The 144,179-nt window shown below is 44.1% G+C and overlaps 1 protein-coding gene across 4 annotated transcripts; it reads left to right on the top strand.

The window, feature by feature from the left end:
* The first annotated feature begins 75,556 nt into the window (after positions 1–75,556).
* CD82 (CD82 molecule) lies at positions 75,557–114,434 on the top strand. Of its 4 annotated transcripts, none has more exons than XM_083863722.1 (9): positions 75,557–75,612; positions 94,370–94,451; positions 99,745–99,817; positions 103,154–103,278; positions 104,710–104,784; positions 109,465–109,572; positions 111,213–111,401; positions 111,696–111,779; positions 112,289–114,434. In XM_083863722.1, exons 2-9 carry the CDS (start codon positions 94,389–94,391, stop codon positions 112,364–112,366), a joined length of 795 nt encoding a protein of 264 aa, XP_083719848.1. In that variant the 5' UTR covers positions 75,557–75,612; positions 94,370–94,388; the 3' UTR covers positions 112,367–114,434. The 4 variants fall into 4 exon arrangements, with proteins under 4 accessions (XP_083719848.1, XP_083719846.1, XP_083719847.1 ...); XM_083863720.1 differs by having other exon boundaries at positions 75,566–75,605; positions 94,368–94,451; XM_083863721.1 differs by lacking the exon at positions 75,557–75,612 and adding an exon at positions 87,106–87,241.
* The last annotated feature ends 29,745 nt before the right edge of the window (positions 114,435–144,179 follow it).

The raw sequence follows: 144,179 nt of genomic DNA, 5'->3' as shown, positions 1-144,179 counted from the left end.
AAGCAGGAGGCAGAGAAACGGCACATAAAACTGTCCACACGAGCTGGCAGTGCTGGAGGCCCTACATCCTGCTAGCTTGGCTCTCATGGCTACCAGGCTGTGTGTCTGTAACCCTTGCTGTTCACTCTGTGTGTGCTATTCTCAGCCTTACAGAGAGGCTAGAGATGAGGTCCAGGAACCTCCATAGTGCCACTGATGTTCTATATGAGGAAACAAACCACTTCTGTATTGAGTAGGAATAGGATTAGGATTTGTACATTTATCAACAGCTAGTCACAAATACTAGAAGTGGTTTGCAAGTGATTTTGCAAATTAGAGCACGGATGTCCTGTTGTATTGTTTGCTTGCTGGAAAAGTTCAGGTTAGGATGAGATACACAAGAAAACATGCAAGTCTCCAGCTTTTCACAGATTTTAACAGCATACAAGAAACACTGAAAAATTAGTAACAGCATTTTTTGGCCAGTGATTACCCTATTGGGACAAAAGAAACCTCTCCAGCCAGGAAACAGCGCCTCTGTCCCCAGCCTTGATCTGTCTTGCAGTGCAGAGGATGATAGTACACATTATCATTCTTACAGATAGAAAAGGATTCCTCACTAGTTGGAGAGCTAGTATGCTGAGCCAGTCTCACTGTATCAGCCAATGAAAATGACATCACCCAAGAAGGGGCAAAATGCTAATTATCACAATTTTAAATATTACAAATGTTTAAAGAACTTTTGGTGGGAAGTGTGAGAAGATCTGGAGGCTATTGACAGATTCCATTGTTATGGAAAGCTTTGGATTGACAGTATTAAAAAAGAAAAGCTTTTTAAAAAAAGAAAATAAACCAAACTATGAATTTTATTGTTCAAGAATGTGACCCAAGTAAGAGAATGATGGGAGGGAGGTTTGTCTTCAGGGAGCCGTGATTCCCTTAAACAAGCCTGCCTGGAGAAGTAGTTCATTAGGAGAGTAAAAATAACCCACTTTCTGCTGCTTACTCCCTTTACTGGTACCTCTCTTGTCCCAAACATACTTTGCATTTTTAAAGGGCAAAGAAACTTCGGGCTTTTGCTGCCTCTGAGGCCCAGTTAAGCTCCAGAAAGGAGCAGCGGGATCTCATGTGGCCCCTTTTCATCTTGGCAGCTTGTTACTTCTGACACAATGCAGAAGAGAAAGCTCATCCTTTCTGTGTTCTCTCTCTATCCTGGCACTGCAGCCAGTAGGCATATGCCCAAAAGCATGCATAGAGCTTTCTATGAAAAAAAGAAGCCATAGGAAGTACTTCAAGCCAAGTTATTACACTGTTTGATATGCTGTCTCTATTCAAATAATTCCATGATCTGCTCCTGGAGTCAATCAGCTATTTGTCTCTGACCCTTTCCATTAATCACAAGGCTATGTTTGATGGGCTGTGGGGCAGATGGGGGGCCAGGAGGAGAGCAGCTCTACTTGTTGGAAGGTGGGATGGAAATACTTGGCTCCCCAGTCTCACCACTGCTGGTGCCTTGGCTATACCACAGCCCTCAGAGAGGGCTGGAGGATTAGGAGACTGGGGAAAAGGGTTTGGGAAGAATGCTGTCTGTGGAAAGCAGTCAAAGCTGGCAGCTGAAGTTAGCACATGCACTGCAAAACACCATCCTAGCTCTTCTGCCTCTCGCCTTTCACCTACCAGCTTCCCAGAGCTCTTCACAAGGGTCTGGGACAAAGCCAAAGCAGCCAAATCGAAAGAAAACAAGGCATCTGGCACCCAGTACCTCTGCTAAGGGCTCCCTTGCCCTGTGCCTCTGAAGAAAAGCTGTCACACCCAGAGGAGCCAAGGATGACAGCAAGCTGCTTTCAAGAATCTTAAGTATCTGATTTTACAAGTTGTGGGGTGCAATGTAATGTGCAGCAATTTAACCACACATTTTCAGGGTGGTCACCCTGCAGACTGAAGGGTTGCAGGATGCCTTGCTGCTGCCTGGTGAGGGGCCTGGGCCAGACCCAGACATCCATGTTTCTGCAGTGTCTCCAGAACATCCTGTTCCCTTCCGCAAATCCCCCACCAGCTCCTCTGCTCTGATTCTTCACCCTGCTTGTCTGCTCTGGACAACATGTTCTTCTGAGGAGAGTGAGTTTTAGAGGTTGCTTGTATTTTGGATGTCAAAGATCTTCCCAAATGTCAGAAGCTGAGCAAAGTCCCTTTATAGGTCCAGTTTTTCAAACAACTGGTGTCTGAAGCACACCTATAAATTCCTGCATAAAGTTCCTGAAATTAGGCCCCTTAAGCTTCTGAGGACAACAGACAACAATAAAAACCCCAAACAACTCAACCTAAAAATAAAGAATAGCAATGTCAATTGATCTTAAAAAATCCACTTAAATCAAGGAACTGGAAGGGAAACAGTAACTTAACCAAAAGGCCTTGAAAATAGCGGTATTTTCATTTTGGTTTGCACATAAGCCTACTATTGATATACGATGGTCAGAAGTCATATATTTATCTCACTTTGTAGTGCTGAACTCTCTGAATGAATTTGATACTAGAATTTTTTTTTTTTAATGGGAAATTCACTTAGAAAGCATTAGGAGAATGGAAGGACGGACAAATGAGTCAAGATTTGAATATACTCTCCAGCTTAAGAGCTGGAAGCTAAAATACAGAATTTTCATAAAAGAGATTCTGAATTTTCTCTTTTAAATATATGTTTTTATTTCTTTTAATGGTAAATCTCTGAAGTTTTGTTTTTACTTTTTTTTTTTTTTTTTTTTTTTTTTTTTTTTTTTTTTTTTTTTTTTTCTAAAGGAAGATAAAAAGAGAAGACTGCATTTCAGTTTGTCAAAAGCTGAGATAAACATGATCTAGCTGCAGGTGCCCACAACCGCAGATTACTTTCCTGAGAGTCCTTCCTGGAAGGTTAGAGGAAAGAGAGGAATTCTTCTGATGGGAAGTTGGTATCTGAGCAGGACATGGAGTAAAAATACAAGGGGCAATTGCTTCCCTAGTTGCCCTCTATTAAAGACCATGGGAAGACAGATTTTAGTAGATTTTGACTAACATCACTAAGATGGAAAACACAGAGAAGTAAGGTCTAAAAACCAGCACAAAGATAGACTGTAGGGATAGCTAGTATGTGATTTTCAGGGTTGACATCAGTATGTGGGATGGGATCAAGCAGGGGTTTAGGGCAACAAAGTGTTGATGTAATTTCTGGGATCCTACCTTGGAAATAAGGTTCCCCATTTACATCCTTGGGCCATGATCTAGCTTCATGCTTAGAAGGTGAGTTTGTATATCAAGAACATGAGCCACATGAACAGGACATGCTGACAGGCAGTCTGTTACAGATATGTTCTACCACATATCTTCTAATTTTGTCAAATCCAAAGTGACACAACCTGCCGGAGACTGACCAAACCTGGTGGCAGGCACACTGAGACATTCAGGGGGTGGTGAGAGCAAGTATTCAATTGGGCTTTCACAAACTGCTCACATCAAAGATGTGGGCTGCTGTCAGGCATTTCCAGCCAGGATCTCTTCCTGGGCCTGCAGAACTTCTCCCTGGCAAAGCCCTATGAAAAGTTCTGGCTGATTGCTGGCCATTTTTCTAGGAAGACATGTACCACAGGCCATCTACCAAGGTGTTCATTCTCTAAGCAATCATTCCCAAGAGAGCAAAGCCCATGGCTGTGGCCCATGGAAGTACTGCCAGGAAGGTTAAGTTCTGGAGTCCCTGTGAATGTTTCTCTCCAGCTGTGGCACCAGCCTTATCACACTTGTGCTTTCCCAAGTTGTATTTACCCTCTCAGGTTTCCTGTGTTTTCCTTGGGCTCCCCTTGGTAAACGTTTGGCTGCAGCATATTATTAGGGAAACAAGAGCTTGGTATTAAGTGATGATTATGCAATTTATTCTGACAGCGAAAAACGTGAAAAGAGGAAATTGACATTTGTGATTTTAGTTATGCGCTGACAACTATAATTAATCTTAACTCCAGCAAGTACCAGATAAGTGAATGTGATGGGAAAGCTTGCATTTTCATTGCTGCTGCCTAGGGACAGCTACTTAATCATGGCAATAAAATGGCACAAGTTAAGGAATTAAAGAAAGCAGAAACTTTAAGCTAGTTTAAATGCAAATAGAAAGGAAAGATATGAGTGTGCAAAGAAATTCAGATACGTAAAAAACCACAAGTGAACTATATAGAAAAATAGCGCTGTACAAGGGCAAAATAGCAAGAGATAATTTTATAAAAGAGAATCAAAAATCTTCGAAAAACTCCAGCTAAGGGCAATTGTAACTAGAAACAGGAAAGGGCTGAGCTTTGGTCTAATATACAGAAAAAGGCAGAGCAGCTATTTTTCACTGAATTGATTTAAAAATTCTTAGGAAAGTGAATGAAGATCAATACTTTAAATTTGTCTTTTGAGGAAGAAAAATTGTTTTTTGATATGCCATTATTTTAAAATGAAAATGACTGGTGATCAACAAACTGCAGCCAACCATTTTCAGGGAAGAGCTCTAAATCATTTTTAAACCCATGAAGTGAAAACTAATGTTTTTTGGTAAGTCATGGTGGGGAAAAGCCAGTCCTTCAACCCATTTAATTTCTGTCCACTGTGTATCAAATTAAGAGATGGTACCCACTGCCTTCAGGCAAGAGGACAGACTAGATGACTTCTTAAGATTGTCTTTCCTTCTGTTTTCCCCTTGCTGTAATTGAATGGAATAGGATACATAGTGTTCCCTTTCTCTTTTCCTACTGAGCTTTTTTCTTCAAGCTTATTTTAAAAATGTGATTAGTGCAGGGAAAGTGCCTGCTTCACAAACACAGTGTTGACTGGGGTCCCAAGCACTGCCATAATGGACATCAGAATAGAAAGAAACTGACTTCTGAGGAACATTTCAGAGGTGTTAGTATCACCCTCCACTACATTCAAGGCCATGGGCTCTCCCAAAATGCAGATCTACCTAGAGTTTTGGGTATCTTCTGGCTTCTAGGAGGTAGCTTCTCCCGAAAACCAAACCTACCTTAATTTTCAGAATTTAGTTTGTTACAAGTTAAAGTGAGACTGTTTGCGGCATTTGGGTGTCTGCACGTAGTCAACCTGTGGCTCCTGCAGCTGGTGGAGAGGAATCCATGGGGCCAGAGCTTTTGGACACCTGTCTCACAGAATGTGTACCACTCTATGGAGTACTGCTGGAATGCTCAAGAGTTGGCCCCATGCTTCCTCTAGATCTGAAATTTGCAGAAGTTTCCTCTGTCCCATTTTAAAACAAGCAAATCCACACAAATACATGTACAGATTCTACAACCTATTTGGCTTCTAAATGTCTAATATTAACTCCTTTTGACATCTTAGGCACACAGTCTATACCCAAACTGAGATTTACAAAAACCTTCACTTACTATGTAGAAATATCAACCACAGAAAGTTGCAAGTCCAATGCAATAAATTAAAGAAAAAACCTCCAGTTAAATACATTTGGGACTAGCATTTGGTTATATTTAGGATAAGCAAATCTGATGCTCCATGGCACAATGCCAAACATGTGAGGGTCAGAAAGAAATTTCCACCACAGTTAATTTCTCTGCATTGCTGCACAATTAGACAGGTGTTTTGTGTGATGTTTAAGCTTCCTTTAAAAAGAAAAGGTAGTGGTTGCCACTGAATCTGTTAATGAACACCAGCAGTCTAATCTGGTGTTTCATTAATTCCTTCAATCCCATAGCTGTCTTCTAAGAAAGGCTGGTGAAAGAACTGCTGTATTTTTTCTTGAGAGTCTCTCCCTGCAAAGCAAAAGACATAAAAAGGACATGTATAGGAAACACGGGAGGCAGATTCCCTCCCCCCTTGCATCTGTTCACTGTGCCATGTGTTTCACCATTAACAAAAAATGAAGGCCGTATGTTAGTTCATGGGAATGACCATCCTGGACAGCAAAGTACACTTTAAAACTCTTCTTCTTAAAGCTTAATTTTTAAAGGGTCACCTATTCCATCCACCTGGTGGATAAATCAGAATATAGGAAGAGATTTGAGGTTTTTGATCAAAATCTCTGATTTCTGTGACGTGGCTGGAAATGAGGTTACCAGTGCTACCAAGCATCTCCTCGTACACATCAACAGGTTACTTTTGCAGGGTTAGAGCTGATAGCCTACAGATTGTAGTACCCTATCTAAGCCATGGCACAAAAAGCCTTTTATATCCTTAACTTCTACCTCCAGTACAAGAAAAATCTTCACTGGAATAAATTTTAAAATTGCAACAGAGACAATTGTGTAGCAATGCTGACATTCAAACAGTGAGATGCTTTAATAACGTGCACCAGAATAACAATTTGATTGGGAAATCAGATGTTTTGAGACAGATTTAATTGAACATTCTGTGATGTGTTAGATCATAGATAACCAGGTTCATCAGCTCACTTAGGACTGCTAGCTCTGTGCTATTTATCCAATTACATGCCCAAAGGAAGACATGTTAACTTCCAATAACTTGACTGTTCTGGTGTCTCAAAAACCCACGGAAGGAGTCTGTATGATGTGGGAAGGGAAGTCCTTACTGTATCTCAGGAAAGAGCTACAAGTGGGTCATGTTGCCCACCCTCTTAGGACTGATGGGTTGTCAGAAAATTTTCCTTTTTTACAATGGGAACCACTGAGTAGATTAAGAGAAAATGTGTCACCAGTTTTGCAAAAAGGTGTGAATTCATTGACAGGAATTGATTTCAGCAGTCTTCTACTGTGGCTGAACTTGGTTTATTCCTTAAAGGGAAGAGTCGCAGTAGTTATGAAGTTATTGACAAGGACATTTTTCATGTGAATAGAAGCCTGCTTTGTTTTTAGATCTGCCAAGACTGGCAGCTTCCATTTATTCTGCAACTGCTTTGCATGAGCATAGCATTAGGAGGCAGCATTCAAGTCTAGTGGAGCAGCTTATGATTCCACCAGTGGATCTAGGAGAAAAATTAAAAACTCCTGAGCTTGAGTTGGAACTTGAGAGGTAGAAGAAAACAGAATCTTTTCTCAGTGCAGCACAATCTGAAATAATTGTTCACATTGCCAAGGGGAAAATAGAAAAATCCATCCAACACATGATTTTGAGACCATTTCTGGGCTGTACAAAGGGTGTAATTATAAGGCCATTTCTTAGTCTTGTAAGTCACAAGCAGGTCTGAAAATGAGAACTTCAGTGTTGTGTTCTGGGCTTCACCATCTGCTAATATCAGGCTTTGTGACAGTTAAGTTAACATCTTGATCTGATAAGGTGTTGGTAAAGTAGATGTAATGATGCTCATCCACCTCGTAGTAGTAGTATACAGAGCTTTATACTGAAATTCAGAACAATGATATTAAGGAGCTGTGTGTAGTCTTCATAACTGGCTTAAAAATATTGTCTTCAAGTCAAGACAGTCCTTTCTACCCATCCTCTCAGAAAAAAAAAAAAAAAAAAAAATACAGTAAGAAAATTTAGGAAATATAGCGCTTGCGATATTTGGCAATACTACCTTGCAAAGGTTTTCAGTGCTCTGACAATTAGACACCTTATCTGGCGCCCAATGCATTTTTTTCTTAGCCCAAGTTTTATTTCAGAAGTAGCTTCTTTAGGAAAGGCTAGCTGCCAGCCCTGGGCATGGTGTTTCTGCACTGATGAACAAACATTTGGATCTCCAATTTCAACGGGACTTGGAGAAAGCACCCCAAATTAAATGAGTTAAACATTTCCATCAACATACATAGCAACGACAGATAAAGTTAAAAGACAGTTTGAGCTGATTCAGAGGCCATGTATATTTCCAAATAAATTCAATTTACTAAGACTGACTCATAAATGGAGCCTAGTGTCAGTAAGCCTTCTAATAGAAAACGTGCAGTCTTTGTACTTTCTGCTCTGAGTAAGTACCAAACCAGATGGCACTGGCTCTGGGATGGAACAACCAAGTCTCCTTTGCCTGCAGGGACAAATGTGCTGACACTACATAATGCTTACAGGTGTTATTCGATATAACAAACACTAATAACAGACTTTCATCTACAGGAGGACCTTGTCCAAAGGCCTCCAAGCTCCTGAACACAAATAAACTCCAAACATAATTTACATTAAACAGGCATTATGCCTGACTGAGCCGCATAACAGTAACAAAGTTTGGAAGAAAACTTGGCATATTTTGATCATCCATCTGCAATGCTGAGTGGCAACATCAAGAGCAAGAAAGGTGCAGTGGCCTTGTCTCCTTGTTCCTTATACTCAAGACAGCAAGGAATTTCTCCATCAGAGAGAACTCTGGCTAAAAGGAGCAAGCTGCAAGCAAGTTCTTTGCTCTGTGGGCAATCCCTTAGAGAGTGTCGTGACTTGTTACTCATTCCCTTTAAGATATATGATGGCCCCAAGGATTTTTCAGGCTTGGGTGTGATCCCAATCTCATAAAATGTCTGGGAAGGAGGCTCTACAAAGAAGACCTGACAATGTCTGAGCCCAGGTCTTTGGCTTTCCTTCTGGAGGTGAGAGGTGGTTGGCACTTTTCAAGCAGAATTGACCCTTCTTCCAGTCCAAGCAGTTTTGTCCCTCCAAGCAGAGAACTTCTGGGAGCCGGAAACTACAGGCATTGATGCTGCCTACTGGGAGCAGCAGCTGAGGTTTGTTACTGTGGGGTTATGCTGAAATCATTCCTGTTCACTGACTCGACTGTGGCTCCTTGCTGGTGGCAGACAAGACATCAGGACACAGTCTGAGAAAAACAAGGTCTTAATGATGAGAAAAGGCAAAGGCTGTTGGATTAAGCAGTTAAATCACCACTTAAAGGTGCAGATTAGCTCTCAATACTCATACAGGGCTAATGCCCATCTTGGAGAGGATACAAAGAGCTGGATCAGAACTACTAATGACCCCTGTCTATTCCAGATGGGTCAGTTTGCAAGTAGTTTGCTGGCATAAAACCAGAGACACATAAAGCATCAAGTCTTCAGTCTTTGCTGGAGGAAATGAATTACAAAGAAGATATTAAAGCAATGTGTCTGCACTCATTTTGCATCAGAAAGATGGAAGGAGTTCATTTCAATCCTCCCTCCCCCTGTCATCAAGTGTCCTAACACCAGTGAAATCCCTTTCACATCAGGTCAGGCAGATCGCCTTTCAGCGGCTGCTTCCCGCAGCCAAGAGGGAGAACAGGGCTGGCCAGGCAGCGGCTGGGAGCTGAGGAAGGCAGCAGGTGCCGAACACTTGTGGATCCCTGGAGTTCCCCAGCGCTGGGGCTGGGCAGCCAGCAGTGGAGAAAGGGCTTTTATCAGCTCTTGCTCTGGATGGGGTAGGAGGAACGCTGCCCTGCACGGGTGTGCATGCTGGAGCAAGCAGCATAGGTGGATGTGAGGGGTTGCTGGGCCACCTGGGACAGAAGGTGTTGCCAGTGCCAAGCCATTTGGGGCTGCAGGAGAATGAGTAACTCTTGGTTGCGTGAACAAGATTGGGCTAGACAGGGTGAAAGTTGCAGAGTCTGCCCTCTGTGCTGTCACCTCATATGGAGTCTGACTCTTGGATGCTCTCTGCAGCACAGAGTACATGGGACAGATGGGAAACATGCAGGACAGGTTGTGGCAGATGGGAAAGGGAGGAAAAGCACCGTGCTGAGTGGGGCTGACAAGGGGTGGTGAAGCCATGAGTGGGTAAATCTCATGTCATGTTAAACTGCACCTTATCTGCAGTGGTTATTCAGATGTGTTTCTGTGGTGTGCACCCACCTAAACACATTCACAAACTTGTCTGCTGTCAGCCTATTCAAACCAGATGTCATATGGAGCAAAAGACTTCTTTTTTGTGAAAGGAACCACTGGCATAGAGCAAAATAAGGTATGAGATGGTGGTGAAAGACAGACTTATAGAACAGGACTCTACTGCACATGTGGCAGTGGAAGAAGCCATGGCATAGCAGTCCACAGGCTCTGGAAAAGAAAAGATGCCCAATACCCCTGTCATAGAACAGGTTACATCAAGATGAATTGCAAAATGAAGATGAAGCAAGATGAAGTGATTGCCAGATAATACGAATCCCAACTCCATTTTGCCCCGGTGATAAAGAGTAAGGCCGTGTTAAATACAGCAGACCAAATATTTGAGGAAGATAAATTTGTGTTCCTGACAGGAAATATTCAGGAGAGATTTGGGAAGGTGGCATTTTTCCCTGCATTCATGGATGGGAATGGCAGATGGACAAAAGAGGAGGTGCAGACAGACAAGAACCTGATGCTCACAGACACTCTTGTGTTATCGCTCCTTGGTTATTTCCATGTCTAGGTGCCTTGCAGTACTTAGGCAGCCCAGTCTGCAGCAAGTTTAAGAAAGGAAAAAGAAAAAATATGTCCCTGAGCATATTAAAAAGGCAGCTTCTCTGCCTTGGGCAGTCCCTGCTGGAGAGTGTCCTCCTGCAGTACTGCTGTGGATTTGTCTTTGCTCTGCATGATATTTGGTGCACTGTCAGACATCTGATACTGGCTAGACCCCAAAGGGCTGTTTGAATGGTCATTGAAGCTGGGTAAATTAAATTTCTGATACAGACCATCTGCTCATAATAGAGCTAAAGAAGCCATGCCACTGAGCAACTTTCCACTGAATAATATCTAACGTTTAATTTTGTGTGTGAGGAGTAATTTTTAATTTTTAATACAAGTCTCAATCCTTACCAACACTGAGAACTTGGATTAAAAAATTGAATTAAAACTCCAGAGGTGGAGGAGTATTACTATCTCTGTTGTTGCTTACTAAAGCTGGGGCAGTAAGAGTCCTAAGTTGGTCCAGAGGGAGCTTGCCTTGCATGACCTGCTTGTCTAACAGCAGACATAGGACTTTTCTGGTTTAATTCTCAGTAGAACATGCTGGGATGCAATTGTTGTGATAAAGAGAGGCAATAGATCTTTGGTCTTGACTTATGTCCCATGGATCTGTGGGACAAGGCACCATTGTGCCATGATTTCTTGTTTGGATGACATGGATTTCATAACTCAGAGGTTCCTGGGACCTAACATTATTTCCCTTATTTTTCTTCACCTTAAATTCACAGTGCAACTATTTATCCTGCTGCAACTTCAAGTTCTCCTTGGCCTGATTTCTCAGCTTGCCAGCTCATAAGGCTGAATCTCAGGCAGGACCAGACACAATGAAATCAGGCCAGCTGAGCAGCAATGAGGAACTACAGATTTTCAGATGGGCTCCACTGAATCCGAAACCCAAAACTTCTGGCAGAGATTGAGGAGAATAAGAACATGGAATAGCAGAATCCTACAAATGTAACAGTGCAAATGGGACATAATATTTAAAACCAGCAATGCTATTTGTGGAGAGAAAAACAAGAATAATTTGTACTTAGGCTTCGATTCAAGTTGTCCTTTAGTGCAGTAATTCAATTAGAATAACATGAATTGTTTGCCCGTTCCAGAAAAATATTAGATTTCTCTTTACTTTCTCTTGCTCTTATACCAAGGGTATCACTCATGCATCCAAACAGTCTCCTCATTACCTGAGAGGAATATTCCTAATTTCACCCACATCCTTTGCCTTTCTGTGGGATATATAACAAAGGAAAGAGAATGTGCTTGGCATATTGCAAAGCCTAGAAACCAGTATTGCTCATCTTATTAAACACAGGCCAAAGATAAAACTTTCAACCTCAAATTTTCTAGGTTCTGGGGCAGGATTTTTTACTGCTCTGCAGTGGATCCTCTCCAAGAGCTTAACAAAAACTTCTCTGGTTTGGAGGCTACAAGGAAATATCCCTCAATATCACATATCAAACTAGACTTCTTTTACTGCCAGAGGAGTGGAGCTGTCACTGGCCCCTCTCTTTCTGGTTGGGTGTTGTTTTGTTGTTTTTTTGGGGTTTTTTTGGTGATACAAACCAGGCACAAGAACTCCCTCACTGCCTAATTTTTCCATTGCAGAGTACAAATGTTCCTACCATTAATTTTCCACAGGACTTTACTTTTACAGTACAGCTACTTCTTCAGTTACACACCATGAAAGGTGTTGCTGGAAAAAGGAAGGGGCTTGGACTTCTGATCTTCTATTTTCTCATTTGTGGAGGGATCTCTGTTCCTTGAGAGCCTTGTTTTTTGAAAGTGAGGAAAAGAGAAAACACTAATATTTACCAGATACACTCATTCCCAGATTCTTTGATTTGTATGTGTAGAAGCATCACCAGGAGTCACTGGTGTGGGCAACTTCTGTTCTGCCTCTCTCAGGTTGCTGTGAGGATACCTCGCCACCACAAATAGAAGCTTTTCCTCTGCAGGCTGTAACCTTGCATTTTTAGTAGAACAAGGCACAGGCACTGGAGAGCTGACACCTTTTATCAAGCACCCTTGGTCAAAAAAACATGTCAACTTTATTCCTTCAAGCCATTCCTCTCAGAAAGGAAAGAGACTCAGGGTTCCTCTGCAGAGATGTAACTGAGTGTGGCACAATCCCAGCTGGACTGGCATTTTTGAGAGAAGGGGAAGATAAGCTAAGTGGTGAACCCTTGGTGCCAGCAATTTGCACGTGGTCACCACAGGTGTGGTTGACGGGTTGGTTTGCAGCCTGCAAAGAGAGAGTGGAAGTGAACCTCAACCCCCAACATGGGAACACACCTGCTTGCCCAGTGTCAGGAGAGCAGGTGGGCTGTACTGTTGCTAAAGCTGTGCCTGCAGGCAAGGTCTGCTGGCCCCAGAGGTGCAGGCTTGAACAAAATGTTGCTCAGGTGTTGCTCAAGCAGATTGAGCTACCCTGTCCTTGCAACTCAGTGGAACACACCAGAGGGCTCACACTCAGGTTCCCTTAGGAACAGAAGTGCAGAAGTGGTTGTGGGAGTACTGATAGTGGGCTCTCCTTGAGAGATGAGGGTTATAAATCCAAGGACACGGCCTTCTAAACAAGACTGGGCTGCTTTCAAGGTCAGTGCTGTAAACATGCCCTCAGTGCAACATGGGTGTAGGGATGGGCCAGCTCCAGACAGCAGCAGCTCAGACACCTCATCCCTTGTGAGGTGGGAATATCCCACAAGCTTGATAATAAGCTTTCAGCAAAAAATGCTAAGATGATATAAGAGAAACAGGAGAAATCATCACAGTTAAAGCAATACCTAAAAGATGTCTCTGATGAAGACTGCAGAATTAGTAGAACGGCACAAGATCCTTCTCATCCCTACTTTATTATTTGGTCTGCTTTTAAAATGTCTAGGCCACTTTAGCTGTGAGATGTCAGCCCCTGCTAGAGGGGCACAAGTCAGGAGCTGCAGAATGAGGACATCCAAAGTAGATAGTGATTTGCAAAACCTTGGATAGAAACCAGTCTTTCAAAATAACAATTATTACTTCAGGTGCCTCTTTAAACACTGATATATGTATGTTCATTGTTTTTCATTAAAGTTTAGAGGTATTAGCAAATCAAAGACTTGCTTTTTCTCATCTAGAAATGCAGAGATTATGCTATTTTTACAGAGGTTGGAGGACAACTCTACTAGACTTCAGCAAATCTACTTGTTTCTCAAGTGAAAATGACATCTCTTCTGTGCAGGATGTTTGTTAATGCAAAGGAGTGTGATTTAGGAACTCCAGTTTATCAGTAGAGTGGCACCAGAACGCAATGTTTTTCCAGATTAAAACCTTCAGTAGTCTGTGTTTCCTGTTTTGAGGAAACTTCAGTAGTTTATGTTTCCTGTGTTAGAAGAAAAAAACCCACCAAACTATAGCCTTTTAGATTAGGTATTTTTTGGTTTTGACCCTCTAGTTCTAGTCACTGATGTTGAAGATTTGCTCTCAGAACCTGTAATGTTGATCTGATCCTCTGACCTGCAAGCTGCAGTGCTGAACATATCCTGGAATTGTCATAAGAGAGACACCTTATAATCAGTACAGCTAATAAAGGATCTTTTTGTTGCAGGACTCTCTTTGTGGAAGCCATATGCTCTTCTCCATTTTTCCTGTCCCATGTGGGTGGTCAGATCTGGAAGTAAAACATTAAAAAAAAAAAAAAAAAAAGAAAAAAAAAAAAAAGAAAAAAACCCAAACCATTTCAAATGCAAGGAATTTTCAGTTCACAGACTGTGCTCATTGTCAGTAACAATTTCCTGTGGAATGGTGAAGAGAGGTTTTTTTCTTTCTCAGTAAAAGTGCCTCTCCACTATCTATTTTTTTGCTTGCTATGCTAGAGAGATGTACCCCATTGAAGAATTCAAAAAAGCAAATTTTCTTATAGAAGCTGGTTAAAATATGTAGCTTAAGATAATATTGCCTTCCTCCCTCTCCATCCTAATACTAACTTTTTTCCCATGAGAACTTTTCTTTTTGCTGAAAAAGAAGCTGAAAAATTATTCCATTTAAAAAATGACACTTTCTAAAATTCAGTGCTCAGATACATTTTTTCTTATAAGCAGAGTTTAAGAGACCATTTGAAATAGCAACACTCTGTTCAAAATTCTGTTTAGAAAAAATGAAAATTCTAACCATTCATTATCCACTGCTAAATGGAGTAAAAGCTGCCACCTGCTTCCCAAACCCAGTACTGTTTGCACTTCACAATAATTCCTGAGAGGGTGGCATGAGTGGTAGTGGGGCTTCTGGAGCAGCCTCCAGTCACACTGTTCCTACACACTGTCACCCCAGGAGCTGTGCTTGTGGGGCTCAAGCAGAGCCCTGCCACCAGCTGGGGCAGAGAATGGTCCTGACAATGCTGTGCTATATGAGTTAAGTGCAACCCTGTGCAGTCTTTCTACTCCTAGGCTGGAAGAGTAAAACCCCAAGGAACTAGAAAACTAAATTTCAATAAACTTAGATAAGCAAAGCCTGGAGATTATTTCCTTGTTTTAGTATATTGGCATCTTTGACTCACTCTTGAAAAGAGAAAATAGATTTGTAATTCATCTTTTGATTACCATTTATTGAGTTATATAGAATTTATCGTGTTCTCTTCAGGAAGATATAATGTCTAATGTGTATTTTTCTTTTGAGTGTGGTAAATCAATAGACACATTAAATTAAACACCCTGAAAATATGCCTACTAAGTATATTTAACTTGTGGGTGGCACTTCTACTTGAAAAATCCAGCCCTATCCATACTCTAACTTCCCAAACCTCTCCCAGAGGTTAATAATATTGTTATTATATTATCTTCTTTTTTTTTTAAATCAGAGGAAACATGGCCCAAATTAACCAATGTGACTGAACATGCAGATATGTTTCCTGTTTCCTTCCTCCTCGTTATCTTACTTTTGTGAGCTCAGAGATATGCCCACCAGAAACAAACAGGTCTCAGCTGTGAGCAGCTGGCTTTCAACTGCTGCAAGAAGTCCCAGGCCAGGGGTGAGAAACTGTGTGTGAGAGTGGGCCAACTGCTTCTCCTCTTGCCTTTGCAACATGCTACCATTCTGTGTGTGGGCTTTTATTCATGCACCCTTCTGGAGGCAGTCCTAGGAATTTTTCAGCAGCTTCAGATAATTAAATATGAATAATGCCTTCAGCACAATAACCCTTGTGCTAATTGCTTGGATATTAAGCTACATTCCTTTCACTTTGCCTTTACACTTACAGATGCTTGCATTAACATTGCAGTGGTAGTGTGGACGTGGTTAGGGAGAAAAATAAAAAAGTTAAGACATCCAGCTCCAAGAAACCGGAACATTTGATATTTGGTGTCATGTGGAAGGCAGTGTGGGACACCAATAAACAAATTTCTTGGCTTTTTCTGATAAAACAATGACCTTATGCCAGTTAACAATGGTAACTAAAACTCTACAGACCAAAGCATTCATCCTGCTTTGTCACCAGGATGAAGAAGGCGAGATGCACCTCAGCCCTCGTTTCCCACCAAGATGTCCATGTGGGACATCAATGCTTTGCTCTGCAGAGGTCCACAGGGTGGCCAAGTTAAGATTAAAAAGGAGGAAGGCTTTCTACTGTGAAACAAAACCCACAGATTTTAGGTCTCAGCTTCAAAGTCCGGGGTGGATTGTAAAGCCTTTCCCTATAGCTTTGGCATGGCATTAACACAGCTGCCAAAATGTGCTCAAAACTCAGCAGTGGGGACCTTGAACATTGCTTATGATACATGATCAAGTTTCCATATCAAATTTACACAGATGATAAAAAAAAAATCTATGCTTATTGATATTATTGTCAGCAATGTCTCAAGGAGAGCTCTGAATGGAACAAGAGAAAAACTTTATTTCCACAAGAAGCAAAGGACCGTTTCAGTCATCAGAAATATATGGCAGGAGAAGGGTATGGAGAGTGTGTCTCGGCAGGGGTGGAAAGAAGAAAGGTCCCAAAGCACATGGACAGAGATACACTGAGGGAAGCTGCTCTCAGCAACAAATGAAATTTTGAACCTTATGTGAACAGGGATGATAAGAAAAAATTACAACTGTTTGTGTTAGCATGTTAGATAGAGATTGAAGGGAGACAGGAAGGTCAGAAAGAAGTGTAGATGCAATAAAGGCTTTTATTCATCAGTGTAGGAAATATTCTGAGCTTTCATAGACTGGACCATACCTGAAACATGTATTTTCTCTGAAGACCTGTACTCCAGCACATCTGGAACTGATTTCCAGGAGAAGCCAGAGGCGGTTCACTTCACTCCCATATGAGATGCACCTGTGAGAGGCCCACGAATCACCTTAATAAAAGTGAGCATAAAAAGGGTCATGGGCTTATGCGGTGGGGAACCCTTGTGGAGAGCTCAGATGCTTGGTGGTGTTACAGTACGTCACCTGAGCCCTCCTGATCCAGCATGTGCCCTCAGCCACCTCTCAGCTGAGGCAGTGTGTGCTCACTCACTCTCCCTGCCTGCAGCTCAGGCCCTGGGGACATCCCCAGCTGTGCTGTGGGTTTGGGACAGCCAGACAGCTTGGATGGTGTGTGAGCCCTGTGACTCTGCCTGAGAGGGTTTTGGTGGTGCTATTTGGCCAAGAGAAGCCACAACTATTCATCAGCAGCAAAGGTTGTTTCACATTATGGGTCACTGTCTTATTTTGCACCTACACAACCTGGGAAGAGAGAGGGACATTAACAGGCATGAGGAGTTTGCATGCCTCATGCTCATCCTCCATGAGTCCAGGAGAGTGCTGAGTTGGAGACAGTGGCCAGAGCCACTAGAAGTTTCACAAATTGTTTTAAATCTTGTGAAGAACAGCTGCTGCCAATATCTGGTCACTTCATTAACTGGATTTTGAATCATGGACTGATTTTCTTCACCCTTACTGTCTTGCCCACTCCACCAAAGTCATCTTCCTTCCAAGCTGATATTTCCATTTAGTATTTCTCTTCCTGCCCTGTGCTGTGGCTGCAGTCTAGCAGATGAGTGGCTGGGGTGGGGAGAATGCTGACTAGCTCTTGAGGAGTGGCACAGGTCAGGAGCTTCATGTTGGGGAGTGTGCAGCAGCATGTGCTGCAAGGTTTGTGCTGCAGAACTGCAAAGGGGAACAAACAATTAGCAAGACAGACTGAGACAGGAATGAGAAGGAGGGGGAGATTAAGCTACTCATTTTTTTCAGTGTATTAGCTGAACCATGTTGCCATTGTCTGAATAGTAGATAGATGAAATATTATATATCTGTGCAGAGGTATGAGAATGAACTGAAAAAGATTCAGGAAGTCTAATCTTCTCAGGAAGGCAATTTGTCTTTGATTGCCCCTGTACATTATCACTAGAAGGTGTTTCTATCCAGTTCAGTTCCTCTCAGGAGATGCTACATGGTTTGAACAGATTCAGGGAGACTTCACTTCCACATTCCTCCTGATCTTTACTGTGAAATGCTGCTCATCTCCTTTGCTTCCCCTTATCCTAATATGCCTTCATTGGCTGGGTCCCACTCAGGACTCCTAACTGGGGAAAGGAGCAGTGTAGCTGGCAGGTCCAGTCCTGGCAACTGTCCCAGTATTTTTTTTGGGTGAGATCTCATGTGCTGAGCACCTCATGGCACCTTCTGGAAGCCTCTGTGGCTGCAGCTGTGCAGTTGCTCCAGTGTCCAGGAGAAGGCTGTCAGCACTTGGGAATGTGGGTTCTCTGGATGATGTGCCCACCTTTAGTGACAGCAAAAACATTGTTCTGCCTCTTTTAACCAGAAGTCCTTTGTTATTCATTCTGGGGCAGCCACTTAGTCCAGGAAAAGTGCAGGTAAAGCTGGGCTCAGAAACCAGACTGGTTTAATGTGGAGGTGCAATGAAGGTGTCATATGCAGCAACTTCAGTCAGAAGCAGTTTGACCAACAGCAATGGAGAATTTCTTTAATCAGAGATGTTCCCAAGATTATACATTCAAAAACATCTGTCACTGAAGCAACCAGAGGCCACATGTTAGATTTCCTGTCTCTCTTCTGTAAGCGTTAGTGGGCCCATGCTTGTAGCTCTACACATTTCATGTGTAGGTGCAGTTCCTTTGCACACACATCTCACAAAAGGCAAACTGGCTTATTCCTTGCCCTGTCACACACTCATAGCCCCCCAGTGCTTTCACACCCACAGTTAATTTTCTGAACAAAACCTCATTCAAGTCCTCCCAAGGGCCTGTATGCACCTTGATTTTTTTCCTTGGCTGAAAATAAATCTGCCGTGTTGGGAGCGTTTCCTCCCCACTCCATGTGATTCTGATTTCACTAATTAAAGTTAATCTGATAAAGGGAGGAACTGCAGAGAAGAACAAGAGCAAAGAGGTCACCCGGCGTGCCAGAGAGAGGGGGCTTTGTGTCCGGGGAGCCGCTGCAGGGCACGCGGGACAGCGCACGTTGAGGCACCTCATCTGTTTGACCCATGGGCTGGGCTGAACTGCCGGCCACCCTGCTGCCCGTCCTGACCTCCCTGCTGCCCTGCAGCACAGCCAGCACATGCAAGGTGGGATCTAATGAAAGGCATCAGGGAACAGAAGGAGCGCTTCTGCCTCCTGATCGTATTTATCCAGAACAAAATAAAATGTAGGCTGGAATGAGTAATGGGTAACAGAGCAGCTTCTCATGTCCAGGCTCCTAGTCCGGCTGGTGCCTGGAGGGCACACTGGTGAATTCATTGCCACCTGATGGTGGTTGAAGGGTTTCTGTAGGAAATGAACACTTGGGTTTCAAGATAAAAAGTACCTCCTGTGCACAAAATGGTTTTTGGGGGTAAGGGAGTGGTGTGTGGGGATGAGCATCCCAAAGAAAGCAAAACTGCCATTCGTGGCTTTGCCACACACAAAGCTACTTCCATCCAACTCTCCTAGAAACACCACCACGTGGAAAAAGCACATTGACACATAACAATGCAGCTCAGTGGGAAAAACACTGGACAAGGTGTCATGTCACTGAGAGCAGGCAAGGCAATGACATACCAATTCATTGTTCAGTATCTTATCCAAAGAGCGATCTAGATCTTTGTGTCCAGCAGATTTACAGTGGGAGAGGTCTTCAGGGAAATGGACACTCAAGTCACACATATGCACATATGGACTTAAGAGGCTGACTGCTGGAAAGCTGGGAAATGAGGTGAGCTCACCTTAATTATTTTTCTGAAATTATCTTATTGTTTAAGTGCTAGAATTAATTTGTCTGAGCATAATGCAGTAAATAAATCTAAAAGCATCAGGAATTAACTTTGTCCATTTCTGTCTGGGCAGCAAGCAGCCATAGGTAGGGCTGGGAGCAGAATGGCCTCTTGCTCCAAATCTGCCAACAGAGATGTTTGCAGAAGCTCTCTGCTGAGGCATGATATTCACACGCAGCTAGAGATTTCCCACTTCTCTGCTTTCTTTAAATGGCTGGTACATACATCGATTTCGACAGCACCCCTGCCCCGCCTCTGCAAACTCCATTCATTGTTAACGTGTTTAAATTAAACACAAGCATGGACAGGATCAGCAAGCAGCCGTCTGTTTTATTAGTGCTTCTACTTCAAATGTCAGTCTTAGTCCTTTCTTGCTGGGCTCTGATCTCTCATGACAATTTGATTAACTTTACATTTCCTTTTATTGTTGGAGAAACATTTGGAAAATCTTAACATATCCTACTGGCTGATTCTGAGACCAAGATGGTGATTATGTCCATGCTTAGCATCATCCATCAAAATCAGGCATTTGACAGTCAGACCACCTGAAAAATGTGTCATTCTTGAGAAGCTCACGGGCCATAAAATATTTCTTACTTGTGAACAATCACAGGACAGTCCTTTTTCCCTCTACTGCAATGCTTTCACTAGGAAATGCTTAAAGATCCTCATTAGAAGGAAGCACTTTGTACTGGTTTTCCCAGATAAGAGGACTTTCTCAGCTCTCACCAGTTAGAAACTGGTATCTGGGTTTTTCCAAGAACCACATTCCTGCCAGGACTCCCTGATGGGGACATACTATTGATGAGGAACCACCAGGATAGGACATATCCCAGGTAAAAGGATGCTCCATTTCAACTTGACAGAACAGCTCAGAACTCTTTCCCCTTTCCTCATGCTCACAGTAATCTAATAAGAGTCTCAAGCCTCTGGCACACACTCATGGCTACATTTCTGCTGGCCTCTGAGCTTCTGGATTTTGGCTCAGCTCCAGAGTGTCAAGGCATCAGTGGAAAAGGCTGGAAGAGAGCCTATTTTTGTCTTTATATTTCAATACCAGGATCAGAAATAGAAGTGGTAAGAACCTCATGGAAAAAAAAGCCCTGTTTCCTGGCACTTTTGATGGAGTTAATTACCTGTAGACATTTAAATTCTTTCCCTTGCATCATTTTCAATAATTTGACAATGTAGATACTCTGTCATTTTGAAAAGCCACACCAGTTAACTTTATTTCTGAGGTTATTGAGATTAATTCCTTTCCAGAAAGCACTCAGAAGTCGCAATTAAGCTGATGCCATTAGGACGTGATAAATCTACCCCACACCTAAGCCACCCATTTACCTGTTCAGTAAAAGCTAAAATCAGTGCTATCATATAGTCACACAAAAACGTATCTGGAAAACTTGGTGTCAGATCCCAATTCCTGACAGGAACTCCCAGGGTCTCAAGCAGTACCAAGTACTGAGGGTCTCCTGATAGTTACTCGTAAAAGTTAAGCCTCATGTCAAACTTCAGAGTACGTGTGTCTTACAGCACACCAATCCCCAGTGTTTCTTATGGGATTTGCAACTGCTGCTGAACACTGCAAGCTGATGATCCTGGTACCAGGATCCCCCTGATGGATAACTGTAATAATTTTATTCTAGTCTATAATTTTCAGTCCCTGGTGAACTCCTGCTTCAATTCTCTGACATTTCTAATATTTCTCTGCTGAGACAAGCTGCCATTTCAGACTTCAGGAACAAATAGCTCTCTTACCATTCAGAGGATAATTATGACTAGCTATAAAATAAGAGCTGCTTGAATTTATAATAAAAAGTCTCAGACTCTAACACTTCTGCAGTCAAATCCCTGAAATAGAGAGGTCTAAACCCCTTGAGTAATACTTAGGCTCCTTATACCTCCAAATATCTGTACTTCTATTTTGCAATACGGTACTAAACCTGTCTTCAAAAAGGAAGCAAGGTATGAAGAAAAGAAGAAACCACAGCCGTGCTAGAGTTAGAAAAGAGAGCACATAATGAAAGCTGGAATCTGGCCCCTTATTACCAGCTCTCCCTGCCTGAGTTCCCATAAACCACAGGCCTAATCCAGTATCTTGCTTTCAGTGCAATGGGTGCTGGGAAGGGTCCAGCCCCTGCTGTCCCAGGGAAGTGATAAAACCCCATGTGCCAGTTAATGCACTGCCTCTTATAGGCCCATGCAGCAGGTGAGCAATTATCACTTGCAGCCCAGCTTAATGCTTTACAGGGTCTGAGAACTGTTTCCAATTAGCCTCAGTGTGCCATGGAAATTAACTCATTTGTGTCACCTTGGCTTGCAAGTGGACTGTGAGGAACTGGTGAAACAACTGGAATTGAGTACAGGTGGCACTTCACCTCTCCTCCTGCTCCTTGGCACCGCTTGCACTGGGCACCCCTATAGATCTGGGGGGGGGGGGGGCTATATTTGATGGAAGAAAATACAATGGAAAACCCATTTTGATCCATAACTAGGACCTGGGGGAGGGCTTGATCCATCCCCAGAGTCTTGTCTCCATGACATTTTTCCAGGATTGTTCTCTGTGTCCCAATAAACAGGCTTCCAAGCACTTCCCTTTGGATTATTTAGTAATCTCATGAGGCTTCTCAGAATTTGGCCTATAAAAGCCTCCTTTTATAAAGAACTGTGTCATATGTGTCTTTTATCTGTGAGCCTTGTTTAATGAATGCTTTCAGACATTATGAGCTGATTTGGAGCCTGCTGTAAAGCCAGCACCACTCCATCAAGCTTGCCACAGTGTCATTACTGTGAGACATTTTCTCTTAAAAGGATGTTCTGAAAGTTGATGTCAGGGCTAAAATTAGGCTTAATACTTGCAGGGATGCTTCTGTGATCTCCTGATACAACTTCAGTGCCCATGAATGGTGTGCATATCAAAGGAACTATGATCTCCTGGACAAAGACCAAGAGGATTGAGGAGCTCTCAACTCTTTTCTGAGCTTCAATATGAAGAGTTCTGTGTCCTTTTGAGCACATCACCCCATCTCTCTGTGCTTCAGTTTTCCACCTTCAGAGGTTACAGTAATCACATTTTGTTGAAATTATTTAGTTAAACACATTGTGATATAATTTAATGTCAATGCTGAAGAGATCTCTTACACTGATAGGTTGATTTTGAGCTTGGTGAATTCTGTTTACATGAGCTTCTTATAGCACCTCACTCTTGAAGAACAGAGACAAGATATTAGCTGATTGTGATGGTCTATCCATACAAAATTATCTGTAAATGACTGATTAAACTTTAGGAATAGTGTTTCTGTGTGTTATATTTGGACAAAATATTAATAAAAAAGCCAAAATAAGCCCTCTTATTAAAAGATCCAGTTTTATTGAAGAACTGATTGTAAAATAACTGAAAAAAAGACTGAGTTGTTGATCCTGCTTCTATGGCCTGTACTCTGAATGTAAGGTTACCACAACATCTAGGGGTAACTGTGGGATCTGAGCTGTAGGCAGATGGCCAGAGATCTAACCTGAATTCTCAAGATTTATTGTCATTTGATTGTTTGCTATTTTTTTCCTCTGCAAGCAACACATAGCTGTGGATAGCCCAGTCCATCTAGTTCCCTCACAGGGCCCAAAATGCCACAGCAGCATCATGGAAGCCTTGTGCCCGTCACTGCAGGAATTGAATTAGCAGCAGTAAGGACAGGCAGGGGCTTCTGAACAAGAAGCAGCAGGAGAGCTTTCGGCAGCAGAGGGCCAGAGCCCGGGGGTGGCCCTGCACCGGGGAGAGGCTGCGCGCCCGGGGAGGGGAACTTCCCAGAACTGGAAATGTCAAACTGCTTCACAAGGAGAATCCGGCCCGGGCCCAAACCTAAAATGTCAGGCCGAATCTGAACTGCCCCAAATTTGGATCTGGATGTGAAATCTGCGGCTTGGGACCGTTTCTGGTTTATATTTAAAAAGCTAATTGTCTCTTTGCCATGGGTAGCTAAGTGTCGCAAGAATGGACAAGGAAGCAGCAGATTGAAATCTGTCAGGATTCTATTTTGCAGTAGTTGGAGAAAAACTTTCTTTCCTGGATGCAGGGAATGAATTTTGCCACATCTGCAAGCCAGGGAAAATCACTGGAAACTCTGGAGTGAATAATTATACACAAATGTTTACAAAAAAATAAATAAGAAGAATGTATGCATAAGTGAAGAATAACAAATGACATGTGGCCAAACCCCTGAATAGCTACTAAAGCCTGGGACTGGGATATGCAATTTTCACATCATTTGCAGCCTTGGGCAGCTAGAAAGAGTGGAGAGGTAATATTAGTATACAACAGCTGCTCAGTACCTTGTATTTATAGTAAATTTCCAGTGGCCAGGGAAAGAGAGCACAAAAAACCAGCCTGGGAAGAGATAGAAAATGCCCAGGATGGCCAGTTTCCTGGGTATTCCTGGACAAGAGATAGGATTTGAGCAGTATACTTGCTTGCTTCAGGCCTGCCTATGCCCAAACCCAGACTTCTGCTTTCATTGCTGTCCCTTGCTTGCTCTAACACCCTACAGTTTGTTCATATTTCAGAGTCATCTTCTCTGTCTTTTTTTTTCTTTCAAGGACTGAAAGGTCTCATCTTCCAGTAGATATTACTTCCTTTCATGTATTTGCTCCCAGCCTACTTGCACATCTCTGGAGGATAGAGTCTGTTCTTCAGAGTCTGCAGGACTTTTGCTTTGGTGTTTTGCAGACAGCAGCTAAAACCTGAGCCCTGGGTTCCCTGGACAGCTTGGGTTCCTCAGGGTTCCCACCTACCTCCAGAATCACAGCCCTCTCTCTAGGGGCTTATTTCTCTCATGCAGAACCTCAGGTTTGCCTGCTGCTAATCCTGAGCAAAAAGAAAGTACAGAAACTGCATGTGAGCAGAGGAGATTTAATTTCTCCTGCTGCCAAAAGGAGATGTAAGAGAGGTCAGCTGCCTGGTGCAATCAACATCATTCCAATTTGGAAGTGGCCTGTCCCCAGGAGAAGGAGTCCCTTGGTGGTTTGCTCTTCCCAAGGCTAAAGTAATGACTACCCAGCACTGATAAGAGCAGGCTGGAAGCTCTACCGTCTTTCAAGGAGCATGAGAAAAATAATTCCTGCTCAATCTTTGGAATTACAGGGGTATGGTAAGTCTTCAGGCCCCCATTCATACTAAGCAGCAGAGAGCTGAGCTTCTGGAATATGGCAGTATTCCTAAGCACCTCTTTGCTCCACCTCATGGATTGCCGGGATCAATTTTCCATTTACTGGCCCTATGAAAAATAAAAGACACAGAGAAAGCCAATTTGTGAACTATCAGAGTGAGTAGCTGTAGCTTTTTCAGAGCTGGCTTTATGACAAGTTGTTTCCAGGTGACTCTTGGCTGGTGCAAGGGTTTGCCTGACATAGAGTAAATGAGACCATGGAGAGGGCTTGAGGCAATCAAATGGAAGCAGCACCCTACTTTCCCCTTGTCCTAGTGAGAACTGGCATTCAGCTGGAGCAGCTTGGTGAGAATCTCCTGGGTGATTTGAAGTGATTATACCCTGCTTATAAAAAATAAATTATGCATGTTTATGGAGAAGAGCTGTTGACAGCAAATCAGAGAGTAAAGCAGAACCATATCAGCCTGTGAAACTGGCCTGGAGAAGATGATGCATTACAAATTACATTGCAGGGATTTCCTCCTTGTTACTGCACAGTAACTGGGCTCATTGCACACGTAATTTACAATACCTAGGTAGGAAAGCATGCAGGATGTGGCAGCCACATAATATTCTTCCCTTCTCCTAACTCACAGCTGACTGCAAGAGGACAAAATTACTGCAAGCTGCATCCGAAAGTAAACAGGGTGTTTTAATTGCAATGTGACTCCGACGCTGTTGGGTAAGAATTCAGTTTTAGCTAGAAATGAGAACGATCTTGGACTAGATTAACTCCAAAATTAAAGGCTATTTTGATCTGGGACTTTCAGTCAGGCCATTTGAAAACATTTTCTGTCAGACCCTGGGTGAGATGCAAACACTTCCCCTTCCTCACTTCTCCTTCTAACCAAGTTCAACAGACATGCCCAGAGACATAAACCCAAATCAAAAACCTGCCAGGTGCAGCAGACTGCACTGCAGTTCCCTCCATCACTGTAAGGCTGCAGACTCTGTGATGTCTTGCCAAGCCACCAGTGCTAACAGGGCTTCTCTGGTAACTATACTGTGAAATGTGTGACCTGGTGGAAGACCTGCCCCAGCACGGTGTCAGTGGTTGGGCTGACACAGTTGGGATCCAATGTAAATACTCAGGGCTGGTGTCAGCACAACATGGAGGATGGAAGGGCAGCCACCCCTCTGTCACTCTCTGTCCTGGGGTGACTTTATGATGCTTGTGTCCCCAATCATCTGTTCTATTTATGCTGGATATTAAGTTCTACACCTTTAAGACTGATTCTGAGAGTGAAGGGGGGGAAAGAAGAAGGTATCTTATGGTGACACACTATTCAATGCACACAAGCCTGGATGCTGAGGAGCAGGCACCCACAGGGTCCTTCTCTCCCTCTCCCTCTCTCAGAGACAACTGAGCTGTAGAGAAGGTGTTGAGGCAAGAAACATCGTAAAAAAAAACCAGCTTTGAGAAAGAGAGGTAATTTTTGAGATCCTGCCTGTTCTGCAGGGTTGGAATGGTTTGTGGGATTTTTCACTGCTTGTACACACTTTTTCATTTTCTTATTTTCCATCTTTTTTAAATCTTCTTTTTTTTTCACCTCCCTCCTTTCACATCTTCTTTCTATTCAGGGAAATGCAAAGGCAGCTTTCAGAACCAGGAAAGTGCAGAATTGACTGCCAAACAAAAAGTGCAATATTCCTCCAACCTTGTGATTTCTCGGTTTTGTTCAAATAAAACCCCAAAATAATAGACTGTTATTACTAGACTTTATCATTAAGTTTTCAATGAAAGAAGATCATAAATGACACAATTTTCACCAAAAATAACAAAAACTCTGGAGACAACAAAGCAAAAAACCCTCAAGCTGAATGAGAGACCCCTTTTTAATGGAAAAAATCTTTAAACATTTTCAGCTACTTCTAGGAATGAATGACTGACTTCTGCTTTTATCTGAAACCTGGGCTTGGTTTTTAGATTGTCAGCTTTAGAGCAGACAGCAGAACATACTGATCTACAACATGAGGCATGTGAGAGCACAGTGGGCAGGATGCGACTACCAAGTTTCCTGGTTCTCAGAACTACCTGGATTATAAAGAATCTGATAACTACCAGCAGTGACAAAATGATACATATTTGACCTGCTTCTTTTGACACTGTGTGCATGAAAACCTTCTGTTTTCTGTGGGAGGAAGACCTAGTGGCTCAGAAATAAGGATAAAATAGCATTTTTGCCCCAGCAGGGGATGCTGAGGCTGAATCAGCATCTGTTCCTGCATTTGCCTTCTGGGTACTTTCACAGCATCACAACTTGTTCCCTTCCATGTTTATTATTTGGCATCTCTTGAAAAAAGTCAACCCATCATTGGAAAAGCTCTTTTCACTCTGTTCCTAAACTTAAGATGTAGCATCCTGTTTTCTTGGAAATCCATAGGAACATTGCCACTAACTTTCTTCAGGCTGGGATTCAGCACATGGCCCTGGACATCAGTGACTTTGAGAGTGTCTCCTGCTCCTTGGAAAGAACTGTATTGTCCCTTTCAGGCACATCCTGCTCCAACAGCAAACTTGTTAGGTGAAAACCCCTCTTCTCTTGCTGTTATGGTTATTTTCTGGTATTAGATAGTTTTGAGGTTTGTCCCAGTAACAAGCCCTTTAATTCAAGTGGCCCTTTAATTTCTAATCTCTCCAATACTCAGTTGCTTGTCTTAACTTTCCTTCTTTTTGCCTGCTGATGCTTTTGGCTCCTGTTGCAAAAGCACTTCCCTGTCCTGTACATACTGAGCATAAGTGAATTCAGGCAGAGTCCCTGCCACCTGGGGTCAGTAAATCCCTGTACTCATCTAGGACCATCTATACAGTGGGCCAAACCCATTGATTGTGCCTGGCTGTTGAATCAATATGAGAGGAGAATTCAGCACTGTCTCCTTTCACCTTTTGCTGCTTGTGTCTGCACTGTGCCTGCCTGCACAGCTGAGGCAGAAAGGCTGTGCCAGGTTTTGCACAGGAGCATGTACAAAACCTTTACCTCGTCCCCTGCAGACAAAGGGTTAACTCCCCCCTCAGTTCTCCAGCAAGAGGAGGATTTAGAAGAGATTGCAGTATCATTCCTTAGTCATACCCAAATGCTCAATATTAACACAGGCAGCTCTGTGAAGAGCTTTTTCCTGCTACCCATTGGATGGGAAAAATATTTGGAAGGAGTAGTGGTTTGGGTATCACTTTGCAGGTCTGGAGTATAACTCAAATGGAAAGACATGTAGCTCCAATTTCTTCATGTAATTCAGAACACAGAAGAGCCGCCTCTTGCTAAGTCAGTATTTAGTTTTTGATTAGCTCTTACTTCAGTGGTAAAAGCCACAGCAAGCTGCAATCTTGAGCTTTTTTTTTTTTCGTGTACATATGTCGGTATGTGAGGCCAAAACCTCAATCTCAGTATCCTGAGCATCAGAGCAAGCACTGAGATATGACTCATAGGTGTGTATTTAGCTACAGTGTCTAATGAAAGAAGAAAAACAAGACAAGACCAAACTGCAAATAAACCAAACTCATTAAAAAATTCCAATAAAACAAACCAGCAACAATCCTCCATTCCTTTCAGCATTTTTCTGTAAGCTTTTTTTATTCCTTTTCATCTGGCTGGTTCATGAAACTGAACTCTCCTGGCAGTGTAATGCAGTTCTCATGCCGCAGGCAGGTATTGTTTTGTTTGGATTTCCAACACTACTAAGGTTGTTTGTATACAGCTGTTTTTATCCATGTTAAGACTAAAAGCAACATCAACAGAATAAAAAATGGAAAAGAAAAAGCTTTCCTTAGTGGTGCTGTTGTCCCTCTTATGACAGAGCTTTAATCTGAGCATAGACTAAGCTGATGATAGTCATTAAATTTTTATTATAAATGGGTGATAATCTATTCATTAAAGTAGAGAAAGGAAATAGGTGACTTGTCTGACTTGGAAAACTGTGCTGACAAAATAAGGAATTTAGTTATCTCAAAACAAGAGAGAACCTTAACTAATCCCAGGAGTACTCAGGGACCAGAAAGGGATGTTGATAAGGAACAAAATGCTTCAGAGCCTTTGTAAAAATACAGTGCTGCCTGGCTGAATAGTGTGAACTACTAGCTGTGAACCATAGCTGTGAATATGTGCAACAGGATCAATAAAGTTAGGGTTTTCCAGAAGAGTAAACCTTGTTTTCCCATTTGTTCAGAGAAAAGTTTAGTTTTGGAGAACTATGTGTTCCAGCAACTCAGTTTAATGCTGTAGCTTTAAGAAACCTGAAATATACTGGAGAGGATACCAGGATATATGTTTGTTCCAATGCAAAAACCTGCAACCCTTGATAAATAACAGAGCATGATCCCAAGCTGTCTCTGAGATTGTCTGAGCAGAAGGTATTTCCCCACAAACCTCCAAGGTTTGTCTTCTGTTTCTAATCACTGCGACTGCAGGCTCCATGAGGCAGGGACTGCTCTTTGTCATCCTTAGTGCCTCTATGTGCCACAGTATAGTTTTTCCCTCTCCCAGGTGACAAGGGAGGTCAGTCACTTCAGTCCTAAAGTTATTTCTGTTCTTCGTTGTTCCTCTATTGCATTATTGGCCACTATATACATCCAAAGGAAAGAAATGGAAGTTATAAGTAGAGGTAAGAAAGAGTTGTCTGGCACAGTAAAGCTGTCTGTCTGCACAAGCTCTGCCTGTTCTTTGCATCTCTGAACTACTTTGAGTCCAAATTTTGGCTTTATATTGCCCCAGGATTATTCTTGATCAGTTTTTTGTGAATTTACCTCAAGACCTGGGGAAAATAAATAACTTGTGCCAGTTTCGTCAACACCTTTCTAAAAACAAAACAAAAAAGCAACACCAGAAGGTTGAGCTAAATATGTTTGACAGGCCATGCTTTCCTCCTGGGCTTTAAAGTCCAGGCAGAACAGACTATGCACAAAAATGGGGTGGTTCTCTCCCCACCCTTCCAAAATGATTTAAGCCAAATGAAAGATGCATGATTTCCAACCTAATGCAAACTCCAGAAAAATGCGAGACCAATTTTGCTGTGTCATGAGCTGATCTTTCACAGATGCTGAAAAGCTAGGAAGTGCAATTATAGGAAAATTGCACTAAGGCAAACAAGTACATGCCAAGTTCTGCCATTCTCCATTACTCACCTGAGCCCCTTGATTGTGGCAGACAACGCACCATCTGTATGTGCTTTGTCAGAAGGGAGAAAAAACGTAATCCCAAGAGCAATGCCTGAATGGAGGAGTGGGAGAAGTGGGGGTGGCTCCCAGAGGAAGCATGCACCCCAGAGCCACTGCAAAGCCATGGTGGTAGCCAAGAGCTGTGTGCTAGCTCAGGAGCCCTGGTTAGGAGAGACCTTCACCAGGGTAACTCCAGACAGGGCAACCTCAGTGCTACCACATAGTAGTCCCCATTGCATTTGGCCATCAGGGCTTTCTCCAGATCCCTGGACAATGGCCTTCCTGGGCATCTCGTGAGAAGCTCAGTTTACATGAGAAAAGATTTCCGGGTATTTGAAGATGCCAGATACTTCCAGCCCCTTCTTGGACCAGAAATAACTCATGATCTTCTCAGAAAAAATTACTCATATTCTGGTAATGCTGTTTCCCAACTGGGCTGGATCTCACTTTTCCTGAGGTATCAAAACACAGAAAAGAAGAAAACAAATGAGGAAATAGCATAAGAGGGCAGGGAAATGAAAGAGATACTCATGCTCATTGAACCTCTGAGATCGCTCAGTTTGCAGGGCCTCATTTTAGGGAGGGGTTGAACAGCATCCCTTCCCTTGACAGGTTTGTTGTGGGATGAACGCCCCAAAAGACCCCACAGTGCAGGAATGGGACTTGAGCAGATGAGATTAAGAAATAGCTGGACTTGTCCCTGAAGACTTGTCTATCCTAATGGGCTCCCAGGGGAAACTCTCCCTAGCATAGCACAGCTAAGCTGCTGTGGGGTTGGAGAGGTCATAGCCTTCAGGAGGTTACACTGAAGGCTGGCTGCCAGATCACAGAGGGGTCATCTGCAGGGAGACTTACTCCCAACTCCACAGGATTATGTAGGGAAGTGAGTTTTGTCCTTTCAAAGCTTGTGTACTGCAATTAGAGTTACAGCACTTTGTGGATGTTGTCAATCATGTCAGCAGGATTGATAGCTGGCAGCTATCAAAAGTGAGTGTCCCAGAGGGGGAACTGAGGACCAAGGAACAGGGGTTTACCATTATTACTATTACAGTAATAAATAGTAATTGGAGTAGTGATCATAATAAAACCAAAGTAAAAATGCTGCTGATCCCTAAAACTGGGACTGGCATTTCAAGGTGGATTGAAATCCTCCTTGGATTCAACCTTCCTCCATGGTGCTGAGCAACTGTGGTGAAATGAGGAGAATTTTTGGGGCAAACTCCATCCTGAGAGATGGTGGAGAGGCTCTGCTCCTCTCTGCCACTGTGAGGGATCCTGACTCCCCATGCAGGCACCTGCCCAAACTTGCTGGATGCAGCCCCCTCTGCTCTGCTTGGAGCCCACACCTGCCACAGTGACCCTCGCCCCTTTGGGCAATGAGAGCCCCAAGGACAAGGGTGGCAGCAAGGGCTGAGGAAGCTCAAGTGCTGCCTGTGAACACAAGTGATTTCTGTGTGTCCACATCCTCTCATGTTGGTGTTTCACAAGAATTTCAGCAAACACATTTGCTTTCAGGAATGTTGGCAGATCAGCAGAATTTAGAGACTATCCAGGGCTGGGCCCAGCTGTGTTGTGAACTGGGGAGGTGCCTGGCCTGGGGAAAAGAGGCTGTGTAGCCATGTCATATGCCTCAACAAATTTGGGTGTGCCTGTGGAGAAGAGGGCAGGCTGGGAGACCAGCCCCAGGTAGCCCCTGAATAAATCTGCTCACCATTGACAGAAAGTGGATTCTGGTTAGGCGAACACCTGAAATCACAAAGCAGAAGTTCTGGTGCTGGAGAGTTGAATTCACCAAGTGGGGAAACAGAATGTCCTCGAATGCCAGTGTGGGACAAGAGAAGCAGTTGGGTACAGCGTGGCAGCACAGCTCAGGGACAGGCCAGTGTGGAAATACTGAATCCAAAGTCAAAAAGGGTCACCCTACACTCATCCCATGCTAAATGTATGTGAAAAGGAGACTTTGGCACACAAGTAATTATTTTCTGGTGAAAACCCTAGAAAATAGGGCAATTTTGGTTTTAGTATGCCTCTGATCAGCACAGTAGTCTTTAAGGGTTATGACTATGGGGAAAGCTTCCCTGTGCTCTGCACTTTGCTTACATTGTCAGCTGGATAGGGCTCCTGAACACATCTGAAATCCTTTTGTAACCGTGGTTTAATTCTGGCTCCAATCAGGACTTCGAGAATGGAAATGAGAATAAAGCAGAAACGAAATCCACACTAGTTCCCTTGTAGCAGAATGAGACTTTTACACTCTGCTCTTCCTATTGGGACAGTGGAGTATCCAGGGAAACAGAAAAGCATTTTGTAACCTCAGAGGAAACAAAACCCCCATGATTACTTTATTAGCCTAGTAATTAACCTTTAATCCTCTTTTACTCAATATACAGGGCACAAAAATGGTTGGGCTGTAGAGGCTGCAAGAAGCCCACTCATGGCAATGCTTGAGGGTTTGTACGGTTTTGGGACCTGGAGAAATCATCTTGGCTATCTCCCACCCCAGGGGGACACTGCAGTGGCTGCCAATGCATATGAGAAGTAGCTGATGAGGAGTTAGGGACTTACATATGTGGAATAAGAATTTGGGGTGGATGAGTTCCTCAGAACTATCCATCTTTTTACATGTGTTCAAAATGATGCAGAAAGTAGAACACATCACTTTTTAGTTTGTTTTTTGATGTACTCATAAGACTCGAGACAGCCTCCTAAAGAATGTATCTGGGCAGGCGGGTGAGTTTGGATGAGAAATCATATAGATAAATTCATGAAGGCTGCTGCTAAAAACCAAGGATGTGCTTGAACTACTCTGGACTCAGCTTTGGATGAAGGACTTCTGCTCTCTTTATCTGACTGTCAAGTTCTGGCCTATTGCCACCTGGAAGCTGAAGGACACATTAGTTCCTTATTTCTCCTCAAATCATTTCACATTCAGCTACTAGTCAGGATTGCTTGTGGACAAGAAAACCTGTGGGTTTGTAGAACCAGCCACAATAGACCAGGAAAGGGATCAAATCTTTTACTCTGGAAATGTCAAGACATGTTGTCTTCCCTCTTCATTTTCAGCAGTGCCCTGGTGCTTTTCCAAGCTAATCACATTCTAGACTGTAGGAACTGTTCACAGGAAGCAGGGAGCCCAGCACCTGCAGGCCTTGACAGCCTTGCTGCTTGCTGGAGTGCAAGGTAGGGGGAGCAGGGAAAGAAGGGCAGTGGGGCACTTTGGCCCAGAAGCTGTGTTTGGAGAGATGGCAGGGTTTTCAACTTCTGCTCACAGAATGCAGCCTCATAGAAGCTCACAATATAAACTTTTGCCAGCATAACCTACTGTGTTGCTGTGCAGTGCAAATACCTCTTTGTAAGGGTAGGAGCACAAGTTCTTCCTCTGATTTGAAGCTGGCTGGGGGTCTAAGAGAAACCACTGGAATTGTTAGAGTTGGATCATCTCAGGTCTTGTGGCAACCCTTTACAATGGTGCATAGTTGGAATGGCTCTCGTGGAGTGGCATTTCAGATAGGTCAGGAGCTGTTGGTCCAGTCTCAGTGTCAGATACTGAAGGCACAGCATCTCTTTTACATCACACAGATTTTGTTTGAAGGTGGTTTCATCTAACACAAGGCAAGTCCTACCCCTTCTGCACTGCAGAACCCCCTGGGCTGAACCTGGTGAACTCAGTGTATCAGTGGTATAAGGGAGGTCTGGCCAGGAGGGTGAAAACTGCTGCTGTGATGCACTTTCTTTCCAAACCAACGTCTGCTCTGAGAATCAGTTCATAAACTGAGGCTATAGGTTTTATTCTGAATGCCTTTGCCAGTAGAACTTGGACTTTTCTTCTTTGTCTTTAGACACTTACACTGAAGACATTTTAGACCCTTCTTTCAATCAGCAGAGGAAAGGAAGCACAATCTATTTCACTGATTTAGCAGTTCTGTCTCTCTATGAGATGCATTATACCCTGGAAACATCCATTTCTCTCCAATTAGGGACATCTTAGGGAAGAGAGCCAGGCAGTGCCAGCGCCAGCCTACATATCAATACCGCAAGAGTCTAAAGCCAGGCAAGGGAATCCATCTTGGGTGTTTCATGTCCAGCACTTGGCTGGGCCATGCCCTGGAATCTGACATGAGCCATTCCCCAGCAGGGTGACCTTTGCCTGGTGAACAGAGCTCTGGCTGGGCATCTTTCACCCTGTAGTCTTGCAGACTGCAGATTCTTGAATAGACGTAAAGCCATAGTTAAGAAGCTGGGTTTAAGGGGAGGGAAATAGGACATTATTGGACTGGCCATGAAGAATTTTTCTGGTTTAGTGTTCCCTTTATTTGTTCCAGAGGAGCATGAGATAATGCTTTGATTTGCTACAGGCTAAATAACATTTTGGGTTTTAATAGCTGTCTAGAAAGGACATTTCTCCTCAGATGGGTGCAGGCAGCAAAATTTGTGCCTCTCAACAGTGAGATAATTTTCTTGTTTGCTATGTTCGGTCAGAGCATGGGCATGTGATCCTTCATGGCCAGCTCTGATGGCTGTAGGACTGTACTAGTTTTTACCAGAGCAAGGAAATGAGAGCTCTTTCCAGTACCTCCTCTCTGTAAAGATTTGCCTTTCCACAATTCCACTTGTGTTGAAGCATCTCACATTCCTAGACATTTCTGTGGCAAGGGGGGCAGTTTTCTGTAACAGAAGAAGTTCTAGAGCACAAATGGATACCTTGAATTCAGTTGCTGCTCCTTTTGGCTGCTTCACTTGCACGTTCCCAGATAACCTGTAAATCTTATTGTGGATATCAGTGCTGCCATGACAGTATCTGTATGCTAGAAATCAGATCTGAGACAAAAACTTTTGTCAAATTGTATGGATTTATAGATTATTGAAGAAAATTTGAGTACTTGGACCAGTAGAAATTTCTGATTTCATCTAGATGAATTAATGCCTTGATGAATTAATGCTTTGATTAATGCCTGCAGAATGAATGAAAACTCCCAGATGTTAACCCAGACTCTGCTTGAGCCCCTGCACAGGGCAGGTGCTGTGCCCCTGTTCTGAGGGTGTGGGCCTGGTGCAGCCACAGCACCACACTGGGGATGTTCCTGCAGGAAGGACTGCCAACAATACAGTGGGATCCAGGCAAGTTTTCTCTGATCAAGGAAGAGCAAGAGTTTTAGGAGGTTGAGGATCTTTGAAAAAATAGAGACTTCTCATTTTAGGAATGAGCATGGACACAGCCCGTATGTGCTGGTTTGCTATCTCAGTGAAGTTTTCTCTGTTCTTACAGCCCTTTAGCACTCCCACATCTTGGACTCCAAAGACTTGGACACTCTTTCTGAAGTCCCTGGTTATTGGAAGGCTGTCCTCTGAGGGATGCCCCAGTTGCAAGGAAGGGAAGCAGAAAGCATGTGGCTTTGGGTGTAGGCAGAGCACATGCAGTCCAGTGTGCCCATGCTTGCCCCGGCAGACCAAAGCACAGTGTTGTGAGGGGTACTCCAGCCTTCATCATGCCAGGAGACACCTGGGCTGCCCCTGTGGACTGGAGGTGGGAAATTACACCTCTCACCCTGCTCACCACTGCTCTCTGGGCCACAGGGCCATGCATGTCTAAGTGTCCTTTAGATGAAGGATTGCCTGTGATCAAGTCCTTTTTGATCAAGCATGAGAGCGTTTGTTGAGCTGATTTGCTTGCATCCATAAATGTAGAAAATGAACTTCCACTACCAAAAGGTATTTTTGCTTGAAACTTGACACCAAGTGAAAGGGAAGAGAGAAAAAGCGAGTGTATATGTAACTTCCTCCCACTAGTCTAAAAATTACACTGGCAAGCTTACAGTTGGCAAAAGACAGCAACGGATGAGACTATTTTTTTTGCATTCCTATAAATTTAGAATGATTTGTCTAATTCAGGAGTTTACAAGCAGTTCCCTCCCTTACATCAGATCTCAATATCTCATGCTTCTTTCCATTCTCTACTTCACTCTTTCAGTGCATGGACTATCTTCCTTCTCTCCGCTCTCCTCTGGCCATCCTGAAGTCATTCAACTGGCAACATAAGGAAAATATTTACTGTCTTTATAGATACTTTTGCATGCAAGTTGGTATGTAGAAAGAATGAAGAAATCTGGCCAAGGGAGTGACCAGCACATCCTCCATGGAGCATCAGTAAATGCATCATGAACCACTGGCAGTGTCAATCCAGAGCCCAGTCCTGGCCATTAGTGAGTTTGGGAAAATTGGGTAAAAGACGCTTTGCCATTAGTTTCAGATTCAAACAGAGAGGAGAAAAGTTGCTCTGAGACTGTTCATACCTTTGGCAGCTCCAGGGATGACATCTGATGGTTGTAATTTCCAGGCTGGTTGGATTTTCTTCCTTGCAAATGGAAAGACCTCTGTGACAGAGGTTCCCAGGCTACTGTGGGTGTAACCCACCCTTGTGCTTAGAACCATTAACATGTGTGGCTGTGTCCGGCAACTGACAGTGTTGCTGTGCTGACAGGAGGGCTGCTGGGGAGTCCAAACTGTAGGGGCAGGAGGATGCAAACCAGCATGGGATGCTGGGACAAGCCCCACTGCATTGTCCTGGATCCCATGTTGCTCCCAGACCAGACCAGCTGCCGTATTTGTGGAACAATGGGAGCCCTGGGGACAATGTCATCTCCTGTCTGGAAACTGCTCTTGGATATTTGTCCCCCCTGGCACTAGCAGGGCTGTTATGGTTTCCAGACAAATGGACATTTTCATATGCCCCATATGGGGCTTGTGGAATTTTGATCACTCCTAGCCAGATGACCACTGAATTCACTCCACTTATTTACCTCTCTGAAACAAAATTAAATTCTGATTGTCTCTTCTTTTAAGACAGGCACAGTTTTCCAACTTTTTCTTTTTTTAAGTTGTTGGAATTTTTGGGAGGTAAATTTCTAAAAATAGGTCAGAATTCAGTCTTCACATAGTAGGGGGTTTGGAAAAACTCCAGTCATACCAAGTACAATTCTCTTCTTCACTCTCCATCCCATGAGCATCCCATTGAATGTGTCAAGAAATCAAGTCCTGATCAACCAACCCCACCCAGCCCAGTTCTGGAGCCCCACCAGGCCTTACAAAGTGCACTTGAATGACCCACCAGTACTGGCCCAACTCAGACACATCCAGCCATCTCCAGAACTGGCACCGTGTCTCAGTGCCTCAGCTTGAAATGTGTGTGAAAGTTTGCTCCTCAAAGATGTGAGGGTTTTGGCAGGCCCCCTCACTGATGCCAACCTGTCTGCAGGAGAGTGCTTGTTCTTCTAGTTCTAACAAAGAAAGCAGAAAATATTTCCTTTCCCTTCCTTCTAGTACTGCTGGAGGCTTCATAGTTAAGTTTCTGCTGCCTTCAGTCTTTCTCAAAAGAGCCTGGGAGTATGGAGGATATGCTGTATAGAGAAGACTAGAGGTAGGAGTAGTTTCATCTTCTCCCAGGACTTAAGGAAACTTTGAAGCTGGTCCCACAGATGGACATTATAGTTTTCTTTGAAGTCCTGAGCATCCCACTGACATAGCTGCAAATCTGTGGGGAAATTCAGCTTTGGATCCAGTTCAGGAAGAAACTTTGCAAGACATGGGCTTGTCTCACTCCCAGAGAGACACTTCCTCTGTTTGCAGTTCCCTCTGAGCAACATTAAGCGAAACTCCCGTTTTCCCCCTGTAGTGCCTGCTCTGTCCTTGGGCTTCTGTGCAAATTTTGTCTCTAGTGAATATGTTATGGGGGCTTGGGAAGGCTTATGTAGTCAGATCAGATGGAGAAATTGGCACAGGCAGCAGGGAGCAAAACGAAAGACAAGCTATAGATGGAACATCTACTGGGAGATTAAATCAAATAAGGGAATTTATTTATGAAGGCAATCATCACAGCCATCACAATATGTAAGGGAAATTTGAATTCTGAAGTCCTTATAAAGGAAAGGGGTGTTTGCAGCTCTCACTACAGAAAGGAAAGGGACGAGACATCCATGTCATAATTTAGATCTGAAGACTCAGTCTAAATCTATTCCTAATTGATATAAACTTTCTGAGGTTGAAGCATCATTGTATTTCTGAGAGATGACAGAATGTAGCCTTTTGCTTTACTTTCCATGTGTTTCTTAGGGCTTGCTAGGATAGGTTTTGTTATCCCTTGAGCACTTGTCCTGCATTTATCAATGTCATTGCCATACTGAGGTTGCTACAGTCACCCTTGGCAGCAGGAATAGATGGGAGCTGGCACTGCTGTTTGCTCAACCTGGAGACAGGGATACTGCACCAGGTGGTGTCAGAGGCATGTGCACGTGCCAGAGTGAGCTGGCCCCCAAATTCAGCAAGACTGAGACTGGGGTGGAAGAGAGCAGGGCAAAGGCACCAAATTCTGCCTGTTTCCAAGCTCACAGAATTGTGTTGATGTCAGTACTAATTAAGATTTTCCAAGGCCAGTTTGAGCTTTGATTACCAGCTGACAGGTATGTGCTATTCCCCTTCTGGGATCTGTAGCTCCCTGCAAATCATCAAACTGTCTTCAGTCAGCTTTGGACCAGAGGAGTTTTGCCAGAGGCATCCTGCATCTGTTGCATCGTATACAGTACATTAAAACCATCTTTAATGCTCTTTATAAAGAAACCACAGTTGTTAGAGAGTCCTGAATGCTCAGCCCTCATGTACTTCCTTGCTGTGTAGTTATTTGCCTGTGTTACCCCCCTGTTGCTTTGAGACATGGTAGTACATAAGGCAGCTAATCATTTAAAGCTATATTCATCCTTCCTCTTGGAAAGCAATAGTGGCAGATACATAATGACACACTGGATCGAGGGGGGTTTGTTCAGTCCCATCTGTAATTTATTGAGTGGGAAATGCAGGGGGAATGTCTTTGTTCATTTGTCTTATTCAAACATGCCTATCGCAGCCTCTTGATGTCCATACAATGATCGAGCAGGGGGAGGGTAAAGAAATTAGGGAGGAACAAATTGGTGACAGCCATCACAAGAGACAGTCCCTGCCAGTGCCCCATGCCGGGGGAAGGGCCACAAAGGGAGGGCTCAGGGGATGTGGGTGACTTGCACTTCAGCCCCCAGAGTGACACAGGAGGAGAAACACAGCGTGGCACGTGCTGGGAAACACGGCTGCTCTATGTGTGTATTTTAAGTGGATGTAAAGGGGGGTTTCAAACCAGGTAGTTTATAAAACCCTAAAATGGGTATCAACAGATGCTCTTGTCAGACATTTATGTCAGCAACCACTTTCCCTTTCTTAATCTGGGAGTTTTTCAAAGCAAATATAATTGGTTTGGAATTTCCCATATCAGATGGTATTTTAGGATTAATTGCAGCATCTTGAGACTCTATCAAGAAATGCAGTTGAAACTTCCCCTCTCGTCCAGAGCAGCAAAGTCTGCAAAAGGAGCTGGATTTCAGAAAGGCTGCAAAGAGCCAGTGTCCAGTGTCATGGGCTCGAGCAAGGCTGGGCTGTTATTGTTACTCTAGTGCTCAATAAGCAGCAAGATCTCCTGCAAAGAGCTGGATTTTACCATCATTCTTTGTCATTTCAAGCACAACTCAGGACACAGCAGTGGGGTCCTTGTCCTGCCTATCACCAGCACAGAGCAGAGTGGTCATGCTGAGACTCAGCACAGTCATTACTGCTCCCATGGCTCTCCATCCTTTGCTTTATTTTGAAAATTATGTTCACTGCTTTGGCTAGTTTCACTGTCTTTTGCAAAGTATATGAAATATTCCTGGATATACCAGGTATCATATTTAACATACTGCTGCATGTTTTGATGCTATAAAAACAGAGCAGTTCCATACCAGCAGCAGATGATGCATTGACAGCAACAAATTGAAACGTTTCAACATTTTATACTCGGAAATTCATGAAGTCTGTCTTTTCACTTTCACTCACAATGACATCTCAGTTTTTAAAGTGAAAATTTCTCACAAAGTGAAATTTTACCTTACCATCATCCACGTCTGCCCCTTTATTTATACAAGTTGTGAAAGCAGAAAGATCACTTCTCTGTGTATCTCTCAAGCTTTAACAAAAACAATAAGGTGCCCAGACATCACGGGAAGAACCATAAAATTTTGACAGACAGGCAGTGTTTCACTTTTAAACCTGGTCTCATGCCAAACCTTAATGTGAAAGCATGAGAATTTCAAGAAGGAATGGCATTAATTGGTATTTCCTGCATGGTCTGAAATCTCAGCATCTCCCCAAACTATGAAAGTGAACAGACCATTCATACGTCTGACACAAATAAAATATTGATGGGAAATGGATGAAAAAATGGCATCTTGCAAGTCAGATTGTTAAAAATCTATCCTTAAATTCATATTTTCGGCATGGCAAAATATTAAAATATTTTCTTATTTTTGCAGCGCCAATTAAATGAGGCTTTCAATCAGAATCCATTCCATTTATCTGAATCAGGAAAGGAACTGAGCTCAGATTTTAGCCATTTGAAACAGAAGAAATCATTAAAATATTTTTCCTGACTTTATCTGCTGGGTAAGTAGAACAAAAGAAAAATAATTGCTTCGTGGAACTCCTGTGGTCACACAAGTTTTAGAAACAGGCTGCTCTGATATCACAGGAATTTCTTTTAGATTTCCTTTTTCCATCTGATTTATGCTCATCATTTTAATTGATGTGATCAGGAAGTGTGTGGCAGCAGCTTTATTGGGATAAGATCAAGTTTGAAAGCTCTTCTACACAACCAGGACTTCTTATTTGTGTTGTTCCAGCCTAAGCCTGCCTCAGAAGGAGATTTTTTCCCTAGAACTTCTAATACTTCCTTCTACCTGGTCGGAATCAGGAAAAAATCATGTGAAGAGCCACTTTGCAAAGCCTGGGCATGGTATTCAAACATACAGTGTTCAGAGCCATATCTGAGTGTCTTGAAATACCAGCAACATTTGCATCCAGACACAGAAGAGATTCAGGCAGTGAGTTCATTTCCATTGCTGGTGGAGATCAGAGACCTCGAGTTTCGTACATCAGTTTTCACAAGCTTAATTTTACTGACTTTCTTGCGGTTATTCCTGATTTACGACAACAGGAGATTAAAATGAGGCTTGGGGAGGATAGCTTCCTGCTGAAATCCCCAAAGAGACCAGATCTTGCATTATTTCACATCAGAGTAAACGATTCCTTTGGACAAAAGAAACCCATGAAAGAGATAAATATCCGTCCAAATGTTAAGACAGATGGGTTCCTTCAGAGCTTCCCTACTAATCAAATACATCAGTGCCCCCTTCAGTAATGTGATGGGCGATTTAAAGTGGGATATATTTCATGGGGACTGGGGAGAGGGTCCAGCATCAGCCTCCCTGTCAATGAGAATGGCCATCCTGATGACCTGGAGGGCTGCTCCATGCAGGTATTCTGTACCAGGACCCTTCCTTCCTTCCTTCCTTCCTTCCTTCCTTCCTTCCTTCCTTCCTTCCTTCCTTCCTTCCTTCCTTCCTTCCTTCCTTCCTTCCTTCCTTCCTTCCTTCCTTCCTTCCTTCCTTCCTTCCTTCCTTCCTTCCTTCCTTCCTTCCTTCCTTCCTTCCTTCCTTCCTTCCTTCCTTCCTTCCTTCCCATCAAGTCCCACCATAACAGTACAGACAGACAAGAGAATTTGAGCAGCCACTGCAGAAAGACCAAGTTAACAGTAGAGAAACTGTCAGGAGTCAGACATTTGTGGTTAAGACACAGGGAGGGTGAAATTCTACTATGTGCCATTTGCAGAGATGCACAAATAGAAAAAAGACATTTCAGGCCTTTGCAGAAAAAGCCAGAACAAGTGAGCAGACCTTGGCAGTACAGTTGCCCCCCAAAATGAACAATGGGAAGTAACAAGGGCCTCAGGACACTATTAAGAATTAAAAAAAGCATCTAGCAGAGCTGAACCTGGCCCTCTCTTGGCATTTGGTACATGCAGCTCAGCAGCAGCTGAAGGGTGCAGAGCTGCCCTGCAAACCTACACTGGTCAGAGTCCATGACTGCAGGGGTGAGCTGTGGAAGCTGAGAAACATGAGGCAGAAATTATGTTAGCAAATACAATCTTGAGATAATAATTCATACTGATGGGCAAAAAGTGCATTTTCCATCCTATGGTTCCAGTATTTTTCTTCAATGTTCTCTTCAGGATGGATTAGAGCTTGTTTGAAGCTTTTCCATGAAAAACAATGCAAACACAAGTATCCATTCATCATTGTTTGGATGAAGGTGGGGATTTCTTAGACACACTCTAAGCAAGGGGTCTGGATCACCTATGGTCCCAAGGAAGGCTTTAGCTTCTGGCCATTCTCAAGAGAGCACACCCACCTCAGTTTTGACCTTCTGAGACATGAGAAACTTCTCTTAACAAAGCTGTTACCAAATCCCTCAGATGGTTTAGGATATGGCAAGCCATTTTTTTTTTCTGTGGCAAGAAAAGATTACACAAGAAAAATCTGGCCCTGCTCTCATGACCTGATGAACTGTGAGAGCTGTCTAGAGCTCCTGCTGCCTCAGAAGCTGTCCATCCACACTGCTCCTTGTTTTTCTGCACTACTGCCAGGGTCTATTTGGCCCTGACAAACCAATGAGACAGCAGCAAGGTTTTCTTCTGCACGTTTGTAGCATCTTCTGCACCTTCAGACTCTCTATCATCAGCTTTACCACAGTCCTCGTGGCCTGGCAGTCTGGCACTTGTAATACAACTTATGTAAGACTGACAGCAGGCAAAAACACCCAGTCTCCCCCACCTTGCCACTGGGCACACTGACTAGGCTCTCCCACTGCTGTCCCCCAGCAGTGGGTACTGCTTGGCTGTGTCCCTTGGGATGCCTCCTCTGACACCCAGCTGCTGAACAAAGGGGCAGTGGTATGACAGGCACCGAGGTGCTGCAGCCAGCAGACTGTCATCTGGATCTACTTTGTCCGGGAAAACCACTTAGTTTACAAATATTTGTATTTAAATTCTTTTCTGCCCACTTAATTCAAGCCTGTGCTGCAAAAAAGAAAGGAAACCTTCCTTAGAGAAAAGCAAAACACAAAGGCGAGGTGGAGGGAACTGCTCATTCACTAATACCACATTTTCCACAATGGAAATAATTGTCTCTCTTCATGTTTGACAGTAATCTGCAGTCCCAAAATAAACAGGACTCCTCTCAATTTTGCTTCAGGGTATTTCCCATCTGTCAGAGAGGAGCAGGAGATCGCAGACAGCTGTGGCAGAGGTGCAGCATGCTTGACTTTTTACCCCTCACTTTCACCTCAGAGGATTATGATGGGAAAGGCTTAACAACTGTTGGGCATCAGGGCAGACACACAGGTATCTGTTGCTCCCTCATTAGCCAGTGGAAAGCCAGGACTCGCAAGGGAAGGAAAAAGCAATAAGCTTTGGATAGTAGTAAGGCCCTCTAAAGGAGCAATATGGGCTGAAATGTAAACCATCTAAACATACACAGGACTGTATGGTCCTTCAACACAGGAGCTGACCAAAGGTTCATCTATTCTGGCCCCTCTGAGACCTGCACAATGGATGCTTATGAAAGGACAAACAAGGCAGATTTCAAGCACGTATTTCCAGACTTCCAGCAAGTTAATATCCTTGTGTTTAATAGCTCTAAATTATTTTTCCCCTTTAATTTAGCCTCCAGTAAGTACATTATTAATATCCAAACATCCTGTGACAAAAAATTCCATGGCTTAACTCTAGGCTGGATGAAGAAATACCTCTTGGTGTTTTGATCCTGTCACTAGCTGGGTTTTTTTCCAAGTCTCTTGCATTCCAGTAATGGAAGATTTGGTGACTAACCCAGGCCAACCATTGTTCTTTAAGCCCTTGTCCTATGCTCCCTTAGGCTTCTCTTTTCAGGCGCTGGAGGACACAACATTTCATAGCAGGGTCTGTAGGTGACTGACGTGGTAGGAAGCCAGGGGACCCCAGTTTAATACATACTCATACCTTACTGCCTAACACACTCTCTAATTTTGGGGTTCTGTCCTCATGGTTGTTTTCCTTATTCAAATTTAAGAGTAATTTTAAACAGAAAGTAAATAGATGCACTTTTCAGAATGTGAAGAAATTTAAAATTAAATTAAATTTAAATTTAAAAGAAATTTAATTACCACCTTTCTCTGTTTTTTTGTTGTTTGGGTTTTTTTTGTTTAGCGTTTTATGTTTTGGGGTTTGGTTTGTTTTGGGGGTGGTTTTTTTTTTGGTTGGGCTTTTTTGGAGACTGGTGACAAGATGTGTTTAGTGAAAAGGACTGCAACTCCAAATAATGGCACTTCTCCCTTCATGATGAACTGGTTCTAAAACTGTGGTCAAAGCTTGGCTTTCACCAGACTAGCCGTCAGGGGATACACAACAGGCAGAAGGAAATAATCATGTAGTCCCAAAGGGTTCCTTAACACATGGAGGCTCAGACAAGGAGATCAGGTTTTGGGAATAATGACTGGGAGAATGCTGGCAGGGAAGGAGATGCCGACATCTGCACCATGTGGCTGACAGACTAGAGACAATTCAGGTCCAGCAAAGAGCAAAAGTCTTCCTATAAACATAAAATAAAATCTGTGAAGGCAAGGAAAGGATTCCACTCTCAGGCCCTCTGGGGATCTTTTCAAGAGAGCACTCAGGACCTTTCCAGATTTTGAGCTGTTCTTTGATATTTGATGTAAAACTGAAGGCACCCAACTCTTTCAGAGAGCATTAGGAGAAGCAAAGACCTGACATCTATTGCCTGAATGCATCAGGACAGTGTTAACTGGGAAGAAACCTTGTACCTTCTAAGAAGGGGAAACCTTCCCCAAGAATGTTTTTGTGACAGTCTTGCACTGTTGGATTTGACCTCATGAGAATGCATATGAGCAGCCTGCAGCTATTGAAAGGCCTTGAACTGTCAGCAAGACTTGGAGAAAGAGGTTAGCTTGCTGAAAGCTTAATTCTTCTTGTCTTCTACATGGAGAAGAAATCACCAAAGACAAAATGGATATTCAAGTCAGACAGGAGAGGCCTGCAGATAAACAGCATCCCAGGAAACTGTCGAAGGGTTCTCATTTCTGAATCCAGCCAGGAAAGTGGAGATTTTTTGCCACTTTAAAATGCCTCCTTTCATGTGGGCTTCAGAAATGCTGGTCTATGAAGAGTGATGGATGGGTATCATATAGGACAAGAGGCTCAGCAAGAAAGAGGAAGCCCAGAGGAACCTTGTGGCTTCAGTCACAATTTCCTCATTTGGAACATATTTTGGCTCAATGCAGCGTCACAACCAAGGAAATGAGTGAGAGACAGCAAATGAACAAGGTTTCTGGATCACAGTTTAGCCACCCTTAGGGACAGCTATTACTTTACACTAGTTATAACCCCAGTGTTGTGATAAATACTGCAGCAGCTTTTTGCAGGGGGAACAGACTGCCTGCAGTAACTACAGGAGCCTTAATAGCACCATCACAGAGCTGCAGTTACAGCTGAGCTGAAAGCTTGGGGTGCTTTTAACATTAAAAATGTAAAAATTTAATCTGAATTGTTGTTAGCATAGAAAATATTTATTGTTTTCTGGCTTATGTATATGTTGCCTTACCTACTGGGAGCTGCAGTGAGAGTTCTTCATGTCCACTCTCAGCTCTACAGATGGGATATCCCTCTACTCTGAGATGAGACTACAGATTCCATGATGCCCTTACAGCAAGCTTTGATGATGAGTAACTGAAAACATTGACTCTAAAATGTGAAGAATGACTTTTGATAGCTCAATAAAGTTCCTATTGCAATTTTTACTTTAGAAAAAAAACCCTTAATTTTGGCTGAAACCCCCAAACTTTATTTGTGCAGACATTTTCCTTTCTAAAGGAAATTTGAAATTGTCCAGAAATGCACAGGCGAGAATTTTAAGGAGAGCTAGTATTTGTTAGAATATAAATTAATATAAGGAAGAAAAAAATACAAACACAGAAGCCTGTCTGTAGGCAAGCAGAGATTTTCTGAACACACACACCAAAAAAAACCTTTATAAAATATTTCCCAGTTTGAGCAATGCTATATTTTGACAGTTGTAATTATAATGGCCTGCAGCCTTTGACTTTTCCTTCATGGAGCCTTTGCTGCTAATGCAGAACTGATTTAGGGTCTGGGGTCCCTTACGGCAGCTGACTCTGATTAGATCTTGTTTCCGGCAATAGGAGTGAGTCGTAAATGACCAGGTAGCCCAAGACAGGCAGGAGGAAGCCTCTCAATGCATGACTAGAACACGGAGAGGAATGGTAACTTGGGTCAGCACAAAGGGAAACAAGAACACAGGTACTGTCTTGGTTCTCCAGAGTCCAATGGATGTAGATGACTTGGGCTTTATAAGACAGGTTTGATGGAAGCAGCTGCCATCCCTCTGACTCAAAGCCTTCTGAGATAAATTTGCTTCTCAATGCTGGATAAAGTCCCAGTTTTGAGTCCTGCCTTGTGCCCTGTGTTGCTGCTGTAGGAACACGTGGCAGTGGGAATGGCAGTCACACCATACCTCCTGCAGTATTTGATTTATCTTTCCTTCCTCTGCTTTTGCTTTGACACCACCCTGCACCTCAACACACACCCACACACCCACGCATGCATGCTGTGAGCCCTCTTTGGGTAGCATGGGAGTTCCTGTGCTGTTGCCATGCATCAGGCAGAGGAAGGAAGATGAACTGAGTATGGATCGTAGGTGCCTGCCTTTTTGCAAATGGTGTTTGACCTGAGCCTTTAGTGCTGAGCTCTGCCCCTCATTGATGCTGGGAGCACTCTGGCCTCAGGGTCTGTCATGTCCATCTCTCTCAGATAAGCTGGTTGCTGACATTTCCTCACTGCGGCTCAGGAAAAGGAGGTTTCCGTACCCTCTTGGGCTGAAGCGTTTCAGACTTTAATGACTCGAGTCTGTGGAACAGAAGCAATAAAGATGTGGGAGAGAAGGAGGGGAAGCAAACTCTCTCTCAAAGGTACCAAAGTGTGTAACACCTCGTAAAGCAGTGGGAACTGGAGCTCAGAAAGTTATTGGAATCAAGACTTTCATCTCCTGTCAATAAAGCGTTATCAGCACCGAGCCCAATTTTCAGCTCTTAATTCCAGATGTGCACATTGGAACTTCATGCCTCTTCTCATGCTGAAACCTGCAGTTAAGTTCAGGCCCCAGGGCAGATGGAAGGTAAACTAGAAAACAGAAGAGGTCTTTCCACTTGTGTCCAAATTCAGGAGCGTTAGTGTATGCCCAAGATTTAATCCCCATTTTCCTGGGTTCCAGTGAGGACAAAAGGCTGTGACCTTGCAATGTTCCCTTGATGAGAGCAAACTACATGGCTGAATTAAAAGGAAAGGGCATGAGCTATGGCTTCTTGCAGGTCTAGAAAGAGAGAAGCCATTCAATTTCCTGGACAATCTGAAGCCTTTCACATAGAAAAATTATTTGAACAAAGGCAATCTGGCTACATCCTCTCTCCAGAGGGATCATAGTATGGACAGAATTAAAACCATATATTTACATAATATTGTGGCATAGTCCAAAAGAGGTGGAGACAACACCTCACAGTCTTTACTGCCTTTTATTCATGCTTCCATTGCCTGTTGGTGGAAACACAGCCATACCAACTAGAAGCCTGTCTTGCTCTGGCCTTCCAAACTCATCCTGTAACTCAGTCCTGAGAAGCCAAGTGTCACAAACCATAATAAGTGAACTGCAAGTTTTATGCCAGAAGGCAGCAAATATTGTCACTGTTGGACTACAAGTGAGGACCATGACAAGAATAATCTGGTACTGTTCAACTGGGGTACAGGTTATATCTAATCCCCACTGCCTCTGAGAGTAGCAATTTACTGCCTAATTTTACTCACCAGTAGTCGACTCTATTGCTCCATGAGCATTAGCTGAGATGTGCTCCCACAGCAGCAAGAAGGACACCCCACCTGCTCATGCCCTGCCTTTCTTAAGAGAGAGGATTTGAGAGATGTGCAGCTCAGGTGGGAATCACACACTGGTTGAGTTCATTGACAATAACAAGAATATGCTACTTGGATGTCTTCACTATGCCAAACATGCCCATTACCTGGGTCACCTCAGGGCACACTTTGGCTCTCTACTGATTGCGCTTTGAGATCTGTGTTTAAAGTCACAACAAAAGCAGACAAAATCTCAGTGGGCCAAGGATAAGAGTTGCACAAGGTACTTTCAGCAGCCACTCTACATAATAAATAAGATAATTAAATGTAGGGGCTTTTGTAGTGGGGTAAATGAAAGAGTCGTGCTTTTTTCTTTTAGTCTCAGTTATATATTTGCCAAGGAACAATGAGAGAATAGGCAGCTCCCTTCAGTGGCAGACATATTTTTGGAATCAAGCATACAGGGCATTGGAGATATTCCTGTACAAAATCCATGCTAAATTCTGAGGGAATAGGGAATCCAGAAGAAAAAAAAAAAAAAAAAAAGCAAAGGGAGAAAAGATAAGAAAGAGAAAATAGCAAAGAAATCCCTCTTGTGATTTGCAGTAAGTCTTCATGTTCAAAGTGAAAGCGATAGAAACACTAAACATTTTATAGTGCAGCTTCATTTGTTTAGGCTTCCCTACTGAGCATTAAATTTTATGGTACTTTAAAGAGTGCTTGATAGTTTTGTAAAGCCCTGCATTAAACACACACACACACACACATGTGCATGCGTACATGCAGCCTTAACAACCTCAGCATCCTGTAGTGGCCCAGTACATTCTAATTTTACACTGTGAACTTAATCCAAGGCATCAGAAAACACCTTGCTAGGAGAGAAGTGTTTGATGTTGGAGAGAGGAGCAGAAGGAGAGAGTTTGGAAGGAGGCAAACAAGGGCCAATGGAGCCTGTTCCAACCCTGTTCCCGGCAGTCTGATGAGAGTCTGTTCTCATCAGTGAGGCAGCCAGCCTTGTGTATGTTATCCTTGGGAGGTTTGTCTTTCCCTGGGTTGTCATCACATAGATGTGCCTTGCAGCCATCCTCCTCATGCAAACAGATGTTTGTGCTGGTTTGCAGTGAGCAGAGTGGAAGGTGCAGTTGTGCAGCAAAGCATGGGGCACACAGAGAGTACCAGGTGGGGAGCATGCTCTGTTGACAGACTATCAGATGGATGAACATATTATCTGGACACCAAGGAGACTCCCAGGGGCTGGCCTGGCTTCCCCTGCACCCAGATGTATTTGGATTTATTGGAAGGAACTAGCACCCTTCAAAGGATTTCCTTTCATGTGCCCTACACCATGCACCCTCCATACCTTCTGCCAAAGCTGTGATGGACTTCTCATGTGATGAGACAGAGTAATGAGGGAGGTCTTAAGCAGGTCTGAGGCTCCAAAAACTTCAAGGATACACTGAAGGCACTGAAGGACTGTGCTTCCTTGGAAACACCTAATCCTCTTCAGATGAGAAGCTCCAACCTGTGTGACCCTAGAGCCATGAATCACCTACAAAAGGCTTGATTCTCAGAATGCTTGATTGTCAGCTTAGCAGTGGAAAAAGTTTTTTCTTATGGTTTTCACTCAGGAACACTCTGTCTGCTTAGGACTTCAGAGGAAGACCATTTATCAACAACTTTTTCTACCTCAACTTCTCTCTCTGACACTCTGAGCTTCTGACTGTGACAAGCAGGTGAATGTCAAGCTGTGGGTACAGATAATGCCACGTTGGTGTTTCTTGAACTCCTCTAATTCTCCCAGAAAGTACTGACAAATGGGAAGCCGCTGGTCCAAGCAAGCAGAGTTGGTTTTGTCACACTGTATCTACTGTTGTACATGCTTCTAAGAAGAAAGAGAACATGGAAATGTCTGCTGTGAGAACCAAGTGTTTTTTTTCTGGCTCTAGCTGCAGATTACGGCTGCATTCAAGGTGCAACTTAAGAAGTGGCACGTCACAAAATGTCACTCTGCGCCCCGTGGTGGCTGCACAGCAATTAGTGTTGCATTGTGTGTGCATACAGCTGTGGTCTTCTGCACATACAGATGTGGTTTTCTGCCCTACTCAGCAGCAGAGAATTGACAGCAGAGCCTTATGCACCTGCTGTGCAAGACCATGGAGGGCTCTGGCCACCAATCTGGCCAGGTGATGGCCCACCCTGCAGCCTAACACCTGGGAGGGAAGCATGGGTGTAGATAGCAATAGGAGATATGCTGCAAACAACAGTCCATGCACTATATGGACATCTTATGATGTAACAAAAGGTGAGGCAGGGGAGAACAGCACAGAAGTAAACTGGGATCATGTTTTTCTTTCTTGTTTTACTTGCCAAGTGATATAACCACTCCACTGAGGTCACAGACTGGTCCTCTTGCATAGATCAATGCTCAGCTGTATTATAGCTTTTTGCTACTCCATTCTTCAATGCCAACATCTACCAAATAGTCTGGACAAGCCAACCCAGGAGTCCAGGCTCTTTATCCCTCCTGTGTTCAGCTCCTCTGAAGGGCAACTAGAGCATTTTAGTGCAGTTTCAGCTCTGCATTGTGCCCAGCCAAGACATCAGCTACTCTTCAAATCTGCCACCACAAATTAATTGGATTTTTAACAAAACTGTCAATAGGACAGTGAATTCACACAGGGTTTTTCTTTCTCAAGCACCTCCTAAGGGGAAGAACCTGAAGACTCTGGGAAGGTCAGGATCCCTGAAAGCCATATGCTTTAGGGCAAGGACAGTCAAGAAACTTGCAAGTTAATTTCCTTGGTTGTCCTTGCAACTTAAGAAGCTAAAGGTGAAATTTAAATAGCAGAGAAGATGAATTATATAGATTTAGAACATGTTCTTTTTTTGTAAGCATTGGCCATATTTAAGGAAGGTTTCCAATAACCTAGTGAAGGTGCTCAAAACCTGGTTTCTAGTGACTCAATTATCTTTGATTTTAATTCTGTAGGTTAAACAACAGTATGCCTGAATTGTCCATTAAAAGTTGTATTTTGAGCACCAAGAGAGAGATCTCATTCAGAGCAAGTCATGCTGTGGTGACATGGTATAGGAGTGGGTCTTATTACCCTTTGCTCATGCAGTATGAGTTGGACTGAGTCGGCACTGGTGTGCTGGCTGGCTCCTACCTCTAAGGCAAAGCAGATTTTGAAACCAGGACCAAGTAAACTAGGATCAAGACTTGGCTTATAAGCAAGGAGAAATTAAGCCAGCCAATTAGCCCTGGGGTCTACTTCCAGTGTAAAACTGTCCCCACACACATGAAACTATTCAGCCTCACCAAGCAAGCAGCCTGAGCCCCATGTCCACGCCACAGCATGGCAAAGCACATATCCTCGCACAGTCCTGGCTCTCTCAGCAAGCCCACAGCAAAAATCATGGCTCTCAAGAATCCCATTTGGCTGCTCCTTTCCCAATAATAAATGTTTATTGTCTTTGGGAACCCAGCACAGACCAGTACAAGTTATGCAGATGAAGAAGATTTTAAAAACATGCTTCTAATTATTCAGGTGCCTGATCAAGAGCCTCATACTTTTACTTGTGGTACAAATGACTTGTCTTTTTCTTGGGCTCCTCTCCTTTTCTTCTTCCTTTATTTTTATTTCTTAGTCTTTCTGTCTTTCCTGTGAAAGAGAACTGGGGGGCTGTTTAAACATCATTAAAGCCAACTACTTCTCACAAAATATGTGCTTGCAGGAATGACCCCATTGCACTGGGGACAAATAGATCCTGGTCCCAGAGCTGTCATCACAACCATACACTTTGTACTATGTCTCTGAATGGATTCGTCCCAAGGTGAATATGGTAATGCTTTAAAGTATTGCATTTGTTAAGTATTCTGTCAGGAGTGTAAATCAGAACATGTCAGCATCATTTCTGCTGGACAGGCAGGATCCTAGCAGGCTCCTGGAGTCTCATAATTGGCAGTCGAGGGGACTGAACATCACACCACATCCCCTGCTTTACTGGGGAGGAGGAGCTCAGGCCCAGCTTATGGGAAGATGTTCCCAAACTAGTGCTCATGAGCCCTGCCAGGGTCATGAATCCAGACAAAGGTAAGGGCTGCAATCCTACTAGTGAGGACAGAAACCAAGTAAAACCAAACAAAGCAAAACCAAACAAAGGCCATGGGACCATTAGCAAAATGTGTTTTCTAGATAGGCTCCTCAAGGCTGACTTATACAAATTTAGTCATCCCTTGAAGGACAGTATCTAGATGCTTGTGCCTCTTCTGGGAACCATAGTAGCATGGGCACCCAAGTATTTCAAGTCTGGCAAAGCCAATCTGTGCCTAAACTTAATCATGTCATTTAAAGTTCAGGATGTGTCTGCTGGGCATTACCTGAAAGAAGTAGCCACAAAATCCAAACTCTCCCCAAGTTTGGGAGTACTTAGATCCCTGCATTCACTTCAGTTTCCTCTCTGGCTTTGTCTGGGAATGTTTGTGCCAGCAACCTACAGAAGAAAATGAAGTCCATTGCACACAGATGCTTGGCCAGCTCTCAGTAATGAAACACGTCTTTATCGTCCACAATTTTTGATTTAAGGACGGGGCAAAACTGCCCACAGTTTGCAGAGAAAATAAAATATATAAAAAAAGAAGCAAGCCTCAGTGCTTAGGTTGTGAAATGCAGCTTCCTCGGGACAATAAAGACGTGTTTCATTATGGAAAGTGGCCGACCATCTGTGTGTTTTTGCCTCGTATCCCTCAGATCTGGGAAGTAACACGGCCAGTTTTGCACTCACTTCGCTGACTGTAACTGTGCTGACATGTCTGACTTTGTAAACATTGCCAGCATTTTTGGAGTGAAGACCACATGCCTCCTGCTCCTCTGGGTACACTGCTCCCAAGGGGTGCAAAGAGCCCTGCTGCTTCCCCTCCTGCGGGCAGAGACATTTGGCATGTCATCTGTCTGTTATGAGTTGCTCTGAAAGACTGTTCCCTGTGTGACTGGCAGCCTCTGGCATGGCTGAAATCATCTCAGAGGAGTAATACTCATTCTGTTTGCAGGGTGAGGCGTGACAGCCTACCTTGGGACAAAGCGATGCTAGACAGATGACGCTTTGCTGCTGAAATTCTGCTGTGCTCCATGCATGCTGCTCCACTCTTTGCTCTGCTCAGACTGGTTTTCAAGCAAGGGCTTGTTGGACAGATGCATGTGGAGCTGGATGCTTCCTGTCAGCACATAGTGTATGGCAATGGCAGTAAAGGTGCCCCTGTTGCTTCAGGCATTGCCTAAAGCTGCCCAGTCATTGTCTGTCCCTTGCCTTGCTTGCTGATGCTGCCTGGCAAGGCTTCTGCTTGAAGTGAGACTTTCCAAGCTGTGGGTGCTTCTGCCTGCACCCCTGGGCAGACCTGTGCTTGGCTGCTTTTGCTGAGGAACAGAGTAAAAGGAGTCCAACACAGGAAAACATGGTGCTGTCCTCTCAGAGGCTGCTTTTTCATATCAGTCACTGCACCTGACCTGTGGGGGCTTGCTGGTAGAGAATCAGTGCCCCCACCATGATCTCCAGCCAGACATGGATTCTTAACCAGACAGAACTTGTGTGGCTGCAGCAGTGGGCAGGGTGGTGCTAGAGCAGGCTGCCATAGGAAGGGGTGGGAAGGCTGTTTTTTGTGTGAAGAGTGGGATGGGATGGAATGGAGGGTGAGATGTCCCCGGGCTGTCTCCATTTTGGGGTCAGGTTATTCTTGACATGGTTTTCATCTCTCATATCTCACCTGTTGAAGGCCAAATCATTATGCAGATCATTGGCTTTTACATTTTTAAACATATCCTTTTATGTTTCTGGCTCACTGTGCAGTCTATATGTCCATCTATCTCTGATGGTTCCAATGGCTATCCAAGTGCCAAGGCTGCCACTGGTTAGGAAAATACTGTTCCACTTTCAGAAGAGACAGAGGTCTGGGAAGAGTAACAGTTTATACCTATCCAACATGATTGAAGATGTACCAAAATCTACTCAGGCTGCTCCAAAAGCCATCAAAAACAGCATAATGACTCCAGCTGTGACCACCAGCCTTCAGATCAGGTCCTAAATGAAGCCATGTGAACTATAAGTGGTCAGAAGGAACAGCTCTAAGTGCATAATGTGGCAAAGATATGACATTTTCCAAACAGCGGGTGAACTTATTTAAAAAAATGAGAGGAGAGGAGAGGAGAGGAGAGGAGAGGAGAGGAGAGGAGAGGAGAGGAGAGGAGAGGAGAGGAGAGGAGAGGAGAGGAGAGGAGAGGAGAGGAGACATGGTCAGAAGAGCAGAACAGCATAGGTTTCCTCTGTGTCTCTTCTGAATGGCTCAAAAGGGTCATACAGCACCAGGAGCACTCATCTCTAAACCTGATACAAGGAGCTGATATTGGTGTTTACACAGTCATTTCAGGGAAGAAAGAGAATTTAATTTCAACAGCACCCCACCTACAAGTGTGCCTGGATATCATTATTGGCAGGTGCATGTAATCACAAAAACACCAATCAAATAATAGAAACATTAAGTTTCAGCTCAAGATCAAAAGAAAAATCCCAAAACTTCTACCCTGGCTCAGCCTGATGTGTCAGCCACATGCCTCAATACCTACAGCTTCAAGATCACTCATTCCTTCAAGGCACATATGTTCAGCTCCCTAGAAAAGCAAAGGAATTTCTTATCCTGGGCCCCCACCTGTAAAATCAGTCAGCAGCAGCATTCCTGGGAGCAATGCAATGAAACCAAGCTTGGGGAAATCTCTGGATGGTGAGGTCTTGTAAAGGGCTATATATAAAGCCCCAGGAGCAGCCCAGCTCAGGTAACCAATACTGGTGAGCAGATGTCCAGCTGTGCCTGCGGAGGGTTTGCAATACCCCTTTGGGGATGGAGAGGGTTGTGCAGGAGAGTCAGGGACAGACAGGTGACAAGGGAGCATTATTAAAACTGGGAGAGATGATAGCATGACTGATCAAAAATAAATCTCCTTCCAAGGCTGGGGTCACCTGCCCATCATTTAGATAATTTTAAAACTAGATTATATAAGGAATTGAAGAAGACATGGCCTGGATCAGTCCTTCAATGGGTTCCCAGAGAAAAGCTTGAGATAGGATTTAATAGCTTTTTTTCCCCAGTTCTAATTTCCATTAAGTGGAAGCCTTTGTTTCTGCCAAAACCAGAATGCAAGATTTCTTTGAAATTCTTGGCTAAACATTCCTCTCTTTGCACCAGGAGAAGCATGGATTTAATTCCACAGCAATCACTGGAGCATACCCAGGGCCTCTGGTGTTCGGGCCTGTCTGATGTCCCCGTCATGTTCTCTGTTCCAGCCTTCATCCAGACACTGCTGTGCACTGAGTGGCTGCCCTGGCACCCGGGAAAAGTTGGTCTCTGTGTCTGTCAGGATACAGTATAATGTTTTATTCTTTCTAAACTAGCTAGTTGCTGGACCACTAAAACTGGCATTTTAGAGTCACTAAATTGTAGCTGCGTGGCATAGTGCATCCAGACAAGCAAGGAAAAAAAGCAAAGAGAGCAAGGGATTTGTGCACACAGTGTCCAGGTCAACAGTGGTTTATTAGGTCCCATTAACCATATGGTCACGATTATAATAAAAGTCTGAGTTATGGCCAGTGACATGTGCAAACCACCCCCCCTCCTCAAAAGCCAATATATATATGATGGGTGTAGATTCAATGTGAACACAGACCTATATCACAGGAGTTTTTTAACCCTTTCTGGTCCCTAGGGGAAAGGAAGAAAGATGTGAACACAACCAGGCTATATCTGATAACTCTCCAGGTCAGCAAATCCTCTCAAAAAATAGAAATGCTCCTGTCACTGCTCTTCTTTCCTTTAAGGGTTTGCTCTGGCTTCTTGGGCTGGAAAGCCATTCTTACACTATCAGGCCACAGAAATTAGGGTACTCCTCTCTTTTGAGTGGGCCCAGCTCCATCTGCCTTGTGAAGAACCTGAGTGGTTCTTCTGAGCTGTGTGAGTGTAACACCGAGCATAATTTGCCTGTGCATATTCCTGAGCAGTTTTGTAATGGCATACCTCTGGACTGAAACACCTGCATGCTGACCCTTGCAGGTGAGAAAATATTCTTGATGCTGTGAAGACATCCCATTTCTTTAGTACCACTCATGTAGAGTGCTCATAGTACTCTGCTGGCATTGTAATGATTGGACATGTGAGATGCAAAGGCTCTTTAACTATTTAATGGGTCAAAGAGCCAAGGTAAAAACAGGCACTGCCTAATATAAGTGATAACACTGGTGGCAGAGCTAGAAAGAAAATTCAGAAATCATGAGTGGAAAGAAGTAGAAAAAAATTCAAAGTTACTTTACTGGCCAGGCCAGAAAAAGCAACAGAGAAAAGGAATATGCAATTAAAAAAATTCTTTCAATTTTAATCATTGCTGAAGTTATTAACCCCTGTAATGAAATTTAAATGTGTGACTTTTTGCTTAGGCGATGTGCCTTTGAAACAGAAAGACTGAACTGGCTGGGCAGGGCAGGGGCTCCTCCTGGGCTCCTCCTGCACTGCACGATGTGGCAGCCAGCATCACATCTGCAGCTCCGTGTCCTGCAGCTGCAGCAGGCTGGGACAAATCCTGTTTTGCCCTCAGCCTCCTACAATTACAGACAAGGGACACAGAGGCGCACACAGAGCCCATGGCCAACCCAGCACCACCCCTCCAGCCACTGCTGCTCCCAAGCCCTCTGGAGAGGCCATGGTACCGGCAGCTCTGCCATGTTGAGTCTGGCTCTTTGCCTCAAGGTCTCAGAGTCTGTGAGATAGCTCCAATGAGATCCACACTCTGTCCTGTGTTTCCAAGTGATTAATTTGCTGAAGAGGTTATCTTCTCTCAGTGCTCCTCGCTTAGTCTGTGTGTTAGCATCTTGTCCTCCTGTGTGAACACACACCAGGCAGATCTCCAGCTCTTGTAAACTGGGACATGTCTGGTGACACCCCACTCTAGTTATGCCTTTTGACCATAAAAAATGATACTATAAAATATATTTCCTGGCTCTGGGGAGAATCCAAATCTAGCTCTTCACAGTGATACATCATCACTAAGGCATGGAAGATCTCCCCTGCCTCTATGTCACTGTTACAGGGCTCATATGAAAAGCAATAGAGTTTGTGTCCTGAACAAGGCTCGGAGTGAGGTTGGTGGCAGAGATCAGGCAGCAAGGCATAGAAGGTCACTGCAGGCAGGGGAGCAGTGGCTGTGGTGACTGTTGAGGAAGACCTGGAATTTGGGGAAGATTATAACTACATACAGCAGTGGTCAACACGTGAAGCCCACTGGGGACAATATCCAGGTCTATTCTTTCCTCAGGCATCTTAGCAGTCTGCAAAGCAAGCACTACAGCCAAACAATTCCCAGAGTTCCTCCATCATGCCTAAACCATGGACTTACCCATTCTCTCTCCCAGTGTGGCTGCATGTTCGGCCTCAGCCCAAAGTCACGCAAAACTCAGCTGTTAGCACTTATCTGAGCACCCCTCCTGACACGCAATCCACCCATCCCCTCCCTTCAGCAGCTTCCTAAATCTCTGTCCAGAGGAGTGATTTGCCTCGGGGACTTCAGTTCTCTTGAAGAAAAGGTCCTGGTCAGGAGCTCAGCTCACCTTTCCATCACTAGGAGCTGGAGAGTTTCAGACAGCAAATCCTAGGACATAAATAAAAGTTTAGTCGAAACTTGGAAAGTGCCGGATGTGCAAAGAAATGACCTAAAAGGTAAAAGTCAAAGATAAATAAGAACAGTTCGTGTAAACTGTGTGCTCATCTTAACAATAAACAGAGCGGCTGCCGCAGAGAAACTTGAAAGGACTCCACTCTGCAAAGATGAATGGTTTGCTGAGCCTGCTCTGGGCTCCGTTTGAGGGGCTTCAGCATGAGTAATTGGGTGTGAGAAGCACTGGCTCACCAGGGCCGGAGCAGGCAAGCTCCAAGGAGGGGAGCGTAATGATCACTGGGGTTATTTATTGTTTCGTTTGCTCATTAGCTTGGCATCACCTTAAGTCTCCAGCCGCAGCGCGTGACAGCTTTGAACTGGCGCCCCGGGTGTCGCGGACGCTGTGACACACGGTTTGATGTGTGCCCCGCAGCTCCCGTAGGATTTCCGCTCTCCACTCTGCTCAGCCCAGCCATCCAGCTGGGGATAAATCACCCTCCCCTCCCCAGAACAGCTCAAGGCTTTATTGGTATTATCTATCATTGTATAGTCCTCATCTGGACGCGTGCAAGCTTACTGTCTCTCAACAGTGAGGGCAGGATTTCAGAGAGCTGGGAGAGCTAAAACATGGGGAGCTAAAGCCTTGTGGGTTTCCCCAGGCTCACTATTCATCACAGACAGTGTGAAGAACTGGAGACAGGCCTGGGATGTAGCACGGTTGGTTCTGGTTGAAAGCTCTTGCCTGCAGAGGGGCAAGCTCTGCAGAAAGCCCATGCACTGCTCCCCAGGAGCGTGGCAGAGTCAGTTCTGCTCTCTGTGGCTCTTGGCTGGAGGCCGGCTGAACTTGCATTCCCTCTACCTCCTCTGCAAGGGCAAATCTTTCTTGCTGGCACTGAGCAGTGTTGGAGAGGATGCAATGTTAAAAGACAAGCCCAAGGAGAAAAGAGGAACTTACAGAGAAACTGCCAGTCCAGGGACACCTGCTCCAGTCCAGTACAGCTGCAGAAATGCCAGCCAACTGCTTTTAAATATAACATATAACAGGCCTTGGTCCAACACATTATAGACTTCAGCAAGCCATCTGCACAAAGGGAGACTGCCAGTTTCAACATCTTGTACCATTAGCCACCTTAATTCCTTTTATTTGGTGCTAATTTTTCCCTAACCTAAAGAAAGCTTGTGTTACAAGTGACAGACAGAGACCACAGGCTTCCTCAAGCCACCCTGATGTGACTTGTGATCATGACAATGTGTCATGTGATTACCATGATAAAATACAAGCTCAGCCAAACTACACTGGCAGAAGAATGCCAAGGAAACACCTCTGTGGCTTGAGAAAGGTGAATAAGATCTCAACTGCCAAATTGCAGTAGCATTTACACTGTTCTTATTCTCTAGCAGATCTGAGATATGGTCCACTTGGCTTTTCCTCACTTTTTGTTAAGAGGGTTTGACCATGTTCTGTTAATGGCTTGCTAGACCCTATTGCTTAGGGTGAGCATTAGAAAAGTACTCATGATCAGAAATAGTCACATCATCAAACGTGGGTAGGTAGATCCATTGCCCAACCTCCTATAACCTAGTGATGAATATCAATTAGTGGACTGAGAACTCAGGGGTAAAGGAAACACAGAAACTCCTCTCTTCCTTCTTTCAGGAAAAACATCTAGTTAGCAAAAGCTGATGTAAACAGCTAAATGTTTCAAGATGCAGTAAAAGGCATCAGGCTCTCAGTTCTGCTGGGGGAAAATTCAAAAGTCCTCTGTTGAGAAATTTGTGTACTCAGACAGGGAAACCTGGAGACTACAGCAAGAGCCTTTTAGAAGCTCCCAGTTGTGGGTAAAGAGCTCAAGAGATCTAACACAGAGAACGGCAATAAGCACATGGCTTTGCCATATGGGCAAGCTCAAAGTCAGTAATGTGTCCAGGGGGATGGATGTGAGAGGTATTAGATGGCAAAAAAAAGTGGTTTTGATGCTGTGGAGCCCCTCACAAATATAAAGTGGTTTTTCTGTGAGGAGAGAGATATCCCCCTAATGTCTCTGAAGACAGAACTACAATGCTCCCATGTGTTGTTTTGAGCATCCATCCTGGTATAACCATCCTGCAAATACCTCTGTAGTATCACCCGCGGTTTTTGAGCCTTAGATAATGCTGACAGCTTTTACCTTGATTTCTCCCTAATTCCCTTCCCACTTTCTCATCCCAGCTCGATGCAAGACAAACAGCAGATCTCCCTTTTCAAGGCTGTTTTCCCATTTTTCCTGTGATGCTCTGTTCTGACATGTGCCCCACATATGGGCCAGTGTTTGGCCCCCTGGGGTTGCAGGCAGGGGGGCAGCTGCATGGAATGGATGATATCCCTATTAACACTCTTCCTCCCCACATTCTTGAACTGGATGTCTCTAAAATGCTTTGGGTGACAGTCCCACTTCTTTGCCACACCCTCCTGCATCAGCACAGAGGATTGCTAGGAAAGGCAAAGCTGGGTTTTGCAGCAGTGGCTCCATTCCCTCCTTTTTAGTTGTGAATGTACAGTGGCTCTGTGTCTGGGCTTCCTCCGCTGTTCTGCCTGGAGCCATCCAGGTGAGTGTGAATGCAGTACCCAGGTAAGTGGACCCCAAAGAGGCCCTGGAAGCCTGCAGCAAAAGTGTACAGTGCTCCAGCGGAAAAACCCAAGTGCACCTCCGTGATGCTGGCTGACAGACACATTAAAGGCATCTATTTCAGCTTCTTGGAGCCAGATGCCTCCTCCTTCCTCTGCTGGGCAGAGAGCCGGCTCAGCATGGAGTTTTCTCTCCCATTTCCTAGGGATGTCAGTCAAAACCAGGCTCTTGGAAGTTCAAGCGTGGCCAAAAGGAAGCAGATTTCAAAACACACCCCTCCCTCCATTCCCCCCTTCCTAGGCCTTTTGTTTCCAGTTCCCCCTCCTCCCATCAAAGAAAGAAACAAGAAAAGATTCTGGAGTCACCAAGCCATGATCTATCATTCTTTCAGGGGAGTTTCTTCTAATATTAATCAACACAAGCCTCTCTCCCCGCCTCCCCTGCCCCAAGGGAACAGTGGGCTTGGAAAGCTCAAGCGGGTTTTGAACGGATCTTGCGGCAAAATTCCTTAGTTCTCAGTTGGAGTGAGATGGTGTCGGTGCAGTTGCCAGGCTTTCTGAAATTCTTGGAAGATAAATGAGATTCACTGCCTATTGCCTAGTGCCATGAAGGAACAGGACACCCAGAAACTCCTCTGTTTTTGACAAATTAGGGCCAGAGTCCCTACTTTGCTGCAATTGTCCCCAGCAAAGAACGTAAGGCTCCAGCTGAGAGCTGATGACACCTTCTATATTTTGCTTTTCAACCCTGAACTGGATTGCAGAAGCATAAAGATAATCCTACATATGTCAGCTGCTGACAGACCTCCGAGGGTGGCTTTAAAGTGACACAGAGTGGAAGCACAATTTCTCAGGCCACTTTTCCCCCCTTCAGGTCTGTCCCCTTGGTGTCTCAGGGGGTTCCAGCAGAACAGCACAGGAGTGAGCTGTCTTCCTCCCTGTGCCCCATGATGACAGGTTTGCACCAGGACACGAGGCAAGTTTGGGCTGTTTGGAGGGTGCAAAGGACTGAGGAGATGAGGAGAAGTTGCCTTGTCCTGCAGTCTCTGGCCCAAGTACAGCATGAACGCCTCTGGTGTTAAGCTCTGCAGATGAGCCAAAGAATGTCCTCAGTGGCTGCCAAGTGGGACACTCCTGTCTGTGCAGTTCAAGATGCTGACTAGCCTCCACTCAGGCCAGGGCTTGGGCCCATAGATGGCAAGAGGCGCACAAAGACCTTCCAGCTCACTCTTTCCTGGAGGTAAAGCAGGTGTCCAGCTAGTGGAAATTAAAACCATGACTCCATCATTGTTGATCTGGCTGTTTTGCAGAATATCATTTACAAAATTTTCACCCAGGCTGTTGAAATAATATTGTCACTAGATTTACTCCAGTTCATTAAAACCACAGTGGTGGTTCTCTAATCTTTCATGAACCCTCGCCAGCTCTGCTGACTTCATGGATTTTGGCACGACCTCTGCCCTAACATCCCCTTGACTTTTTCTTTCTTTTGTTATTTATTCAGTTTAAGCATTAAGAACCACTACACAACTGTGTTACCATCCTCCTGATAGTTCTAAAAACACAATAGATGAGGATGAGGGAGAGCAAAGGGAAATCTTCCAAAACCCTGCATGAGAACCTGGGTGAAGTACCTTCTTACCTGAAGTGTAAGTGGACTGCACCACCCATGAAAGATCTCCTGAGACAGTCAAACCAAGTCATAGCAGAAGAATTTTCAGATAAAATAATGTGATCTCCTGAATACTTTGTTTAAGACAGTTAATTAATCTGATGTATAAAGATGGTAACATGAACCTCCTGCACAACCAAAAGTAAGGACTGAGTCTAAACTTACAGAAGTCCCCTTCTGATGACAGATAATCTGGTAACAATTCCTTCAGTATATGCTACCAGCAACTAAGGTCCTCTCTAGATCATGATCTCCAGAACACTCTAGTCATATTTTATTCACTTTTTATCTCCATCTAAAGGGAGATGATTAATTTCATACTCCCTGATTTCTGATTTTCATTCCCACAGAAAAATACTTCATATTAGATTTTTTTTTCCAACTGAAATAATTTTGCTGGAGTTTCAGAAATATTTTATTTGATTTATCATTTCATTTATTTGTATGTTCTTCTTGCTTCCACTATTTGATTGCACTTCACCATAAACACATGCCAGACACATGCTTGGAAGTAGTGTAAAAAGGATAGCAAATATAATGTGGAAACAAAGGAAGACAAAATGGTGTTTGGAAATTTGACACATTTCCAAAACCAGAAGCAGTATTTTTCTGAAACAAAAACTTTTATAAATGTCTGATATTATCTTAAAATTCTGCTCCACTGAAAATTATGGACATATTAGTTTTCATTTTTAGTTTAGAGAGAAAGGAAACTCATCAGTGACGATATCTCCTGTACAAGCAGCATTCAGAGGCTGAAGCAGCCTTCAGTCTGTGTCTTTAAGAAGGAAGGATGACAAGGGGCTGGCGTGCAGTGGCTGTTAGCATTTCCAAGATGCTTTGTATTATGGCAGGGCTGAAGAGTTGACAGTCTTTTCTCAGTTCTGTGGTTAGCTGGCTACAGGCATGCAGTCATTACTTTATATTAATGTGAGATGTGAACATTGTTTTGCTGGTTGTAATTATTCTCCAAGTGGTACAACCTTAAAAATTACAGCTTTGGAGGATCTCTCCCTCTGTAGTTCTTCCTGGGAGTCGCTGCCTGGGTTGGTTCCCAATAATGAGATTTTCTAAGGAGGCTGGGAATGTATTGATTGATTTATTTGCTTTTGGATGCTAATTAACTTTGATGTTCAGCAGCCACGCTGCTGGCTGCCATACTGCATGGAGGGGAACAGCAGAGCTGGGTGTCTGTTTAGGAACAGGACCACTGTGGGGGTTAGATGGAAATAAGTGTCACTGGTTTGTGTAGCATTACTTCCTGAGCCAGAAGCAGAAACCCTTTTGAAGGGCCCTTCTTTTCACAGGACATGCCAAAGCACAGGAGCAGGGGAGTCCCTGCACACCAGGCTTTTCTAGAATGGGCAAGACAGATGGAGATGCCCCAGTATGGGGTTGCCTTCCAGGGAACTGGGAGTGAGAACTGTCCACCCCATCCAGGGAGCTTTATCTTCTGGCAAAGGTTGTCCTGCAGCCACTAGAGCCCCCAACTTCCACCCTGACCAGAACAAAAGCAAGGCAAAGACATCGGAAACAATTGCTTAAGCAGTGATGAAAGGGACCAGCCTCCCTTTATCTCCACAAAAGACACTGTGTCATCAGTCCTTGCACCATATTTCAGCACTCTTCTCTCCACCGAGCCTGCCAGTGAGGGGCTGTGCAGCTGTGCAAGCAGATGTGGTGATGGGTTCAGTGTTGTTGAGTCTAAGGTTTGGATGAAACCCAAGTGGCTTCTCTCACACAGGCAAGAGCCATCAGCAGTGATGACCTCTGGTAACACTCAGCTCTCAATGGGGTCATAACCAGAGCCTTCCCCTCTGTCACCATAGCCATCCAGTATGCATTGAAATGAGGTGCTGGAAAGCCAACAAGCACACATGAGCCCTGCCGGGCTTTGGGATCATGTTGTTGTGGCACACTAATCCTCAGGCTGCAGAGAAAGGAATATAGTTGGCTAATGCCACACACTGAATTTTCTCCTCAGCCCAACACTGACAAGTATACCAAAGGTGTCTGGCCTTCATCTAGGGTGCACAGTGCACTTCAAAGTCCAAGTGAAACTGCAATCTTCAAACTTTTTGCATGCTGGAAATGGGCAAACACATTTTTCCTCTTTACTGCCTCCCTCTATATTCTCTTCTAGTTTTGTCTTAGTCTACATCAGGGCAAAGTGAAATAGGAGTGGAGATGCACTTATTTCTTCTGGTACTGCAAAAGAGACATGGCCTCTTTTACAGGAGAAACAACCCTGTGCTTACAGAATACCATTTTAAGAGCTATAACTCTTAAATGTTTACATGATGCTGCATCTATTACAGCAACACATGTGATACCCATATTTCTGGTAGCAGCCTTCTCAGCCATCATTTTGCCACACACATAAGTCAGCAAGACCTCCTGCATGTTGCTCTTGGAGTTCTGGCTTTGTGCCTCTCCTCCAACCAATTTATACCACACTCATAGTATTTAGCAGCTTGCCACTGTGCCAGAGCCAAGCCATAAATCCCTTATAGGTATTTGTGGTATAAATGTCCACTTGGACCTCTACACTGCCAGGATGAATCAGGCCATCCCCTGAGGCCACCAGGAAGTGGCCCCTTCCCTTCTTCTAGTCATGCTGTCACTGTCTGGGTGGAAAGGGCCATGTACCTACTGCTGCTGCTTAGGAAGGACCCAGTCTGTCTGGAGCATGGTGCTGTTGTTCAGCCACAGGATACAACACACTGCCTTCCAGGTGAGTACAACTCTGGGTAGTGGCCCCAGTTATCAATAGGTGACATAAGGGTTTGAGATCTGGACATAGATTGGTAGCTACCTTTTTATGTCATATCCTAAAAGCCAGTCTACAAATAATGCTACAGAAAAGGTGAGTGAGGAGAGCCCCAGTCAACCCGGACAACTCACTCTTGAGCAAGATGCAGAGAGCCTCACTGAACTTAGAGTGAAACAACTGAAGCTCTGTTCTCTGGGGAGGGATCTAGCACAGATAGATGGCCCAACAGAGCAAAGTCAAACAGTTTGCACACTGCAGCAAGAGGTGGCAAGATGAGAACAGGCAAGAAAAGCTGTGGAGACAACTGTTCCTGCTCATGACATGGAAGGCAGCAGAGAGCTGGTGCTGCTCATCAGCAGGGTGGGTGCAATTATCCCTCTAGAGAGCTGGCAAGCAGTAAGGTGTAATCATTCATTCACGGTAAACTGATCTTTGGTCTCCTGCTTCCTCTCTCTTTTTAATCTTGGCCCTGATCTCCCATGATTATTCAGACATTAAACTCCTCTTTAGCTGCCATGATGTGCACTAAAATTCCAGCCATGGGCCAACAGTCTGAGCTTAGGAATAGATCAGTTAGGAACAGTGAGTGCTATGGGTTCGTTTGCTGAGCTCTCAGACAATGAAAGGACAGTTTTTTTCCAAACCTTTTTACTGACTGCCAAATTTAATGAAGATACATATGGGGACAGTCAGCACTTTAGGTGGTGAGACCGTCAGTTGTCTTCTGCAATGAAAAGGGCATTTTTTTTTCACCCTTCTGGTTACTGAAGCTTATTGAGAGAGACTGCAAGATATTAATTACCCCAGCTGAAAAGTCTGGGCTTGCTAACTAAATCTTGTAGGGTGGCTAGCTGGGCAGCACTATTGCAACATGAAGATGACTCAGCCACATAGCATCTTTGTTGGCATCCCATTAACTGCTGTGGAGATGATTATTTCTTTATTGCTAAACCAAGTCTGTCAGTGGCTTGGGGCATTTCTATGAAAAATGTAACAGAGGAATAATAATTCAAAACATGTCAGACCAGAAAGCCATGGCTCATCATATCAGACTCCTTCTGCCTGAAAATCAACCAGTTCAGATTGTTCAGAGTGGGTGAACCAACGCCACAGATGACCATGACTTCACTGAAGGCAGTGCATCCTTCCAGGAAAGCAGGATCCTCTTCTCATATATTTGTAAGAGCCCTTACAAATACAGAAAAAGAGAAGAGAAGAGTAATTCTCAGAGTAGAAGCTACATCAGCAGAACTGACTCAGAAGAGAAATTTGCTTTTCAAAGTTTTCCAAGAGGCGTCAGCTGCTTCTGGGTGATGCTAGCAGGCAGCGTCCAAGTTACTTTCCCACTGTGGGAACCAAACCCTTTTAAAACTGTTTTGACTGTAACCAAGGAATTAGAGAGATGGATGAAGCCAGCCGAAAGTGTGACAATCTCCTAAAGGCACACAGATGGTGAGCAGACACTGCAAAACTGATTCACTTTGAGCGATCACTTTCCTGAAGCACATTTTGGACAGTTTTCAACCTCTCTGAGGACCTGAGGAAACCCGTAATTTCTGCAAGGCAAAATGAGGGGTGGGAAGGGAGAAGGAAAAAACCCATGATTTTTCCTTGAAATGCACATTCACACATAGTTAGTTATTTATTTGCCCTTTGACATTGAGAGAAGCTCATCTCCAAGAATGATCACCCGTGGCTCAGCCCAGATGGAGGTGGGCTACAAATTTCATTGCCAGTGCTAACCATGAAAAGATTTTCCCATTTTACTAGAAACCACAATCTCCCATCATTCCCATATTGTTCAAGTGATGTATAGCTTGGTAATTGTCCTGAAAGATAAGGGAAAGCCTCCTCTGTGGTTGCATTTGATACTGGCCTGATGTATGGGATTGCTCAGTGGAGGGTGTCTAGAAGCAGTGTGGAATATGCTTCTCTGCCTCTTCTCGCTGGGGAAACTCTGCTGGTGGCAAGCAGGATCTTGAGGGTTGTTGAAAATTGCTTTCCCACATCTAACATCCCTTTCATAGCAGCCTTAGTCAGTTTTTGGCATGAGGACTAGAATTAAATAGTTGTTTATAGCTGCTCCAGAGCCTCCTCTGCAGTGCTACCACCCCTGTGGCACCCCTGCACCAGGGACTGAGTGGAGCTGCTGAGACAGCTCAAAAGGGCAGGAGTGAAATGGGCCATGGTGGGGAAAGAGGGAAGAGGGAACAATTTTCTGGAGAGGGAAACTTCTATCCACAGCAAGTGACAGAAGCTCCTTTTCTTGTGTCAGAGGAAGGACTATTGATTGACTGTTAGAAACACTGGTTGTTGAAAATCCAGCAAACCAGATGAAGCCTGATACAGAAATCTTCCAGCCTGGTGCTATAGGGAACAGAGGGACCAGTTAAGATTTTCAGATAAAACTCTGTGGTGTCTATTTTTTCACTTTCTATAGACAAACGGGGGATCCTGTTAATAATTTGTCATAAGATTTTCCAAGCCATCGGGACAAGCAGCCGCTAGATGGCATGTCCGTCCTCATCCAAACTCTGCATCTCACCGCCGTGAAAATCCAGGATACCCCACTCATCCCACACAAGCACAGCAAAATGATGATATATTACCTCAGATCTGCTCTAAGAAAACGCTGGCGCAATTTGCAGTTATTTTGCACGGGGGATCTGCAATCTGATGAACATTCCTCTGTGATTTTAAAAGGATTTAAAAATAAACTGCACGCAGATTTTGCCAACTTGCTCTCACTGGTTTCGGTGAAGATGTACTAGGCCTGCAAAGAGCATTTATGTGCAAAACAGCTCGTAAAAAGAAATATACAGTGCTTTGTTCTCCCACAGGAGGGCTAGTGAATTATTTGGATAGAACCCACATGAAGTAAGACGTTATTGGTAGATACTGTTTTCCAGATCCTCAGCTGCTGTTATGTGGTATACTTCCCTCATTTATACTAGCTGAGAGTCTAGTCTCTAGGTCTCCAGATCAGAATTAAGCAAGACACCAAGCAGTCTTTGGAGAAAGGAGCTTTTATTTGAGGGGAGTGCCAAACACATTAGATTTGGACAATTTTCTCTCAGAGATTTAATCTCAGAGGAACTGGCAGAACAGAAAAGGCCCAGAAGCAGGAGTGAATCAAGCACATTAGCACATTTATGCTGTGAGCCCCAGTGTTTTCCACGTAGCTGCAAATATCTGAAGTCTTTAAAGCAGAAACTTCTAGTGTAACTTTAGTCACTGATAAACTGGCTTGCACTATACATAAATTGAAAAGAAATCCAAACTTACAGATTTCCCTACCAAATAATTCTTATATACCATAAAAAAAAGTTGGGTTCCCGTGCAAAAAAAGCTTAAATCACCTTCCCCTTCCCTGAATTTTTTCCACTACAATATGAGGAAAGTTCAGAAATATCCCTTGCCTTTTTTGTTTCTGCACAAGGGCAAAGAGTGTGCTTTTATTTGTGTTATTTTGAAATCATCCTTTAAAAAATACTTTTTTAATAATTCAGTGAAGTAACAACACTTTACATTTCTCTTGCATGCCTGTGAATTAAAGGGTGACCAGCCCTAGCTCTCTGTAACAAAAATTAGATCAAATTAGACAATGAATGTATTTCTTTCTCAAAGACAACTAGTAACCAAAAATAAATATTTGAATTTCCTAAACACATTTAAAACTGATGGGAAGCATACAGCATAGCTATACAGCTGGGAGGGGAGTCTCACATTTTGTGAGTTCTCTATGTTGCTAATCATAGAGAGGGGAGTCATGGTGCACCACTGAAACTCTGTGATGCTTTATATGGCGCAAATAAATATTCATCCCCAGGAGAGCACTACTGGAGATCCAGCCCCAGATTTGAGACTAAAGAGAGACACCAAGTGGAAGAAAGACTCATGACTAACTGCAAGTTGCCAGCAGCCCTCACGGATTTAATTCCTCCATGTGGTTTGCTGCAGCTTTATGCACCTAAGGAGGTGCTGCAGGGGTGCACTTGGGCACTTCACTGGCCATGTGCCCATTGAAATGTGCATCTGTGTGAGAAAAGAGAGAGAGGCAAAGGTGGAAATAGATTCTTTCCAATGCATGATTTAAAATGGCTTAACATAGCTATGAGGAACTTGGATGCCTTAATAAATGAAATTGAAGGGAATTAAGTCTCTAAATACTTTTGTGGATCTGAGCTTATGTAAGAGGTATTAGTGTCATAGGATTGTTTGTTCCACTCGCCTTGCTCCTTCAGGTAAATTGTGCCAGTGTTGCACACAATTCCCTGGGAAAATACCCAGCCTGCCAGTACCAGCTCCTAAATGCTCTCATTTACTTCACAGACCTTGAACTGGGTTTTCCTTCCTTGGTTTTCTGAGGTGTTTATGTTAATTAGACTCAAAAGGATGACTTTTCACCAGTCTCTGGAGCTGTGGGATGTGGAAATAATACTGCCTAGGCAAGAACATCTCTCCTGGCACATACCCCTCTCAGATCAACAGGGATCAGCAATGTTCATTCCTCTCAATCCAATGTAAAAGAAAGTCAAAAGAAATTTCAAGATATAGATGAGTGTTTAAAAGCATTATTCAGTCTTCTATCAGAGCCAGCTGGTCCAGGTCAATGGATGCCAGAAATGAATCATGTATGAGATCTGCCCAGCTGTGCCCATGTTTTTCTAGTGCCAATTCTCTTTTTCATATTTTGAAAGACAATGGCAGATGCATTCAACTCTGCATTCAAGCTATGAACTTAGAAGGAAAGCAATCTTATCAGCATTCTGGCTCCTTCTTCCTATGATGCAGAAAAATTCATATACTTAGCCAGGCAGCCCAGCCTCAGAAATATTGTTATGGAAAGATATTAAGCAAAACAGCAGATTTTTTTTTTTTTTTTTTTTTTTTGGGGGGGTGGGTGGCACTAATCCTCTAGTGCTTTGTCATTTTGTAACCTCACAGTGCAAACCTGCATATAAAATCCAGAATATCACTTCAGTCTGTAAATGTTAAATCAAAATAAGTTTATAGGTGAAACTTATTATGTTCTAGCAATCTGACTTTAGAAACAAGATTGTACTTCGTTCCTGGGAGAACAGCGGACATTGGTGTTGCTCTCTGAACAGGAGGCTGGGATCCAAAGTACCCCCAGCGAGCAATGAAGCCCTGCACAGCCACTTGCTCACACTCCACCAACAGGATCGGGGGAGAATCAGAAAGGTAAAAGCTGCAAAACTCAGGGGTTTAGATAAGAACAGTTAAATTAAAAAAAAAAAAAAAAAAAAAAGGAAACAAAGCCAGGCACACAAACAAATCACAAGAAGGAATTAATTCAGTTCTTCCTATGGACAGGCAGGTGTTCAGCCACCTTCATTGAGAGCAGGGCCTCAAAACATTAAATGGTGACTAGGGAAGACAAATAGCATTGCTCCAAATGTCCCCTCGTCTTCCTTTTCCCCCACAGTTTATATACTGACCATGATGCCATATGGTCTGGGATATCCTTTGGTGGGCTGGGGTCACCTGTCCTGGCTGTGTCTCCTCCCAACCTCCCATGCATCCCCAGCTTCCTCAGCACTGTGGCAGCATGGAAAGCACAAAAGGCCTTGGCTCTGTGTGAGCCCTGCTCAGCAGTAACAAAAACATCTCTGTATTATCAACCCTGTGCTCAACACAAATCCAAAACATAGCTCCACACTAGTCACTGTGAAGGAAATTAATGCTATCCCAGCTGAAACCAGCATGCCTGCAAAAGACACAAACAAAACTCCTTGTATCTCCAAGGAAAGGGAGCACACCTGAAAAAGCAGGATACTCCTGTGTAAGAGGAAGAAAAAACTTTGGTGTCTACTATAGAAGCCTCAGGAATACAATCAAGTTATTCAGGTGTTCATCCTTATCTACAGGTGTTTAAAAGGACTAAGTCTGAATGCTACTTCTATGAAATTAATTTCTGGTTGCCACAGATGACTGCAAAAGGCACAAGGAGGATTGTAAAATTGGGTTAAGTCCTAGATCCACCTAGCTTCCCAAAGTTCCACTTTGTGGATGTTGTTAGCCCAGGCATGCTCATGAGCTCAGCAAAACTAGCAAGAGCTCCTTAGTGAGTGGGATGCATCTCTGAAATGCTTCTAAGTAATTTTCTATCTTATCTGGCTCAAATGAGCAAGCCAGTGCAACAGTCATGGACTCTTTTCAATCCAGAGACATCAGTGACCTGCTCACACACCTTTTGAGATTTGTTTCTGTGAGGATTTTTTTTTTTAAAGGGAAAAATTATGGAAAGCACAGGATGGTAAATGGAAATTTGTTCCAGCAAATTTCCCATCTCAAGGGTCAGATAGATATCCAACCTGTACGGAGGCACACGATTCCCTACTTGCTACTGCTTAACAGATCACAAAAATGTAGAGTTCAATAGTCCCAAATCTAGTGCTTAGAAAGACACATCCCTGTGCCTGGATTTTCTAGCACTTACTGAGGGGGATCAACGTTTTCTTGCAAAATACCACGTTTGGGAGTGCAGTCACCTCCCTAATAGTAAGCTGTGAGGGACGTATACCAGGATCCAAAATAACCCAAATATGGACAAATCTGCTTCCCAGTTACATAGTGCCTCTGGCAGAACTATTAACTTTTAGCGTATCCAAGTCCAGCTTCTAGAAGACTTCAATTGCCTGCATTTCTCATTTCAGCCAGGGGAGGGCAACTGGTCATCAGGAAAATAAGATCAGTTTACTAAAGCTGCCATGCACTTCGAAGTCCTAAAATACAGAATATTAAAAATATTTTAGTCTTGAAAACATATCTTTCGATAAACATTTCTTCCCCTATTATAAGTTAAAATAGTTCCCTCTTGCCCCACAAGCTTCAGCAACTACTCCACTTTTATTGCTGTTCACTCTAACCATTATTCTTTCCATATAACTAATCTGATAGTAAATCCCAGCTTGGGGCAAATAAAAGAGGATTCCACTTACAGTGCCATGCCACACTAAGAATTATACTTGAAAAAAATCTGTAATTTTAAATTGTGCTTTGCATTCTTTCTATTTCATACTGTGCTATCAAACAGACACTAACCATGAACTCTATGTTGTTTGGTCATTTTGTTTTTAGCTTGGAATTTAAACAGAAACACCACTTCCCCCAACCTCCAGCAATTCTTTGCTCTATTTTTGAAGTCTCTTCTCCTTGTCAAAGCAACTTTGAAAGAACTTTTTTTTTTTTTTTTTAAAGTTAGGCAGTTTGTACTGATAATTACAATTTTCCTCACTACATCACCTAGACTACTCAATGTTTTGGTCCTATCAGCAAAGAAATCCTTGTCTCTTAGAGTCACAGTAATGTGAGGCCAATTCAAAGACTTTTTAAGGGAAATAGATATGCAAACATTAGAAATCCACGTGTCTTCCTGTTTCTCTGTTCTCCCTAATGCCAAAGACTAATTTCCTCCTTCTGGTGCATGCAACACAGGGCAGCAATATGTGCCAGCTGCAACTCAAACCCTTTATTCTCAGAGATCCTCTGAGACTAAAGAAAAGATATTTGGTCCCTTCCTCTCTGCAGCCTGCAGCATAACAACCCTTTAATCCCAGCTCCAGAGAAACGTGAAGAGCTGCCTATACATAAAACGGTGGAAAGTTTCTTGCTTGCATACAACTGGTTCAGGATAGCCCCTACCCAGCCAGACATGAGTTTACCAGCAGAGAATGAGGGGGCCATAGCTCCCTCCATCATTAGCAGCCACCCATGCCATATTTGTGTTTTTCATTGCAAAGCAGTGAGGACTGTGCAGCTTCTTAAAACCCTGGACAAGGCTGCAAGCAGCCATAAAAGCACAGCCAGCCAGCTCAGTGCGGGGCATTAGTATTCCCCTGTGCCTGAGGAAACAGACCCTGTGTACAAATGAATCAGGACCTGTATAGAGCTGCATCACAGGGACTTGGACTCCTGTGCAGACTTCTCTTGTTTACCCACAGAATAGGCCATGACTTGATTTGGTACACAGATTAATTCCTCCTAAAAAGAAAGTATTCATTTGACAGGGAATGGTTGTTGTGTTTGAAATGAAGATGGCCCAAGGCAAAAACAGATTGCTTGGCTCAATGACCCATTGGCTGGTCTCCGGCTGCCTTTGAAATGGTATTCAGTTTTCGGCCTTACATGCCACATAATGGTGGGTTTCTCCAAACTGGGTGTTTTCTTACAAGCACTTTCGTCTAATCACTAGCTGAGAATCCAGCCTGATGTGTACATTGTGAAAGATGCTGTTTATACTTGGGCTTTTAGTCTGCCATCTGTGCACAGCTTAGCTGCAACATCTCAGTAGATCTGTTTCTCCTCTGCTGCCAAGTCCCTGTTGCAAGCCTTCTGAAAAGCATGATTCACGTCAGACTTTCTAATAAAATTCAGGCACTTTGGAAGCTCTCTTTTAAAACCTATTTCCTTCTCTCAGCAAATACAGTGGTATAGACTTAATGCTTTTTCTAGACTCACTGGTTCATATCTGAGTGGCACTCGAGCATAACCAGCTATGCATGCAATCACTGATGCATATATACTCCCACACTGCCCTTGCTAACATGCATCCCGTTCTCAAAGCCTTTGACACAAATGAATTCAGGCACCAGAGCTGCTGGCACAATCCATTTGCACTGCACCTTGTAATCACTTTTTATTTAAGACCCATTTTCTTTAAGAAACAGCCTTTGCACTAATTCTCAGGGGAAATATTTTGAGCCCAGGTTTCCTTCCTCAAAGTAGGACAATTTTTGTCAGAATCAGAAACAAGCTACATGCTCAGTACCTGTAGGCTTGGATAATCTGTCGGCACAGAGATGAGGAAGACTAAATATAAGAACAGGCAGATGCTATTTCACCTGCCCCACTGACCCTTGTGTCTTTTTAAGTAAGCATTCTGACTTACAGAGTACAGGCGTAAGCTTGAGCAGATGTTCGAATGAAGACAAAGACTATTAGAGAGAAGGGGTAAAGAAAAAGTACTCTTAATATTATGTTTGAGAATAGAAGTGTTTTTAATGAAGGTTAATTCTGCTTGAAAAGAGATACTGGAGCGCTGCTGATTTCCAGAAAGACGCAGTCCTCAAGATTAGCTGTAAATGAGTTTTCAGATATTGCCCCAAATAATCCTCATGTGTAATTTGTCCTTGTCTTAGACACTAACAACTGGCCTCACAAAGTGTTTTGGTATGAGAAAGGAGTCTGAGCAAAATTAGACTGTCTTCAGGCCATGAATAGCCTGGTATTGCTGTGAGGAGCTGCAGAAGTAGGGCTGGTGAGAGCACACCCACAAAAACCCCTTTGCAGAGCATCATTTCACTTCCACCTTAATGTCCCTCTTCTGTCTCAGCACCTGCATTTCCATCCCCTCTCCCCAGCCGAGCCCTTATGCCATCTGATGAGCCTGCTGGTGGCACAGAGGGGGATGTGAAGCCCAGGATGCTGCACGCAATGCATGTGGCACTTAGCAAGTGACACCTGCTCTCCAGGTGCAGCCCTCTCCCATGGCCCCTCCTGCCTCACGCTATCCATCCATGAAGAAGGACTTGTTACATGGCTTGGCTTTGCCCATTGTGTGACTACATGCTTATCCTGACAAAAAAAAAAAAAAACAAAAACAAAAACAAAAACAAAAAAAAAAAAAAAAAAAAAAAAAAAAAAAAAAAAAAAAAAAAAAAAAACCAAACAGAAAACTCCACAGGATAAAATACAGGCTAGTAGGAAGGCTGCTGAGTGCCACCACTGAAAAAGGGAAGAAGGATGTGTTTAGTCCTGGTACCAGAGGAAATGGTTGGGAGCTGCAGGGAAAGCAGCTGGATGGATGGATGGATGGGGCTCTAAATACCAGAATGAAAGTGAAGTGAATGCAATGAATAAAGCACAGCCCAGAAAAGGACCTTTTAAATTTTTTTCTTTGAAGCCTAGTGGCATAGTAAGGAATCAGCTTTCAGACGCAGAGAGATTGACCAAGAGGCATCTTATTAGGAGAGAGAAAAGTGGCCATTGTACACCTGTCTCTGTACAAAAGCCAAACTGTTTTTTGTTGCCCCTAGGAATGCAGACTGGGACCTTGAGTTGCATGAGTTGGCTGGTCCTCCTGCCAGCACAGCAGAATACATGAAAGTGAGGAATGTTTCTTTTCAAAGGGTGAGGGACCTCCTGATCTTCCTTCATTTTAGGATTGGCTTGATTGGCTTGGTTTCAGTATCTCTGAAACGAGGATTTACAGAGGATCCCATTGTCGTTACTATCAGATTGTCTTATTACTTTAATTTTTATTTGCATTCTGCCAGTAGAGAAGAGGCGGGATCCCATTGGGCTAATGATGCCACGTGCCAAGAACAAAGAGCTGGTAGTTTGAGCCTGCTGCCCGCTGAGCGGAGCGGATACACTGCACAAAACAGAGAAGCCCATGGAAACAATGCAGTGCCCTGGTCAGCAGAGCAAACAGCAGCCACAGCATGCGGACACCTCACCATCTTCACAGTGCTGGAGGCACTGGGGGAAACAACAGCTTAACGGGGCTTGGAGGGGAAACAATGTGCAGCCCGGGTGATGTTTACAGGATTCACTGGGGCAGCGAAATTGCCCGCTGGAAAAAATCTTTCGGTGCGTCATCAGGCTTGCCTTCACTGGGCAGGAACCCACGGCGTGCACAGCCCCAGACAAGCTGCGGGACGGGGGGTTAAGGGGTGTTGGTGCTTGTTGCACCTATTGACGGGCCAGGCAGGGGCTCGGGGAGAGACGGGCTCCGGGCAAAGGGCCCAGCCTGGCCACCTGCCCCAGCGGAGCGGGGGAACTGCTCTCGGCTGCAAAGGAGGAGGCAGCGGGCGAGGCCTCACAGGTGGGCAGTGGAAAACGCTGTGAGGAGCGAGCGGCAGGGCTCGGGGCGGGCAGTGCGGGCGCTGCGCGGAGCCCCGGGCGGCCGGAGGAGCCCACGGCAGCGGGGCCCGGGAGAGTCGCCGGCTCCGCACAGCGCCCGGGCAGGGCCGGGCAGGGCCGGGGGCGGTGGCCCGCCCCGGGGCCGGCTCAGCGCAGCCGCCGGCCCCGCCCCAGGGGCCACATCGGCGGAGGGGGGAGTGCTCCGCCGAGCTCAGCCGTGCCCGGCCCGCCGAGCAGAGCAGAGCAGAGCAGAGCAGAGCTGAGCAGGTAGGCGCGCTGCGGCCGCCCGCCCCACAGGGAGCGGGGAGGGGGCGGGAGGGGCAGGCGCGGGCCGGGACTCCCCGCTCCCCTCCACCCGGGGGGCTCGGCATGGCACGGCGGGACAGGGGCCGTGCCCGGCGGGTTCTTCCCGGGGGTTTTCTGCGGGGCTTTCTGGCGGCCGGAGCGGGAGCCCGGTGCGGTTCGGCAGCCCCGGGAGCCCTTGCCCCTCCCGGCGGGGCGCTGAGGGCCCGGGGCACCTCGCGGGGCGCCAGTCCCCGCTGCTGGGCGCTCCACGCTCGAGTCGGGGGCTGAGCTGTGATCCCCTGGCACGGCCGTGTGTGACCTGAGAGGGACCGTGGCCGGGGCAGCGGAGGCGGTGCCCCAGGAGCGGGTCCGGCTGGCCCGGCGGCTGTGCTGCTGTGCGGGGACGGCGGGCCAGTGCCCCTGCTGATGGGGCCGGGCAGACAGCTGCCTTCAGCCGGCTCTGTCTCCACTGATTTCCTTCTGATGCGGGCTAGATCTGATCTGGCGCTATTACGAGTACAGAAATCTGTGTTAGCCCAGCCTGCTGTGTCCCTTTTGCCCCCTTCCTTTTTAAAATCCGTGTGAGGCGTTCAAAGCAATGCTCGCAGTTCAGCAGCCGGGTAGATGTTGTAAATGTAAATTGCATTTGCGGTGTTACTGGTAACAAATCTGTTGATTTAATGGGATAGCGGCTTGTTGCACTCCAGGCGTGCTGATTCTGCCCCAGAGCATTAAAGCTCTGCTCTGTATGCTTTCATGTAAAATGGGGTGTTTGGTACAAAAAAATAACAAACCAAAAACCCAAACCCAACCATCCTGAAATCTAAACATTGGCTTCAGTAAATTGTAAAGCTAGTTTAGGATAAAGTGTTCCTATGTCTTGGACAAGCTCTAGCATATTTGTATATGAAATGACAGCTTGAAACTTACTAGCTGTGCACGGGAGGGACAGCGTCCTGTTGCAGTGCTCTTGGAGGTAGTGGCTGTGGAGAAGAGCTGCTCTTGGAGATGTTTGAGGTGCTGTTGAGGGTAGATGTTCACACCACTTGTGAGGTCTCTGGGTTGTTAGCTTCTGACAACACCCGTGTGCTTCTTTGCAAGCATAGGGGGAACAGCTGGAGAGTGCTGTCTTTAAATCTGCCACCAGTGATACTTCCTCTCCATGTTTCTCTCTGTTGGGTTTTTTTTTTTTTACTTTCTCAGACATCTTAGGCTTAAAAAAAATCCCCTTCAAAGCCTGAGATGTGAACATGCTGCTGTGAAGCTTGCTCACTGCATGAGAAGTTCAAGCAGAAGCCTGTGGCTAGAATAATTTTGGAGGACAACAAGGTCAAAGTGTAGGAACACTGATCTGAAAGTCTAGGTGGAGGTGTCTAGTGAGAGGAGCAGTCTCAGTAGTGTGCTGATGTCAAGCATATGAAAAACTGTAAAAATGACAAATTACTCAGCTCTTACTAAATACTTCATGAGCACTAAATGGGAAGAAAGTGTTAATGAGGCAGAAGGGCACTGGGTGGTACAGTCAGTGACCTGTTCTGCAGTGGCACTGCATGGGCATCAGAAGACCTGCCAGTGTTCCATAGCAGAACCTCTTGCAACATTGAGGTAGTTTTTAACATTTACATATGCTTTTGATCCTTTGGCTGGAGCAGAAACTCCTAGACCTGTAGCTGTGCTTCTTTACAAAAGAAAAAAAAAAAAAGAAAAAAAAAAAAGAAAAAAAAAATTTCCATGGGTGCTTGCTCATGCTGGGCAGCCCACACAGGTGAGAGGAACCTTTGCCAACTGCTCTGCAAGCCTGTGTTCGGAGTGGCTCAGGGGAGTGAGTAGCCTCTCCTCACTTCTAATGTTATTGTCATTTAACACACCTTTCAGAGAAGAATCTTGCTGCCAAAATATCTTCGCTTAGTTTGGACCAACACCCCTCTCTGGCTGGGTTTCTCCATCCTTGTCAAGTGCTCTGGGGACCGCTGAGATGACATTATCATCCCTGTGCTGCAGGGCTGGGTGAAGTCTTGCAGTGTTTGTTCAGATTCTTACCTGCGTGTGACAGAAACAGAGCAAGACGCAGGCTGGGTGCCTGGAGAAAGCCCTCCCTGTGGGCAATCTCTCTCCTGCTGCATGGAAGCTCCTCCCCTAAGAGGATTTAGCGGCTTTAATAATGTGGCTCATCTGGACTCTCTTCGTTACTGTTATTGTCTCTATTTTAGTTCTCGGGTGACGGGCAGGTGTAGTGTGACCTACAACCGTAAGCTGGTGCAGGAAATGCTCTAATGAGGCCTTCCCACAGCTCCACGGAGGTTTTCTTGTCCTTGCTACTCAAACCACTCTGCTTCAAGCTCTTGGAAGTGCAAGGGGGGTTTCACATGAAATTTCTCATCTGACTGTAACCAAGGAAAGGTTTTATCACTTCTGTTTCTCCGTGTCCTGGTCTCACAGCTGTAAGGCAGGAAGGGTCTACCCAGAACTGCAGGTGTTCATCCAGTAGATGTTTAAGTCAGAGGGATGCAGGTGGGAGTTTTGCAGACCTCTGGTAACCACAGGCCCCAGGGCACTTTTCAAACCATGGCTGTGGTTCTTGGTGCCTGCTGGCATTGTTACAGCAGGGAGCACACAGCACAGGCAAAAGGCATTGCCACAAAGACTTTTCAGCACTGATGGGATAGGGTCTGTTATGAGAATGCCAGGGGGGTGCTGGGACTTGGATCATGCCCCATGCTATTTGAAGCAGTACTTATTGCTCCACTTTAATCCTGCCTGTGGCATGGCAGCCGCTTTTTTCCTGGTCTGGTTTCCCTTGGCTGTTGAGTGGGAGGTGCTAGAGGGGGTGGGTCTGTCGGGACTCAGTCTCTGTTTGAGTAGCTTGGAAGGCTGGAGGAAGTAGCAATATTTCCAGTGGGCCTGTGTAACAGGGGGTGATTGGAGCCACAGCCTTCTTGCACTTACTCCTCAGTTTCCATTGTGGAAAAACTTATGTGCACCAAAACTAACTTATTACTGGCAGGAATTATGGCATTCACTCTAGAGTGCCTTAACTTCACCTCTCAAAATAGGAGCATGACATCTGTATCCCCTTCTTCTCCTTCCCTGCCATAATTTGTCTCTGAACATGGATCATGCCATCCAGAGACCTGGAGCCCATTTGTGCAGCAAAGGGGTAGCTGGGCCCAGTAGCCTGCCCACCACCATGTGGTTGTCAGCTTTAATGGGCAAAGAAATAAACTGTGTCCTTGCACAAATGCATCTGTTGGAGGAATGTGGGATCGGAGCTTTCTACAGGCTACAAATTAATGACGTAGGTGTGAAGGGATGGCTGAGTGAGCCACCTTTCCTTTAGCAGCTGTGTAATGAGATGCAATCATTACCTAACCGCCTCTGTCTCTTTTTGGCTCTTCTGTATTCTTAGAGGGAATGAAATGGAGGAAAGGGTAAAAATTACAGGCTCTCTTGGCATGGTAAAAGGAATAATACAGGCAGTACAGTCAGTGCCAGCAGTTCCTTGACGGCTGGTTGGCTGGTGGCAGAGCCTGTTTGCTGAAAGCTCTCTGGGCTATCAGGCCTTGGAAACACTGAAGCAGTTAATGGCTGACTTCAGTCTAGATTGGGTGATAAGTGAAGCAAAGGAACTGCGTAGTGGAGATTGCTTAAATCACTTCTTGTGTGCACTGTCAGATTCAGAGTTAGCTAATTTTCTGGAAGAAAGATGAGGCGTTACTGAGAGCAGCTCTGCTGAAGGACTGCCTGGCTGACCACAGAAGAAAAAGGGAATGAAACAGTAGCCTATGGGGATGGGAACAGGGATTGGAGGCTGCCGACTCTGGACCCAAGCATGTGTCTTTTTGAACACCACAGAGCCAGGGAAGCTGGGAGGTGTATGGCTCATCCAAGATAGATACAGGGGAAAAAGGGAAAGAGACTAAGCTGGGAACAGGCTTTGTCCTGTGGGAAGAGGTGCGTGCACAGGCTGTCTGGCTGACTGCTCTAGTTCTTTGTCTCCTTGATGGAGCTTCAGAACTGGGGCATCACCTACTGGGACACCACCATTTAAAAGCAAGTCAAACTAAAGTCCAGTGCATGTACTTTATTTCTGAAAGTTGCTGATATGGTAAGGGCCTTGTCTGTCTTTAAGAAGCTGAGAAGGACCAGAGGAAGAGCCTTGCACATAAGTGAAGTACTGGTGGAATTTGTTAAGGATGCTGTTGGGCTGCTGTTTTTAGTTGCTTTGCAGCATGGCCTTGAGGCAGGTGCATCATGAAAGGGCTTTACCCTTTACTACAAAATTGCTACTGAGCTGTAAGCAGATTGCTGATCTCTTCCAGTATGATGATAATCCCATGGCCATGTGTACTGGAGAAATGCTGATCTGGGATGAACTGTATACATTAGGATATTCACCAGCCTGAAGATTTGAAATTATATAATGCGAAGTTCCCTTTGTAGGCAAAACAAGTCTGCTTCAGTGCTTCATACACAAGCAAAAGAACAGATGAGTGTCAGAGCTGCAGCCACACACCTTGAGCTGAGCTGATCTTCCCACAGCTGGAATTGGGAACTGCCCTTGGTCCCTCCTGCTCCCCATCCATTGTCAAGGAGGTAGTTTGGGAAAGGAAAGGAATTATCTTAGGGTGGTTTGCACAGCAGGGATTGAATATGCTGTAAAGTAGCTTTGCCTATTGGAAATGAAAGAGGCTGTTTACCAGAGCTGTTCTGGAAAAGGGTTCACAGTCGCTGGATCTGACCATATTCTTCTCCAGCACCTTGCTTTGGTCACTGCCTCTGTGATCTGTGAGGTTTCTGTGCCCTCGCCAGGACGGGTTCAAGGGACCACACAGGAATATGATGTACTCAGCTGCTGCCTCTACAGGAGAGGCTTCATGCAGCACCTTGTCTGTCTAGTTTTAAAAGCAACCTGCTCCAGAATGCTGGTTTTGCTTGGGCTGGTGCACCAGGCTGGCACAGGTTCGAGTGAGCTGTCTCTGGGGTTCTGTGCATTAGGTTGTTGTGGGGCCACCACGTGAGCTGTGTTGGTGCAGGACTTCTGGAACAGCATGCAGGGCACACGTGGAAAGGTCATCTTGGTACTTGACTAGGACTTCAAGGGCTGCTACTGTCATCCCATAATACAAGAACATGGGAATCCTAAATGCCTAGAGCTGATACGTCTCCTGATAGATGGTTAGCAGTTTTGTTTGGAATCAGTTGCAAAGTCTAAATTGACTAGATTATCTCTACAACTGCACAAAATGCCTCAGTGCTCTAGTTAGACCTTTCCAGGGAAATTTCTAGACCTTTTGTGGCATTTCTGTTTCTAAGTGTTCTAGTAATAGAGAAAAAGGTCTGTTAGGAATCTTATTCCCTTCCTACATGATTTTTTTGTAATTTCTCCTTGGTCCTGCAAATGACTTACTTAACATAACTTGGAATGTGTGTGGAAAGAAATTGAAAAGAAGTTCTGTGTTCAGTGGTGGCACTATCAAGGGTTTTTTTGGACTTTGGTCCCCAGAGCTAACATGCCTGCTTTCCGAAGTCACCATGCAGACTGCTCTGCTGCTCTCCTCTCTGCTTGTAACCAATTAATTTGTAGAGTATTCTTTGCATAAAAGGGCGCTTTTTCTGGCTGGTGTGGTGACAGGACACAGGCTCTAGGGCTGCATTGGTTCTGGGGCATCTTTCACATGGTGCTGTGGCACAAAGCATCCTCTTTCCTGCTGTGGAACTGGTCATGTGTCTGTCGTGGATTGAAGTTGCTGGTGATGAGTCAGTCTTGAGTGGCTTTGCTGGAATGTCCTCAACTTCCCAGTGTGCTTCCTATGCCTCTTGTCCCCTCACTCCTTTTCTTCTGTGTCACAAAAGGCTCCCTGTAAAACACAGAAGCAGAGCAGGACTTGGCTTAAGGAGACAGACTGCTGACCTGCAGGTTAGCAAGGCTGTTTGCCCTTGCTACTGCCTTGTATTTTGCACTGACCAAACAGATATGGGAACTATTCTGCAGCAGCTATGCTGCACACTTGAAGAAACTGTGGCTTAAAAGGCAGGCAGGAGTTCCAATTATGCTCACATCTGAAGTCTTTCGGGAGAGAGAGGAACCAGACAAAACTCCAGCTGCCTAAATATGCTTTCCCAACAGCCTAAGAAGCTGCTGGACTCTTCTTTGCATTCAAGTCCCTTTCTAACGCTGGCTTGCAGCTATGCACATGGAATAACTAAAGAGCACTCTGAGTAGTGCAGTAGATCTGCCTATTCCCCAAGGAAGCTCTTTTAATTAGAGAAGACTTCTGCTCGGCAGCTGCTATGTGGAACAGTGCTAGACCACAGCTGTGTGGAGGAGCCCTGGTGAGCTGTGTGAAACAAGGTGAAGGCACAGCCCTTTTCTGGTTCCCAAGGGGTCTGCTGCACTTCTCTGGGGAGGCTGCACGGGAGTGGGGGGAAGAGGCTGCAGGTACAAGAGAAGTTCCTGCAGGCAAGTCGTGTGGGGAAGTGGAGCCCTGTGTGATAGATCAGCCTTGCAGGTGAGCCCCAGCCCCTCAGTGGGACTTGCTGCAGGGGTGGCTGCTCCCCATGCACGGAGTTCAGCAGCTCCTTCACCCCAGATCCTCCCAAGGGTGAGAACACCTTGTGGGAGTGCAGCTAAGATCCTGGCTGCTCCTCAGGGGTTGGAAGTGATGCCCACAGCTGCTGGTGCTTCTCTTGCCTGATGTGAGAGGACCTGAAATGTCAGAGTTTCCTCTCACCCTTTCTCCCTGGGGGAGATTTTGTGACTCACGGCTTCCTGGAATGAAACTGAGGTGACAAAAATGCACTTGCCAAAACTTCATGGGAAATTTTAATGTCAAAAACTGCATCAAACTGGCTGTTGCCGTGGCAGAAGGGACTATTTCAAGGAAGGGCTATTTTGAGGAATGGCAAGCTGCTTTAATTCCCAAGTGCGAGACCTTGAAGGCTTCTTTGATTTGATGCTGCAGTCCTGCTGGTAGCCTCAGAGCCTGAGTGTTTCTACATTCATTACCAGTCCATCGTGTTGCAGCTTTGGAGGCTGTCGTGGCAGTGATTTAGACTTGGTGCTGCAGTAAAACACAAGGTTCCTGCTTTGTGAAGCTTCAGGCAGAGAGGAAACCTCTTCCTATCGCAGCTGTGAGCCACTGACAAGACCCACAGGTGTGTATACAAGTAGATGGCCATCCATCCAGTGCTGTCCCGTGGGAACCTGAACAGTTTGCTCCTTGTTTGCCCAGAAGAGAGACAGCCTTTGCCACAGGGTGTTTGCTGTCAGGAAGAACAGCCTGTGCAGCCATGTGTGAGCTGAGCCAGGTCAGCAGCTGTGTTACTGCGGTGCTGTCTGATGGTTATTCCTGTGCCCAGTATCTCAGTGGAGAGCCCTGGTGCCCTGTGATGGGTGGTTCTCCTGCTGGTAACCTCCCATCAGAGGAGGAGCAGGCAATGGGGCTTTGCTGGGCTGGGTTTCAAGCTGCTGCACTAGTGAGGGATGGATGTGTATGTGGGGCAGAGGGAGCCTTGTGTGACAACCATAACCTGCCCAGGTAGCATGCATGAGACACCTTGTTGTAGTTTTAGATTATCGGTGAGTTTGTCTTGATTAAAAATTGTGGAGCTGATGTGAAGTAAAACCAGGTGAGCTGGGGGGGAGGAAGACAGCAATGCAGTGGGATAGAGGCAAGTAAGGAAAAATTGTGTCTGCAATCCTATTAAAAAGTAGTCTGAGCCTCAGTCATGATTTACTGATTAAAGATGGAACAGCCTGCTTCTTTTTTCCTCCGAAATGGGAGCATTTATGTCTGCACTGAGGTTCATTGGATTATTTGTAAATTAGTTATTCTGGGTTCTTTTCTTACTTTAAAGTAAATACCACTGAACTACTCTTTTCCATCTTATTCTTCTAGCATTCTTCCATCAAATAGTCTTCTGGAATATTTATGCTCTAAATATAGAAAAGGAGACCTTTTCAGGAAAGAAAAGGCCACCCAGCCTCTCTTGGTTCAGGTTCAGCTGAACCCATTTTCCAGACCACTGTGCATAGGTCTGCAGACTCCAAGGAGGCCCCTCTTTTTCCCAAAACAGACCCAGCTTTTCAAAGTCTTGCTGTCTTTTTTAACTGCCAAATTCCTAGGGAACCTATCCCATATGTCTGTTCTTCTTGGCTTGAAACAGTACTGTCCAGAACCTACACATGTATTGCTTTGAAGGATTGATTATTTTCTTTTTTTGGGATGGTGTTGGAAGTGTGATCTTAACTGCAGATGGCAGGTCTATCACTAATCAATGGTCTTATATTGCTCCGATTAACTCTGCTGGGATTACCTGCATGGTAATGTAACAATCACCAGAGTAGCAAAACACCTCTGTGTATTGCAGCCTGCCTTGGAGTTCAGGGCCTTCTTCATGGAAGGGCAACCAAAAGTTTTTGGGCATCTCTTCCAGCTGGCTAAGTGTTTTCTAGGAGACCCCTTTATTTTCCAGCCTTGTCTGCTGAGATTTCTTATTGTGGCATTTCACTTCCTAAAATGCTTAGCCTGAGAACAAAGCAGCTTCGCTGCAGCTTCTGTAACAGCTCATGCTGTGTTATTCTTGCTCCTCACAGCGTTGCTCTTTACTGCTGTACAATGTTGCTTTCTTTTCCATTTTCTGTCTTCTGTTGGAAGAGCTTGGCAGGAGGAGAGTGTTCTCTAAAGGTGAAAGGAAAAAGTGCTAGACAATGCTGCTGTACATCTGAGAGACTGTTCAGCAGCCCCTGTTGGGACTGGCTGTTCCAGAACAAGGTTTGAAATAGCTTCTGAGTTGTATCCTCAGAGTGATCAGGGCAGCAAGGGGTTTGGTTATTGTGGCCCAGTGCTGCCAGTTACAAATGCAAAACTATTCGTATTATTTACCGTGATGTTGGAAAGGGAAAAATGTGGTTGAGGTGAATGTTCTTGAATAGCAGGAAATGACTCAAAATATCTGTGCTTTAAAGTCCTGCACTTCAGGGTTTTTATTGCCCTCCTGCCCTCTGTATGTCATCATTTTGGAAACAGGGACTGCTTGAGTCATAATATCTTCCTTAGGAGCTTTTAATAGTTCCAGCTTTCTCTTTTCATTCGTACCCTTTGGTAGTGTCAAGTGGCATCTGGGGCATGAAACTCAGGATGTTGTGAAATGTTCATGCTCAGACTGTCTGTGACAGTGCTCCCCTCGTCAGCAGGGCAGACCATGCTCCAGCAGGGCACAAGGTCTCCTGTGACCCTGGGGTGGTCTGGTGGAAGTACAGCTTCTGGAGCAGAGGCTGGGTCCGGGAGAAGCCTGTGGCTGTGCCACTGCTGCCACAGTGTGAGTGATTCTGTTCCATTGGGTTTGGAGGCCCCAGGCTCAGCTGGGCCCTGTCTGCTTGCAACAAATGGTTTGGCTGAGTTGTCTTCTCTGCTATGCAAATCTGGGAGAGATCACAAGGTACTTTGTGTGAGAATCCAGCAGGAATCTTTTACGTCTGATTTCTGTGCTGTCAGCCTGCAGTGGGGGGACCTTCCCATTGGAGGCCCATGGTGATGGTAGGGCAGACCTTGCAGAAGGGGAGAGATGGTTACAGCTGCTGATCTGTGCTCTTCTGCTCTAGAATCCCATGTAGCAGTGCCAATGTACTACCAGGGGTGGTTCAGGTAGCTACATATAAGCAAATGCTCTATTTGGCAAAACCAAAGTTTCCTAAAATTATAAATAATAAAAGGACTGTTTCTGATAAATGCCAAAAGATGTATCCCCTTGTGGCCTGAGGTCCTTTGCTGTGCCAGTAAGACTTCTGTCCACTTTCCAGTCATGATGGATTTGCAACTCTTCCAGCTCTACCCAATCTGTGGGCTAAGGGGTTAAAACCTCAGCTTCTTTAGATCAGTGCCTTGCTATCTTAAAGGATCTGATACAAAGCATGTGATATGATTAAAGTAGACTACTAGCCTGTCTCTTCTCTTGTTCAAGGAAGATTACTTAATTCTAAAGCTTCACAGTCATTTGGAATAATAAGCCAGAGGCCTCTTCTCTGTTTGCTTTGTGGTGGGTTTTGGGTTTTTGGTTTCTTTTTTGTTTCTTTTTTTCTTTTTACCACTTGAGACCATGTGGATGTAGCCTAGGTGGAGAGGTCTTAGGGAGAATCCTGGTGGCAGGAGACACTTCCATCCTCCAGTGAGCTGTCAGCTGCAAGGGACTTTATTGCTCTGGTGAGTCAGATAGTTTGGCAGGGTGAGCTCCTGCAGAGGTTTAATCTGAGAAGGACAAGGGAGTGCTCATTGCCCTATGCCCTTCTGAATAGGCAATCCCTAGTCCTTTGACTTCTAGAAGTGTCTGGCTTCAGCTATGAAGTGAACCCCAGGAGAAAATGCAATTACTGGGAGTGGTGATGGGTAAGCTCAGCTTCCTTCCTATGCTGGGTGCTGGTGCCCAGGCTCTGCTCAGCACCATCCACCTGTCTGTGAAAGTGTGTGGTCTGAAGACTCAATAAGCAGAGAGGAGGAGGAGAGAGAGAAGTTGTTTAAGTTTCTAAACTGTGGAAAACTTCTTGCCCTTGAACTAAAACTACTTTCTCTGCTAATTCCTGAAAAGAACTAAGAGAGTAGGAAACCTCATTTCCCAGGTCAAGCAGATGTTGTAACTTCCCAGAAACATGTTTATCATGGGTGTGCTGAATCTAATCACTCCCTAGTTATTTGCCCTAGCATCTGAGAAAATGGAAGTAACTGAAAACCAGTTTGTTTGGAAAGGGACTTTACAGTAAAAAGTCCTCAACCTTGACCTCTTGCATTTTATGGGAGGAGGAAGATAAAAATCAGTTATACTACCTGGCTCCTACCTAAGTCTCACAATCTCTGTTGCTGTTTCATAAAATAGAAAAAAAAGGCTTTCTTCCTGCCTGGATTGTGGTATCTTTTGGGTGCTCTGGCAGGGGGAAAAACCTGCTGAGTCCAAGGAAGATGTCTCCAATCCAAGTGGCATTGGGACGGATATTGTGCAACTCCAAGGCATTGCTTGCATGAGAAGGGAGGTAGGGGACCCTGCCCTGTGCATGTACTTGCACCTGGGATTTCCAGACTGATGACTGGCACAAGGAAACACTTATAAGCATCCCCTGTGCTGCAGAACCATGCTGGGGAGAAGCTCTCCTGGGCACAGGCAGAATGCTCCTTGTCTGTGCTGGTCACCCTGCTGCAGTTTGGAGTGCAGGCCCTGCTCACAGGTTTTGCTCCTCTGTGGGGAGGTATGGGGCAGGCCAGAGCAGGGGGACTGCTTTTGACACACTGGTGCCACTGACAGATGTGGGAGCTGGTGGGCACATCCATTTCAGAGTTAGGTTTGCAGCCTGGCAGCTCCAAGTGCAGGAAACAAAGCTGAGCTGGTCTTGTTGTTGAAGCGATTAAAGAGCCAATGTAGTCAAGTGACAGAGTTGCCCAACCAGTTTTGTGAAAACTCTGCATTTTTACTGCATTGTGTGCTGGCTTTAGTCAGTGTGGAGACCTCTTTCTGGACCTGACCCGCAGAGCTTGTTGCACAACTAACATTCTAATATGTGGTAATTAAAAAGAGAAAGTCCATAAACTGTACTTTTGACTATTTCTTCTGTCTGCTATTTTTGGTAAGTTGATTGATTTCTTCTCTCTCTTTCTTTTTTTTTTTTTGGTAGGAGGAGAGGAGAATCAAATGACTTTCTGGGACAATTTGTGGGGTTTGGAGTTGTTTTTTTCCTTCTGTTTTTTGGCAGAATTCTATCTCTGGTCTTGATGTATGGAAAGTTTTACTTAAATCAGAGAAATGCTGTCCTGCAAATACTGTCATGCTGTGCAAGTATGAGTGTGTAGGCTGAAAATAGCAAAGAACTTTCTCAATTTGCCAGTTGTAGGGACTGAAGACCTACTTAAATGTTGGCTTTCAAACTAAAGTGTGAAGGCCAGATGTTCTCAAAATGTGTTACACTGCTTGTAAACATAAAGACGTGCTTCTAAAACCTCTGCTGCTCTTTGATACTGAACTGTGGGCTTGGTTTCTTTTTCATGGTATGATAGTGATTTATAAATATCTGATCACTTCCCGTAAAGCATCAGAAGTACGTTTCTAAAATACGCATTTCCTTTCTACAAAATACACAACGTGTGCTTGCTGGGATAAAACATACAGAAAAATCTTCCATCATAGGAAGTCCTATGGGTGCTTTCTAATCCAGGGTCTTGCTGGAGAATGCAGTAGCTAGTCAGATAATTCTCACAACAGTATATTAACTACAGGAGTCAGAAAAGCTGAGTGTCTTACCAGGTGCACCAGGAGCAAGTCTACCTTTGCAGTGTGAGCTGATAAGTTCCTTCAGAAACTATCCCTGAGAAATCTGTTTTTTCCAGTGATATTTCTGCAGTACTTGCAGCCAGCTCTTGCCTTGCTCTAGTCTGCTCCCTTTGCCCCAGGAGTAGCAAATGGGGAGGGACTACATGTACATTTGAGTCTCTATCTTGCAGATGCTGCTGGGGTCTCACTGTACATGTCTGTGCTGGTAGTTTGAAGATTACTTAAGTGTGGTGCTGCAGTTTGCAGGCTGATGTAGATGTGCTTGTCTCTCTCTTCTTAGCCCTGAGACCATTTCCTCTACGCTTGAAGACAATTACTTCTACTTAAGAAGAAACTCTCTAGTAGTAAATGGAATAAGAGAGGGTCTGGTTTGTTCTGTTTTCAAAATTTGTAATATGCAGAAATACTTTTCTACCTTGTACTGACATTTTCCTTCAAAAGGAAACTTTGGCTGTATCATAGCAACACACATACAAAATACATATTAAAAAATACATATATACATATATATAAAAAATACATAATACATATACCTTAATTTTTAGGCTCCAGCTTCTCCCTCAATCCTCCCATTGTAACTTATGAAGAGATGCTATTTGGAAAATCTCCACGACAAACATAATCTTGTTTATGTTTTCAAGGTTGTTACACAGCTGGTATTATCTCAGTGAAGCTTAAAGGAAAGTTCAGTGAATTCAGACTTGGGTCATTCATCAGCTCTGTGGTTATTTGCTTCCCAGAGACAAGGTGTCCCTCCCAGGTGTACTGAAAGTCCAAGGCCTTTATATATTAACGTCAACAAGATGAGCTCCTTAGGGTATTCTTTGTATGTTAATGGGGCTGTAACTTACAGTCCCTGCCCTGAGGGCAGTGATGTACCTGGTTAACAGGAGACTTAGTAACTCTGCCATTGTACATTAACTGGTACTGTTGTGTGAAGCTGTCCTGTCTCATCAGTCGTGATGGGAGACTCTCTGATTGCCAAATGTCTGTTCTGCATGGGCATGGATAGAGAAGCAGCTGGGCTTTGGACTGCAAGGGCCCAGAATCCTGCAAAGAATAATCTTTCCTTCTCCTCTGCCCCACGGCTTTCTGAAATGCCCCTTCCCCGTGGGAATGGCTGCCTTGGAGCTGGAAAGTGGCCAGTTAGTGAGCAACTTTAGTGTGGTGGCTTCTGTGGGTCTCTATCCAGCTATATGTCTGATCTGGTTCTGATTTCTGGATTGGGGTAATACTGCAAAAAGTAACTACACTGGCCTGCAAAATGGCCTCAGCCTCATGCAAATTACTGTGCAGATAAACATCTTTATGGAACAAGCAGCATGCTGATCCCTTCCTAGGAACACCTGCTAGTTGCTTTGGGCAGAGGGAACCAGTTCTGCAACCTGAGTACAGCAGTGGGAGCTCCTCCATCTCCAGGATTTCTTGGTCAGTCTGTCTGCAAATGAACCCACCTAACTTTGGTCAATGTTGTGGTGTGAGAAAGAAAAGACAGAGAGGTGATACTGAATCAGGGACAGCTTTAGATATTTTAAGTGTCTAGCCTTGTAGTATCTTGAGGGAAATTTCCTGTTGCAATGTGTAAGATTTAGGTAAGTGAGGAAGAGGATGCTTGTTTGGTGTGACATGAAGCACCTGCAGTGCTTGAGATCAGCTGAGGCTGCTTTGGAGGTTGCTTCAGTGGACCAGCTGGACTTCCACCCAAAGATCCCACCTTCCACATCAGATGCAAGATGTGAAGGAGGATCAGGAGCCTTAGGGTGTGTTGCAGAACTTTAGTTTCTAGTGCTGGCTGCTGCATTTCTGCATCTGTCAAACTGGAAGTTTCTCATTGGGCAGGCAGGAGGGACAGCAGGACTGAGCCAGCATGCCAGCCTTACAGGACATTTGAGGTGTTTTTGGAGACAGGAGAAATAACAACTTGTGAAAGCCAAATCTGATGCTGGTTTGACCTCATCCTAGCCTGAGAGAAGCTGGTACTAGTTTGTCCTGTGGGGTCTGCCTTTATGTCCCTTGATGTTAGAGCTTGAGGGGTGGTGGTGGGGAGCAGCTGGTCAGAGAACACAGAAATAAGCTGCAGCTTCTTTGTAACCAGTCATTTCCTGTCCTTAAGCAAGAAGATCTGGCAAAGGGGGTAGCATCCTCAGGCTATGTAGGTGCAGTCAAATGCGTACCCTCTTTACCTGAGCTGGAGTATTGGGACTGACTGTCAGAGCTCAATGCTCTTGGGAACATGTGTGCTGTCCTTAAGGGTTTGCATGAACTTTGCACTTTTTTGTAGATCTACTGAGACAGTGATTTCCACAGCTGTTCTGCTCTGATTTGTTTTGTGGTTCTTTTCTTTCACTGCACTCATAAATGAGCACCTTTTTTGTCCTGTATGGTAACTTGGCAGCTGAGGTGTTTCAGCTGCCAGAGCTCATCAGGGAAAAACCTGTGGAGTGAGCACAAAGGTGTGCTGCAGAGGAGAGCTCAGCCCTTCTCAGCAGAGCTGCATGGCCCAGGCACGTACAGCAGTGTGGCCTGGGCCAAGTATCATAAACTTCACTAAGCAGCAAGCATGCACTGCTTGCTGGGTGGAGGCAGTACAGGATCTAATTGGGTAGAGCCGAATTGGAATTAAAAATTAACTTAGCCTCTCTGCCCCTTGACTGATGTGGTTATAATGTCTGCGCATGAATTTTCCCCTTCCTGCTTCTGTGGCCAATGGTGGGGTCAGGAGGCAGAGGTATTCAACTCCCCTCATGTCACCTGTCCTTCTCTGGGGTCACCTTTTACAGGAGGGAGACTGGGAGTTTCACAGGCTCCTGTGACAAAAATAAGTTAATCTCTGAGCTGTGACAGGGCTCCTCTGCAGTTGCTAACAAAGCAGGCCTCTGTCTGCATCTCCTCAGGCACACATGTCCTGGATTTTATGTTCTTGCTCCACATACAGGTCTTGCTGTCATTGCTGTTGCTGGGAGAACAACAAGCCTGAGAGCTGGAGGTCACAGGGGGGGCAGGAAGCCATCCCCTGATGGCAGTCCTGTGAAGACCCATTCCATTCCTTCCTGATAGGAAACCCCTGAGTTCTAAATCAATTCATGCCTTCCTGGAATTAGTTGTCCCTTCAGGTCCTGGAACTGAACCTGGGCTAAGAAACACCCCAGATCAACTCCACAGGAGCTGACCAGGCTGTGTTGGCAACCAAGTTTTTAGGGCAGTAGTGCATCAAAGCAACACACTGCATAAATAATCCTGCATATCTTTACAAGATGGAGAATGAGAGGTTGGAAGAAATGCCATTCTGCAGCTGATGGTGTCTTATGAAATCCTCTGCAGAGCTGGCATCAATCTGGAGAATGACAGGGAAAATTTGGATGTGTAGGTACAGGATTATTGAAAAGAATGGGCGTTGCTGTTTGGGGATGAAAATTCAAACAGTCAAAGCAGTAGGAGTGGACAGGTAGAAGAAAAAACAAATAATTGTGGACAGTTAATGGAATTTGAAAGCTGCAGATGTATTTAACCTCTTCATGCATTGCTGCAAGATATTAAGGCTTAAAACTTTACCAGTTTCAGAATGCAAATTTCAGGTTTTTATGTTGGCTTTTTGCTGCCTAGTTGCCTGTGGATATGCCTGGTTGTGATAACTCCAAGCTCATCTGCTTCCAAACCTGACCTATCTCAAATTTTGTTGAACTTCTACTGCATGACAGTGTTGCTAATCTTATGACTGTGCAATTTCAGAAGATGGAGTTTCAAGGAGTTTCATTGATGTAGTGGACAAAAGTAAGTTAATTTGCAAAGAATGGAAAATTGGAAAATCTGTAGTATTTCAGTGGAGATCTAAAGTGTCTTAAAAGCTCAAAACAAAACCTTAAGACCCTTTTTCTCTTCTGACATGAAAACTGTATTTTGAATTACTTTATGGCTAGGAGCTATGAAAGAGATACATTACCCTGTGGCAAGAAGAGAATGGTGCATAATTCTGTAATGCACTGTTGGGATTTGTTGTTTGTTTTGGGGTTTCTTTTTTAATAAACTTTGAAGATGGTATGTCTTTAACAAATAGCTAGGAGTAGAAGAGCCCTGAAAGCAATATTTTAGTCTTGTTACCTCAGGCATATCTTCTTCCACAGTAAACTTGCTTTGCTGCTTAATTAGCTGAAATAATTTTTATAAAGATCCTAACAGCTTTGCAAATCTGTTTTCCTGACAAATCAAAACAGTGTGGGCAGAGTTTAAATAGGCAGCATATGGCTCTTAGTGCTAGGAAGCAAGTCAGTGAGTACTGGGACTTGCCTCTCCAGTTTGAAAATTAGGAGGATTGCACCTGGGACCAGATGTCTTAAGGTAAGAAGTCCGGTGCACTGTGCAGGAAGTTGTTACCTAGCTTAGTTCTTGGCTAGGTTAAAGAAGAGAAAAACATTTGTAACTCCCCCAGCAGAAATCCATCCTTGCCTAGGGAGATGGCTGCCTTCATGTTCTGGTTAGACTGCCAGGCTCCAGTTTGTGATTCTGTTAAGAGGAGATGTGTTCATGGTGAAGCCAGGAGGCAAGCCAGCTGGACAGGAAAATTTACATCTTAGTTATCCTCTCCAGTGCAGCCTTAGGTGTTGGAAACCTTACCTTCCAGGGCTAGTGACCTGAGAGAGCGTTTCTCCCACAGAGGAAAGGAGGAATTCTGCTAACAGAGAGCCTTCATTCCCTTTTCCTAGGTTGGTAGTGATGCAGCCATTGTATAGTGTATCTATGCTGGAGCAGAGCCAACTGATGGTGATGGCTGCACCCAGGGACACTGAAAATGGGAATGCTGTGTGTTTGATATTTGGTGTACATATGTACCAGAAACTATTAGAGCATTTTTCCATGGCTCATTTGAGGGACCTACTTTTGGGTACAAAAGTAGGCTTTATGACCTCTGACCTGAGGAGTTAACTGAAGAAAAACTGACTGAGATGTTGTTAAGAGCTCCTTAGGTGCAATGACTGCTATATGGATGAGATTTGAGATCAGTCTGTGGCACACCTAGCTGACATTTTATATCTCTGCTGCTTCCCATGTCAATAACATCTTGCTAGGTGCTGTGCAGTGATGGGATTAGCACAGTCTCTAGCTGTGGCATTCCTTGAAGTTAGAGCAGCAACTTGAGCCACGGAGTTCAGACTTGTGCTCTCTCCTGGTGGTTTGAGGGTGACCATTTCTCATTGGGAAGGCTAGCCAGTTATTACAAGGCCCACATACTAGTTTAGCTCCAGAGTTAACCTAAATATTTAATAGGATTATGGAAAAGCCTTTGATTGAAACAAAAGAATGAACTGGGCTCCGGTGATCCTTGGTACACGCAGGCTGACAGCAGAGAACCTTGCTGACCTTGCTCTCTCTTGGGGCTGTTTCTTCCCAGGCCAGACTGGTGACCCCAGCCTGCTATTGCACTCTCTCAGGCTGGTGGTTCTTGAAGTGGCATGGTGTGTTTGGAGCAAGGAGATTGGTAGAGCAAATTTTAAGGAACTTAAAAGTTCTCTGTTTTCATATAGGAAACAAGTGAGTCTGAGGCAAGAAGGAGAAGCAGAAAAGCTGACAGAACCACAGAATGGGTCAGGTTGGAAGGGACCACAGTGATCATCTGGTCCAAACCTCCCTGTTCCAGCAGGGTCATCCAAGAGCATATGACACAGGATTGCATCCAGATGGTTCTTGAATATCTCCAGTGCGGGAGATTTCACAACCTCTCTGGGCATTCTGTTTGGGTGTGTGGTCACGGGCACAGTGAAGAAGTTCTTCCTCATGTTCAGGTGGAACTTCTGTGCATCAGTTTCTCCCTGTTGCTTCTTGTCCTATGGCTCAGCACCACCGCAAGAGCCTGACTCCATCCTCTGACACCCTCTCTTCAGACACCGATAGACATTGATGAGATGAAGTCCCCGCTCAGTGATTTCTTTGTTAGGCTGAACAGGTCTTACTCTTGCAGCCCGTCCTTATAAGAGAGATGCTTCAGCCCCTTAATAAGCTCTGTTGTCTTTAATAATCTATGTCGCTCCAGAAGCTCCATGCATCTCTTTTACTGCTGTCAGAGAATTGAAGTACCTTGCATCACTTTTCACCACCAGGAATAGTAGCTAGGGTTAGTGTTTTAGTTAATGCTACTATGGCAAAGTCCATATAAATAGTGATGGAATTACCAGTGTATTTGTGATTAAATCTCTTCTGTAACTGCTGATAGCTCTTTGTCACTCTCCAGGAGATCTTGGCAGCAGTAACTGCTGTAGTGTAGTGTTGGTGTCCTGTTTTACTGTCCTGAAAAGGTAACTCTGGAATTCTGTGCTGTCTGTGCATGTGCTCTGAGGCCCACCAGATGATCCAGAGCTCTGCACAGGGTAGGGGTGTTTCACTGAAGCTGCCCAGAGGACCTGTCTGTAACATTGTCTGTCTGTTTTCCCCTTAGGTCCTGTAAGTGAAAGAAGATGGGGTCTGGCTGCCTAAAAGTCACCAAGTACTTCCTCTTCCTTTTCAATCTCCTGTTCCTTGTAAGTATTTTGAGCATCTGTGGAGTAAGAAGGAAGACCTGGACCAAAGTTAGCTAGAAGATTTATTTTTTTTTTAATGTTGGCCCAGTGTGTTTATTAAATAAAACGGTCACAGTTTGGAAGGAGGGAGGGGACCCCTGAAGCTGATTGATGTCATAGCTGCTGTGTGTGTCTCAGGTATGCCAAGCAGCTCCACTCCCAGTAGGCACCTGCTGCCTCCAGTTCACACAGCTCCATTCCTGCATTGGGAAGGGAAAACAGGAGTTATGGATTCTTTCTGGAAAGAGAGTAGTTGTTACTACTTTCTCTGACACATCTGGAGCAGCAGCTGAACTGTCCCTGAGCAGCAAAGCTACAAAACCTGCCAAATAATGGCAGTGCATTCCTAAATAGGCCAGCCAGGCTTCAAAGAACAACTCTAATTTTGTTTGAGTCCCAACGGCTGGTTTTGATTTATGAAAAGATGAATTAGTCCAAGTCTTCTGTTTGAAATGGAGTTGAGAGGTGGGGGAGACTGGGACAGGCTTGTCTGGGGAAATAAAACCACCCACTGGGTGCAGTTATTTTCAAATGTGAGGCTTAGCAAAAGATGAACTCCTTTTGGAGCAGATTGGGTCTGGGAGGGCCACACATGTTCTTGCATGCATCTTTCTGATGCCTAGATATTGTGTGTCCGGTGGGCAGTGATGGTACAGTGATGGTGTAGTGGGGAAGTGCAAGGTTTGGGCTTTCCACATGTCAGCAAGAAAATAGCCTGTCTGATACCATTATCCTTTGTGCAATGTGTAAGGTAAAGGAAGGATCAGGCTGGGAGAGAAGGGAGGGAAGTGAATCATGATAAGATGAGCACTGCTTTCTGGTGTCTGTCCCCACACAGAGCTTCACTCCTGCTTTCTGCATGGCTGCACTGTGCTGGTAGCACACAGGATGGACTTGAGGCACATCTGGATCAGGTTTCCCTTGGCATACTGTGCTCACTTTTTACTCTTTGTGTTTACTTCCATCCTAAGAGTAGTTAACTGGACTCTAATGGTCCAAAGCCAGGGGTGCTCAGAGCATCCATGAGGAAGCTTGTTGGGAGGGAGAGGAGAGGTATTTCAAGTACCTCTTAGTACTAGGTCTTTCTGAGTATGATTTAGTCCGCTTTAAAGATAGGAAAAATCATCTGAGTCCAGGCCTGTCCCCCTACTAGTGCAGGACTCCTATGCAGATACCAGCATTCAGTCTCTCTCCTCTCTTGAAGAAGTGATAAATTTAAGCAGTATATAACTGCCAGTCTACTCTGAGAAGCAGAGCTGTATTTGTTAAGAGAAGTTTGAGTCTTGCTGAAGCCCAGTGTCTGGCCACTGTCTAGTTTTCCTTAGTGAGCCCAAACCTCAGTCTGAGTTCATTAGCTAATCTCTGTGTAGAGAAAGTTCTCTCCAAGAAAGCCAGCCTAGCATATAGGAAAGGAGGAACTTATAACACTGTCACTGTTTTTGCTGTCTGCTGTTAATAGTCATTGTGGCATCTTTATTCCTCGTTGCCTTTCTCTCCCTGCTCTGCTGAGCCAGGCAGTTGCAGGCAGCCTGTGGGGATTGATGTGCTCTTAGGAGGCAGAGTTGAACTGCTTTGTTAGGCTGACTCACATCCAAGCTGCACTTTCCTATATTTTGCAAGACTTTGAGGATGGCAGGCCCTGAATCCCTCCCTCTCTGGGTCCTGGAGAGGTTTGAGAGCTCCTGTCTGGGTGGCAAGTGATTGGAAGTAGCTGTTCTTTGTCTTGTGCACACCCTGCTCTGAACCAACTTGTCTGGTGTAGCACCCAGCCCCCTCTCTCTTGTGGAAAGCTAATCTGATTCACTGAGCTGGACCTGGGGAGTAAGAATTTCAGGGTGGGATGTACTGTGAGAAGGTCTATGCTGACTAAAGGGAGGAGCTGCTTTAAATGAGCTCTTTAACCCTGCTGTGCAGCGCAGGCATTGTCTTCCCCCTGGACTGCTCTGTCAAAGTGAGGTCTCCAAAGGCACTGTGTTCTGGCTGAGCTTGATACTTCTCTAGAGTAAAGTGCTTCTGTCTTGACTGAGGGCAGGCTTTTTGCATGTGCCAGATGCTGAGGAAGGTGGCATACATTACTCCCTCCCTCTCGTAGGAAGTAGTTAACCTGAGATACTTTTCCATTATTGTTCAAGGTCTGAATTGGGGAGGAGTAGTTGGTGATTCCTGAGTTTATACAGTGTGGTAGAGCTATATTAATCTAGCAGAGAAACTGCTTGTATTGAGTTGCTGGGAGCTGTCAGCACAGGTTTTGAATGCCTTGTGCTGGTTTCCTGAAGCTGCTGGGTTTTGAGGAGAGTGCTGAGCAAAGGTGAGCACCAGTGCTGCTGACAGAACCTTGTGTCTGCTTTGGACCTTGAGCTGAAGGCCTGTGCGATTGCACCCTGTGCAGGCCAGCCCTTGCTGGCTAAAGTGTGTTCTTCAGCCTTGCTGATGATTGAAGCCTTTAGAGACGTACTGGAGACTCTTTTTAGAAGTTAGTTATTGAAATAGCACTTCTCTACAGCTCGAGGTCTGTGAGAAGGTCGCTTGCTATAGCTGAAGTAGTTCAGGGACTTAGTGGTATTTTGCAGTCTTGGAGCTTTACTTCAGGGAAGGGTTTGACCTGCTTTGGTTAAAGGGAAGAAGGTTACTTGGACTGCCTGCCTACTTGCTAGAAAAGATACCAGATAAGCTTGGAGTATAACCTTAGTTTCCTAATCAGAATTTAACACGTCTGCCTTCTTGGCTAGCAGACATGTGCTGCATCACATGCCCTTAAAGGGAAAACAGCTCTGCAAGACAAGGTTAGCAGTCTCTGGAAACTTTGTTTGGAGCTTATAACTGTCTGTCCTGCTTCTAACCCTTCAGTAAATGCAGCAGAAGGCTTCTACCTACAGTGAAGCCTGGAGTTTTAGAGCCTTTCTGTTGGCCCTGTGCCAGCAGGTTCCGTGTTACATCACACAATCTGAGCATGAAGGAAAGCAGTGCTGGGGAAGGAAAGCTGGGAACCCCCAGCTGCTCTTTCCAGCAAGATGAGTCAGCTCCATCACAGCTTAGTTTTTCCAAGCCCCTCTTGACTAGGTCTCTGTGGGAAACTGCTGACCCTGTATTGAGGGATCTGCATCCTTCTGGCTTGGGTGTAGAAGGACATTTTACTAAAACTGGGGGTGAAACCTCCACTCCCTAGGGAGGAGAGGAGACATCTGTTCCCCACTTCAGGATTTTACAGCAGTGGAGCGGAGGAATTAAACTCTATGGAAAGCAGATGTAATTTTTTGTGTGGAGGATCTGAAGCCAAGCCAGTGGCAGAAGTAGCCTTGCTATGCGATTCAAAATCCTGAAGAGGCTGAGTAGAGATACTATCCTTCTAGGAAGTAAATACACTCTTTTTAATGGGAGAGTGTTTTCTCCCTGCCTGTAGTCATTATCTCCCTGACTTCCCCTTGTAGTGTTTTCCACAGCAGCTCCTGGCAAATGCACAAGTTGTGGACTGGAGCAAAGATCAGAGTGAAAACAGGCCTTGGATAGTCTGAGCACCTCATAACAAATAACTTCCCAGAAAATCTGCTCAGCAGCCCTTCTGTGTTTTGTCAGCAACAGCAAAACTTAGGTGACATTTCAGGGTCAGTGAACCAAAAAGGATGTCACATACAGCCCGATTTGCATCTTTGTTAAGACAAATGTTTATTAAAACTATAGTCTAAATGTGACACTGCCTTAAACTGTCAATTCAACAGTTCTTGATACTACCAAGTTTGAGAGGAATTTTTTAGGTGTCCCAGCTGTTCCATGTTCAAGGGGCCTTTCTAGTTTGATCAGCAGACTGAGCATTGTGAGTGCAGCGTGTTGGGACATGAGGCAAGGGGGAATTCCTTTTTTCTGGGGTACAACAGCTACATGCTTTTTGAAACTGAGTCAGTATGCTTCATATGTGGGAACTTGCTTGATGACTTTCTAATGCTGTGGACAGCTAACTACATGATGCGCCTTCTGCCAAGACAGGAAAGCTTGCAAGCAGCTTATTTCAGACTGTGGCTTTATCTTGGTTCAGAAAAGCTTCTTTGTATGAGCAGCTGAAGCCTAGTATAAACTTTCAAAGTGTGGAGTCAATGCCTGTCCATACAACCCTCTCTGCCAGCTTGCTTCAGGTGGTGGCTTCATGTCTCCCAAGTATTAAAACATTATCTAATGAAGCACAGAATTGCAGTCTCTTTTTAGCCCTGTTAGTTTGTTTCACTTCATCCTATCTTGAAATCCTGCTGATATGAGAACAGCTGCTTGAAGTTTACTTGCAATTTCTTTTCCACTCCTTTTTTCTTCAAAGCCTGTTTTGGACCTTTGCACAGGTGTTTTCCAGTCCTAGTTGGCTGAACAGCACAGGTTTCAGAGTCTTATCGAACCTGAAGACTTGCTGATATGTGAAGGCTAAAACAGAGCATACTTCCCTCTACCTTTCAAAGTGAGATGGGAAAGTGTGTACATTTCTTGACTACCGAGATCAGTGTCTGGATTCAGCTGAGTCCTCACAGGGAAGTATTGCTCTACTAATCCTTGCCCTACATAAGACTGTGTGGTGAGCAAGGCAGAGGCCACAGCTAATGTTTCACAACTCTTGACTCTCTTGGGGCTCAGGTATTCTGCCATAAAGTAGGGACCAAGATAAAATGCCTAAACTTGATTTTGGAAGGGGCAAAGCACTTTGCTCAAGGGAACCTGCTGCTGGTTTTTTTTGTCTTTGTGTTTTGAAGCCATAACATTGTAACAGAGCCTGACAAGCCAAAGATTTCCTGCCTGGAGAGGTTCCAGCTGCCAGATATCTAATCCTTTGTCAGCTATCTTCCAGCCTAGCCCTTAGAGTCATGGGTTTCTCTGTTTAAAAAATATTTTAAATCATGTGTTTGTCTTTCCTGGGTTCTTCACAGAAGCAATGCACTTACCTTTTGCTTCTGATAACAGTCTTCTAGCAGCAGGGTGTCTCTTCCTCAGACTGATTTGAATAGTCCTCCTATACAACATTATGTGCTATTAAAATACTGTGTGAAAAACTGCCAAGCAGATCTTGGGGCTCCTGTGCAGTTGGCTGAGGCATTCTTCCTGGAGTTGTGCTAATCCTGTTTACCCTGGGAGGAGTACCATAGGGGAGATGGGTGGGAACGGCAAAGGAATGATTGTTTTTAAACTGGAAGCATGGATAAGCATGGATCATAGTGACTGCCTCCTCTTATTTATCTAAGCTTCTAAGTTACGCAAAACCGTTTTGTTCTTGCTCTTTCAGATTCTGGGTGCTGTGATCCTGGGGTTTGGAATATGGATTCTGGCTGACAAAACCAGTTTCATTGCAGTTCTACGTAAGACTGTGTTTCTTCATCTTCCTTCTTTTTCTAAATTGACTCTGTTCTGGGGCTGTGTTTGACGATGGTGTGGCCTAGGAATAGCAATACGTTTGTCCATGGTCTGTGACCTAAACAGTAACATGGTGTTTAGCAAGATGGGATTGTTATCAGGGACATAGTGAAAGGGAGCAACCCTGGAGACACAGCATTCCTCTTAGTCTTGCAGATTGAAACACCAGGGTCAGACTGAGTGAGATTACTGCCTCTTCAACCAACAATCCAGATTTTTTGTCTTAAACACAGGGGCTAGTATTTCATCCTATTCTCACTGCATGCTCTGTGTTTTCATAATGGTTTCCCTATTACCATCATGTGCAAAGGCCCCAGTGCCTTAATGCAGTTTGGCTATGTGAGTTCTTCAGTGCTTTCTTTCTGTAATGATCTATTTCAATTTAAATGTTTTAAATGCCAAAGAAAGTAAGTACCTGGTTTTATTGATACTTCATGTACAATGTAGAGTATGCACATTTGGGGGATATGGGTGTCTGAAGTGCTTTGACTTCTAAAATGTACTCTTGTATACATGTGATGAGACTTACTCTGGGCATCAGAGGTGTTCTGTATTGTGCAAGAGGCTTAGTTTCCTTTCCCTAAAATCAGCCACAGACTTTGACTTGAGTCTTAACAGAGGGTCTGCTTTCTGCAAAAAACAAAAAACTGAGCTGGCTTAGCAGAGTCTGGGCTTCAGAGGACTGTAAGTGGACTTTCACCAAATGAGTATCTCAGCTCCATCTTTCACAAGCTCCGCTTCCTTTGAGCTTTTTCCTAGAAACACTTCAAACTTTTCTGCTTGGTGGCTCTGGTTACTTGTCACGACCTCCAGAATTGCTGAGTTGGGCACCAGCTTCAGACAGTGCAGGAGTGCCTGCATGAGGGGGAAGAACACTAATGGCATTCATAGCCCTGTTCCCAGCTACTCTGATTCTGCAAAGGGCTTTATCTCCCAAGTCCTGCTTAGCACTCTGGCCTGGTTTGAAAGGTGCTGGATGGAGAAGATACCCCTGCTAATACCACACATGCAGACATTGCTCCTTACTCTGCTTTTGTGCTGTGGCATCTGGCTTGCTACTGCAGTACTAGAAGGTGAAGAAGCACAGCAAGGGATGTTGGTTAATAAAGTGGGGACATGAGCAGAAACAATACATGCAGCCTAAAAGGAGCCTATCATGGCCTGGCTGTTTACAGTACCCCTCACATTCTGAGATGTGCTTAGTACTGGTGGGTCAGTAGCTGATTCCCTCAGGTTGATGGGTTTTACAGTCACTTATGGAGGGAGAAGTCCCTGAACTTGGCTCTGGTTTTTCCCATTTACTTGGAATCTCTGCTAACAGAGCATTTAAGACTTCAGTTTCCTTCCTGGAGATTGCCAGTATCAGCTCTCTCCCTGCCCCCTCACTTCCTTTCCCATGCCTTGCCCCTCTTTCCCTCTGTTTTAGTAACCTAGGCATCAGGGAGGGCACCCCAGCTGCTGCCAAAGGAGGCTGTTGTACTTGCTTGGCTGCCTGCCCAGTGCAGGGAAAAACATGGAGTGACAGCAAACAAGCAGGAGCTGAATGCCCTGAGAACCTTCTCTTGCAAGACAAGACTATTGCAGATGAGAACTGCAAGTGTGGCTCCTGTCCCCTGACACTGTCAAGAGGCTTTTGAGCTGGAAGTACCTTTTTCTTTCTTCTAATAGGAATTTGATGAAGCAACTGCTTTCTGGCACTGTGGAGGTGCTGCAGCCTGGCCACTAGAACACTGACTTGCATGATAGCTGAGCTGATTTTGAGGGAGAGAATAGGGTAGATTTGTGATGGCCACTCCTGTAAGGCTGCTGCTTCAGTAAATGTTTTGCAGTATCTGCATGTAGCCTGTGCAGCAAGAGTAACAGGACTGGTAAGGAGTCGGGATCCTGGGGTTTGTGGCATTATGTCCAGCCAGGGAGAGTCTGGCCTGGAAATTAATCAAGGCTGAAGTGACCTGTGTGGCAGATGGATCTGCTTTACATCTTGATAACTGAACTTTCCTCTGTTCAGCATGTTTTAGGGAAAAAAGTCTGGAAACTGTTGGCTTGTACCAGGTATCAGAAGCAGAGGGAAGTATATATTAGGGGGGAGAGTATCAGTCTGGGCTTGATTATTTTCCTTGAACATATTTCAGGAGGAGCTCAGAGGAAGTTTGCCTCCTGAGACTTCCTTAGATCAGGAAACTAAATGCTGAGCTCTAAAAATGTTATTTTCATTAATCACTGGATGTCCAGAATTCCCCTACACTCTGTAGCTTGCAGATGTAGGAATGTCTCTTAATGATACATGAGATTTTTAGTTATTGTTTCTAGACAGAATATTTCTTCAACTTTTGTGCTGTAATGATTGCTCTCTCCAATCCTATTCTCCTATTCTGCACGAAATGGTCTGCTGACCAACTCAAACATAAGAGGTTTTTCTTCTGTTGCTTGTAGTACTAAATGTGAGGGGAGAGAGCTGACATCCCCAGTATGTCTGAAATAATCTAAGCTAAACGTTGTTGAAAAACGGTTGAGCGTTCAAAAGTGCAGACACTAGAAGCAATAGCAGGGGATATCTAGAAGGGTTTGTAAAAGTAGCTAATTTGGGTATTATATCTGTTTTGATCCTGGAATAGCATCTGTTTGCAGGGTGTTGTGCACAGGTGCTGCAACAACCTGTGATAAGTGCCTGGCCACAAGCCATTCAACCCAGACTTGATAAGCAACCTGTCACATCATCTGTGCTCAACTCTAGCTGTACCTTGTTGCATGTTTCACTCCAGAGTTAGTTCGTCCCAGTGTTGACTGTAAGTGGATAAGTGAAAACAGAATGGCTACAACAAGAAATAGTGCATTAATGTGAAAAGGCTATCCAAAAAGGGGGTTTAGGATTTGGAAGAAAGCTTTCCTGAAGATAGCAAAGGGAATTGAAGCAAATAGAGAGTAGTTATGGAGTAGATCATCTTTTATATTACTGTTACTTGAAGTACATTCATGAGGGAGTAAATTTCCAGTAAGGAGATAACTTTCTCCAAACAAGTTTCATTTGTTTGGAGTGACCTCGAGTCTTGGAGAGTCCTTGAGACTCTGGAAACCTGCAGGAGGATGGCTTTTAAGTTTATCTTCGTCAGTAGACAACTAGAAGCATCTATCTGTCACCATGTTCAGCGCACATCTGTGCAGCCCCTTTGGAGCAGACAGTGACAATTACCAGTAAATATGGAGACAGTTCTATAAATGGTGATGGCAGATGTATTTTTTTTTTCAGTAGTTAATGTTGTTCCCTCTCCTGGCTCCTACAGAGATGTCATCTCCCTCCCTGAAGACTGGTGCATACATCCTCATCGGCATTGGGGCGCTCACCATGCTGATGGGGTTCCTGGGCTGTTTTGGAGCTGTCAATGAAGTCCGATGTCTCTTGGGTCTGGTGAGAGTATTCGTGCCTATTTTAGAGCCAACCTTTAATACCTCTCCTGCAAAATGCCCGTTGGGTTGTAGATGGGGCTTTGGTCTCCTGTGGATGTTATTTCTGCTAGGTCAACTTAGATCTAGTTCTTAATTTGAACACATTAAATTCTCCAGCAGTCAGCAGACTGCTGCAGAGCTCCTCAGACATTACTGATAATGAGCTCAGAACTGTAAATGAGAAAGGATGTCACTGACACTTTCTGCACACAGTGGGTGGAGGACTGCTGACTGAGAAGTGTACCCTCACCCTGGCTTCCCAGTTGGTACTGTGCTCTCAAAGGTGGAAGAGCAAGTTCCAAGGGGAATGAAAGAAAAGAGTGATAGTTTCCTGTTACATCACATCTGTGGGAAGTGCAAGAGTCAAGAGAGACTCAACTAGGAATGTCCTGTATGTCAGGACCTCTCTTCAAACAGCTCATGCATAGGAAGCTTTCTGTCCATCATGGGTGAGATGATACCAGCTTCATACACCTCAGCCCGCTACTTGACTCTATCTTATTCAGAGGACATATGTGGGCCTGATATTTCTGGGTCTGAGAGGTTTTAGCCTGCCAGCACCTGCTAAAAGGAAAAATTTCTCAAGAAAGTTTCTTCTCAAAACAATCTTTCTCCAGGTGGTGTTTTAATGTTTCTCTAGTTTAACCGGTGGGATTAGAGAGGTGTCGTTCCTATTCACCAATCATGTTAAGTTTGTATCGGAACACCTTATAAAAAGTAGTAAGAATTACACAATAAAAGCCTTTTTCCTATGCTCTTTGCCTTCTGAAATATTTGGAGTCTTTCATCTTCCTTCTGTGTCCTATAGACAGACATATGTATTGGAAACCAAGCATGGCATACATTGTGTGTCCTGGTATTAGGAGTATCTCCTTGTCTAGCAGTAGTAGCTGCCACCATTTAAAAGTAACCTCAGCAGTTTGCTGGTGAATCTTAAATTTAGATCCTCAAACAAATGAAATACCATTTTTAAAAAGGTAATTGATTAAAACAAACAAACAAACAAAAAACCACATTAAAAATTAGGCTTGTAAAATTGACTCTTCTTTTTGTTGAGGCTTGGGGTAGGCAGAGTCCAGCTGATTATTGAGGCCAGAAGGGAGTTGGAGGTGAGAGAGAGTCCCAGTTGAGATGACACATGCAAAGAGTGCTTGTACATCCTCTCCCTCCTGAAGTCTTTCAGTTGGCCTAAGGGGAGAAGTGCTGAAGTGCACTGATCTGACATTGGTCCCAGCCTTTTCCTGGGAAAGCATTGCTGATAGCAGAGTTTGTCTGCAGGCTAAAAGATGTTAACTCAATGTTGTGATTTCTCTTGTAGATGAAATTTTATTAGCTTTTATGTACAGACCTTTCTAAAGACTGACAGTGATCACCTATTGTTTTTTGTTTCCAGTACTTCACCTGCCTGATGATAATCCTCTTAACTCAGATTGCTGCTGCACTGGTCATCTACTTCCAGAAAGATACGGTAAGTCTTTATTACTGTGCATCTTTTCCTTGGTCTTGGCTTGGGAGAAGGGTGATACCTAGAAATTCTTCCTTACAAACTGGGCTATACTGTTAACAGGCATAACTGGATTCTCCTTTTCTCAACCCCAGCTCCATAGCTTTGCTATTTGATTTTTCTGTATCTGCCTCAAAAGTGCTGCTTTTCTCAAGGATTATGAAGCTTTATTTGGTATGCAGGCTTTATTTTTGGGTAGTAGGAACAGTGAAAAAAAAAAAAAAAGTCCTAAAATGCTTTAGGCCACATCTCTTCTTCATCCTGCTGTAGACAGCTGTTTGGGGCATGTAGTAGCAGTGGTTACTCCCATCACTTGGGAGTCTTGAGGAGTTACCAGCTTGAGCACTTTTTTGACTGATCTTCCTTCTTATGCCGTCTTGTTCTGTCCTTTCTGCATCTGTAGAACTCTTCTTGGAAGAGCTCTCCTCTTTCCACAGGACCAAGCCCAAATATCTGATGGTTGCTGTTCTACAGCAGAAGTTAAAAGCCAAGTGGTTTAATAGTATGAAGTTGATCTCTTTGCCAGGAAGGCAGTTTCACAGTGTATGCATCTAGAGCTCCAATATACTTTGTAGCGTAAAAGGGCATAGTTTTTGAGCTACCCATGTGCATCACAACAATCCATCATGTCTATAGGTTCCCTGGCCAAGGCAGTGCTTAATCAGGCCTTCAGCAATTTGACAGCTAAACTGGGATACACATTTATGCAGTGGGAATAGTTATAGGTGTTAGGTCACTACTGGCTTCTGGTACAAGTTGTGGGCAACCCTGTCCTTTGCTGCATAACTGTGTATACCACTGTATGGCTGTGCTTGCCTCTCCTAAGCCAACTCTAGCTAGATGGTTACAGAAAGCAGAACAGTTGAGGAAGTTATGGATGGGGCCTGGTGGAGAAGTCTGGGGGCAGGGGGAAGGTGCCTACCACCACCATAACTGATGTAAGCTTTGTGCTGTGGTGCCTGTGAACAGCTGTTGGCTGGGTTCCTTGCCTAATGTGGTGTGACTGTAGCTTGCACTCTGGGCTGGAAGAAGCTGAAGGAGAAACTAAAACAGTGACTAAAGCTGGTGTGTAAAGATGATTCTCAACCAACAATTCTGACTAATGCAGATATGGAGGTGTGGGGATGGGCATTCCCCTGCAATGGGGAAATGTGACTTCAGACTAGGAAATTCTGTACGTCTGTTAGCATTTCTCCTCCAGCTGCCAGTCTACTCTAGAAAACTCCAGCTTTTAAGCTGTAGCTCTTCATTTAAACCTCATCAGACCAGGGAGAGTTGAAAAGTGCTAGGGGTTGTTTTGCACAGCTGTTGGAGCCAGTGTGACTGAGATCATCACTTTTACAGATCTGGGAGAATGGTCAGGGAAGCTGGGCTTTGAACAGATGCTCCTGTTCAGTCCCCAATGAACAAAATTAATGGAAAAGCTTTTCTAGAGCCATTCTGTTTCAGGGATCGTCCAAAGTATCTGCCTAGAGCACTAAGAAAAGCTGTTTGAGGAAGGTCTTGGCTGAAACCTCCACTACAGTGATTTGGGGCTGCGCTTCAGTGCTGCTGCGCAAGTCGCTCTGCTTCGCTGGCTGTACGTCATCCCAGGGCAGCTTGGTGCACAGTGGGGCACACTGAAACTGCTCAACAGCCAGTCCCCAGATATCTGTTGTGTTCTTTGTGCTTGTTTCTTTCTGACTTCAGGAGCTTGATTAGATATAAAACAAGGAATAACAAAAATGAAGGAAAGGATTTTGGATCCAGAATGTAGCAAGGTGATACTCACTCCTTCACTTGTAACTGAAGTATTTATTTCTGTGGATTCACTGGAAGTTATTGTTGGCACATCTGTTCCTTTTTGGTGTCAAAATCCTCCCTCCCCCACACTGACTAATGAAAGTGTACTGAAATAGAGTTAGAGTAACTGTAAAAGGCTGAGCCTCTGACAGGAAGGCTGCTGCTTTGCCTCTCCCATGGGCATTGTTAGAGGAATGCCCCTTTACACTGGAATTGCCCAGTACTTCTGGGAGGATGTTGATGCAACATGTGTTTCCCTGCGTTTGTTGCTGACTGAAACTGTGGGGTGGGTTTTTTCTATGGACAACAAAATAGTAGCATCACAAATGCTGTAAATGATACTCTGCTTTGTGAACTGAATGTTGCTACTCACCTACATCTAGTGGATCACAATCCCCTAAACATGTGAGAGCCTGGGCAAGTTCTCTCTTGGCCTAATTCACACAGTTCTGTGCAGTTTGTCTCTAAGTGCCTTGAGTAAAGGAGGATGGTGGTGTTTTGGGACTAGCCCTGCTTGCTGGCTATTATTTGCAGCAAACAGGCCTGTGTAATTGCGTGCAGTGACTTGTCTGGGGCTATAGACTCTGCATTTGTTTCAGAATCTGAAGTGACAAGGCAGAGGAGAGCTCCCTCCTGGTTTTTTAAGCCTGCTTTTGTGTGCAGGCTAGATGCCAGTAAATGCTGAGGGAAGGATCTAGCTTGTGTCTGACAGGGACAGGATAGATGACTGAGAGTATCTGATAGGGAAAGAAGCCTGCACAATCCATTGTGTGATCAAAGACCTGCTCTTGCCTCTGACATTCAGCTTTCCTCATCTCCCTCTTCAGTAGCCCATGTGATGGGGAGACTGACAGCCTTGCTGCTTTCTGGCAGTGAGCTGTGGCTTTGATGCCTAGGATCTAAGTGTCCCTGCTCTGAGGTGGTGGGATTGTGCCTTCCGACACTGGGCTTGCTAGAGCTGGGAAGGAGCAAGAAGCCCTGAAAGCAAGGGTAGCCATTTCCTGAAGCATTCATGTCTCACACAGTAGGAAGTCCTGGTAGATTTAAATGGGGTGAAGATGGTTAGGATGTTGAAAGCCTACGTGTTCCATGTGCCTTTCTAGCTTGTTGCTCTTTCAGTTTTCCTTTGCCAGGTGCTTAAGGGTGAACAGCTGCAGGTGCCTGTGTTTTCCCTTTGGGCTGCTCTGTGGGTTAAACGCACAAGCAAACTGCCTGTGTGGCCCCAGAGCTGTACCATTGTTTACATAATATTCTCTCTCTCTCGGATTGCTTGCTAAAACACCTAGGAATGCCTGATATTTATTATTATTTATTTTAAATTTGAAATGCCTCACTTTTTGAAAGAAAAGCTGTTTGCGAGACTTCTTGCCTGTTCTTTTGTAAGCATAAGAGCGGAGCAGACATACAGCTTCCCCATGTAGCTGTGATTGGGGGCATCAGGTTCAAGTCTTGTCTGCTTGTGGTGGGGTCCTGGAATTCTTGCAAAAGTGACACGGGGCTCCATCTGACCCAGTAGCCAAGGGGCTAGATTGGCTCAGGGTAGGAAAACAAATCCAGCTCTTCTTTCCTCCCTCTGCATGTGGAGAAGCAGCATGCAGGAGGGTGGGAACTCAGAGGTTCAGTAACTCATAAGGCTTATGGCAGCAGCCAGGGCCAATCTCATTAGTGAGAACCAGGTCAGGTTGCCTTGATTTGAAGGGAAGGAAAAGGGGAAGTGAAGTAATTGAAAGGGGAAGAGATAAGACATCATGAGAAGAAAGATCATGCAGCTCCCATCTGTCTGGCCTGATACAGCTGATCCCAGTGAACTGAGCTGTAGTTTTCCTAGGAAGAAGAGTTGCTGATGTAGAGAAGCTTCTCTCAACAGTAGGCAGTGCTTCCTCTTGCTGAGTGTCCTGGTATTTGCCATGGTCATTGGAAATGCTTGATAGGAGAAGAAAAGAGAAAACTCATTTCCACTGATTTGAAATATGTTGTAGCACCACAGTCAGAAAGGTAATATATGGGATGGGAACATCCTAGTGCTTAGGCTGTTGTAACTCTGTCCTATCCCTTGGGCAGTCTAATGGCATTTTTCTCCAACCTCTTGTGAATCTGGGTCTGTCCTTAGCAGTCCTCATGTACAGGCTGGTTAAGAAGAGCTTCAGAAAGAGGTGGGAGGAAGAAGGTCAAGGAGTCTGCCAGGTGGTAGCTTGCACCTCTCATCAAACTGAAGTGTGTTGTAAATATCTCTGAAAAAGGACTGGTGGTGAAGAGATGATTTGATACACCTGAACTTTGTGATAAGACTGTTAATGAGCAGTTTAGGTAGATGTAATACTTGCTGTCTTAATATAGAAACAGCAGTTGTGAGAGTTTAGGGAGAGGTAATTCAACACCTTGTGAAAAAGGCAAGTTTCCATCAGCTGTATATCAGAAAACCCATCTCTGTTTATGAGAAGAGTGTCTCACACCTTCCCTGAGCAGTGGAGATGAGTTGCAGTGGCAGAGATTCTGGACCAGGGTCTTGTCTGCAGTATGAAGTTAGAAACACATAACCCGTGAGTCCTTAAGGCAATGATGTCCTTCAGCTTGCACTTACCTTGCCCATCTGTGTTGTCTGGGGCAGGCAGTTAGCTGTTCAGCCTGTATCTTAGCAGGATAACCATACCCAGTTCTGTTTCCTTATTGCTCATCAGGTTTGTAGGCTTTTCCTGTGTCCAGGCAAGGACTTGGTGTTTTGGCTGTTGCAGCTGCTGTCCTTATCTGTACTTGTTGACTATTTGCAGTCAGCTTTTAGCTTTATTTGTGTATCTGAAACACCAAAGAAAAGGCTACAAGAATTGATAATCTAACTCTCCTGCCTCTTTTTTTTCTTGCCAGTTGAAAAATGAATTGTCCGGGATAGTTGTAGATCTGATTAAAGATTATGACCCTTCGAATGAAGACAAAAGGAACTTGCAAGATGCATGGGACTATGTGCAGACACAGGTGAGTCGTGCGGGGCAACAAGAGGTAGATAATGCTATTTGTCAGTGCGGGCAATGACCTTTAAAGCTAGGCTGAGGACACAGAAGCAAGTATGGCACATTGATCTGGCTGATCTAAAAAATGGCCTGTGAGGTTTGGTGTCTGCAGACTAGAAAATGGTCTTGCTTGCTTCTTCTGTCAGACCCTGAACCATTCCTGCATGCTGGATGTTAGAACTAGGTAGTGTTGGCTGCATGGCCTGATGTATCCAGCCAGTCAAATACCACTCCAACACTTCTCCTTGTCTGCTGGGTGTCCTGAATACTAACATGTGTGAAAAACATTTTGCACATGATTTTTTGTAGCAAAAAGTTCCTAGTTTATTGCCAGGCAAGTCAGCAGCACCACCTGCCTTACTACTTGATGCATGTTGCTTGCTTATTGTGATGGTTCTTCTGCAAGTATCAGTGCTCTTGGGAGCCATCCAACTGCCCATGGTTTGTGTTTTAGCATCAGGCTGAGCAGCTAGTGGGTATTCAGGCACACTGGAGTCATGACAGCTGTTTATGGCCAAACCACAAGCTTGAGAGCTGGCTGGCTGTTGTGGTTAAATACATGCCCTGCATGGGACTGATGTGTAGAAAGTACAAGTAACAGCATTTGTCTTCTGTCTTTGGTCTGCAAAACACTGACCTGCTGTATTTCTCTTGGAGAATGATTTATGAATGTTTTATCACTGTAGTTGCAACTCCTTGGTAGTGAAGAGAAGCCTGATTCTGCTATGGACAGAGGCTAATGCTTGAGCCATTCTTTTATGTAGGGACAGAAGAAAAAGATTTTGCAGAGATGGAGAGGACGTCGAGTGTTAGGAGTCTACTTCGTCTCACACTGGAGTTAGCATATGAAAAGGGTGGGGTTCTGTAAATGAGTCTCAGGAGTTAAAGTCCAAACCTTTTGTGAGGGAGACATAGTTCCTTCTGGAGGCTGTGCCTTCACAACACTCTTTTGGAAACTAAATGCTTGTCCTGATTTGGATGTTCAGCTGTTTGTATCTCATGTCTATTATGGCAAAAACATTAGTTTTCCTTTCTGAGCAGAGAAGGATTTTCCCTAAACTTCTACCTCAATATAGACAGCCTTTCTGCTCTGTACCACTGGGCAAGCACTGGGATCCATGCTTAGGATCTTACTCCTTGCTAGGCTTCCTGATATGCTTTTCCCTTCAGCAGATTTATCACATGGCTCTATAGGAATGTGAGTGTTTCTTTGGATGGAAAATGTTTCCTATGCCGTGTTCCAGCTGCTCCCAGGCGGGTGCTGGCACACAGCGATGTGCTGGGGCTTGGCGGCGTGGGGACGCCACCGTGCGGTGGCTGCTGCTGTCCCCGGGGCCACAGCTCTGACCCGGGGCCCTTTAATTCTTGTTTTGCTGGCAGAGTGGCTCTTTAATAGGAAATAATGTCCCTGTGTTCCGGACAGCTCTATACATGGGTAACCAGGATGGTGTTTAGTGCAGCTAATTTGTGCAAGCTGTATGGCCTGGTTGTTGTTGTTGTTGCATGGAGAGCTCCTGAGAACTTCTACCTGCTTATTCTCATGTGCAGTTGTCTTGCCAGTGCAAAGTGTAAGACTGTGATGATCTCTCTCTCTTCCATTATTAGATTGGCTGCTGTGGCTGGACTGGAGCAAAGGAATGGGAAGATAACGAGATTCTTAAGAACAAAAGCAATACTGAGTATCCATGCTCCTGCTCCAATAGATCTAAGGACTTAGTGGAAGGAAGAGGTTTCTGTAGTCTGGAAGACCCTGTCAATGGCACTACATATGCTGACTGGCCTGTTCATGAGCAGGTGAGTGGGTATGTCTGGGCCCTGTGAAGCTTTCACTGAAGCTGCCTTGTCTTTGTTCCCCCTGAGAATTTAGGGCACTTCTTTCATGTCCTTATGGCTTGAAGAACCTGTGGAATTTGGAGCAAGGGGGGACAGGATGAACAGGGATCCTTCCCTTTTCTGCAAAAGCTTCCATGAAACATGGTATAGCACGTAACTGGGATAATTCCTGCATGCAAAGATATGTTACGGATTTTCAGTTCTGACATATTTAGATTCATTCTTCTTTTCTTTGTGGCCATGTTTTCTCTATAGGGATGCATGGATGGTGTAGAGCAGTGGCTGAAGGACAACCTTGGTATCATTCTTGGGGTTTGCACTGGTGTTGCAGTTATAGAGGTAAGTCATTTCCTGATGTGAACCTATACTGTCTTATCATGGAGACTCTTTTAAAGGCAAAGCTGTTTTCTCAAGTAATAGACACCTGGTTTAATGGCAGTGCAGTTCTAGCTCTTGGTTGTGTCTGCCTGGACCTTTGAACTGTAGCTTTCATTGATTGGATTAAATATTGAACAAAGCCTTGTTTACTTGTGGTTCTGCCTGCTGTATTTGACTTTTGGCAGTTCTGTAAGCAGAATACTGAGGCAAGCAAAATCCCACTTTAGTGAAATCCCACTTGTTGTCTTAAAAAGCCCATAACATAGTTTCCAGATGAAGTCACATCTTTATGAAGCCAAATTTTTTATCATTTCAATTATTGCATTTGCTTTGCATTGTGGACTAACTCTGTTCACCTGTATAGTGTCATTAAAAGATGTTCACTGTATTCTGCTCCCCCAAATCACCCATTCTTCCCACCTTATCTGTCTGGTTGCTGATTTTGTTCCCATTCTTCATACTTATTCCAGCTGCTGGGAATGATACTGTCCATTTCGCTTTGCAAGAACATACACAGCGAAGACTACACCAAAGTGCCCAAGTCTTGAGTTGGCTGACTCCAGAGCTACGGCACCACAGAGAAAGGAGCAAACAGAACATTCCTGCCTCATACCCAGACTGTCCAACTATTGACCATTATTCCTGTGACATCCCATTTCTGATACCACTCTGCTAAGAACTGTTAGAGCTGCAACACAGCCTGATCTTCTGGCAATAGGGCCCTTGGGCCACCTGCATCCTGCCTCTGGATTATTTCTACTTCAAGAAGCGGAACTTAAACTGTCTCGTGTCACATGATGAGACACCAATCACCCTGAGGGGACAATGCTTTTGCTGCCTGCTCCATGTTAAACAATACTATTCATATCTTCATTCTACAACCCACTGGGCCTAACATACAATAACTTTTCTCCCCCTTGCTCTCCTCCTGCACATATTTTCACCTACCCTCTGAAGTCCCATGAGCCAGGAATTCTGTTGGGATTCCAGTGCTTTGGTAGCTTCACTTGCATCACTGACTTGTGGTGGTAACTAGTCATGCTTTATAGGCCTTCTTATTCCTTGCAGTTAACCTGATTCAGCTCCTACTGTGCAGCTTCCAGCCTAGGTTCTCATCTGAAATACAGAGTGCTACTGTCACACTCGCTTCTCCTGTTTCTGGAGTCAGCTATGCCTTGCCTTCAGTGGAGCTCTTCCCTTTGAGCATGATGAGAAGCCACAGGGAGGGAGCCAAGCCCACCTATTTATTCCTAGTGTGACCTGGCAGATTGTGGTGTTGGTGCTCAGCTACTTCTGGAATGGATCCCTTGGGTTTTGGATTTGACACTTACATGCTTCTCCCATTTGCCTCTTTATCTTTTCCTCTCCCCCTAGCTCTGCTTTGCTGGCTCCTGTCAGCTTGGAGGTTACTTCAGAGACTGCTGCATACTGTGGACTCAGCCCCAGGCTGGCTCTGCTGTTTGCATTCGTGGGTTGCCAATTTTATAGAGGTTACAATTGATTTGATTCTTCTCCTGCTCCTTTATGAACATAAAATTTGTTAGCTGTGGATTTAGATATAAGTATGGAGGGATCTGACTGGATTGCTGATGCTGTATATTGGGAATATCACTGCTATCAGTGCCCAGTATAGGTTCTGTAGCTGGGATGCAAAGTTAAGCTGCTTTTATTTTAGTTATCCATTCTTCTGACTCCACTGTGGTCTGGAGTCATGGCTGCATCCTGAGTTCTGCCTCAAGTGCCAGCACTGCAGCAGATAAGTAGCAGGTTCTGCAGTTGTGCAGGCTGCAGGTTTCTGTGCTAATGGGTGGGCTGTTTGCTCTATTGGGCCAGTGGCCAGCAGCAAGGAGTGGTGTAGGCCAGAAGAAGGTAGGAAATGCACATGAAACACTGCCCCAACTGCTTACATAAGAGAGCTGGGTGCAGATCCTCGCTTGTAGAGGTGTCTTGGGCACAGCAGATTTCCTATTGTTACACGTGGTACAATGACATCAGGAAGCTGTAGTGGAGTGGATGGTCCTTGCCAGGGACCTCTTACAAGGTACTTGGTGAGAGAGCCTTTGCCTTACAGAGGTGGTTCCAGGACTGTCTCCTGTCAGGGGTGGGGCAGGTAGTAATAACCCTAGTAGCAGTTCCAAGGGATGGTTTCACTACCTACTTGGTTTTCCTTCTGGGAAGAAAGGCTGGTGCAGGGGATCAGGGCACCAGCAGTGGCTCCCTGCTCTGTCCTCATCTTTGTACAGAGCAATGACTGTGGAGAGTGACTGGGCAACTGGTTTTTATGGAGGTTTGATAAGGCTTTGAAATTCTGAGATATCTGCCCCTTCCTGCACAGATCCTTCAAGCTGACCTTGGCTATAGCAGAAGGCACCCTTAGCAGTAAAGCTTGCTAGCTTTTGTAACACGAAGTCTATTCTTTAATGTGTTCTTATTTGTAAGATTCTTGTTCAGTTACAGATGCCAATGCTGAGCAGCAAGTAAAAAGGAGCCCATTCTGGATTTCCTTTTTTGTTTTTGTCTGTTTTTAGCAACATCTTCCTACTGGAAGAAATGTGTGTACAGATATAAAAGTCTAGAGGGTGAATATTTCTGTAATAAAGACTTTGCTAAAAAATATGTCTCCCTGCCTATGACTTGTGCATTGAAGTGTTTTCCTCTTGCTTCCTCTCCACCCCTTTCTGCTTTACATGCAGATCGCTGACATCTTGTTTGTTAGAAGTATCAAAAGGTCTGAGGTGCATGTGTGAGATCAGTGTTGACTGTAAAGATCCTGCCAAGCAGGGGGAGGTGACAGTTTTTCTGGGCTGTATTCTAAAGTAAATTTTGTCTTATTTTGTGAAGTGTGTTTGTCTTAGGGTGAGCTGACTGAGCGGTAGTTCCTTGAATTACCTGCTATCTTCTAAGCTAAGTATTTGAAGATCTTGCTTCAAATCTGCACAGTCTGCACAGTTTGAAGTCATAAGCTTTGGGGACTGATTCTGATAAAATACAAGCTTACTGCTGTGCCCACAGTGTATACAGCTCTTGCAAGCTTAAGGATACCATTTTTTCCTACTCATCTGCAGTAGGATTTCTCAGCCCCTGCCCTGCCACTGTGAGAAGGAAGAAAGCTAGATGGCCATTTTTTGTAGTATGTCATCATATGCTGGCCTTGACTCCAAAGCTCTTTGGAAGTAGATAGACCAAATATATAAATCTTGCTTTTCTCAGCTCAGCAGCTGAGAAGTGGATGTGAGCTAGAGCTCAAAATTACTTCAGATCCTTCACCATATCTGTGCATCTGGACATTTGAAATGGCTCAGAAGAACCTAAGGTAGTGTGCTCATGAATTTCACAGATGCTGCTTTAGGAATTAATAAGCATGACCTAAATCCTAATACATGTTTGAAGAAACAGAATGGAGTTTTCAGAGGATGATACCAGCTGGGGTGGTACCAGCAAACACTGGTGGCAGCTGGTCTAAGCCAAGGTTTCAGGAACCCTGACCAGGTGAGTGCAGAGCAAGAGGGGCTTATAAATGGATCCTGGAGCCACAGTAGGGTGCAATGATCTGTCTTACCTGTGAGTAGAGGTGTTCCTTTAGGCTGTCCCGGGCTGTGTCTGAGGAGAGCTTCATTTTTGGTCGTATGCTTTCCCAGGGCCCCACTATTTCCCGGCAAAACTGCCAGTCCTGACCAGGTGGCTCCTAGGTGGGGAAGGGTGCTGCTGGTTTCCAGTCAGCCTGTTGTGGAGCTGGAAAGAGAAAGTAGGGGGGTTGAGAACAATTGCTTGTCCCCAGCTGCTGGAACTCTGTGGAAGCCACTTGCCTTTGGCCACTGGAGGGAGGTGTTCCACCAAGAAAACTCAGCCCGGGCTGGTCTCAGGGGAATAAGATGACACTGATGGTTTCCTTCTGCTCCCAGTTACTCCGGGCAGCAGGGTAGCTAAATTAACTTGTAATTACAAATATATTCTCCTCATAAATGATTTGTGCTACATAATTGGCATTTTTAGGGATAATTTTCCCTTGCATTTCTAGGAGAAACACACAGATGGATATTTTGTTGCATGTCTGCCACTACTGTGAGAGTTGTGTAACCTTCTTGTGTTTTTGCTCTACCTAGCTCTGAAGTTCAGCACGAGGAAATTCCCGTGATGTTTCTTGTCCCCGTTTTTCCTTGTTTCCCTCCAGCCTCAGTTCCTTTGAGTTGTCAGTCTGCAGGGAAAGAGAGGGCATTGAATACTTATAAATTTGATCTAAAAAAGATTCCAGGAAGAAAGTCCTCAGACCTTCAGAGATTAAGAAATCTGCTGCTGCTCCTTGGACCAGGCTCCCACCTCCTCTCCAGAGGTGCAGGTTTGCTGCTGGAACTAGGAATCAGCCTAGCACTCAGACTCCTTGGGAGCTGCAGTGTTTGTCTAGCAAAGCCCCCAGCGCCAGCCTCTGCAGAAGCTCAGCACATGGAAGCATTTTGTGCTTAGCCAATAAGCTGCTCTGTAGCTGTCCCAGGCCAATAATTAATATTGCTAGAGCAGAGTTGTGACCACCCTGTGGCCTGAAGCAAGGCCCCTAGTAATGAACTGGTGACATTTCTTGTTCTGTGTGATCACGAAGCACTCACGAGCTGCTATAATTCTTTCCATGAGGTGTTTTTTTCTTCTGGAGAGGGAAGAGGAATTGCATTAGTTAGAGTGACTGTGGGTAAGTCTATAGGTCACAATGCATCTTGTTTTCTGTATGGCACATGCTCAAATTTAACATGTGGCAGCTGTTCTTTTCCCTATAACTCTCCCATGTGTGGTGGTGTGGCTGGTCCCTGCCAGCTTTGTTCAGGATTTAGGCTGAATGTGGTAGACTTCAGAAAAGCCTGGTTTCTGGCTGCCAAAGGACAGACTACAAGTGGTGGTGTCAGACTCTGTGACATTGTTGAGGAAAGTGAGGAACAGGCAGCCACATGGGTTCACTGCTGAAAAGCCAAAGGACCCTGAGATTCCCACAAATGCTACCACTCAATGCCATGCATGGAGAACATGCCCTCAATAATTCATGGGCTGGCTCTATCCCATTAGCCTCAGAAACTCTGCTCTAGCCTTGGCCTTTTATTACAGATAAACCTCAGCTAGCAGCCAGGATTTCTGAATGACACCTTAAACGAGGTTGATACTAAAAGCTTGTCTGTAAAAATCTACTAGCATGGAAGTCTTCAAACACTTGTAAACTGGCAAAAAATATGCAATTAGTGAACCAAAGTGATTAGTAAAATGTTGCTAGTAAAGCTACTAAGTGTGCTTTAGCCATTATAAACAATTTCTAGTAGGTGTGTGCTGGCAGAGTTCATGCATTTTTTTTTTGCCTTGTGGCAGGAATCTTCTCTGCTAAACCTTCTCCTAAGTAAATTCTGTAACCCTGGCCATGAATTCTTTCTTCTCACAGGTATAAATTGTCTGGTTTCTCTCCTTTAAGCTCCTAATAATACAGCTGACTGGGGTTTGTGTGCTGTTTGGCTTTTGTGGGGAGGGAAGGATTAGGGGAATATTGGATGCTGTGTACCTGGAGAAAAGTTATTCTCAGCTCTCCAGGCAAAAATATTATCTCCATTTAAAATAGGGGTCTAAGAGAAGGATAATGCTCCAAGTAGAACATAGATGCTGTATGAGGTATGGAATCTGAAAGGGAAAATCCTGCTTTAGGCCCCAAGGATGGTATTTTCATGCACTTCAATTAAATTTCTCTCTGGTATCTTCTTTCCTTTAACTCTCTCACTGATGAATGGCATCATGGAGTAACTCCTCTGTCCTCAACAATCCAGAGTTTAGCAGAAAGTATGAAAACCTGCTTCTGTAACTACAGCAGGCCCTATCTTTAGGAAATAAAAGAGCATTTTCCTTCCCACCAGATGTTAGTAACTCCCATTCCCGTTTCTTTGACAATGACAGCAGCTCAGGGATTATCCTGATATTGCTCTTCGTTCTGTGAGTTTCTCCAGGTTAGGAACTGACATCAGACCTAGGTCTCCTGCAGGACCCCAGATCCTCACTATGTCACCAGAATGCCAGACCTTTTCCATCATGTGTCTCTGTCCAGTGTTATCTGCTGTTCATAACTTTAAATCTTCTCAGTCTTGTCTCTTGTTGTCCAAACAATTTTCCTGGAGGTTGTCAGTTTGCACTTCCTCTGGAATCATCTCACTGCCACCATCAGGTAACTGCCTCCAAAGCAATAGCTGTGACATTGCAGGAGATCAGAGGATTGTGCACCAGACTTTTTCCTTATTTTTGCCCTCCTTAGAGTTATAGACTGGACATATGGAAGTTCTTCAGAGACAGCAAGAATCCCAGAGCATGTGATCATCTGAATGGCTTACCCAGTGTGCTTCCTGGGTATTTTTCTACATAGCACTTCTGGAAACTATTTAGGGTTTACTAGGGTGGAAATGTGAGGTCCTGTCATGTTATAGTATAGGCATGTGCTTTGTGCACTGAACTTGCAAAATGATGTCAGAATAGTATAACTCATGCAGTGATGTCTGCAGACAGCCTGGAACAATAACCCAGCGCAGTGCAGATCTTTAATTTTGGCAGAGGTTTTTTCACTATACTCTTAAGTACTCAAAAAGAAGTTGTTCTTTTATTATGATGTTGTAATTAACTCTGGTAAGCACTGATTGGGAATTCTTTTGGCAAAACCATTTTTCCCTAGAGGGTATCAGTTCCTATAAAGCAAAGTGTGTTTTTGTTTTTCTTTTTTTTCCTTGTGCATAAACAGACTGAAAATAGTTGAATAACTTCTGATTGAGGGATTTCTTCTGCTTTCTCAGTGGTTACCTCATAGTAAACATTATATAATGGACTTGGAATTGAACAAAATAGGATTATAAAGCTGTATTCTAAACTTGTGACCTAAAACTAGGCTGTATTGGTCTTCTGAGATGGGATAGACTGAGGAATGTTTGCCAACCCTTTCAGTGAAGATTTTTTTCTAGTATTCAATCTAATCCCCTTCTTCCCCTACTCCCCAGTGCTGCTTGAGGTTGTTTCCTTTCATCCTGTCACTTTTTTTCTTGGGCAGAGAGACTGACACCAGAGCAGTTTGTATTTTGGAGAGGCTCCTCTAGACCGCTGTGAGCAATTCTTCAGAGTTGTACAACAAAGGGCAGAGCAGAAGTGAGGTGGGCTCCATGTGGTGTATGAGAGAAGCTGCCTGGAGAAATCAGTGGATGCCTTTCCTCAAAACCAGTGCATTCCCAGTCACCTGGGAACTGAGTACAGTTTTGCACAGTATTTGACCTCAGTGCCTGCATGGTGGCAGGTGTGTCACTGGTATCACGTTGGTGCTTGATGGAAGCCAACATGTCTCCATGTGTGCTCTGAGGCTGGGGAGAGATTGTTGGAGAAACTGAAATAATGCAGCCACTGCTACTGTTGTGTGTGTGGTTTGGTGGGTTTTTTTGGAGCTGTTTTTGGTGAGTTGTTTTGTTTTGTTTTGGTATTTTTTTGGTCTTGTTTGGTTTTTAACTGGAAATGCACAGGTACCAGGTCTGTATGAGCCTGTGGAAGTGAGATGGTGTGGAAGGTGGGCTGGGGCAGTGTGGGAAGGTAAGGTGTACTCATAGGAGGGAACTGCCTAAGGAGGAGGGGGAGGCCTTGGTCTAGAGGTGAGGGAGGTGTCTGGGACATGGTCTGGAGATGAGGGAGGTGTCTGGGACAGAGAATGATGGTGTGGGGTTTGACATGACAAGGCTATGACAGGGTGGCCCTGAGGAGCCAGCCAGCATGACCAGGTAGGTTGGTTTGCTGAGCAAATGCCAAGCTGTGGTCTGGCCATGAGGGGCAGCAGGATGGGGATGTAGGAAGAAAATTTCTCTGGAAGAATGGTTCTCAGGAGATTAGGACTTACAAGACAGGTAAGACAGCAGGTGGCTGTATTTCAGCTGCTGAGGTTTGCCACCAGTTGTTGCTGCCAGCAGTGTGAGATGGATGAACAGAACTTCTGTGCCTGAGCATGAGCACTCTGGTGTAGGGCTGCTGTTGTGGAAGTAGTCAGCAGGGAATGCAGAAACCACTGCACCTTTATCCTTAAGTGACTCCGTTGCCTTTCCCATTAACTTCAGGATCAGTTTGAAACCAATTGTTTATAAAATAATCTGTGAGGTTGCCAGAGTTGACTTTTGAGTAGTTCCAAGTATTGGCAGTCTGTCTATTGCTTTATACACTCTCACCACAGATGTTATGAAAACAATCTCCTGCCTCCTGTAACACAGAGATTGAATATTCTTTCTCACGCTTGCTGGATCTTCCTGGAGTCCCCAGCAATTCCTGCTTTGGTTAATGAATACCAAAACTTGATGAGAAAGTTTGGCTGCAGAATGCCGTGGGGTCCAGGCTCTTGGCTGCAAGGAATGTCCTCACACTGGTGAGCTGTGAGCAGAAGTGGGAAGATGTCCTACCAGGGGCCAAGGCTCCAGAGAAGAGGTATGTCTGGGATTTGGGAACCCTCTCTTGTTTTCTCTTAGATTTCCCTCAGTACCCCTGTGGTCATTAGTGAGGAGCTTTGTTAGAGTAGTGAAGCTGGTTACACCAGCTTTTATGTAATGAGAAGATGCAGAGAGCACATCACAGTTCAGATGGCTATCATAAAATAAAGTTGGCAATTTCATGCCTGGCTATAGTGGAAGCTAATTAGCTCAAGTCTCTCTCATCTGAGCAAAGCAACAGCAGGATTATATTGTCTTTCTATTAGGCAGTAGTCTTGCCTGACATGAAATGAGATGTCTGGCGATTCTCATAATTGCATACAGCTATTTATTTTTTACCACAGCTCAATTGTCTCACTCTTTAATAGGCAGCAAAATGGTAATGAGATCTTCTCCTCTCCTCTTGAATTCCTCACAAGCCATGCCGAGGACTCCTATGCTCCAGTAGCAAAGGGGAGGATAAAGCAGAAGTAGAGGAGAAAGCAGTCTTTGTCTCTACCCTGAAATCAGCTTGGTGGGAAAGGGTAGTCTGCTAGCTTCTGACTTAATGATGGAATCTCCTGAGTAACTGTTTTGTGCTCCACCCTTTAGTCTCCCAGACTAAGAGGAGTTCTGTCACATCCTCCCCTTACTGCCAGCAGCAAGTTTTAAGAGCTTCGCTAACTGTTGTTTGCAGGAAGAGGACTACAGTAGCTCATGTAATTGTTTTATAATATGCAGAGATGTTTCCTGTAAGGATAAAAGCTGAGGACCAGAAGGTTGAGAGTATGGCATATTTCAGGATACTAGAAGGCTTGTAGTGCTTACAGCTGCTGTTGTCATATTCCATGAGTAAAGGAAAGTCTGCCTCACTGACAGTGGAAGATTATGGTTAGGATCTGTTAGATCTAAATGAAAGTTTATTAAAACTGTAAAGCTCTCTTGTTTATAGCACACTGATAAGTAACAGAAACAGAGAATGTCTTGATAGTCTGGTTAGGGGTTTAGGAGGAGTATATTTTATAGAATCATCATAAAGTAGTTTAGATTGGCGGTCCACTACCTCCAACCTCCTTCAATGAGCAGAGACATCTTCAATCAGATCAGGTTGCTCAGAGCCCCATCCAACCTGGCCTTGAATGTTTCTAGTAAAGGTATATCTACCACCCTGCTGGCCAACCTGTTCCAGTGTTTCAACACTAGCATTGTAAAACATTTCTTCCTTATATGTGATCTGAATCTACCCTCATTCAGTTTAAAGCCATTACCCCTGTTCTATTGCAATAGGCCCTAGTAGAAGATCTGTCCCCATTTTTATTATAAGAACCTGTATTTGTGCTGTTGAGGCTAAGCCTGCCCAGTTAGCAGGACTGCTATCAGACATGCCAAGGGGACCAGCCTTATGCTGGATATGCTGCATCAGCTTTAGGGTTATCCAGAATTTTGAAGACCATAGTTTACAGTAATAAATATAAAGTGTGAAAGCAATTCTAACAGCCCTGTGTTTTTTCTGAAGAGTTACTTACAAGGACAGTGAGGGCTGGAACAAGAAATGCTGAAGCTGGTGTTTGCCCTTTCCTCAGGAATGAATGATGGCTGGTGTTGGTAGGATTCTTTGGCTTCAGTAGCATCTTGCTCATTGGAATAAAATGAGACATGAGTTAAGAATGAAGAGTGAATAGCTATGCAAGAAGATTCTAGTTTAGGAAAACTTCTGGCACTGGAAATTCTTATTAATATATGGCTAAATTTGTTAGCTGTGGGATGGAACAGATTTAAGAACACCTCTTAGTGCTGTATACTGAAAAACTAATGCCAGAAAAAGAAACGATGATTGTGGGGTGAAATGAGCTGCGAAGGTCAACCTATTGACTGGCTTAGGTTTAGACAGTAAATAAACTATAAATAAAGCATTCTGGTGCCATTTGGGTAGAAGGTTCTAGAACAGTCTTTGTGATCTTAGCACCCATGGCACAGCAATGCTCCTGGACTGTGCCTGGAAAACCAGAAGCTTTGGTCAGCCTGTTACCAGTACTTTGTTGTTGGGTTAGGGAGGAGAGAAGTTCAGTTTGATTCCTTCCTAAGCCTAGTCTTTATCACAGCATGGTGTTAGTGGAGTACCTGCAAGATATAGAATCCTACTGAACATAGTTCTGTACACAATCCATGGAAGTCTTTTATTATGTAAAAGCTACTCACATTCTTCTAATTTTTCTTGCACACCCAGATGCTACACCCTAACTCCTGACCTTCTGTCGTCTAAATAATGCCCTTCAATGTTGCTGTTTTCTTGTTCTGCTGCAGGCTTTGAGGGCATGATAAGAAATGGTCATGGTCTGTATTTTTACTTTTCCAAAACTAAAATCTAATGCCAGCTATTCATCCAGTGTTCAAAAGAGTTTGATGCTGCAGACTCAAATAAAGCACAAGTCTGGGGTCCCTATCTGCCTGCCTGTACAAATTTCTGGGATTCACAGGCAAAAGGAGCTCTGGTTACTTTTTATCCACAATCCTAATTTTAGTTGAAGGCTGTGAAGGCACTGCTTTCCTCAAAGTAATCGTAGCTTGGGAGGAGCTTTCTGGCATGCTTACACTTACTTTTGGAGACCTATATGTAGAAGTCCAGCTGAAACTCTTTGATCCTTGAATTTTGGAACATGAATTATAAATCCAGCCTGAACCCTTGAGTTCACTTAGTTCTGCAATAGGTCTCTGTCCAATTCAGCTGGAGCCATTGGGTGTTTGTCACAACAGCCTCATCATGTTTGCAGGCCTCTGGCATTGCAGTAGAAACTGTTTATTGCAACCTCCTAATGCTGGTCTTATCTGTGGTCTGCTAAAGTCCAGAGGTCTCGGGGTAGGGGTAGTTTCTAGGATGTTACTGATGGCTGCCCATTGAAATGGGGCTCTGAATACAAGTTAATGTGGAGCAAGTTTATTCCCAACTCCAGCATTTAGAGAGAGCGCAGAGTTGTAAGGCTGCTTTGGATTTTGGCACAGGTAACAGAACTACTTGGTGTCTTTCCACCAGAGATGCAGCCAGGATTTGGGCTGGGATTAAGATTTATCATTCTGTTCTGCCTTTCCTTGCCTACAGGGCAAGAATGAAGGCTGGTTCCAAAAAGGGCCATGGGTATTTAGGTACCAGTCAGGACAGCCTTAGGTGAGGCTAGGCTTAGGAAGCATTCAGGAGAGCTTGGGGACTAAAAGTGGTTTTGGGGATTTATTCAGAATTTGTAGTTTTAAGAGAGGTTGATGAAGGTTTTGGTAAATGCATGAGGCTTTGTGGCAAGTGGTTGCTGGACTGGATTTAAAACTAAGATCAGGGAAAGAAAGTTTGGCATGATCTTAGGTTTCACCTCAGCCCCAAGCTGATCTGATCTTGGTGTGGAAATCACAGCCCAAAAGCTTAAATGGTGTGCTGCAGAGTCATCAGCTGTTGATCTTGTCACCATTATCCTACAGTTTTAAGTTGGAAGGGCTTTTCTATGAGTCACACAACATATCAGAGTGCTGATTCTACTCCTTGAAAATCAAGACTCAAGCTATGTAATAAATCAGGAATACTTGATCCTGCCTTACTCCAATTATACAATTATATTTAATTTCAGTTTTCCATTGTCTAAAATGTCGTTGCATTGTCTTTCAGCAGTTTTTGTCTTTTAAATACATTTTCTCCCTCCCTCACCTCCCACTGCTCTAACCCTTCTTAAACTAGGGACTTGAAGAAAAAAGGAGTGTGAAGGCAGTGATTTTAGTGGGATAAAATGTCGCATTTTATCCCTTATTTAGTTGTAGAACTAGCAGCCTGAAATATTTTGATCTCTTAAAAATCCAGGGAGTGGGACTCTTTGGCAGAAATTTATCTTCTCTCATTCTTTGAAGGTTTCCAACTCCATTAAGCCTTGGAATGGAGAATGCACTTTGAAGGCCCTTGAGCAAGTTGCTTTGATATGAAAAGGGCTCAAGTTCCTGTCATCTGTGTGTATGAGGATTTCTTTCTTGGAAGCAGTTCCTCAGGCCCATGTTGCAGAATGCCTTGTCATCTTAGTGCACTAATATTCCTTTCCAAAATGCTCTGAGGGGGGTGGTTTTGTTTAAGGGAAAGAGAAGAGAGTTTCCCTCGTGCTTGCCAAGGTAGGAGGCAAAACTCTTCTGAAGCTACTACCATCCCCTATTACCCTCCAGGGCTTCTTGTCATCTCCTGCTATTACCAGAGAGTTTATGAACTTCCTCAATGGCTCATTTCAAACTAAAGTGTCCATGTTCCTTCTAGAGTCTGCTGCTTCCCAGCTCCATCCCAAATTCACTGGCATGGGAGAGATTCTCAGAGCTTCCAACTTTTAGCCATAAGCCCTCAGCATACTGCATTAAATGCTGCCACCAGCTTCAATCAGGGAATGCAGGGTGCCTCTCAGCAAGAGAGGATGAGGAGCTGGTTTAATTGGGACATTCAGAGATGTGGACTTAATTAGGCAGTTTTGTTCATCTTGCCCGGAGATGGGAGGAATCGCTGCAAATAGCCAATTGAAAATTTTATGAGAACAGTTAAATATCTGCTGCACCTTCTTGTTCTTTTCCATGCAGGCTGGAGCTCCTCAGACTACTTTCAACTGATGTCAGGATTTTTTTTTTTTTTTATCATTTACAAGTTCTGCTCCCATCATGCTTTCAGCAGCCTTGTTCTACTTGGCTATTTCCCCACTGGGACTGTGCTTTCCCCATCTGTGATCCATAGTGGAGAGTAGCAAACCACTGTTTTGGGTCAGATACTTCATCTAAGGGTGAGGTGATTCCCAAACTCTTATCATCCCAGAAAAACTCTGGTTATATCATCTTCCAAAGAGATAAAGGTTTGCTTTCTTTTGTGATTTCTTCTTTCTGACAAAAACCTGTGATCGCTTTTTTTGTGTAAAAGAAGCTATACGTTTTTATTTGTGTTGAAATGTCTACAGATTTTTCAGTGAAAAATAATAAAACCTGGAATTAAAAGAACAAAGGGGATGTGTGCTGAATATTTTTTATATTTTTCAGTAAATGAAAAATCTTCAAAAGAAATCTGTTGAACATTTTTCTTTGTGTCTAGAAAAAACAATTTTTTTCTAGCCCCTGTGTATATGTAAAACACCTTGCCCTTTCCCCTTTCTAATGTTAAGATTTATAGGCTTCTTTCCAACTGCTAGCCTTTCCTCCACTGAAGAAAAATAAAAACAGCAATAAATTTCCAAATTCAGTTGCCAAAGCTAATTCATCATTTGAACATAGGCACCAGCTCTGATAAGATATGGACCTGCATCATTCAGCCTATTCTATGAATTTTTATTTAGTTACTGTTCTTACTCCATTGGGAAAAATGTTCTAGTGAAGCCAAAAATTGGTGGGTCATTTTCCATCTAACAATTCCATATATTACCTGCCAGCCCCCCATGTGACGGAGTAGTGGCTATTTGGGAGCACTGTTCTGTTGCTCTGTATTTAGTTCCAGTCTTAGTACTGGGTATATAAAATTGAAATGTGTTTCTCCATTCTGCTCCCTTTTTATTTATAGCTTTATAAAAATCCCCAGCCTATATGCCAAGTCCCACTTAATCTTTAGCTGTATTTTAAACCAAGTACACAAATATTTGTGATAAATAAAATAACACATTTATATAAACTATCCCATTCTCCTAATAAGTCTCCCTAAATTAACTTATGTCGCCAGTAATGTGTTAGTACGTACATCTGTATTTCTGATTCTCTGTAATATCTTCTCAGGAATTTTAAAGATATAGGTCTCCAAGTCTATCAAATTTACAAACTTATTTTTCCTTAATCTCTCTATGAAACATAGATGTACAACTTTAATTTTTAGAAGAATTGTATGAGCATGAAAATTGTGTCCCACAGTAACCCTCTTGCTGTATTTAATTTAAAAACAAAAACAAACATTTAGCTTCCTTATTTCTGATCTGACATGACCTGACATAGTATTCACTCTTCCCATCTTGGCACACTTTGGATTTAGCTAAGTGAAGGGACATTTTTTTTCATGCTCAGAACGTATCTGTGAAAATTGCTAAACCAATCTCCAGTGGGGAGAGAGACAGAAGTAGAGGCAAGAAAGGAAGGAGCCATAAAATTCAAAGAACCTTCCTTGAAAGCCAAGTGTTCCCCAAAACATGCTTCATCTCTCTAACTTTGGGAACACACCTGGGGTGCTTAAACTGACAGCCTAGTCACAGCTGAGAACCTAATCTGAGCTAGGAGGTGAGCCCTTCAGTGGCTGCTGAAGAGAGCCTCAGACTATAGATCAGAGTCATTACTGCAGGGCTATTGGTATCTCTGTCCTTGTCTGTGGAATCCAAGCATGGGATTCCATTACACTCAACACACCCCATTGCCCTGCCCTTTGATTAATCCCAAACTTGGCTGGTTCTTTCAAGTTTCAGCTCTTGACTAAGATCTGGAATGTCTCTTGGGCTATGCTTGTGGCAAACATATGTTGGGGTGTAGACCACATGTGTGGTGGTGATGGGGGGGAAAAAATAGTATGTGGAAACTTCTCTCTCTCCCCTCCACCCTCTTTGTCACCAATCCATTTCCATGGTTTAACATTTGTGATCTGAAGAATCTGTTCCACAGGCCCTATTTCTGGCTCACTCTGGAAGTTATTCTGTTTAACAGGCCTTGCCAAAAGTGGTTGATGATAGCATGAGGGAGAAGTCTAATGGCTTTCAGCTACACTATTCACTTGAAACCCCTGCTACAGAGCTGACATTAAGTAAAATTACAGCTGAACTAGAATGTTCTCATCTCATTCAGTGGAACCTGTTCTTACTGAGGTATGACATCCTTACCGCAGTGGCAGTGCACACCATTAAACTGTTGAAGATCTCCAGATCTTCCCGATTTATGGGACTATCTGGCAAAGGCTTTGGCTTTACTGGGTATACTAGAGATGTGCTCTTTCCACTTCACTCAACTAACTAGATCCCTGGTTTCTAGTTGTTTTTTTTTTTGTTTTTTTTTTTTTTTTTTTTTAATTGGGAGGTTTTTTTGCACTGTAGGTGGCTTGGATCTAGGAACATCAGGTATCCTTCATATTGTCTGTGATGCCTGATGTGGTGAAAAAGGTTATTTCCAGCACTGTCAAAAAATGATTGTAAGGAGACTCCAGAATTTCTTGAGGAAAGCAGGCTGTTGGCAATGCTGGTTAAAACAGGAAATCTGCTAGAAGATCATGAGAATTCATTGCTGGGAAGGAGAAAAGTAGGAATGGGGACAAGGTCACATAAGCACTACTGATGCCTCATGTCCCTGGCTCCTGAAAGCTTAGCTGCTCCTGCTGGAACTCCAAGGGGCAGTTTCAGTGCCAATACATGAGGTAGGAGTGGGGAACCCTATGAACAAGGAGAGTAATTCTGCTGCTCTGGTAGGGGCTAGATCTAATCTCCTCACTGTGACCCATGAAAGGGCAGAAAAATGGAATTTTTCTTCTGAGATCCTTACCAGACTGCAATTCTGATTAGTTGTGGCTGGGCAAGAATGCCAGGATTCATTAGAAATTTCATCCTTTTGAAATTCCCCAGGAGCCAAGCAAGGATAAAAAGAGCATCTACCAAACAGGGACAATAATGAACATGTAGGCTGCTGGCAACAGCATGCAGAGAGAGGTACATCCTGGTGTTGCTCCCTAATATTCTCCATTAACAGCCCACAGGCATCCTGGGGAAGGAAATACAGCAGACCAAAGGCCAGAAAACAGACAAAACAGGAAAGGTACAAGCATTCGAGACCCCTTGGAAATGAATCTGATTTATTAAAATGTATCCCATCTTCAGACAGAAGCTTTATCAGGTGCCCTCCTGACCCTTTGTCCTTCTGTCTCTCTGCTTTAAGCCTGTTGCCTAGTTGGGAGTTCTGCCTTGGCATTTGTAGCCATCTCATTTTATCAAAATTGCTTGTTCTTTGACTAGATCTTTTTCTCATGCCCCTTCAATTTGAGCCAGCTGAATTTTGCTTGGTCTCCACTGACAATTTTTCTGCTGCCAGTGAGTATGGGAATGGAGGAGTTTGCCTTCTTTTTGTCATTTCTATAACTCCTTCCAAGCAGCTGGAATTTATTTTAATAAAGTTCATTTCAATGGAGCCTGGAGCCATAATACATGAGGCTGTGATCTCAGACGAGCTCATAAATTAAGTAGGGTCAGCTCTGGTCGCTGCATGCATAGGAGACCTCCAAGGACACCCTGTGTGCTGCTCAGCCTGTGCCAAGGATGCAGAGACTGCCAGACTGTGCCTGCCCAGGAGGCTGTCTCCTTTGGTATGCTGTCTCTGGCCACTGCCAAATGCTTCACAGGGAGATACACGATCCCTGCATCAGGCGAGTTATTCTTAACTGATCTTAAGATCCTTCTAGACCTTTGTGGCATGAAACTGCTGGTCTGTTGTCTCACGTGTGCAAGGGTAGCTGGGGGCACTGGGTGCTGGCTGCTTACACAATGCCTGGGCCATTTGCTGACAGTCATGCAAAAAGCTGCTCTGCTGCCAGCCCCATCCCAAACTTCACTGTCTGCCCTGAAGGGTGAACGCACCACAGAGGTATCTTGATTTTGTCAAGATGGAAGGAGCCAACTGGAGCATACCCTCTGCAGATTTCCCCCTGAAGCTTGATAGTAAGTATGTGTTCTTAAAAGGTATAAAGTCTTGTCATAAAGACATTGAAAGATGGTGACCTCCACTGTTTTGCTGGAGTAGTTCTGACTTCCCAGAAATTACAACTTATTAAAATAAGAAAGAACTTTTCTTGTTGAACTTACAGCTGTTGGTTCACATTATGTCTCTGACAGAAAGACTGAAAAGCCTGTCTGCTTGCCTCCTCCGCTTATTAAATGCTTTTCTGTGTGTAAATCCCTATATTCAGCAATTATGTCACCTCTAAAACTTCTCTTCTGTAGCCTGAATTAATTGAATAGAATAAGCCTTACATTTCAAGTCTTGTTTTTCAGTTCTTGTGGTCCCTACTACAGATAGCTGGGCTCAGCAATAAAGCCTGTGTGCTTTGATATCCCACAGTGTGTTTTTAATTCAGATTACAATAAAGTCCACTGATTAGCAGTAAAATAATCCTTTAGGCTATGTTCAACAGTGGCTTTTCTTCATCAGTGAACCTACTAATTTAACCTTTCCCCTCCCAAGTCGAGGAAACTCCCAAAAATACTAAACATTTTTTCCTGTTAACATTTAACGGCTTTTCTAATACCTTGATCTTGACTTAGTGTTTAAAGCAATTATGAGATGTGGTCTTTTTTTTCTAGAATAGCACGATGTGGAAAGAGAGGCCCTCAAAGAGCAGGAAGGCCTCCAGGTCAGGAACTTTCAAAAGCTGTCCTGTGACCTTCCCACTACAGAGGGATGTACCAAGCTCAGGAGAATCCTCTTCCCTTTTTTTATAGTCTCTGGTGGCGTTGAGTGAGATAGGACTATTTGTTTTCCTTCTCTTGTTTTTCTAGTCCTTTTTCCTATTGCGTATTGTGCTACTTCAACAGCCTTGGAATCAGAGTTTGCACAGAGATATTATTCATCCAAGGATTAAATTTGTATCACTACTCTGCTTCTTACTTCTCTTTCTTGGTGCCTTTTCTTTTGCAGTTTCAAGATTATCTCAAAATATCACAAGAAACAAACTAGAGTCAAATGCTTTTTAAGGAGGCATTATGTGGGCTTTTCCACTGACAAAACTGGTAACATTTCTCATTTCTGACCAGCGATTCCTTTTGTGACTCTCTTCAGTTTTTTTCTCAGTCTAGAAATCTGCTATCTGTCTGAAGTGCCGAGTGTTTCAGTTTTTATTGGTTTGAATATGAAACACATCAATAACAGCCTCTATATAACAGACAGACAGATGCTAATCTCCAAGTCTTACTTGACTTTGAGTTTGTTTGGTATTTGAATCTAAGTCTACAAAGGGACTGTGGCAAAATATAGTGTTAATGCTCGTCACTAATTAGCTTCCTCACCTTCTCAGTGTCTGTCTGTGCCATCACCTGAGAGATAGTGCTTGCATGGTGTCAGGAGTTGCAAATATTCTGGATCTGGATACCAGTGCTGATGTACACTCCTGAAGCTCTTTCTGGGCAATGACAAGGACTCAGCCAGATGGCTTTGCTTGAGAAGGAGTGGATATACTCTGTAAGGGCTGTGTTGTATTTTCTTCCTGCATCAAAGAAGATATTCTTCAGCATCCAACCTGTATTTAATTATAATTTTTCCCAGGGTTAGTGTCCAGGGTGTATTGCAATATCTGTTGTATTTTGTAGTGTCAGTATCAGGAGGCTGTCCCTGATTTCAGGTGTGCTACAGGAGCTTTCTTAGTACCTATTAGGTGTCATGGATGAGTGGGCTGAAGTGGCAGAGACTGTTGTGCTACTTAAATAGTTGATGCAGAAGAAAGGTATACTGAGTCAAGTCAAACCAAATGGAGAGTGGGAGGAAGTTGAGTCAGAGGTTCTAAACATGCATCAAGGAGGAAACTTCCAACATTTTTCTCCTTCTCTTTTGCAGAAACAAATAGAATTCTGTAATGACCTCAGATGTGTTGTGTGAATGGGCGTGGATGTGGGTGACTCTGTGAGTGTCTCCATAACATGCTACAGATGTTTTTCTGTTTGCTTCTTTGCTCTGGACATTTTGTTTAGTTCAGCTTTGTATTATTTTCCAGCCTGTTACAAAATACCTAATCCTCAGGCACTGGGCACTACTTGGTGGAAGTACAGCATCCACTGATTTCACATTTACCACCTGTTGAGATTAGGAAGAGCTGCCTTCCTATGCCAGAGTGTACCAACAGGCTCTGCAACATTTCCTGCCCCCAGTAAGGGTTTTCGCTGCCTGTGCCCAGGCACAGGTCTGCTCTGTGCAGCTGTAACCTGGGGTGAGATGTTGTGAAACAAGCTGTGTGAGATCTGTGTGGAGCCTTGGCAAGGTCCCCCCTGGAGAGACCTGGGAGAGTGGTGAGAGCCACTGCTAAACTCACACTGCTAAATTTGAACTATGTTGTGCATATGCCTGACCATGTTCCTACCTCCTGGTGCCTGACCCAGTGACTGGAATTCATAGCCTGACTCGGGAGCTGCCTTGCCTGTGTGGGCTTGTCTGGCAACTGCTGGCCTGAGTCCCACCCTGATTAGAGTCACTGGACATGCTCTGCTTCCTCACTCCTGCACTGCAGCCCTGCACTCGTGGGTGGGAGCACTGCCCTGCCTGCCCTGCTGTCACACTCAGCCCTTGCAGAGCAGCCCTCTCCTGCTGCTCTGACACCCTGCATCTGGCAAAGCTACAACTGAGATATGCAGGGCATCCCAAGCTTGTACTAATAAAACCTTTACAACATCCCTCACCATGATGTGTTTTTGAAATGCATCCAAGAGGTTAAAGGCTGAATTTGGAATACTAATCACCTCCTTTCCATTAAACCAAGCTTTTTTGGTGATGTTCAAGCTTTCAGGGAAAGGAAAAGCCTACATCAGAGATGGAGGGAGACATTACAAAGACAAAATCAGCTTTTCATACATAATATCACAACTTCAAAGCGCACTAGCTAGCACCAGTAGCACATGATTTATTTCAAAATAGTTCCATGTGATGGAGTATTTTGAGAGGTTGTATGTGCCTTTTGTGGGATTGTTTAAATATATTAGGTTTATGAAAAGTCAGTTATCAGCAGTCCCAGCCTCAATGCATTAATGAGTGATGCAAATTTTACAATAGGTACGGTATCTCAGAGTGCTCTGCACATGTATTCACAGGGTTCTACACACTGAGTGTCTTAAAATAGGACCTCCTTATAGCTTTTATTTCCAGATAACACATCAGAGACAACACTTCAGAGATCTTGCAGTTTGTGTGCAAGAAGCCTTCTGGCAAAAAAATGGGAATTGCTCTGGTGGTCTTCCATGTGGGTTGGGCAAACTTACTTTACCACAGCCTTTAGAAAAGTATTTTCCAGCTGCTCCTTTTTTTCTGACAAGAGACTGAAAACAGAGGCTGAAACAAAAGCATTATTATATTTGATCCATATATATCCATTTGATCCAGCACTGGAGGAGATAGAAGGAGGCCATGTGAAGAGGGATTTTCTGGCTGCAATTCCCTTTCTTGCTTCCAAAGCCCTTGTCATATTCTGCATTCCACCTAATCCCCCAGATTCAGATGTTGGCACCACTAGGGCAATCTGTGTGTCCTTTTCCAACCAGCGAATGGAGTAGCTTGCTTGCTAGCTGGGGATGACTGACTCCTACTGCCCAGAGATTCTCTTGACCACCAAGAGTTCCCACCACACTGACTGGATGGATTTGCTTGGAGTAACAGGCCCTGACATCTAAGATGAAGAAGGTAAGGGAGGAAGAATACAGAAACTGAACTGATTCCTGACAGCCCAATGTGTGAGTATCCTAAACTGTGGGAAAAACTCATCCACGCTTCTTGAAGTCTCCACAATCTTTTCATTGTGTTCTCTTTCAGGGCAGATCTGACAGGAACTGAGACAACAATCAGCCTGTATACTTAATTAGAGCAATTTCCCTTGAGTGGCCTGCTGCTTTTAGGCATAGATAAAATCTGCTGTGCATGACATCTATATCATAGATATCTGGAATAAAAAGTGGGAAAATATCTCACTTTTCTGTGTGCTATCTCATCTATTCCTCTTTGGTCACTGAGGGTGTCCTCTACAGGCAAAACAGGACTGGGACAAAGTACTGATGGGAACTCAAAGGCACAGCCTAATGTAGCTTGCCAAAAGAAGTACTTGGGGAAAGGCACAGAACTTCTCCATCTCTGTAGCCCCATTTCCATGCAGCAGGATCTGGGTAAGTGGTTCTCTGTGACTACAATTATAAGGTCCATGCCTGGAACTGCAAGGAAGTTCTAAATACCAAGAGCATGAACCTGGAAGAAGCTTGAAGGTCCGTACAGAGGTGGCAGGACCAGCAACTCAAGAAGTAGTTAGAAGTGTATCATTGAAGAAGAAAGTTTATTTTGTAGTGAGTATTGCATTTGTTTAACACTGCAAACAGATGCACAGTATGAAGTCAGGCACTTGAGTCCTAGTACCAGTTCACCAAACCCACTTGTTTTACTGTATCCACAGTGCTAGAGACCCTCAGCTGTCCCCCTGGGCAGCAAGAGAAGTCAGCAGAATGTGGACATGGATGTTCCCTACCTGGTGCCTCCTTGCTGGGGCCTTGCAGCATAGGACTACATATCAAAGTTCAGTGGGTATTTTTCCTAGTTTCTCTTGAAAAGCTGGCACCCACTGAACTTTGCCCAATGACTGCAGTACACAGCTATAATTTGTTTTTTGATAAACTCCCTCTTAGCTATTGGGACCATTTAAGAGTAGTTATCTACCTTTGGTCCATTATTCTAAATGCCTCAACAATGAATTTCTTTGGATAAAGCCTTATCCACAGCCTGGGAGGTGTCCCTGCCCATGGAAGACTAGATGGTCTTTAATGTCCATTTCAGCCTCTTAACACTATGATTCTATGATTGTTGAAATTATTTTTCTGCGCCATGTTCTGGTCCCTTTCTACAGGACAATCACAGCAAGCTTTGTCATCTTTGAGTCTAGGAGTCTGGGATCAAAGCAGCTGAGATTGATCCTGCTCCTGGTCAATCAGCTCTTTCAACCAATATTCAAGAGAGTCTTGTTCATACTGCAGTTTAGCTGCATTTGGATATGGGGAGGTGAGGAGGTACCTCAGCTCATCCTGATTCAAATGTGAGTGTAGTTTGTTATGGTTCTACACATCCAGCTACCACTGTCAGCAACGACCAATTGTATAATATGGTGTCAATTGCTCCACTTACCTAGTTCCTTTGTTCCTAGCCACATTGTAAAAACATGGTTTCTTAAACTCTGCTCCCACTTCTCAGTTACTGCTATTCCTGTTTCAGGGAGTAACCTGCATTCTCATAAGGAGCTGTTGAAAACTCCAGGGGAAGCTTAATCACAACATTAATTTAAAACCAGTAAAATACAAGGGATAGTATTGCTTCCCCTGGGGATGAGGAAGAGTTAACAGTTTGAAGACAGTCAAACACTGATTCTAAATGGGACTGCAGCCCTTTCAGAATCAGCTGTTCTTTTTTGATAGGTTTTTGAATGGGAGAACTTAAAGAGGCCTCTAAGTAGCAATTTGGAGGGTAAGTATTAACTAATGGTTGATACTTTATTACAGTGCTAGAGGGCACTGTACTGTTGAAGGTACTGTTTATGGATCAAATATAATAGCTAGGAGCTAGACAGTTTAATGGCTTGAGATTCCTTTGCACGTTTTGTTAAAGAGACATGTTAATCCTGACAGTGCTGTAACTCATAATAATTGTACTCCCCCTGTCTCAGACACTCTCTCTGTTTAATTCTTTGTTGTCCTGACCCTGTGGACTCCTTCCTTCTGAAGATGTGCAAGAAAATGTAAAGTGCTGCCATTCTGGATAGAAAAACATTCTGCATTTAGTTTGCATTGGTGCAAATTGTCTGTATGTGTTTCAGGCCACATGAAGTCTGCATATGCTTGTCCACTGTGGGCAACAGCCTGCTGTGGAAATGATCCTCTATGCAGTTAGATCAGCTTTGGAGTGGATAGATAAGGGTGAAATGTACTTCTAACTGCTGTCAGTTCAGATAAACACAACTTAAGAGCCCTTTTTACAGAATACCATCAGTTGTCTTACAACACTATCAGAAAGCTGGTGTCCACCACTGTGACTCTAAACAATTCTCACCTTGTGCACTTCAGTGTTATGTGTTTCTCTAGGGGAAACAGTTTCATCTCATCTGCTGGACTTTTAATGTGAAAACAGGAAATAGTGACTCTATCTGAAAATTCATACCTTGTCTTCAAAGTTCTTTTTGAAACTTTTATTCACACTTTTTTCCCCCTAAGATGTGGTTTCATAAATGAAACATTCATACATTTGTCTAAAATATTAAAATAGTCTTATTTTAAAATTAGAATTCAATTTCAAAGTTAAATATTCACTTTTTAAAGTATGTAATTTTCTCTCTTATTCTCAATTTCATTTTTTCTTACTAGGAAGAGAAAAAAAAAGGAATTTGAGGATTTTACCTGCTTTTTAGAAATATTTGTAATTATCAAATTTCCTGCAAGCATTTCTTTCCTTTATAAAGTTTTGAAAACCCAATTGCAAAGTTTTCACTTAGAAATTTCTTTAAAAGTAACTTGACTACTTCTCTTTCTGAACTTCAATCAGTGTTATCGTGTAAGTTCTTCCTGTATAATCAAAACATGAGGAAAAGTATGTTATTGCTGTTTCTGGCCATCACCAAAAATATCAGTCCTAGACAGTGATATCATGACAGCAAAGCAAACCTTGAATGATGAACAGTCTGTGTTTTTACATTTGCTGTCCCAAATAGAAATATACACAGTTAGCACACCCATGAAATCTACTGTCTGGAAGACCTGTTGCAATGGGTGAAAGTGTCTTCAGAAAGAATTTTCTGGCAGCAAGTGTGTTGTGGGTTTGGACTTGGGTCATTGCCCAAGTGCACTGAAGGGACAGCATGCAACTGAAGGTCAAGGAGACCCAAACTGTGAGAGTAAGCACCAACAGGATAGATGTTCCTATAAAAATAATAACTCTTATTGCCATTTTCTTTTAATGCAATTTTCCTTTTCTTTTCCAAATTGTGTGAATTAAATCTGAAGGAAGAAGATCACACTGAACACCTGAGCTGTTCTTCAGTGGTCTTTCCTATCTTTCAGATTATGACTTCTTTCTTCACCTTGCATGACTGTGCCTGCAAGTCCTGTCTTGCACATTCCCAGGCGCCTGTTTCCAGTGCAATTTCTGCTTGGCAATGAACTGCTATTTTTTCTGCTTCCCCTCCCATCCCCCAGCTCATGTTCTAAGCAGCTGTGAGGTGGGCTGATCCATCTCAGGAAAAAGTCTAGCTGTTGGCCTGTCAGAGGAAGAGAATTAGCTCTCCACATGTTCTGCACCCCAAGGTCCTTTCTTCTTCTTTCCTTTCCCCTTTCCATTTTCCCTTTTATATCAGCCTACCTTTATATTTCCCTGCTGCTGCCTTAGAAAATATGACAGTCTCTCATTTTATTCTCCCCACACCCAACTTCATGGATTGAGGACTGATTAGAATCATGAAGGAAATTTTTTCCAAGTCCAAAGAATTGTTTTGAGAAGTGGCTGGTAATTTTTTACATATTGGGTTTTTCTAGGGAGATACTTTACAATTATGCTGGGTTTGATTAAAATGGCAGCTCATACCAGAAAAGTGAAAAAGACACTAGTACAGTCTGACATTCACCTGGAAGGTAGACAAGGAACTTGAGGGTGGATTTATAACGTTTCAGGAAGATTCTTCCAAGTCATATGCATCTCTCTCTCTAAAATACAAGAAATGTCAATGATTCCCACAATACTAGAAAATGGTTTCCTTAGTAGCTCTTGCACATCTGTGATTAGTTTATAAGGGTTTCATTTTGGTCTTAGCTCCTTATCCTACAGTTCACTGAAGTATTTAAGTTGTTTTGTTTTGTGACACTGCCAGTGGCTACAATCTTTATCCACAAAATCTTTCTTGTAGGAGTTCTCATTGTTCTGTTTTGCAGTGGATGGCACAGTCTTGGTTGCAACAAGAACTTGCAAAAGTTCTGGACTAAGACAAGGAAGATGGAGATTGATGTTCATTAGAAAGCCTCAGGTAACAGTGACTGCAAATGCTCCTCATTAAGGAATATGTGTTCCTGGTTTTCTGGCTTACTCAGCCCCCTTACAGCACAGTTATGTGCTCCTGGGTGCCATTTCAGTCCCATGATTTACCCTTTTCTCAAAATGTAGCTTAATAATGGGATGCTGGCCAGCACACAGGGAAGCAGGCTAATGGCTGAGAGCGGGAAATAGCCAATTAAAGGATCAAAGTCAGGGAAATTAAGCCTTGAGAGGAAAGGGCACAAATAGGGTGGGGTTGGGAAGAGCAAGGTAGGAGTGGCCCTCAGGGGACATGCCAGAATAGGAAATGGGACCAGAATCAAAGCAGCTGAGGGCAAAATGGAACTGCTATCCTTTGTAGGAATTGTCTTAGAAGGGAGAGAAGCAGCACAGGGAGAGAGAAATGGAAAATCTGTGTAATATGTACACCAATTTTGAGAGTTGTTTAGCTACTTCACCCTCAGGGGTGCTCATGGTGAGCTGGGCTGTGAACACAGAGGTTCCCATGTGGTTCAGCACCTGCATTAGGCGTTTGCAAGCTCCTGCTTCCCTTCTTGGCCCCTTACTCGCCTTCCTCTCTGCTAGTGCCTGTTCCTCCCTCATATGGTTCCTCCCAAGCCCCTGTCATCTCGCCTCTGCTTTTGAAGTAATGCTTACTAACGTCCTTACTGTTAATTACCATGCTTTTGATAAGCTAGATCCTTCATTTTAATGCCTGAAGTATATGTAGATGTGACCCCGCTTGACTAAACCAGCTATTTTCAACTTGGTCCAGCATGGCAATGAGAGCATTCCTAGTTTGGAGTAGAGGGAGCCTACACTTACCCTGCTGAAGCCAACATGAGGTGACTTGAACAGCAGTGAAATGGGACATTCCAAAGAACGTGCTCATATTGTGCACAGAGTGAAGTCACCCAAGAGACGCTTCTGTTGTAGAGAGATTTTTATGGAAAATTAGATGTTTACAAAACAGGGAAAGCACTGAAATATTTGTTTGGGTTGATTTTCCCCCCGAATCATTTAAATGGCAATATGCAAAGCAAAGTAATTTTTCTTGTATGTCACACTGTTTCATTAAGGCACTAAAAGAAGACACTTGATCTAGAAATTAAGATAAGTTGCTTCAATCAGTACTAAGTAGCAGGTGCCCTTAGTGATTAAATGTAATAGAGTATTTCCATTATTCTATTAAGCTTTATGTCAGCAGTTGTCATAGTTCCTCTCATATCCTGAAATACTGTGAAAACACATTCAGAACAACATTTCGGGGCTTTGGAATGAACGATTTCTGAAAGTGTAAACAAATAGGATTTTCTTTGCATGGAAAATTTACAAAATTTGTGTTGGGTCTATAGCAAATTAAAAACCAGGAACTGAAATATTTTTTTTCCTGTGAAGGATGAAGTATTAGGTTTAATAATACAGTATATTTCTGACATAGTGTAGGAGTTGTTCTGCTTCTTTATTTGCTGTATTATTTGTGAAGAGCATAGAAGTACCTTTCTCTGAGGAGTGTGCTCTGTACCTTTCTCAGGGTAGTGTGCTCTTTCTCTCCTGTTTGGTGCTTCTCACACGCATTGAGGGTGTTGGGGATAAAACTAAACCTATTACGCAGCAAGATAGTTTATCATTTAGGTTGGAAAAGACTTCTAAGACAACCAAGTCTAACCCAGCCCTGCCAAATCCATCACTAACCATGTCCTTTAGTGCCCACCCCTGCTAAATGCCTCCAGGGATGGAAAGTCAGCCACTTCACTGGGCAGCCTGTTCCAGTACTTGATAACCCATCAAGTAAGAAATTTTTCTTGTTATCCAATTTAATCTGAGTTCAGGGGGACAATCTCTGTCCTGGTCCTGCTGGCCACACTACTGCTGATACAGGCCAGGATGCCATTGGCCTTCTGGGCACTGCTGGCTCATGTTCAGCTGCTGTCAGCCAACCTTCCTAAGTCCTACTCTACTGTGCAGCTTTCCAGCCCCACTTCCATCAGCCTGTAGTGCTGCCTGGGGTTATTGTGGCCCAAGTACAGGACCTGGCACTGAGCCTTGTTGAGATGCACAGTTGGCCTCAGTCCGTTGATCCAGCCTGCCCTGATCCCTCTGCAGAGCCCTCCTGTCCTCTGGCAGATCAACACTCCCACACAACTTGGTGTGATTTGTGAGCAGAGGGTACACTCAATGCCCTTATCCAGGTTGTTGATAAAGACATTAAACAGGACTGGCCTCATCACTGAGCCCTGGGAACACCATTGTGACTGCCTACCAGATGGATGTAACTCCAGTCACCACCTCTCTCTGGGCCTGGCCATCCAAGGAGATTTTTACCCAGTGAACAGTATACCCATCCAAGCCATAAGCAGCCAGTTTCTCCAGGAGAATGCTAAGGGAAATGGTGTCAAAGGCTTTACTGGAGTCCAGGTACACAACATCCTCTCTTTCCCTCTCCTCTTAGAAGGTCACCTTAGAAGACCAAGTAAGTCAAGCAGGACCTGCCTTAGAGCAGCAGATGCAGATACAGAAAGAGAAAAGCAATAGAAAAAATACTTGAATGATGACGAGGTCAGTACCCTGGGCTTTTAGCTGCCATTTAAATTTAAATATGCACTGAAGTAAATATGCAATGAAGTAAATAGGCCAAATGAGTCTACAGAGTGCTTCGGTGATGTGCAGTCTGAGACGTTCATAGCAACATATCTTTGCAAATGACTATGGTCTGGCTTCCTGTGGTCAGCTACTGGGAGTGAGCAGCCTCCATCACACACTCCTTCAAAATGCATTGTGTGGAACAAAATACAACTGTAAACAATACCTTGAGCTGGGTTGTCGAGGTAACACCTGAGGGGCTCATACCTGGTGCACTGATCTCCCTCAATCCTTTGATTCACATCATGTCTTTATTTAGTCTTCACAATATCTTTTCAGGATATATATTATATTACAGAACCTGGCAACTGTAGAATTCCAAGTCTGACAATCTTGTAAGTTAATAATGGACTTTTTTTCTCAAAGTAACAGGAAGAGAGGCATAGACAATAACTTATCTACTTAATTGAAATCTGAGGAGTTCTGGTTTTATTTCTGTCAGCACAATCTCAGGGAAGTCAATCATATGGAACCAAGTGTTCAATTTAATTCTAAAGTGTTTGTTATATTCAAGACGCCTGTGTCCACATGAGGTGGGATCCTACCAATCCAAACTGAAACAATTTAATTTCTTTCTCAGCTGAACTTTTACTGATTAAAAAAAACAACAACAAAACAAAACACCCACACATTTTTCCAGATAAGTGGTGCAAGACAGGTGAGGTAGCAATTGTATGGGAAACAGGGATGGGATACATACACTCTCCCACAGCCTCCTTGAGAAGTGGGAGAGAAGGGGGAAAGTCTGGTGATAAGACATGAATCTCCTTTTGATTCATCTGCTATCGAAAAAGTAATGTGATTCTGTTAATTTAGATAAATATCTAAGGGCCTGGTTCTACTCTGGCTTACATCAACTGTTTATTATACTAATGTGTAATATATATACGTGGCCAATTCTGAGATAACAGCTGTAGTTCAGTGTCCCTTCTGGCTGCATTACTGTTTAGAGAGACAGGCTATTTTCTCAGAAATGTTACTGAAAAAAGAAATCCACAGGCCAAGAAAAATGAGATTTTTTTGAAAATTATTCTCATATCTCCAGCTAGTCCCATGCTGACTGAATTCAAATAGACTGATGGGATCCTAAGTGCTGTTCCACATATTCAAAACAAAATGGCAAATTCAGAACTCATTTGATGGCAGGAGTAAGTCCAGCTCCTTCCATACTGCCTGGTTCCCTCTGAGAAGGCTGGCCATCCTGCTGTCAAGAAATGCCTCTCTGGGTTAAACAATTCTCTGGCTGTGGTCAGGACAGTTATCTTTTACTGAAATATAGATACCTAAACTGCTGGTTTTGCATGGGATTACCTTGTATCAGCTGAAGGACTTTGAATTTGTCTTTCTTGAAACTCCAAGTAGTTCCTCTCAATTCATTTTTCTGGCTTGCCAATGTCCCTTTGAATAATAACCCTGTCCTGTAACACTGAATTTTGGTACCATCCAGCAAACTTGCTGACTCTGTCCCAAAGTCCAGCTTATTAACAGAGACAAAACTTGACATCAAGAAACATTGTCCTCCATATTGATCCCTAGGGACAATCAGGTCTCTGGACACAACCTTTTGTGGCCAGATATTCCTTCAGTTTTTTTCTTCATAGTCTACCTGTTCAAACAAAATGTCATCAGTTTGACTGCGAGGATAACATGGAGACCACGTCAAAGGTATTTCTGTACTAAAAGTAAAACAATATTCACCACTGTCCTCTCATCCACAAGTAAAGCATGCAATTTGCTAAAATAGAGGTCCTTTCATGACAAAATCCAGTCCTTGGGGAGAAGAAGTGCTGAGCATGTTCCAGTGTTTGGCTTCTGCCTTCCCTCCAGAGGTCTTCCATGTATGAGATCAGTTCCAGCACATAACTGTCTTCTTCCAGTGCCCAAAGCTGTACATGAGTTTCCCACGCAGAACTCAGCTTCCACATGCTTTCCTTTTCTTATTAAGAGAAAGGAAAGATGCCAAGAACATGGGATCGCGTGTCCCAAACCACACTCGCACGTAGGAATTCTGCTTTTGGCCTCACTTGATAGCATTTTGTTTCCATCAAGTCTCTGTGCATAATGGAAAGATAATAATGTTTCAGTGAGCAAAGCATAAATGCTCTGTGTCAACCTGATAATCTCACCTTATTCTGCACACTCAACTAGGGATGTTTCTCTCCCTCCCTCCCTCTGTCTCCTAGCATCCTCTTAAGTGTCTCTCCCACTTTTCTCTAATGTACTAATCAGTGTGATCTTTACAGAACACATTCAATTATCATTATTACTAAGGTGTCTGCATGTGCTGATGAAGTTCATGATGCTGCTATAGCAGGCTGTATGCAAGCATGCTTTAACTCAGAGGGTTTTTTTAGCTAAGTAAGACAAAGACAAGACAAAATCAGAGCAGTGAAGCAATTTGCACAATCTTGTTTAAATCAAGAGCAGAACAAGGTTCCACAGATTTAAAATCTGTTTGATCACCTGCTAGACCACAGTTTCTGTAAATCCACTGTGGTGGTTGTCCACATGCATGGGCTGCTAGTCCAGGTGACAGAATGCTTTTTATATTCCTTTAATCCTATGTCTGTGCCCCAAAGTTATTCAGCCCTTCCCAATATCTCCCAAACATAAGGTCATATAATTCACCTCAGAAGAACACAGGACTTGTCTAAATATATCTTAATCCCTGTTCTTCCAGCAATTTCTAGAACTCAGGTCCTATGTATACCAAGTTTTACTTCTGAGTCCTTTTGTTTGCCTTCTCAGACTTCGGTGTTGTGATTCAATGCCATGAATCTCCATGCTATAAATATCATATTTGCCCTCTGGTCTCAGGAAAAGCTGATGCTGAAAATGTATGGAGCCTCTGGTGTCTGGCAGACCAATTCCTCCACTACCGGACGAAGAACGGCTTCTCTTGTTGGCCTTGCCAGTACGTTTTTCTTCCCTTCCAAAATTTAAATTAGTATATTCTGCCAAAATTTCCTTCAAGGAAAATTGAAATACTACTGCTACAGTGTGATTAATCACTGGAGCTTTTTGCTAAGGTGTACCTTCTAGAATATCTTCCTATTTTCCCTACAGGTTCATCCTGGATGTGGCAATAAATGCAGCCTTCATTCAGTCACTGAATTAGTGTCCATGGAGCCCTGAGTAAGGGGAGCTGGGGTGCTGCTGCTGTATGTTTATTCTGAGTTGTGGATTTGGCTTCTGTAGGACCTGGAGGTGGATCCTGGCTGAAGAAAAACGATCCAAGAACATGGTTCTGCTGCTACCACAACCTTAGTGGGCAAGAAAACAAAAGCAAACAGGAGACCAGGTAGGCCTTGAAATGCTGAGTGGAGCTTTTGGAAGGAAAGGAGAGGATAAGGTGCCTGGATTGTTTAAACAGCTGCAATGAATCAGCAGCTCTCTTTCCCCAGTCCTCCCCTTGCTGCACAGCAGCCCCCGTTCTGCCAAGGAAAACAAAGTAATCCCAAAAAGTGCAATCTACCGCAGCACAGCCGAATCACACTGCAGGACAGAAACAGCCCTTCAACCAGAGAGTAAGAAAAGAAATGTTTTCAGATGAGGCCTAACAAGAACTGCAAAGACTTGTTCCAGTAGCAAAGGAGAACGGGAGGAAAACAGAGAGGAAAACATTGAAAAGGAAAGGGCCAAATTTGGCTTTGCTGTAAAGAGAGCCAGCTGGACTAATCACAATGGAAGTTCCTTTAGGCTGTGGCAGGATGAGATGTGCTACTGCTGCCACCTGTAACTTGTGGTTCCTGCCATAGCTGCTTAGCACCACCAGCTAACAAAGCTGCTGCCAACCAACAGGGCAGCTTCTTCCTCCCGAGTCAGTACAGCTCACTGGGAACTTAGAGCCTCTGGAACCATATTCAGGCCACAGCCAGAAAATTTGGAACCTTGTAAGAACCACATATGTTATGGAGAGAGCCACATATGTTATGGAGAGAGCCACATATGTGGATCAAAGCAGTGTTTTGAGGACAACCCAAAATACCAAGATCCATAGGAAATCTGCACGAGAAACAGGTGAGTGAAAATTGCTAACGTTCAATATGCAGTAGCACTCAGGTTATTGCTACAAGGCATCCAGACGTCACCCTGCCCCCCTCAGCAGGCGCTGGGCTCAGCTCTTTGCCTGGCTGCTGCTCGATCTGTTGGGCCAGCACCCATTTAAGGATAGTTGTTGCAGGGAGTGCAGTTACAGACTTTGTAATTGCTCAGCTGATGGTGTAATGGTCTCTCTGAGGGTTCAGCCCGGCAATGGTAATGATACAGCTGGCCTGTCTTGCCTGATGGGATCATTTCCACTTTATTATAACTGTGATTTTCAGCTCAATAATTCCAGACTATTTTTAGACCCTTTGAGATTTAAAAAAAAGTGCTGGATTTACAATGTTGGCTTTTTTGTTTGTTTGTTTGTTTTACTTTGCTTTGCTTTTTGTTTCCTCTTTTTGGTGACCAGAAGAAAAATAATTTTCCAAGGAAAGGGCAGGGGTTTTCAGGCAGAGAGGTTGCCCAGTTGAGCTTTCTTCCCGCTCCCTTTCCAGAATAG

Source organism: Zosterops lateralis (genome assembly GCF_965231275.1).
Source record: "Zosterops lateralis genome assembly, chromosome: 6".
Lineage (NCBI taxonomy): Eukaryota > Metazoa > Chordata > Aves > Passeriformes > Zosteropidae > Zosterops > Zosterops lateralis.
Note: the sequence above shows the minus strand (reverse complement) of the source record. Positions and strands in the feature narration are given on the sequence as shown.

Bases quoted from the DNA above. Each gene is read 5' to 3' on its own strand.
- CD82 (XM_083863722.1), top strand. From the start codon at position 94,389: ATGGGGTCTGGCTGCCTAAAAGTCACCAAGTACTTCCTCTTCCTTTTC. The intron at 94,452-99,744 runs GTAAGTATTTTG...TTGCTCTTTCAG, and splicing joins TTTTCAATCTCCTGTTCCTT to ATTCTGGGTGCTGTGATCCT. The intron at 111,780-112,288 runs GTAAGTCATTTC...TACTTATTCCAG, and splicing joins CTGGTGTTGCAGTTATAGAG to CTGCTGGGAATGATACTGTC.